Here is a 142,075-nt window from a genome sequence, read left to right as displayed (position 1 = left end):
CAGCTGAGGCCCCAGCAGGACTGGTGACTGCTGCTCCTGCCACCGCAGCACAATTCCCTAAGGACCAGGACCTCCGCTTTTCCCACGGAGCTGCCCGCTGACCCTCGATCCCCCGGTGAGACAGACCCGGGTATCATGGGACAGCTCCAGCAATCCTCACCTGAAGAGGAAAGGCAGAGGGGACACCCACAGATTATGACTCAGTGGACCATAAGCAGGTAGTGAAAGATGAATCAAATATTTTGAAAATGAATGTCACTTTGTGATGGACTGAAAAGAAAGAGATTAAGGGCTTTTTCAGGTATGGTCATGAACATCGCTGCTCCCTGAACAAGTCGTAATGTGTTGCTTTGATGGGAGCGATTAGACTCTGGTCGGTCTGACCTTAAACAATCCGGTTAGGTACAGTCGCTACCTGCGTTCCCTTACTCTTTCCTGTCCTCCGAAGACCCTGACTTGAATGAACTTTGGCTTCCAAATTGAGTGCCATGCAACTGGCACTCAACTTTGAAAGCAGCCATGATCTTTTTTTTTTTTTTTCTCTCTTCTCCCCCAAAACAAATGATTGTCACGTCCAGTGCAGTGCCCACTTCTAACAAGGTTATCAGTGTTTTGGAGAATCAAGTCCTCCACTCTGTGATGCTAAGGTATTGTGTACGGATAGATTTGACGCACTGATAAGAACACTGGAGAACCATGAGATTCCTGTTGAACCTTAAACGCCGGCTAGCTCCCCCTGTTTTCAGCCTTATGCCTCCCTGTGACCCCAACGACCCCTGAATGATCTCTTAAGTGGGGGAGTGTAGGTAAAGTTTCTGCTTTGGATGGCCCCCCACAACAGTGCACATCTTGCAGGGTTGTTTTTTTTTTTTTTTTAAATTTTACTCAAAGGCGGTTCCATATTATATTCTGTCTGTCAACGATGTGTTCGCTGCCCACTTGAAGATTTTACTTCCTTTACATACAGTACAGTAAATCTCTGTGTAGTAACAAGCCTAAGCCTGTAGTGCTCATGTTCCTGTCTCAAATATGGATTAAACCACCACATTATGATGGACTGCTCCATAATACCCACGCTATTCTGCTAGTTGAAATATACATACATACATATATACACACACAGAAACAGATTTTTCCGGCTTTTCCTGGTGGGTTCCAAAAGCCTCGTCTAACATGTCTCTGCCCCTCGCCTTCCTGCCAACTTGTGCAACAAAAGCTTTTTTTTCTTTTTTTGGTGCAGTTATTTTCTACATAAAGAAAATGATACACGCTTAAAAAAAAAAAAAAAAAAAAAAAAAAAAAAATGGTCCATGGTTCTGTTTCCATTTTTTTTTCTTTGGAAAAGGAAAGGGAGGAGAAAATGGTTTCACGTGTCTGTAAAAAAGAAAAGAATATTTTGTAATATGTGTTTTCTCGGTTCAGTTTATTAAAGGAAGTTATGCGACCAGTTGAACTGTCTCCGTTGGCCGTTTCTGAATGTTTTTTTTTTTTATAAACCAGCCACTAGATGGTGGGCATTCTCTCGTGCTGTAGCTTAAAAAACTGCAGGAAGTCTGCACAGTCAGGCCTCCACAAAGCCTGAAAACTGCAGCGTTGGCCAAGTTACCCATCAGGTTTCCACTGTTTCTCATTACTCTTATGATCTGGAAACTCATGTTAGCTCATTTTCATTCTACAGGCTACTTGGACTATAACAGCAACAAGCGAGCAAAGTCATCCATCATACGGGAGGCACAGGTGAAACTGAACTAAAAGCACACAATTCCAAACCTAAAATGACAACATTTATAATAAAATAATAATAAAAAAGACATAGAACACAATTACAATCTAAACATGGTTAAGATTTAACACGGTTAGACATTTGAGAATGATTCATTCAGCTGTTTGTCAATCACACCTTTATTTAAACCTTTGCAAGTAGTTTTAGGTCAGACTAGGTTGCTGGTTTGTCAGTGTGAGTGATGTAAAATCTACTTTATGTCCTTTTTCCTCTTGTAATAATCTGTTCCATCATGATCAGAGGTAAACAGAGTTGTTGCAATTTTAAGTTTTTACACAGCGAAAATCTGCCGGAAGCTCGTTTCAAACGCTGGAGATATTTGTAGTTTAATTTTCACTGTGACACTTAGTGAGCTCTATAATTTACAGTGTCTGGTACACTGCCTAATATGTATATGAATTTGACCCAGTCGCACAGTGATGTGAAGTGCTCCCTATACATCAATCTTATTTATGTGTTGATTCCTTCACCGCTTGGGTTGATCTCTTTATGAAGATCCTGACAGACAGACAAGGATCATAAACTGCACATTGGCAACGACAGAAGCCTGTGAGGTTCATGCAGACTGGCTGTGTGTGTGTGTTTGCACGTGTGTGTATGTGTGTGTGTGTGTTTGTATGAGGATTGGCCTCATGCATACCCAGACCAGCTCCTCACTTGGCAGGCTTACAGAGCCGCTTACCCCTCTGGCCCACCAAGCAGCTGAGCCCTCTGGGTGAGAGATCCTTTCAGAGTGAAGGCAGTGGGAGGCTCACCTGCCCTCTAGCACAGGCCCAGTGTGAGTGAGATGAGACAGTGCAATGCGCGTGGGTGTGTGTATGAGGGTGTGTATGTTTCCGTCTGATGCTTTCGCCCATCGGGACACCAAATAATAGTGAATGTGCCCGCAGGGAGTTTCCACAGGAGAGGTAGTGGGCAATGCCAGTGCCAAGTCACAGAGACTAGACGAATAAATCAGGACTGAGGAGTGAAGAGAGGGAGGTGCAGCAGGCTGTGCCATCAATCAGAAAGGCACCTTATGGGGAATGCCCATAAATGTGCCATGCTGCCAGTCTGAGGCACGTACTCGCCATGACGGAGACAGGCGACGGCGGCATTCAAAATGGAATGGAGCCTCCATTTTGAATGCCGTCGCTTCAGTGTCAGGAAGTGATTTTTTGGTGGACTTGAAGGATAACAGTGAATCGACGGCCGGCACATTTGAATCTATTCTTACAACAATTTTATTCATGACTTCTGTTTTTGCTTTGTCTGATTTTTAGGGCACAAATTTAACCTAACGTCAGCAGATTAGTCAGCTTTTAATACATGTGATGAAGACAGTAGTTTGCTCTTTGTGCAATAAGAGAAATCTGCCAAACTTGGACAAATTCAGCAGATTATATTGATTAAGTAAAATGACAAATCCAGCACTCACATGTCACATCTACCTGGACATGAGTGACTACAAAGAACACTCAGAAATTAGATTTATGGACAAAGAAGGAGGGCAAAACACTGAGGGAGAAAAAAAGTAAGCAATTTAATTCTGTGTATTTCAGTGTAGGGAAAGTCAATCAAACTCTGAAGGATAATTTACACATTTATACAATATGTAGATAAGCCTGCTGGTTGCCTTGACACCCAGCAGTTCAGATTTATTTACTTTCATGTTAACATCCGAATGTGCACAGAGTTTGAGATGTAGAAACAGGCGTCTCCGAGCAAAACACAACTATGAATTCTGCAGCAGAAGCACTCCATAAAGTCAATCACTCATTTTTTTTATTGCTTTTATGTGTTACTGTGATAAATTTCTAGATTAAATTTGAATGGAAAAAATAGGATGTGCATCAGTAAAACGCTCTTAATTGACTCTTTAAGACAAGTTAATATCTCTTGCTCCGAAATGGTACAATATATATGTGTGTGTGTTTCTGTCTGTTCTGCAAGTCCGTGTGTGCAGACTTATTCTTGCGTGTGTGTGTGTGTGTGTGTGCGTGTGTGTGTGTGGTAGTTCCTTTGTGCAGTGTAAATCTGGGCCGCCGTTGTCTCTCTGAGTTGTGCTACGGTTTGATGTTGAGTTTGATGACTGGGGCTGTTTGATCAGTGACTATGTGTAAACTCAGTGAGGGGAGACAGGGACTCCCACTGTCCCACATCTAAGACACACACACACACACACACACACACACAGAGAGAGAGAGAGAGTGATCACCGAAAGAAAAGAAATTATAAAAAGTTATATGTACAGATTCAAATCATTTATGTTTTTGATGGGTAATTTACACCCCTTTACCCTTATAGTTGAGCCACTTATAAACATACAAAAAAATGAAACTATGAATGCAACTCGGGTGTCGTAGCATATCCTGCTGTCTCCATCAGCGTGATATCCATCCTTCCTTGTCTTCTATCGAGCAAAATGTAATGTCAGTCATTTCGTTTATGGCTACATCCTTATTTATGTGATATTTCGAAAATTGATTGACTTTATCCCGGCGGTGATATATGCTTTTACTGCTGCAACCGGCGTGCTTTATTGATGCCGTAACACCATCTCCATTTCTTCTCGGTTTATAGTTTGGTGAGAAACTGCTGTCACACACACTCGTTATTCCTTGATCGCTCAACAGCGGCGAGACCTGAGCGAAGAGCTTTAGGAGGCTTTTTTTGGATTGGCCAGATGATACAGATGTGTGTTGATTTAATGTAAAGTCATCCGTGCCAGGTCGTGAAACTATAATAATCTGGAATCACGTTTCCTCCTTTGGTATGAATCCAACCTACAAGGAGGCGTTTGCTGTTATCTGTTTAACACTTTAAGCTCAATCATTGATCAATTATGAAAAGAAAAGCTTCCCTCTCTCTGATCTTTTTACACTTCAGCCAAAGACGCCTCTATCACCCTCTCCGCATGATGCTGCACTTCTGTAGTACTTCTGCAAGGTCTCGGCATGTCATTACCATGTCGATTCAAAGAGCTTCACGAGAAAAGGGGAGATTATTGTCTGTCTCTGTCTGTGTTGATGCTATCGCTTTAAGGGCAGAGGGGCTGCTGGGAAAGTAGTGAGCGAGGGTGGTGGTGGAGGAGGAGAAGGGTGGTGGTGGTGGTGGTGGGTGGGTGGTGTAGAGGGAGGTTTGGTGGGGGGGGGGGGGGGTTGGGGGGTGGACGGGCCCTGCAGGACCATTTGTGCTGAAGCTCATTTGCGCAGCGACACTTAATTGGCTACAACAATTAATTAATGTGTTGGAAAGTTGGCACAAAAAGTTCATTTAAGAGGGTTTTAATAAGCAATTAGAGGAAAAGCAGCGAAGAGAGGGAATTACTGGAGAGGAAAGAGAAAAGCGGAGATGGAGCGAACGTCTGGCCACTAGGAGTGCATACGCCCTACTGTAGCTGGGTGCAGCGCTTTGTCTCTTTCACTGACCCTTCAGTTTTGAAGAGCTGATGAATGATTAGGCGTCATTATAATGCCATTATATCTCTTTCTGAGGCTCTTACTGCTGCTCTTAAGTGGACTTCAAACCCATGGTGCCCTTATATTGTATACATATCAACCCCGGTGGCCCCTCCTGCCCCTCCCTTTCCTACCTCTTGTCCCAGCGCCCAGTGTAAAATATCGCATGACTAATGAGTGGAGCAGGTTGGAATCCTGGGGAAGATGTCCTTGGAAGACGAATGCATTTTCAGCAGAATAATTAACTTAATTAACAACTTCACATGCATATTCATCAGCCTATTAATGTCTGCTCCGCGCTGCTTGATGAGCAATGCAATAATAACCGTTTCATTTGCATATTTGCGTTCACACTCACACCCTTCTCCAAATAATTAAAAAAAAAAAAGAAGAAGAGAGAGAGAGACACACACAGAAAGCAGGAGAAACTCAAAAGTCACTCGGCCTCATGCTGCGTCTTGCGAACACTTCCCACCTGCAGCACACACACACACACACACACACACACATAAGTGCATATAGCTATATCTATCTATCCATCTCTGGAGTGTGTTCCCATCTCAGCTGTTGAGCTGCTGCACACCAGTTTAACTTAAGATTGGAAGTGTGCGTGACGCACTCTCTCTCTCTCTCTCTCTCTCTCTCTCTCTCTCTCTCTCTCTCTCTCTCTCTCTTCCACTGCCTGCACCTCCAGCCTCCTAAAAAAAATCACCGCATCTCCCTTTTCTGTTTCCTCCCTCACCGCCGCACACTCTGTCTCTCCTTCCTGTTTGCGTCCCTCTCTCCTCTTGTTATTTATTCATCCCTATCAGACTCGTCTTTAATTTATTTATTTTCTGGCTTTTGAAGTTGGGCTCGTCTGCCTGTCAGTGTGTGTGTGTGTTTTGCTGGGGAACTTGTACGCGTGAGGCTGGCTGCATGAGTGCTGCTGACAGGTATTTTTTTTTATTATGCCTGTTTGAAACCGAAGGAGCCGCTGGTAGGGATTGAAATAAACAAATATTCGTGTTCGTGTCCTTTTACTTCCTTGATTTCTGTTTCTGTTTTAAGGGCTCATCGTGTGTGTTTGTGTGTGTATGTTTGCTTTCACACCGGATTTGTATTCTGAGTAGAAGGAATGCTGTCTCTGTGTCTCTCAGCTACTGTCAGTGATGAAATGTGTGTCTGTGTGTGTGTCTGTATGTGTGTGTGTGATTGAGTGTGTGTTTCCTGGGAGGCTGCAAGCATCTCAGTCTTTCATCAGAGTGTGTGTATTTGTGTTTATCTCTTTGAATTCAACTTGTACTGTGTCATTGATGTCCCTCGTGTGTTTTTGTGAGCTCCTCTCCAATATTTCAGATGACAGTGATGTGTAAGACAAACGTGTGTTGCATTGAAACTGGACGAGGGGCGAATGTGTGGGTGTCTTTCATTGCCTCTTTGAGGGAGGGGGTGGAGGGGGGGGGGGTTGCACCGGTGCATTTGTGAAACCAAGAATATGTGTGTGTGTGTGTGCGTGCTGCCAGCTTGTGTTCAGACAGCAGCAGTTTGTGGAGCGAGAATTAAAAGTAGGGAGAGATGCCAAGTGAGTCCCTGGAGACAGATACAGGGGACAGAGAGAGAAGAAAGAGGAAATAAAAAGAGGATTTCACGCACACACATGCAATCACTTACACAAAGAAAACCAAGCCTAGTAGTTGCCTGTTACAAACCCCACACAGCAACACACATTAAGCAAGGCTATTAAATGTGGCTTCGTGTTATACAAGAATAGATTATGTTTGTTTTCTTATCAGTGTATCTCCATCATGACACAAGAAGAGTAAGGAGCAGCCAAAATGTCCTCACTGCGAAGGTGTAAGACTAAAGTCCTCTCAAAGATAGAATTACAAGAACACACACACACAGATTGAGATAGTTCTCTCACCTTCCTCTCTGACTCTCTGTCCACTTTCTCCCTTTTTCTCTCTGTCTGTCTGTCTCTCTCTCTCTCTCTTCGCAGCCTGGTGAGGTGACACCCTGTGTGCAGTGTGACACTGAGCTGTCACCTCCCACTCCTTGCATCACACCTCTGCCCCCTGCTGGGCCAACCCCGTCACGGCACCCAGACACACAGCCGGCCTGTCCTCCTCCGCTGGCATGAAAACTCTGGCAACACCGAACATCGCTTTACATTCACTCGCACTCGTCCACTTCAACTTTTCTATGCCCCCCCCCCAATTCTTGCCTTTCTTTTTATACTATCAGTTTATTAAAATGACTCGGGAATTTCCCAAAGAAGGTCATAGTAGAGGGTTGAAATAATACACTATTGATCAGAAAGACAAAACAAGCCAGTTGAAATCTATATCAGCAGTTCCCAACCTCTTTGGCTTATGACCGGTTAAAATAAAGCAACGTCTTCTTGTCACCCCTACTCACATATGGTGTGTTTATGAGTTCAACCAAACACTGATTTTCTCTTCCCACATCATTTTATTTGAATATGTGTGGAAAATGACTCTGACCTTGCTGCACACTTTTTGGTTTCTGTGTTTCAGCGTTGATATAAAACAAAAATCAAGCTGAAAACTCATCAAAAAGCCAAACAAATGCATTTTACACCCTTTTCTCTAATCTTTGCTTTATTGTCAATTATTGGATAATTTGTCCTCTTCAGGCCTATAAAGAATATTAATCTAGAACAATCTAAGAGGAAAAATCACTCAGGGGTTGAAATGCTTCAAACCAGTAGACATATGCAACCTGTAATTCAGGGTTGCAAGTAGACAGTTTTATTTTAAAGGTAGGAAACACTGCTCTAAAGGAACATTTTGAGTCATTATTTAATTCGGCAAGTCATTTTTGAAAGAAAACGCAGCAGAAAAATCAGGTTTGGACATTTTCTGTGGCAAATTTGGCATCTTAGGCTCTTATGAGGCAACACACTTGACTCTTTAGGCCTGGTTAGTTGTTTTGCAGAATCCAGTCTCACATGTGAATACCAGTATGTTTGAAAGTGATATGTTGAGGTGAGGACTCTATGACTCTCTAGTCCTGCTCCGTTGCTTGTTTTGTGTACCTGCGTGTACATTTATATCTGCATGTCTCCTAGTCTTTTGAGTCACTAGGTGTGTGTGTCCAGCCAGGCAGGCCAGTGGCGAGCGGGGACGGAGCGATTGAGATATAGAGCATTAGTTGGTGTCAGGAGTAAATTAGAGGCCAGATCTGTTTTCTAATCAGAGCACAAGCACCGTGTTAGAGGAATTAGGGCGACAGCTGCTGGGAGCTTTTTATTCCTCTCTCTCTCAGCCAGAGACAGGCAGACCCCAGCTCAGGGACCACCTCTTTACCACAGCCACCTGTCAACACCGGTGCGTGTATGTGTGTGTGCACATGCATGTTTCCCTCCCCCCCCCATTGACATGCACACTCACATACATGTGAGCACACATCCACCGCTATGCGAGCCTACACACATGCTTGCACACAGACACACACAAACACCGTCTGGTGCACTGACCTCCCTCCATCTCTGAAATTAATGACAGTGCAGGTTCTGTGTGCATGCAGACGTTCGTGGTGTGTTTATATTTTCCGGCAAGTGTGAAAGGCCCTTATGAGATATCAAATTTAGATAAGGTGGAGCGGTGGGCGGCTTTGCATATGTCTGTTTACTATGAATCCCAGCGAAGGCCTTAACGCCGTATCAACCCGTTCATTCACCACACCAGCTTTGCAGGCAGGCGGATACTGTAAGAATTTCAATGACATAGTTATACATTGGTTACACTTTAAGATACCACAAGAAAAATACTACTGTAAAAGCAAATATCAATGTAATCAAAGAATGGAATAAAAAAAATTCAAGGTCAAACAGACAATTACATCCAAAAAAAGTGTACAATTCTCATTTTTTGGATTTAAAATTAAGTCCAATTTTTTGTTGATGATTTGATAACATAACTGATTTATTCCAAGGGATGAATAAATGAATGTCGTGAAGCTGCCTGGACTGATTTTACCCAGCAGAGATCTCTTGTGGGCTGGATTGTAGGAGGGTGAGAGGTGTGGGAGGTGGCATCGAGATTCACACCGTGTCACACACTTGCTTCGGAAATGTCACCTCTTTTTTTTTTTTCCCAGTGCAGTTTGAATCCGTAGTGTTTTCAGGTAGGTGCAGGGACGGATTTGGGAAAATTGTTCTTTAGAGCATCGTGGCAAGTCTTGACAGGAAGAAGTAATGCGTTTTTTAAAAATGTAAATAGGTTATTGACGTTTCTGTGATGAAATTAGAAACAATGACAGCCTCTTTTAGTGAAGGCTGTCAGGTTGAGTGGGACAATTTTGTAGATGAAGGCTGGGAAAATGTCCTTTTCCGAATAAACCTTATTCATGGGAATAAATATTTATTCATATCAGTCAACAAAAATGGATCCAAATTGCGTTGCTTTATTTTTCTCTAAAAATCCTTTGACACCACTGTCCTCAGCATATTGAAATGTTAGATTTTACTTAAATGTACACAACATGGGGGAACTTATTTGTCATTGGAGGCATGAAATCGGACATAATGAAAACCCTTCTCCACTCTATTCACATCTCTAGCATGTGGATTTCTGGATATTCCAGATCCTGTAGCTAAAAATCTGAATTGAAGGCTGTCCCTGCTCTCCTCTTTTGTCCTCCTCTCTTCTTTCTTTCTATCTCTTTCCTTGATCTGTGATTACAGTGTTTTGTGTAATTAAATGAAGATTTTAGCTACTAATTCCAGGGCAGGACCTAACACATTCAGTGCCCTAGACAAGCTTCCCCTGGTGTCCCCCCCCAAAAAAACTTAACAACAATGTGTATTATCAAGATTTGAATCATTTCCATTTGAAGCATTCTCATTTTGGTGTACTTGGAGTAGAACGTCTACACTTTTTCGTAAACGATTACCCATCCATTTTTCTCCAATATGAGTATTTTTTTTAATATCTGCCATTGCTTAGCAACGGCTATTGCTTTACTTCATCCATTCTTTTTTGTTAAACTATGAATGTGTTCACAGGTTGTCTATTTTAAAAAACTGCCCTGACACTTTTTTTCTTTCCAACCCAGAATAAACACACACACGTACCCTTGCAGTGTTGGTGTGAAGCTGAGCTAACCTTATACCACTCACACTGGCTATAGCTCGCTACACTACACCAAAACTAGTTTAACATGTTTTACTCAAATTTAATATTTCATCACACAACAAAAATGATGCAAATCACTGCGTAGCTTCTTTTTTCTTTGTTTTGTACTGCACCCGGGCCAGATGGCTTTTGCCTTTTCATTTTCTCTAACTCTAATGCACTCCACATACACATCAATACTCTAGCATGTTCTGACTGTGATGATCACTCACTGATGAACACTTTTTTTTTTTTTTTTTTTAGGAAGCACGCCACTTGACTAATTCAACTGGCCTGTGTATTATTTGTTCATCTTGTTTGCAACAAAAATAATGGCAAAATCATTTTTTTGTTTTTTGTTGTGTCTTTCTGCTTTCTCTTTTGAAGCTTTATCTGTCAAGCTGATGTCATTTTCATCACATTATTAAAGAACACAAAGTGTGAAATCCATTTAAGAGGAACATTTAGGTTGTCAAATAATAATTTACAGTTTGTCAGCTTTAAATCATTTTCAGCACTCTTACCAGGAGTAAAAATATCATCACACCCACCACTATTACATCACATTAGACATTCAGCCATTAACACAATAACATTTATTGTGATTGGCTATTGAAAAGTGTCTCACTCACCACACTGATACAAACCACCTTGTGTGAATAGTAAATTAACTAATCCAGCCTTACAGTGAGAAATCTGGAGGAAGACTAAGGGTTAGTAACACACGTCTTTCTTTCTAACTTCAATTTAGGCAACAGTCTTGTGGCTTTGGATGCTAATTTGCTATTGGCTGAAGTCTAATAGGAAAACACATGCACGTACTCACCCACACACACACACACAACACACACACACACAAACACAGTCCTCCTCTCACTCTTGCACATCCCACACATGTGCGCCGCCACACAGTGTCATAAATAGACAGACAGTGCCAATCTAAGGCCTGGATGGGAGCCAGCTCTGCAGCAGCTCAGTAGTTAAATTATTAACACCAACTGGGAGAGAGACAAAGAGAGGAGCGGATCAGGCAGATCAGTGGAGAGGAGATCTGGAGAGGAGAAAAAGAGGAGGTGAATCGAGACGTTCACCTCCTGTAGACATCAGAGGGGCTGAGGAGGTTAGCTGTTTAGGTGGCGATTGTGTGAAGGCGTGTAAAGATGGAGAGAGATGAGAAACCTTGCAAAATATAAAAATATCTCTTAGATTTTTTTTTTTTTTTGCAACAGAGTAGGAGAGTTTGGGATGAATACAGAACATAACAGGTTCTTGATGTGTGTGTGTGTGTGTGTGTGTGTGAGAGGAAGGTAGAGAGGTGGATGTTGAGGTTTGTCATGGATGGCAGTAGAATACTAATGGTGAGTGTGTGTATTAGTGTGTTGGTGTGTGTATTTAGCAGAGTGAGGGGAGGGGAAGAGAGATGGAGAGAGATCTGGGGATGTTGGTTCTGATCCAGAGAGTTAATGTTGCGCTCATTGATGGATAGAGTGCCAGCCATGAGGCTCCATACCCACACAAGATGGATGAAGCACTACTCTCTCCTCTCCCTCTCTCTCTCTCTCCCTCTTTCTCCTGTTACTGCTATAGTTTGATGTCTCTCGTCTTATTTCTCCCTCCTTTTCAAAGCTAAATGATGATCAGAGAGCTCTGCCACAAAGACACCATCAGATCCCAAACGGCAGCACCAGCACGTGTGTGTGTGTGTGTGTGTGTGTGTCCATAGAGAGGTTTTATGATTCACCGTCATGTCAGCTACCCCTGTGGCAAGGCGTCTTTTGTGTTCAACAAAAATAGAGCAAATTATGTTAAACACACCTGTACAGTAAAGTGATTCAAATGTAGATTAAATGCCACCACAACCAAATTTCAACATATAAGGAACCTACTGTCATTCCCAACTTTTATCAACACAACAACGAAATCTATAAAGTATTTATATTTTCCTGACTGGTAAAGATTTATTTACATCAAATGCTTATTTTGCTTCTATGTCAAACTTTTCAATGGTATATATGAAATGATCTGTTATTTATATGCCCCAAATGAATTGATTGTATTGTCCCTTTAAGTAGAAAGCAAAGAAGTAGTACTTGTGTATATGTGTGAGAAAGATTACAGTACATCAACCAAAAACTCCAAAACTATAACGTGTGTGTGTGAGAGAGAGAGAGCAGATAACTTTTGAATGCAAATGCATGTTCAGCAAGAAACCAAACATGAAGTAGTTGCACCGTGTGTGTGAGTGTGTGCATGCTTGTACAGTATGTGTGTTGTTTTTATTTACACGCGGAACTAAAAGCTTGACTACTTTGTCTATACCCCCCCCCCTTCCCCTGCACACACACACACTCGCCGCACAAACACACACTTTACCCAGCTTCCTCCTTTCTGGCGGGGGCATCGGGGGGGTGAAGTGATCTGTGCGAAAGCCTCCTGTTCTATGCGCCGCGCGGCTGAGGCATAGGGGGATTGTGGGTAGCTGCTGTCTGCAGGGGTGGGGGGGGGGGTTTGGTGGGGGGTGGGGGGGCTAGAGTTAGCGAGGAGGGGAGGGGTGGTTGGGTTGCCGGGGCGGGCGGCAGCAGATGGCGTGCCACACTGTGAGGGCCGTCGGCTGGCATCCAGAGGAGGAGGAGGAGGAGGGAGGGAAGGAGGGGAGGATGGGAGGGGGGGGGTGTGGTGGTGGTGGTGGTAGTGGTGGTGGTGGTGTGGTGTGGTGTGGTGGGGGGGGGGGTACAGGGATTGGAGGGGCACTGCTCCCAAAGTGCCAGCAGGCATCAGGAGAGAGAGAGAGACAGAGGTGAGGGGCTTTGGTGGGAGACAGGCTGGTAGACAGGCAGACTGGAGGGAACCCACAGACTCTGAGATTAGAGCTTAAGCGGGGCTTGGGAGCAGGATTTTGCTGCTAATTGCATCCAGTGAAGAAGAACCAAAAACGACAGATTTGTCTTTGAACCCTAATTCACTAGTGACTTTTGACCTTTTCCACTTCCATACAGTGTCGCCCAGTGCCTACCGCCGAGGGATTTGCACACTGGGCCAAGCAGAGGTCCTCCGTTGGCATATTGTTGTCTGAGGATTGCCACCGATGTAGCATGAGGTTGGCATGTGGAGGGCATCGGGTTGGCATATGTACTGTGAGGAGTTGACACTGGGTCTGCTCTGATGTGACATAAGTTTGGCAAGCTTGGCATCAAGGTGGCATTAGACTGGCACCGGGTTAGTGAGGGGTGCCGAATGGATGTTGTCTGTCAAAGAGGTCGTGGATGTGTGTGTGTGTGTGTGTGTGTGTGCACGCTTCTGTGCTTCATATATCTACCTCCATGAAGATACAGACAGATAGCGGTGGAACAAATATCCTTTGCATAAGTCAAAGTAGCAAATCACAATGAGTCCTTCAAACTTTTACTTGAGTATGAGTGCAAATCTACTATTTCATTAAGATGTCAGTAGCATTTTAATGTTGCTGATTGAGATTAAACTAATTTGAAGAACTTTTATATGCTTTTTTGGTAATTTAATCTATAACAATGCATCATATTTTAAGACAATAAATAGTTTTAAATGTAAAATCTTGATATGCAAAGAAACAAGTAACTAACTGTTGAATAAATGTAGAGAATGGAATTTAAAAAAACCACAACATTTCACTCTTAAATGTAATGGAGTTGAAATGAAAAGTAGCATAATAAAATGGAAATACTCAAGTGAAGTAGCTCAAATCTGTACTCACCTCCAGTACAGACAGGCCCCAGAGCTGTGTATGTTTGTGCTTTGAAACTCGTGTCACTCTCGCCCAGGAGACAGCACACGGGACCTAAATATTTCATTTCAAAGATCTTTGTCATTCCACATTCATATGTGCGCATGGCATGCTAATGCTAACCCACATCTCTCGCTGACTTCTTCAAATCTGTGCTAAAAGACTAAAAGCACTCAGGCGTACCCACGCTAGCTAGGACACACTCCTGGGCCATTCAGGTTGACCTAGTTGGTTTATATGCTGGCCTGCTTCAGCCACGGTCCTTAATCTTTTCCACTGTGTTTGATGAGGAGAGTATCTCCATGTTGTTATAGCTCCGAGTGTGCGACCTGCAACGTGCATTACGGCTTTGATCAAAGGCATTAAACTTGAGATATAATGTGGGGCACGGTCCTGGGAGCAGAGGAGATGTTGCAGCTTTTGGAGGTGAATGGGTCTCTTTTTGTATTCACTACGAGCGCTTCGCATTACCTGCAAGTATTGTTGAAAATGAGTCTCTGTCTCCTTCTAATTAAGGTGCGGGTAACAACCAGCACCTTCATCAGAGCATGCACATATGCAGACAGACACACAAACACTCAACACACACACACACACAAACATGCATGCGCACACATACACACAGACATCACAACCCGCTGCTGCTACCACAGAGAAGGGTTGAACAGATGTTGAGGAATTTAAGATGCAAAAGGGAACTGGGACTCCCCCCCCCACACCCCACCACACGCACATATACCCACCCTGTGCCCCACCTCTCTGCACCCCCCCCCTTCTTCACATACACACAAACAGTTTTACACACACATGAATCTAAATATATTACACCTAAAACTCAGAAATACATTTTCCTTGTTTCTACACCTTCAGATACGTACGGATGGTCATGCATACACATGTACGTACACGTGCATGCACAAAAGCAGACACAAACACACACACACACACACACAGGCGCGTACATGCATTGTAGCCCACATCCCCCTCCAGGCTGGCCCTGCTCATAAGGGGCACCATGTGGCACTCTATTCCCTCTGGCACGAGGCACCGACTCTGCCAGCTCTGCATTGTCCTCTGCCCGCTGGAGAGCACGCGCCCAAACCGTGGCCCCATCTCTTCCTCTGTCTTTATCCCCCCTCTCTCTCTTTCTCTAGCTCTCTCTCTCTCTCTCTTCCTTTCTTTCACCGCTTTTCCTCTTGTTTACCATAGATGAACTGAGATGGATGTCGTTTGCTCGCTTTTCGGTCTCCAAAGCGCACCGAAACTTAAGATGAATGGGTGTGTGTTTGTGATGGAACACTGTTGGGAAATCTAGTTCCCGCACCTCATTGTCTGTCTTTGTATCCCGCCAAAATTTCCAATCTTCGTCCAACTGTAGTAGTAAATATTGTTGTAAAGCACCTGTGTTGATGGTTGACAGCCGGGATCTCTGTCAAATGGCACCGAAATGACAAAATGCCAAAAGTGACACCACAATCAGTAAGCAGCCTCTATGATGGATAAACACAGTTTGTATTCTGTGTCTCCTTGTTTGAGTAGTTTGTCGGGGCGCTTCATTTTCTTCTCTGATTGATTCTTTCAGAAGAATTATATGCCTCCTGTAGCAGGAAAGATCCTGGAAAAACACAGTGTGAAAAGGTTTGACACTTTGTTGGAGCACCATCAAAAGTGAGATATAGAAGAAAGTAACACAAGACTGGTCGTACTTAAAAACATTCATGTATGGTTTTTTTTTCTTATCCTGATGAACGCTCAGTTTATTACTATTATGTATGTCTTGTATTTTTATGCCATTATAAAATAAAGGGCAAATTCTACTACACTAATACAAAGCCTGTCAATGTGGGGGTGGCTTTAACCTACACTACAAAGCTAAATATCTCTACATAGAGATGTTTACAGGTGACACATTGCTGTGTTTAGTTAATCAGTGTGAACTACCTCCAACACTGGATGGACAATGTTACTGTAAAATGCAAGAAATCATTGCATTATTGCAAAGGATCCAGATTTAGTGAAATTAAGATTAGCCTATATCAAATCAGTCAAATTTGACTAGATTTGACAAAACTTTTATTATTCCTATATGTGCATGTGTATAATATTAGCACACATAGAAGAAAAATGGATATGATTCAAGAAAAGAAAAGAAGAGCGCAATATCTGCACTGACAAGAAAAGCAGAAACAGAAATATCTAAATGCTGCAGATCCTCACATAGACACTGGGATTATGAAGTGGAGAACATTACAAAAATGCATAAAAAACATGAGATTAACAGCAAGATGAAAAAAAGTATACTCACAGTGTACAAAAGTTTGATTTGTAAACTTTTAGTGGTTTGAACTAACTGACAAAATGTCATCAGTGCCATGGAGAGAAAGTCATACGAGTGATGCTTTGATTCCTCTTCACTCTTTTTCCTCTGGTTCCTCAGAGAGAGGCGGCTCCATTCCCTCCCTCCCCCCCTCCACACAGCTGCTCTGAGGAGAGCGGGGCTCCGCGGGGCTCTGGGTAGCCTTAGCTCTCTGTGCTTGGGTGAGAATTAGCCAGCTTTAGTGCTCGCCTCGCCTGGTAATCCCTTAATCTGGCGAGACTGAGGAGAAAGGCTTTGGAGGAGAGATGGTGTGTCAATCCATGTCTTCACATCTCTCTTGGCACACGGAGGCGCACAGGAAACATGGAAAAGTTTGCAGTTGAGGAGTTATGCCATGCTTTAATGAATATGGCCTGTTTATTCTGCATGAGATATTTCATCTACTTTAAGGCGTTTACATCAATGACAAATTTATTGTGATAACTTACAAAATGAGGCGATGGCTGAGAAGTTTTAGCTCGTATCTCACACATTGGTATGGATAATGTTTCTAAAACCGAGGACTACATTTCCCATAAAGCCTGTTGCTTCTTCAGTCTGTTTAACATTTTTAACGAGATCTTTTCATTACTTTCTTTCATTTACTTTTTAAGTTTAGCTTCATTTAGTCTAAAAAAGGTGGGAGTCTATCCCTAACCCATAAATAAAAGTCAACTAGGATAACACAAATAAATCATCCGTTGCAGAAGGAAGAAGAAGAAATCCTGAGCTCAATGAAAATAGACACCTACAATAGACGGTAGTGTGTGACTTCCAAACAGCAGAACTACAAATCACTTCTATTAAACAGCCTTTAAACTTCTGATTTTTCACCGAGCCAGTCCTTAATTTTACTTTAAAGTTTTTCTTTGGCTCACTGTATTTTTAATGGGTGTTGGTGACTTGTATATAATCACAATTATTCGTCCAAACACGTCCTAAACCCTGTCACATACCAAGATTTACTCTGCTGCCTTCAGTGTTTTGTCTCTGTGAATTTTCTATTTCAGAAAAACACCCGGTGGCCCAATCCTGGTGGCTCCTCTAACCTCCAGATCCAGTTCTGGGATACCTCCTGCACATGTGTTTTGGTGCCGCAGAGCAATCCTGCAGATTTATGACATGATGGTGCACAGAGTTCAATGCGGTGTTGAGGTCAGCTGAGGCTCATAAGCTTTTTTGGCTTCGACTGTGTTTTGTTTTCAGTAATTGAACTAAAAATGACACCCAGAATTGATGCGATAATGATCAGCTAATTTTAAAAAATTCCACACAAATCACTTTAAAACAAGAGGTGAACATACTGGGATCCAGCAGGAGTCAGAAATCTCAAACTTTTTCTCTTTTTTTTTTGGCATCATTGGCATATTTAGTAAGGGATACATAAAAAATATACTTCTTATTATCACAGCTGCATGTCTTTTTATCTTTGAAGGACAAGTGACAACTGCCAGATAAGTGATAGTTCAATTATACTCCTGATAAGGGTCTATGAATAACAAAGCATCCCAACATGTTAACATTGTCATGAATGCAATAACACGGAGGGGAATGAGGGACGGCCTGGTACTGATTGTGCAACCACACGGTAATGAATGGCTAATGTGCTGGTGCAGAGTAGACGTTAATGCCATCCTAATTCCCTTTTGCTCAGAGCGGGGGCACCGTGTCCTGAGCCTGTTAATCTGAACCCTTTAAACCTTTAATCTGGAAATCTGTCATACAAACACACACACACACATAGACGTACACTCAGACAACCTGTCATTGCTGTGTAAAAGCACTCCACCATACCTGTCATACCTCTCTCTCTCTGTGTCTCTCTCTCTTTCTCTGAGACACATGTGACATATTGAGCGCCTGCAGCGAGATTCTTCCCCATGAGCGGCATTCCAGAGCAGGCTGTCCCAAGGGAGCATGGGAGTGGGGCCGGGGAGTGGTGGGTCTGGGGGCAGTTGGAAGGGAGGGGGTGGTCCGGGGCTGGGGCGGAGGGGTGGGGGGGGGGCTTGTTGTCTGCAACTCTCTTGGTCAAGAGTTTGCAGCAGGACAGAGTGACCTTAGCTGAACTAAAGGACTGTGACCTCAGCAGCGGTCACACCGAGCATCTCTGCTGCACTTCTGCACTGGAGAGATAGATAATTAAAGAGGAAGCTAGTTTTGTGTAGAAAAATAAAGTAGAAAAAACATGTCAGACAGGTCACAATCAGCCACATATGAAAGATGTACATACACTACAACGCTACCACAATGCTACCATGACATGAAGAAGAGCACATTATGTTCAGGAACCTGCTTAGTCAACAAGTTTAAAGACAAAACAACATCTTGAGTCACTAATTTAAGGGAAATTAAAGTGATGCTCCTAAAATGAGACCAATTAAATGAGGAACACATATGAAATGAAACAGAAAAGGGTGTAAAAATGCATACAACATCAAAAATACATGCAAGATGAATTAATTAACGTTCTGCGGGGAATCTGGGCGACTTAAACTGGTCACTTAACACACTATTTAAGCTACTAGAGGGGGTGACCTTCATTCAGAAATATGGTTTTGACTCTCCTTCTGGCTCTTTCCTGGCTAATTCTAAGTGATAACTGTTGCTTTGCAGTGTCCTCTGTAGTCTGAACAGATGTTTCATTGCCTTAAAGTTGGCACTAGATGTTGCACATTTGCAGTATAGGTTTAGTTTGAAGACGACGAGTACAAAAAGATAAACCAATCACCTGTTTTGAAGCTTTTTCATGTTCCTAATCTCTCTCACAGCAACACAAAGACTGCAGTTATCTAGGCCTTTCCACTTTGAGTTGTTGATTGTGTTTTCTCTCCTTAATTAGATCAGAACGGGGACTTTCTGTGCGTGAGTGGAGACACTGTGTGCGCATTTTTGTCACATATTATCTTATCATTTTCCCTCTTTCTCTCCCTTTGTCCTCGCTCGTCTCCTCATTCTTTATGTCTGCCGGTAAATATTTCATTTGCTTTGCCGTCGTAGCGGGCTGGTACATTAACCAGCGGTGCCAGTCGAGCTCTCTGCTTGTGGCTGGCTGTATAAAAATAAACACACTCTAGTTGTAATGAACAGATGTCACAGAATTTAAACGTGCGCACCCCAACCTCCTCCTCCTCCTCCTCCACCACACACACACACATACACACAAACACACTTCACCCTCCTCTCCCAGCTCTCCTCCTCCTCCTCCTCGTTCTTGCTCACGCATAAAGACGCACACGCATGCATGCACACACAGCGTGCAGTTACACTCCTGCATCCACATGTATTAAGGAACACAGAGAGCAAAGGAGCTGCAGGATCTAAACACTTGTCCACATGAGTGTATTTTGAACCTACAAATGCAGGAACTCTTATGTATTCCCATGTGAGCTTTCCCTGGCAGAAGGGCATGCATGGCAGACATTATGTTGCTCTGCCAATCTCTTCCTGTTTCTCTCTATTTCTATTTTTCTCTCTCGCCTCCCTTCCTCTCCCCCCCCTCATCTCTCTGTCTGTCTCTCTGTCTGACAGCAGGCTAACACTGTGGTCATTTTACAGACTATTTTCATGAGGTCCTCCCATCCACTTCGCAGAACCAGCCTGTCATCCCACAATCCCCGGCGGCATCATCAGAACCCATTTTGGTACTGTGAGGAAGGGATGGGCACAAGTGTATATGAGTGTGTGTATGTGTGTGTGTGTGTGTGTGTCCATCCCCCTTGTCACTCCCGCTCTTTTCCCACTGAGCGTGTGCCAGCTCTCTGTGTTTGCTGGCTGACAGGACCGAAGGAGAGACGATTGTTCTCTGCGTACCCAGAGACCCTCCCCTGCCAAGTCTGGGATGAAATCCTTTCTATAGTGCTAACTCCTCACAGTCGGGCATCTCACAGCAAAACACACACCATTACTGCTCCGGGTGGGAGGGTGATAGCACGCTAAAAGTCAGTCACATACACAGAGGTCTGTTTTACACTAACACTGCAAAAAAAAAAAAAAAAAAAAAATCTCTTTTAGCAAGTCAATTAGTCCCGTTTTAGACCGAAAGTATCTGTTTTCATACATGAGCTAATTCAACGTAAATAGAGAGTTTCCTAACATTATCCCTTATTTCAAGATTGTGAGGAAGGTTTTAAGATGATCCGCCTCATTTCAAGATTCAGTCCAGCAAGTCCAAAAAGGGTTCTGCCACCCAAACCTATCAGTGCTTCTTTAATTCTTTAAAGTTTCCAATTTTTGGCACATGAGGAGAAAAACGCACATGCATTCATAACCTGCCACCAACTATGAGTGTCAATCAAATCATCAGCAGCAGGTATAGCTATCAAAAGATGTTGTATTAGGAAAATTCTTGAAGACAGATAGCTGCAATGGAAAAAACAAAACAAAACAGCAGATCTCAACTAGACTAAAAATAGAGTCCTTGTTTTAAGTTTGGAGGAGCTGTGAGCAGCGGCATTGATGGACAGAGCAGGTCATCCCTGTGATGGCAGAAGAGGCGGGCAACGGGAGATTAAAGGTGACGGAGAGAAGCCGAGATGAAGGGATGAAGGAGAAGGCCGAGATGAAAGGAAACGGGGAGAGGTGCGGAGGTCGTCCGGGGGGTGATCAGTGAGGTGGATGCGATGCCATCTGACAGGTCCAGCTGGGAGACTGCCCGCCCCCCAGCGCTGCAAACTGGTCAATATGGAGGCCAATTACTGCTGCCCATGTGACCAGGGCATCATCCAACCCTATCATAACACACGCGCACGCACACACGCACGCACACATGCCATCTGTGCAGACCAGCAACGACCCCCGCACCCCCTCCTCCACCCCCCCCCCCTCACTTCTGATCCAGTTGCGTCCCAGTGCACGCTCCTACTTAACCTCCTAAACAGGGGCCAGCCACGCCCCGCCACCGGACCCTCCGGAGCATACCGGAACTGGGCCTCAGTGAGGATGAATCAGAGCTGTCGGACAGGTCAAGAAGACTTTTTGCTTTCACTCTGTAGTCAAACTCTCTGAACAAACCCACAACCTCCCCACCCTCCTCGTACAACATCTGGCACCACCCAAACCCCGGCAAAACCTATCTGGCCACCCGCCAAAGGCCTCAAACCTACCTGGCGCACACCCGGATCTCCACCTCTGTCTTTTCACCCCACCTCTACCCGGTGTGCTCCGGTTCTTCCCTGCTCCCCCCCCCACCCCCTCTCCTTCACCCCCCTCTCCTCTCTACCTCCTCCTCCTGAAACCCTTGTTTCTCCCTTGGCAGGACCTCCAGCAGTACCACACTCTCAGTTTAGCTTCTGCGTCGTCTTCTGCCCCACTGCCCGTGCTGCACCGTGCCCCATTGTGTGATAACAAACAGATGTTGTGGAATTTCCTCTGAATGGGCTGCCAGTGACAGACCCGCTCCCGTGTCTGGCATTGTGGGGGGCACTGGCATACAGTCTGGCAAAGTGTGCTCGATTGTTTCCTCTGTGCACATGTGTAACATTTTGAGTTTGCAGCAGGTGTCAGAGAAGTTCACAAATGTTTACGTCCTCATACCTTCTTTTTCGTGCATTTTTTTTTCGTGCACATAAATTATTCAAATATGATTGGTGTGTGTGTGGGTTGCATTTTTTTTTTTTTCTTTTTAAATCAAAGCTCTGTCCATTTCAGCTGCATTGCCTCGTGGTTTGTTTTTTTAATCACTGACAGATTGCAAATGCTCAAAATCTCCATGGCCAGATTATCTTTTCCTCTTCTCTGCATTGAATCCTAAACGTGTTTATTCCTCACATATTTTATATCCATGTTATTATCTGATATCTGCATTTTAAGGGGGAAAAAAACCCCACACGGTTATTATTTTAGCTAGACGTTAATTGGTATTCACACACCATAGTACATGTGACATTTTGATAATCGCACTATTGACTGTTATGTCGGACAAACACTCTTGATTTTTTTTTTCCTACCAAGTTGAGTGAGAAAAAGAGTGGGCACGAACACGATAATTTAAACAGCGAGATTCATTCAATCACTTTTCATCCTGAGTGGAGCACAGAGTGTCACTGTAAGTTTTTTTCTTTTCTTCTTAAGTCAAACTGACTGAAAATTCAACTTATTGGTGAGACTTTTATTTACAAAGATGTAGCAAATAAGGTCGTAAATGATTAATTCACCAAACAATGTGAAACAATTTCATAAAGTTTGTGGAAAATGTGTAAAAGCAAACAAAACACTTGTGAACTCTTTCATATTTCGACAAATCTTAGATGCTGCGTCATCATTTTATGTCACTTAAATGAGTTTTTATGTGTTTTTTATTATTTTAAAAAAAAGGTGTGACACATCTTAATTAAAGTGTTGGTCAGTTTGATGGTATGATACACACACACACACACACACACACACACACACACACATTTCAATAGACGTGCAACTATAAAGATAACTGTTTGTAACTGGCAGCAATGATTAACAGTGAGAAGTTAGAAAACATGAGGTCATCCAATTAACACATTTGCCCCAATTTCTGAAAATTTCACCCGAAATCAAAGCTTAAAAACAGTCTTAAAATAATCAGATTAAATAAAAATTCCAAAAATGTCACTTTTAAACTCGTGCAAACGTGTGTGTGAGTGTGTGTGTCTCTCTCTGTGTGTGTGTGCCAATAGCCTGATTTGTTGCAAGGTTACCACATGTAAGGACTGTTAACACAGCTTAATTCTGAGGATGCAACTTATCCTTCTTCCAATGCATGAGCTCATATAAAATAACATTAGAGGGAGATAAATATTCATAGATCAACTCTTCACAAAAAAAATGCTTTACTGCTGTGTATCTGCGTGTGTGTTTGTGTGTGTGGCGAAGGGGTTACTCGGGATGAGCGCTCTCGTTTTTAAACGTCCTGGATAATGAACAGATGCTGCAAAAATTAGGAAAGAAACATCGACTCCTCCCAGCAGTGCCACTTTGGCCCGGTGAACTGGCACACTGGCGCACACACTGGGTTGTCCTCTCCGGAGCTCCTGGTGCTGCTGCTGGGGAACATTAAGGGACTTGGCACGGCTCTCCTCCGCCAGCCTGCCAGCCTCTCTCTCTCTCTCACTCTCTCCGGACTGTGGAGGAAGAGGAGGAGGAGGAGGAGGAGGAGAAGGAGGTGGAGGAGGTGGTGGTGGTGGTGTGGGGGATCGGGGAGTATTTTGATAGATGCCCTCTCCCACCGCTGGCTGGCTTCACTTCTTGGACCGGCTCCTCCACACATCCTTGCAACTTTTTTCTTTGCTGATGAGGCCAAAAATATAATATAGAGAGAGGCCTACAACTAACAGAAAGGTGTAACAAAAAAAAATCAGAGTGGGCCTCGGGGTTTCTGCGGTGGTTCACTTCGGTGGTTTGAGACCTAAAGCCTGAACCAACACTGCAGAGCTCCGGTTTTTTTGATTCACACCAGGGACACTATTACTAAATGAATGTACTCACAGGTAGAAACGCCTGCCAAATGGACCATATTGTATGTAATATAAGGTAGTGTTTTTATGCTGAACCTGAAAGACATGAGCAAGAGATTTATTAAGATTAAAAAAAAAACACACACCAGAAAAACGAAACACTGCAAGTAAATCAGAATTTATTACCTGATGCAGAATTATTAAAATATGTCATGCATTACACCATCAAACGTCCCACCATGATGCATCTTTACAGAATGATGTTGAGATGTAAAGCACTATAAAACCAATTTCTCCTGTGCACAGAACGAATTCTGCAGTAAGTATATGCAACCTTCACAAATTTCATTTTTTAATTAAAAAAATTAAGATGTCTTCTTTATTCACCTTTTAATCTTTATCAAGTTTATTTTTCAAGGGGCGTTTAAAGGCATTAACAACCTTTTTTTTTTTTTTTTTTAAAAAACGATTTGTCTGCAGGTTAGTTTATTATTTACTATATATTGCCCTCTGTATTGTATTGAAATATTATTGCACGTTATAATTGAAAGTGTCAATTGAAACTAATTTAAAATATATATCAATGTACTGTGTGTCTTATACACAACAGTCATTCCTTTACCATCCACACTTTGAAACTTTCAAATATAAAGAGATCACTTGAAAAACTGTAGGAATAAATGATGACAGACAGAATATTTTCAGATTGGCCAGCAAAAAATGCTCCTTTTTAAATATTGTATTCCTGTATTTTTATTTAACTGATCCTCACACTACATTTAAATAATCAAAACAAGATTCCTGCGTCGAGCAGTGGTCATTCTTTCCAAAAAAAACCCCTCAGCTGATATTTCACACCGTTTTATTCCAAATAAAATAGTCAGTTAAGACTAAGTCCGTGTTGCTGGTATGAAGTTGGTCACCGTCATCCCGCCACCCAAAGCCTGTGTGTATCCTTACAGCAGAGAGCACCCAGGACATTTTGGGGAACATATGGGTCCCGGGGCAGCGCTCCAAACCCAGCCGGGGTGGCAACGGCTGCCCCCCCTTCACTGTGTGTGAGACCATAGAAAGCGTGTGTTAGGTTAACATACTGTATATTTAATAAACATACAGATGTAATTCATTTAAACAGCCCACGAATGGAAATTGCTGTCTCAATCATTCTGTTTTTTTAAAAATGTATGACATTAATATGAAATGTGTGTTTAAAGTTACAGGAGGTGAAACTATATGAACGGGAGGCGACTTCATAATTTATATCTGATGTTTAATGCATCCTCGAATGATGGAAATCAAAGATAATGTCTTGTGTTATCACAAAGCCGCAATTATGAATTTTTGGAAGAAGAAAAAACAAGAAATAATAACCTTCTTTTGTTGAGATTCGTTTTCGTTGCCCAACAAGTAGCCCAATACAAAATCTGAGGAATATACGATGCATCAAAAAACACTACAGGTGTGTTTTTATTACATTTTTTTTTAAATCATTATTTTTGTCATTTCTTCTGCTTTGACGTGACCTGAGGCCTGAATCAACTCAGTCTGGCTCTCTTTGGGTGAGCTGGCTTCACTGAGCCTGACACTGGTCGTCCAGAAAACCAGTATCACGAAGCTGGTTATCAACTAGCTCAGTCAACTCTGGGTTTTCCAGCTACAAGCACGTTCATGTGAAAGAGGCGGGATTGTTAATTACGATCCACATCACCGGAACCATGAATGAAGTACTTCATATGATACCAAGTACCTGCGGAAAACTTCTGTTTTAGGGACATTAAAAAGTCATATTCAACAAAGTGAAATGTAAACAAGCCTGTAATCACACAACAGAATAAGAAGATGTAGAAACACTAGAAATAATTTCCAATATTAAAAGTAGGCTTAAGCTTAAAATACATATAGGTATTATTATATATGGCTTAAGTATTGAGTGAGTATTTTTTGCTATTTAGTTGGATGATGAAGAAACCATTCTGAATATGTCACATAAAAAAACTTAAATGTAATACCAGACTGTTTCTGTTACAAAAGCACAGAGTGGAAAAGTAGTCAATAACTGATGAAGTCTATCTGACCGCAGTGTCACATTTATAATCATGGGAGCCAATTAACACTGTGTGGATTATTTTTCTAATGAAAGACAATCTTTTGTTTTTATTTCCAATTATCATCACACATTTGTCTCAAGTTATTCTGAGCTGCAGCGATGGAATCAGAGTGTAAAATCATTCACACTGTCAGCTTTCACTCCAGGTATAAAATAAACTTTGCACAATTAAAATGCAGCTAAAATCATTATTATGTGTTTAGTGTCATTAAAGATCTCTCCGTTTGTTAGAAGCTCTGTTTTAAAAGCAGAGTGGAAATATAAAGCCTGGAACAATAAAATGTTTCCACTGATCTATAAAATTATATATTGCTCATTTTTACATGTCACTTTATTTTAAACTCTGAACTTTTGTCCATGTCGGGATCCTGTAGGAATGATGACTCTTTTTTTCCCCCAGTGATCTGATTGGTCAGTGGTCGGGGTGTTGACAGGTTGTGATCTGATCCTCTGAAGTTAAACTGCTCCGGAGCAGGTTAGCTGTTCAGCATAAGTTGCCATGGTGATTTATACCAGTTAAAAGTGAGCCAGCTTCTTGATACCGGAAAACCTGAGTTAAACCCAAAGATAGCTGGCTAACATACTAATCTCGCTTCGTGATATTCTACAGGGCCTCTGGTGTGAAACCAACAGACCTGCAGGACGTGTGTGTGTGTGTGTGTGTTTTAGATAGCCTATGTTAGGATAAAATCTAAAGACACCTCCTGAAAATGTGTTCAACATGTCCTACAGCATATGGAGTGAATGAAGAGTCCATCATGTGTTGCAGTATTATCATATTGCTTACAGTTTGCTTGAATTGTTTGGATTTTTACCAAAGTTTAAGCTTGAACCTTTTAAAACAGAGCCAGGCGGCAGCTGCGGGAGCTCTCCGCGGTGCTGAAACAAACGCCCTCCTCACATCCTGTCCTAAAATATCTCCATTATTACTCTGATGACCTTGAATGCGGTGCTTGGCATCAATTAACCTGCACTATTTGTAGTTGTTAACCAGAGTGCTCTGATCAGCCTGTAGAGTCTCCAAATGTACATAACAAATGTCTGCAAATAAAATCAATCCACGCGTTTTTTTTTTAAAGATTGCTTTATAAAAATCGAACTGTCCGCCAAGCAAAATGACTCATTGGCACCAATTTATTTCATCAGGAGGAGTGACAATACTGCCCTCTCCCTCCTGTCCTGGTTTATTGGATTAAGGCCCCAAGGCTCTGTGAGGAACTCCTGCAGGTTGTGGCACCAGGCCTGCTCAGCATCACTGTCATTATCGACTAATACAAAGACTGATGTAGGTTTAAGTTACATCTTTTTTTTTATAATTTCAATATGCTCCAAATACAAAGAGCCATTTAAAGTCGATATAAAAACGAATTATCAATCACTCTTCAAAGGAAAGCTATTAATACCGCATTTTTTAAAATAGGCTGCCGAGGCTTCCGTAGATGTAAAAGAAGGAAAATCAAGTTGCACAATCTCATTTATTGTCATTTTATTTTACCACACAGTTGGTTGAATACAAAGTTGAAAGACTTGAATTTTATGAAAAAAAAAAAGCTCAGCAACACATGGGATCCCTTCATTTCCATAGACTATTAACATCCATTGCAAAAAACAACACAATAAATACGTGCAATAATAATAATAATAATAGTAATAATAATAATAATAATAATAATAATAATAATAATAATAATAATAATAATAATAATAATATAAACCTATTCAACATAGCAGATTGCAAATCAAAAGGAAAGTATTGAACCAAAATTGAATTTGAAAGAAAATTACAGTGCAATGGCTCAATTAGAAGAACAGGGGTAATATGAATAAATAAGAGTAAAAAAATGAAAATGAGAAAAAATGTCTGATTTCATTGTATTTTCATTTCATTTCATTTTTCAGTTTTAAACATTTTGGCCAATTCAGCCATTGTCAGATCTGTTGGGTTTTGATTCCCAAGTGTGTGTGTGTGTGTGTGTGTGTGTGTGTGTGTGTGTGTGTGTGTAGTATGTGTGCAGCAACAGTGCTGATGAATCATACAGTGTCTCTCTGGGCCTTGTTGCCTCGCTCTGTGGTGTCGTTGGGTTTTGCATAGATGCGAAACGATTGATTTGCTGGAGAACAGATCTTTTTTTTTTTTTTTTTTTTTTAAACAACCCAACCCAGCACATTTTTTTTTTTCTGCATTTTCCTTTGCATTCCTAAAAAAAAAAAATTCCCAACCTCCCAAATCTCGCACGTATAGGCGAGTAAATGTGATTTGCATTATAGCTTGTTCAGTGATTTATTTCTAATTTCGTAATATTAGAAAACCACCGCCAATGTCAGGGTGTAGCTGTAGCCAGTGATGTAGTGGTAAATAAATAAGTGGGTAAACTTTGACTTCTCAGGAATCAAAATGCAAACAGCCACCGATACAAACACAAATCACATTTTTAAAAACATTGATAATTTGAATTTTCCCTTATTTTCATATAGATCTTGATAGGATTTGTTCAATCAAAATTCCTCTTAGAGATTTATATCAGCCTTAAAAGCTGAAAAATTCAGTTGCTCATAACAAGAGTGTGGGTTAGATGGATTGCCCTCCACTACATCCCTGACTAAAGCAAACCAAAAACAAAATTGAACACTGAATAAATTAAAAGAAAAACACTAATGACAACGAGTGAAACATCTCTCCAGAATTCCTAAATCCTGACAGGTAAGTTTGTCAAAAAGTGTGCCGTGGATAGATTGTTGATTGCAAGGGGACGCACGATAGGCTTCTCTTTTTTTTTTTTTTAATTGTGAAAAAACGCGTTCAGTTCGTCATACACGGGGGCCCGTTCGTGGTGTAAGTGCATGTCGTGGTAAGGCAGGACGTTTTCAGAGTGAATGCCGCTCCGGGTCCCCGAGGAGCCAAACACCAGGTTGTGGGCACCGCTGGGTCTGGAGCCAGGCAGGCCGGAGTAATGCATAGAGTAGTGGTACCCCTTCTCGTTTTCGGGGGACGCAGAGCCTTGGTGCTTCAGGGAAAAGTTGCCATTGATGCACAGGGGCGGGCTGAGGGGCCCCTCGTATTCAGGACTGTTATACTCCGGGGACCCGCTCCCACCGTAGAGAGAGTCGTAAGTCGAGCAGTAGCCGTGCGTCCTCAGCGGATGCGAGTTCGAGCCCGGCTGGCAGTGGGGGCTGGAGAGACGCGCGCACTGGTACGGGTAGGAATGCATGGAGAAGGAGCCGGACCCGTACCTGCTCCCGTCCTGACACTGCTGCTCGGTTAGGAAGTTACGGGAGTTCAGCTGCAGGCATCCCGCCACCAGGTTGGTCGTGGGCTGGGAGAGTCCCTTGCACAGCGTCTGGACGTAGGACACAAGGTCGGGCCTTTTCCCAGAGCGCAATATCTCCGACAGGGCCCAGATATAGTTTTTGGCCAACCGCAGTGTCTCGATTTTGGACAGTTTTTGCGTTTTGGAGTAGCATGGCACCACTTTACGCAGATTGTCGAGCGCAGAGTTCAGGTCGTGCATGCGGGTCCGCTCTCGCGCGTTGGCCTTTGTCCGCCGCATCTTGGAGCGCTCGATGCGGGCCTGGGTCATCTTGCGCTTCTTGGGGCCCCTTTTCTTGGGCCTGTCCCCCTCTGTATCCTCTCCGTCGTCCTCCTCCTCCACCTCGTCGTCCTCGTCGTCTTCCCCGGCGTGCTCCGAGTGCGTCCGGCTATCTCCTCTCAGCTCAGAAGAATCCATGTCGTCCTGGGTTACCTCATGGTCCTCATCTTTGATCCGGGGACCCTCGCCTTCGCTGTCCTCCGCCCAGCCGGAGTATTTCTGCACGTCGGGAAGCAGCGAGGGGTCACTGAAAAGCCTCGTCAACATTGTGGCTCTGGAGAGGAGAGAAAAAGAAATCGAAAACGAGGCCTCACAAGCACAGGACATGTACAGAGTGTCTAAGTAGCTGCATAATAAGAAAACGAAGAAATGGCTCCATACTAGAAAAAAAGATTAAACTCTCTATAGTGCACGTCACCATAAACATCCCAATATTGGCCCTATATTATAAATCCCACTGAAAATGTATTAAATTCTCGGTGTAAGGTCAATAAAACTATTAACTAGACTACTGTCGCTGCTTGACTTTTAATATCATTTTACCATCAGAGTCGTTATTTTCACCTACAGGACAAAGAGTGCAAATTTGTGGGGGCTGAAAAAGAGAAAGAAATCAGCTCTTAAAAGCTTTACGCTGGGTTACAGCCAGACGGATCCCTCATTTAAATCCCTGCTGTCATCCCGTGTGCCCTCTCGCGTCCTCTCAGCAGCGGGTCCCAGCGGCAGGGGCCACATTACAGGTCCCACGGGGGGGCCCCCACTTTCACTCCTCCTGACGCCCATATATATACACTGCTGGCTGCATTCCAGCACTATTCATCTACACCCATACACCTCTCCTCAGAGGAGGCGAAAGGGATTTTATTTAATTGGTAGGTTTGCTCCGTATAAAGTCACGCTGATTATTAAATTAAAGCTTATAGACATATCCTAATTCAAGCTGTAAAAAGGCTTGGAAAGCTGTTTTAATACCATGGCCTTAAAGCAGCAGCCAACAGGAAATATAACCCACTGTCTTTTAAAATAAATAAAATATTAACATTTTATCTATCGTATGTCAGATGAAACAATAATAATCATCATTATAATAATAATTATAATACATAAAGAAAGAAATATTCCCTTTTTAGGATAAAAATACATGAAATTCTTTCGCAAAATACATCAAAATAACAGTAACGAAGTACATTTAATGTTTTAAAAGTAAGCAAACGTGTATTATTAATAAATCTAAAATCAAAAGTAAATTGATTAGCCTACCACTTGATTAGTAAGTTCAGTCCCATCACAGAAAGACGAGGTGATCTTTGACAGCTTCAATAAGCCTCCATTGGCTTCCTCCCTAACATGTTTCACTTCCCATCTATTATTATAGTGCAGCAGCAGATAGACTTGCAGCCCGTGGTAAGGTAGGCTGTGATGGTTGGTTAATTATCTCGGGGGGTGTGCCAGGGGCAAAATCTAGTTTTTAAATCTCAGGCTCAGGAGGTTTGCTCAATTAGAAGGGGGGAGAAAAAAAAACACAACAACGTTTAATTAACAGACCATGCAGCTTACACGAAATAGATTTCACACATAATTCAGTATGCACGAGTGCATGATTTCAAAGCACTTTTTTTTTAGTCAGCCCTTTGCAGATGGAAATCGCTTGTATCCTTTTAGCCCTCGTTAAAAAAAAAAAAAAAAAAAACACAACTCGTGAAACACACAAATATCCTGCAAAAGCCTGCATGCATTTACTCCCCCGGAGCAGCAAACGACTGTGGGTTTAAACAATGTTATGTCGAGATAGATTGTTGGAGATAAAATTGGACAAACAGAGATAAATCATAATGCACACCGCCTGTCACAGTCAATGGCGTTGTCCCACCCTTTCATTTGCTCCGAGATTGGACGTGCAAATCATCGACAAAATCATCAATAAATCTCCCATTAAGCTCGAGGACGTCCTTCGCTGAGGCAGCGGGGGCTGATGTCAAAATCTTCTACTGATATCTGTGCTGCTCATCGTCTTTTGTTTCTCTGATTCAATGTCCAGGCGCAGGAATCTCTAAATCAAATTAATGTCCGATATGATCTATTTACAGCCTGCGCGACGCTGTTGTAAAAAAAGGGGGGGGCTACTCCAATTCTCCAAGATTGCTCCCTGAAAATAATCCTGGAGGGGTTGAAACCCGGACCGGGAGTCGCTTTTTGACGCCTTTTTTGACTCAAGCGTGGCATTTGATCTTTATCTTTTATAATCCAGGTAGATGGATGCCAAAAGTTGAAGGGCAAGCAGAAAGAGAGCGAGAAAGAGAGAAAGAGAGAGAGAGAGAGAGAGAGAGAGAGAGAGAGAGAGGTGGAGTGCGGAGCTATTTTGTGCACCTAATATGGAAATCCAATAAACTGGTCAACATGCCATTTATGACATTTTTGCCAAAATGTGCCATCAGCAGATTTAGACTCTGCAAAGAGCCTATATACCGTGGATCAATAGGAACACACAGGAGCAAAGTCACACACATATTGGGCGACTATACATTAGATTTCCATATGGATTCATGCCAGTAGATTATTAGCATTTTACCCTACAAATTATGAGCGATAAAGGTGCCTTAATTTCCCAAAACAAGCTATTTAAAGTACAGTAACAAACGCAGATGAACCACCTTGCATTAAAAATACATCTGTTCATCTGTTTATTAGATTAATTTACTCCTCCATTTTGGACCTGCGCTTCAGCATCCAAAGATTTTTTTTTTCTTCTTTTTTTTTTCTTGCTACTGTTGTTGTTTATGTTCCAACTTACCTCGTCTCGAGCTCTTCACAGGGGATAGGAGAGAGAGAGAGAGAGGAAAAAAAAAAAAACTGCGCTTGAGTTTCAGACCATCTTCAGGGGCCGCATGAGCGAGCGAACCAACGCTCCCTATCAGTGTGTAGGTGCAGGCAGCAGCGCGCGGCTCTCCTCCTCTGGCTCTGATGGGGTTGTTTAGTGGTGCTTCTCTCCCGGCGCGCGCACTCGAATAACCGGAGCTTGCGAGCTGAACGTGCGTCTTCGGCGAGTCTGTGTGTGAGTGAGGAGTGAACATGTATGTATGTGTGTACTGTATGTATGTGTGTGTGTGTATGTGTGTGTGTGTGTATGTGTGTGTGTGTGTGTGTGTGTGTGCGCGCGTGTGTGGCAACTGTGAGCTACCGGGGACGGGGTTACATACCAGCTAAGGCTGTGATGCCAGCGCCCATATGGCTGGCACGTCACCGGCAAGAGCCATCACAGGAGAGCCCGGTGATTGACATGCGCCCGCATTCGGAGAGATTTGCCCTCCCGGGGGAAGAGAGAGAGAGAGAGAGAGAGGAGAGAGAGAGAGAGAGAGAGAGAGAGAGAGAGAGAGAGAGAGAGAGAAGGGGTGGGGGGGTGCGGTGGAGGAGGTAGAGGAGGAGGAGGAGGAGGTGGTGGTGGTGGTGGTGGTGGAGGAGGAGGAGGAGGGCTTCGCCATCTGTCACCGCGCTAGCGCTCACACAGCCAGAAAAAAAGGAGGAAAAACAGAAGAGAGAGAGAGAGAGAGAGAGAGAGAGATAGAGAGAGAGAGGGGGGAGAAGATAAAATGGTGGAACAACAAAACTCATCATTGTTGACCTGTGTTGCTGCTTCAAGAGATGTAGGCTATTTTCTTATCATATCTGGGAATTATCCCATTCACCTGCCAAACTACAGTTAATATGAAATGCAAGGGAGAAGGGAGCAGTCTGCACGAGGAGGATTATAGTTGTATAGGAAGTGAATATACAGTACAGTTAAGTATGATAGGATCAATGCATAATCTCAGCCATACTGATTCCCTATAGGGGTGTTATAGTGATTACTCCACAGGGTCGCCTATTAAGTGTCTAATAGTGTTAATGTGATAATACAGTAAACAACTATGACCTGCAGCTAGTCAAGTGCTGCTATAAAATCATATCTACACGAGCAATGAACTGTTTTTTTTTTTTAAAGAAGTTTGAGAGGATAATACGATAATAATGTATTATAAAATGACATCAATTAACTCTTCAGCAAATGAAAGGTGGGTAAAGTGGGTTTAGTTGCAGGGTTTACCCTCCACCACATCTCTGGCGGGGGGTAGGGGGATGGGGATGCATTATAAGTGCATTAAGGCCGTGGAACAGAAGGCATATTGTTTATTTATTTACCTAATTGGATCAAATTATGCTTCCATGTATTCAGAGGAACGACAACCAAAACCAATTGTGATTTGCTCTGACTCTTGTGGGCACAACACCGGGCACAGATGACCCACTTGCCAAAGCTGCAAATGAGTCAATATAAAAGGTATAATGTTACATAGGCTTCTGCTGTATGCAAGGGTCTGTGTGTATATATGTGTGTGTGTGTGTGTGTGTGTTTGTGTGTGTGTGGACTGGTGCTCATGTGGTGAAGTGTGAAGATCAAATGTTTCCTGGTAGCTGTGTCCGAATGTGTGCGGTTTGCCAGAGCTGCTGCTGGTGTTTCCAGGGCGTAATGCTGAGTGAGGGGCGCCTTCAGGGGCGAGCATCAGAGGAAGAGGGAAAGAGGCACAGTGAGAGGAAGGGTGAGAGAGAGAGAGAGAGACAGAGAGAGAGAGAGAGAGAGAGTGAGACCCAGGTGTGCAGGCTCACTAGGGATGTATGAAAAATGAGGAGGAAGAGGGGGGGAGCGGGGGTGTAGCTGTTGATGACAGGGAATTGGTGCTGGTAGAAGCTGGCAGAGGTGCCTGAGATTTAGGAGGGGGCATGTTGGCACATCAGTGGCTTAGATGCAAGAATTCCTCACTACCAGCATCCCAGTCCCTCTAGTGCGTCTGCCTCGCTGCATTGTGTCCATCCCAGCCCCGAGATCTCTCTATTTAGCACATATTAGTGGAGTTAATGTGGGAGAAATGAGTTTGATGACCACCAAGTCCAATTTGGCACAAAGAGACCCGTCGGGCTGAGGGAACAGGGACCTGGAGGCTGAAAAATAGCTGATAGAAGCTCATCATGTCCTTGGGCCTGGCTCACCCCTACATCTCCTCCGCAACCATAACTGGGGGAGTGTTTAGAGGGTGGCGGGGTCATCCCTGGGGTCACCGGTAGTGTGGCAGCTGTGGCAAGGGAGCCGTGATGCTGCACATTCACTAATGTGTCTCATCCCTTATGGGATGAGGGGATGGTAACCTGGCACTGCCCCAAACCATGGTGGGGTGATTGTGTCAGTGTTTATGTGTGTGTGTGTGTGTGTTTGTGTGTGTGTGAAGGGAGAATAGAGGGGCATGGAGCTTCACTGCCAGCCAAATCGCTGCCCTATCCTACCTCAGCTGCAGTGGGGAAAGAGGGGGGAGGGTTCAATTGCTGCGGCCATGGGGGGCTGATGCTTCTCAACAAGTCCCAAACAACCTTCAGGTCACCTTGCCAAAATAAATGCTAAATGTCAACAGCATGGCTTTAGCCAGCACCGGGCTCAAGGCGACTCCAATCAGGGAGGCTTTGATCTGATATTGAAACGCTGGAGGAGAGCTTGTTTGGAATTACAATATTTTAGAATGACTTTGCATCCTGTTTGTATGCGGATTAGTCTTAAGTAAGGGCCACCTGCTGTGCCTTTTCATAGCCTAAATGCATGTAATCAAAATGCAAAAATGGAAGCCCTTTCCCTTTAAGATATCAAATTCTCCATCACTCTTTTCCCCTCTATGGTCAAATGACACCCAATAGCCTTTCAAAGTCATCAAGCCACACCTCCTACCTTTGTCATCTTCCCCCTCCTCCCTTCCTCCTTTCCTTTCCTCACTGTCAGACATCTGAGGTGATGACCTGCACTTCACTTGTCTTTCTGGAAGAATTGCAAACTTCTGCTGGCAAAAAAAAAAATGAAATACAGCACACACACATACACACAAACACACACACACACACACACACACACCCACCCACCCCCCACCAGACTCCCGGACCCCATCTGCACTCTCCTCTCTCCAGCCCTCTAATTGCATATGCACAAATGCAAATGCCTATTAATTAATTACTTGACTAATTAGTGCAGTGGTATTTTAGAGCGATAAATCAAGTGGAGATGGGGCCGAGGACGGCGGGGCAGGAGGAGGGCCGCGCGGAGCATCGACAATGAACCCGCACCAGAGGGAATGCTCCTACTGTACAAGTGTGTGGCTGAAGAGGACGTTGCACGCTGGACCCTATGAAATGAAGCAAACGCTTGAAGAGTTGAGTGAGCGAGGTGAGTACTCTCTGTCTGAAAGAGGAGGTGAGGAAGGTAGAGAGAGAAGAGAGGAGATGTAATTTAGATTGCATAGATATGACCTCTGCTCCACCAACTGTGTTGTCTCCTGGCACGTGGCCAAGCGCGAATGCTCGTTGCACCTATTTTCACAAAGGAGAAACCGTCGGCTACATACTACGACTGCTCCTACTGATGCATATTTATACTGATATTGTAAACCATGTACAATAGTTCAATGAGCATAACAGTTGGCATCATTTAGCCTACGCACTGAAACGGATGTGATAATTGTGGCATCTGTGATTGGGAGGTGAATAATTCTGGCAGCCCTGGTAAGCCTGTGTAACTGTCTATGTGTGTGTGTGGGTGTCTGTATGTGTGTGTGTGTGCCTGTAGGTGTGCCAGGCCCCCACCATAGGTACCCATGGAGATCTCCGGACTGAAATATTCATTCTTGTTTGCTCGCCCAGACAGTGTGGTCCTAATTGCAGCATCAGAAAGCTCCACCTCTCCCTCTCGTCTGGTTTGGCTGCAGCGGAGACAATCCTCACCTGGGAGCAGGATGCCTGTGTAAGTATGTGTGTGAGTAGGTGTTTGTGTGTGTGTGTGTGTGTGTGGGTGTGTGTGCTTGTACATCCATCCTCTTTTTCTTGGGAGTGGAACTGGGTTTGGTAGATTTGTGTTTGGCTCGCTCTTCCCTCACTTTCTCACTCATTCTCAAACACTGTGCCACAAAGGCACATTTTCAAGGATCGGTTCTGTCAAATTCATTCATTTAATTTGCTCACGTGTCCCATTTTGCACGTATTTCGGCTTGCCTTCATGCCTCATTCACTCTGCCTGTGTTGGAGCTGGGTTGGCTATTGATCTCTCTATTGAACTCTCTGTCAACATGTCTGTCTGTCTGTCGATCTGTCGGTCCACAGGGTGTGTGTGTGAGGCTCTGGAGTTTTTCATCAGTTCCTGTGCCAACCCAACCCGTGCCTGGCCAAGCTGAACCATCTTGTGGGATTTTTGGCTTTTAATTATAGTAAGAGAGGATTAATTATGGCAGTGGAAACAAGGGGCCATGCATTATTGATGCTATGAGTGAAAGGCTGGAGGGGGTAGAGGGTGCTAATTAAATCACTGCCCTACTGCCACGTCCTCCTCCGTCTCTGCCTCCACCATGTCTTCCACCTGCTACATCTCCAACACCCCACCCTAAGTTACTCCTCACACCCACCCACACGTATACGCACACATATATTGTCACTCACACAAAACACTCAGACCTCTGTTGTCGTTTTTTCACGTCTAGCTTCGTTTCCCAAAGCTCTGCCTCACTAAAATGTCCAAATCAAAGTTTAAGAATATCTTCCACTCACTAAACCATCTTTAGCTTTTCAGGAATCTGCAATCATTGCAGTGTTTCCTTCCCCTTCCTGTGTCTCAGTTGTGTCTCAAGAGGTTTCCTCTCAGCCTCAATAGTATCTCAATTCACACGCTGCCACTTCCTGTTAAGAGTGATTTATACATTTTATCCATCTATTCAATGTCCCCCGGCGGTGACATGTTTTAAATTTACTTTCATCCTAAATGAGAACCTCAGTTTCAATTTCAACCCCCATTAGGGATGCTCTTTAGACAACATTTTTTTTTAATAGAGCCAAATGTAACAAAAGGCTGCCATCTACTGGAATTTACTGCCATCTACTGTCACTTTTATATCTGCTAAGTAAGAAGCTCTGTCTGGGTTATCTGTATTTAAGCATTATCAAAAATGACACCTCTTTTTGAGTAAATGGAAACACCCAATTTCACATTAAACAACCCTAAATGTATCTTAAATTCTCAATTTATTCAAAGCAAATTAATTTTCTAAAATTAATGCATAAAAAATGCATTTCTTGTGTCCCAAAGAAAACAGGCTGTAACTGTATAATGACAATACGTTAAAGTAAAAGGAGAAACATTTTTATACCATTTTGTCCCTAAACATCAGACTGTAGGCTGCTTATAAAGTGCACAAGCCATGAGGAGTGACAGTATAAAGTGATTGGCATTACACAGGAGTCACACAGTTGTTTTCCAGCCTGCCATTTTTTCAATGTAAAATATCATCAAATAAACCACAGAAGTCTATTTTACATCTTAAGGGTTTATTCCATTCCCATATCTGTGATATTTTTTGTCATCTATACCTAGATTGAAAGAGCATATACAACGTTTTGAGAAACTGAAACCTTCGAAAAGTATCATTATACAAATTCCTTATGATAAAAAAAAAGAGAAAGGCAGTCGTGAGTTGATCCAAACAAGGATTTTCTTCCTCTTCAGCTTTCCACACTGATGCTACTCTTGTGAACACTTTTTCATTTTCTTCTCTGTTGTCTCCTGGATCTATTTTTTCCCTAGAGACTCTATATTCTAGATTCTTGTCTCCCATCCCTCAGTTTCTCTGTCTTATTTCTCAGAGAAGATCCCATCATGCGCGGTACTGTGCTAACAGATTCCAGGTGGATTTTGAGTCCTTCCTGGGTGTCTGACGTTGCAATGATAACAAGGAGGTAATCCCCTTTCTATCCATTTGTTTTTCTGTCACATTTTGTGACAGTGTATGATGTACCATCTTGGGGGTACGTCTTTCTCTTGGGTGCAGTGCAGCAGCAGAGGGCACCTGTAGTAGTTAATGAAACCTTCCTTCAGTCTGACAATCTAATTTAAAGTCAAACATCCACCTTGATGAAATAGTAGGGTAAAAGCACTGGGTTAGGAAGTTCTTCACTGTTCCAAATAAAGAAAAACAGAAGGCCTACATGCAAAAAAAGGGCAATAATATGTAGATCAGATAAAATTAGTTGGAAATATATAATTTTATTATGAAAATGAAATTATGGAAAGGATTTATGTTTATTAAGAATGACTTTATTTGTATGAAGAAACTACAAGTATACTATGACTTCTTGGGGAATTGTGATTGATTTATAATTTTGTGTTAATGCTCTAATGTTCTGTTGAAAGGGTGACAATTTTTTTATGTATTTGACTGTCAATACTATGAGATGAGCTGGTTTGGTTGTTATGTTTATGTGGTTATAATGTGTATGTATAAGTGCATATGTATGACTGTATGTGTGGAGAATAGCCAATGCTAATGCTGGTGCTAATGGGGATTCTAACATATCAATAAATAAATGATGAAAGAAAGAAAGAACCTAAAGAAAATACATTTGTACATATATGTATATACTGTATGTATATAACTCAAAGACAAGAAAGAGTGTTGAGGAATAATTCAGGGCAAGCAGAAAAAATATGGTGACTTGAGACACACACAAGATTTCTGATCTCTCACCTCTATATGGGGGAAAAAAACCTCAAAATTTATTAAACATCACAATCTCAAAGCCATCTAAACTGTAATTACCCCAACAGAACAGCAGATGGTAGACTTGGATCCTTCACGACCGACAGCGCGGCACATCTCTAGACGTTACTGAAACTGCAGCTTTCCCAGGTGTATCTGTCTATGGCTGTTCAGACGTACCTGTTTATTGTGTGATGGCATGTTATATAACTGGATGGAGAGGGGGATGAGCAAGGTGTCAAGTGAGGTGTTGACTGACAGGCAGTGCCCCTCAACAGAATTACCAGGACACCTGCTATGTCGGCACAAAGCCTCTCTGTGATCCTGATTAATGGAATATTTCACCTTTTACAGCGATGTTTGTCCCTGAAATCCCCTGTGAAGGTATCGGCTTATTACTGCAAGAGCACCTGGCAGGTAGAGAGAATTAGGCAGCCTGAAAGAGAGGGGTTGCAGAGTGGATAGATTATATGTCTCCATTTGCTTTTTTCAGTATAATTCTTTGCTCTTTTTGTTTTTTTTTAGCAATACTTTATCTCCATCATCTTCATCTATTATATGTCATCCACGGAGGGTCTGAGGGGTAAATTACTTCCATAACAGGGAGGTTTTTGTCCCCTCATTGTCACATGGTATAAGATGCCCCGTTTAAGAGGAGATAGAATTACACACTTTTCCCCAATCTGTCTTTGGAGCTGGTTTGGAGAGTCTCCAGTATATGTGTATGTGTGTGTGTGAGTGTACATGTCACACATTTTGTACAGTGTGTCCCCGCTTCCTCCCGGAGTTATTATCAAGCTTGGTGTTCTCTGGCTGCAAGTGTGATCTATTTTCAAGACGTTTTTCCTCTGGTTCTGCCAATGCAGAGATTTAATGACGTGCCTGAGACAAGATGTATAAACACAGTGAGGAGCAATAAAAATAGAGGCAGACACACGCGGGTCTACATATACTGTAGATGAGTAAAGCGGGTGACATAAAGGCTTAATTAGAGGTACAAACTAATGCAGACACCCCCAGGGGTATTCAGACTCACGAACACATTGTAGGGAGGTTGTTACATAACCGGCGAACAAATGACTGATCAAATATTAACAAATGAATTACAGGGCGGTGTCAGGACATTACAAATATCAAGATCAACTGAGCTATACACAGGAAATAAAAACCGAGAGAATGGAGAATACAATGTGTTATGTGCAAATTAGTACACATACTGAAGAGTATCTGTTTGGTTCCCAATTAGAGCAATTTGTTCTACTTGTCATTGTGTCCACAACGTGGAGTACTTTTGTTAATATGACAGACGGCCTGGGGATTTCACAATACCCGGCCGCTCTGACACTTCTGCATTCATAGATTTGAAAGCTTACCTGACTGATTTGTCTCTCCAGTAATCCAGGAAGCGTCTACTCATGTTTGTGGTGCAACACATCACATGTTTTTTTTTTTTTTTTACTGTTTATTGCTTTGACAGGGTGTTGTTTGTCAAAATGTTTTTCCGTTTCTCATATTTCACAAAGCCAAACAGCTTCACATTTTTTATCTAACAAGACCACCGACTGCACTTGTGGAGCTGCAGACAATGAGTAGACACGGCAGAACAACTCCCAGGAGTAAATATTGTTGGATTTGCCCAAGAACAGAATGTGTTGTCTGAATTTTTAAAAAAATATGATTTACTGGTGACCTAAATCTGATTTTCTGTTGCTCTAATCCATGCAGCCGCTATATATGCAGTGTGATGTTGCTGTTCTCAGTCAACCTTTAGTAAAATACAATAGATTATGTGCTAATATCCTTTAAATTAATGACTTTATATGCATCAAACTGGATTTAAATTACATAATTTCTAATCTGTTAACTGCAGTGCAGTGCAGCACATAACCTACAAGTTAACTTTGTTTATGAGGTATAATTTTATTCTCCTTTTTGTGATTATATTCTAACTTGGTCTAACATGTCTGTAGTTATTTGCAGTTTGCTAAAGCTGCAAACCAAGGCTTAAAGAGACATTTTTATTTTGCCAGAGAATTGTGATTATTTTTGGAGATTAAACGCCTCATCTTATATTGGAGTCTCAGATCACAGATGATCATCCTGTTTGTGTTTACTGTGCCAGCCTTGAACTTGCTTTTTCAGTCTTGGTTTGACTGTTTTCATGTTCTTTCCAGTTTTATCTTGGCTTGCCCTCTCTCCTGGGTTTTCTCATCAGGGTTGCACAACAGACTTTTTTCCAAACAGCTTTGCAACACAGTTGGATAGAATAGAATAGAAATGTAATTGACAAAATATGTGGAAAATTGCCATGGGCCATAAGCAGACAGGTCAGTATGTCCCAATAAAATAGTTAAAACATATTTAGAAAATTAATTCAGTACGGAAATGGCAGATAGCATATTTCCTTGTTAAAGAGTGACTTAACGTCCTTTGTTAATCTTGTTTTTGCTGACCTCCAATGGTTTAACTTCTCACCTTGCTGCAGTGATGTACAGGTGTAGTCCAGGACCTCGTGACATCACTGTTGGTTGTGTTTACAGGTGCAACAAAGCACTCATAGTTATCATATTTTCATGCAGCTTTGCCATGATTTTATTGGATATCTTTTCAACTGTTGCCAATTTTCCCTTGTTTTCAGACTAAAGATTGTTCCTGTGAAAAGGCACGATGTTTTCCTCTAATGTGAAACAGTTCTTCAATGTTTTGCTGATCTCATTGCTGTAAAATTCAGTTTCCGACTAATAAAGTGCCCACATATTTAAAATCTTCAACCTATACCACTTGCAGGTTCTCAGTGACCACAGGCTGAGAATGGAAGAGGGGGGCCTTTAATGACCACGGTGCTGACCTGACACCAGCTAATCAGCTCTCAGACATACTGTTAATATCACAGCGCTCTGTGTGGCGTGCCCTCAAACCAAACAAGTGTTCAGCATATTTATTTTACAGAGATCGAGTCGAGTCCTGAATCTGCATCTTATTTGTTTCTATGGAGAACAAAGGCACTGAGGTGCATCCGTGTTTATCACATCCTGCCATCCAGGCACTGATTCATAAAAAGACGCTGCTCCTCACCTCCTGAGCCTTTTAATTAAGATATATTCCTTATTTATTAGTTAATTATTTGACAATAAAAATTAAATCATCATACAGCATAATTAAATGCTGGAATTGTGTGGCTTGTAGTGAGCCGACCTCTTAAACAGAGCCTATTATGCATTCCTCATGAAATATTGCACAATTCCTGCTGAACACACTACAAGTTATGCAACCAATCTGGAACCAAATTGGATGGCAGTGAGCGACTAAGAAAGGTTTAATTTGTTCAGAAACATTCAGAAACTGCTTAGACAGTCTGCATTTTGTCGAGCTTGTCAAACTTGTCGTGAACATAAACCACAGCCTTCCTTTGTATGAAGAGATGGGATAATGAGTTGCCACCTGCAGGCATGTAGAGGTGGTGCTTTATTGAAGACAGGAGTGGCTTTGTAGTGGTGTCAAACACCCAGACAAACCCTTTAAAAATCAAACCCCCAGCCCAATCGTCCACCCTCACATGGAAACAGTGAATAAATAACAAGCTGGCATGTTGGACTTGCTCTAACCGGCGGGATAAACACTCAGTTGACTGTTTAATGTGTTTCTGGACTCAGTTGCGCTCCCAGAGCGCCACATACACCTTGACCTTCCTCTCTGTTCTGCCCACCAAGTCCCTGCAGCCACCTACACTCTTCCTCCTCCTCCTCCTCCTCCTCTACCACCACAACAGCTATCTCCTTCATTCCAGCCCATGCCAAAGCTCAACTCTGCCCCGAGGCCAAATCCACTGCTCTCCACTGTCCAAATCCCTCTGCCATGTGAGTGAAATAACAGCAAGGCCCTGAAAATAGCAATGGAACTGCCCTTCTCTCTTGCTCTTCCTCTACTTCACCAACAACAATCTGCTTCACCTCTACTTTTATCATCCTCTATTTTTTCATTTCTTGATCTTTTATGTTTTTATTTTTCCTGTTTCCTGTTTCCTCTCCTTCCTCTCTTCCATCGTGTTTCTCTGCACTCTTGAAACAAAGGTTTTGACATCTTTTATTCTTTTTTTTTGTCATTTTATTTCTCATTAGATGCAGTGGTGCTCTTTGCAGGTTAAAAAAACAGGTTGTGTCTCAGGATGGAAAACAAATGGACATGCTGAACTGGGCTTTCATTGAAAGTTATTGGTCAATAGCAGCACATATAACACCAACCAGCCTAATAAATCTAGCGATGTCAGTGGCATTGGCTCATCTAATGGATCTCCATGTACATTCCCGCTGCATACTCCACGCCGCATCCCTCTCTCTTCTTGTTTATCTCTCCTTGCACTCCCTGCTCCCTCTCTCCCTCCCTCTCTCAGCATAAATCTCTCATTCACAAATAGAGGCCAAAAGAGGCTCAGCTGATGTGATGAGATTATTATTTTTTTTCTGATTACAAATCAACCTCAGCTTAGATAGATAGAAAAACACAGCCGCTCCCCCCCCCCTCCATCCCCTGTTACATCCTATTTTTTTCTCCTCCCCTATTGGCTCTGACTCCTCCCCTCTCCCCTAATATCTCCACCTTCTTTTGGCCCTTGGCACCTCCTCTCCCTCCCCTCCTATCCACCCACTTCTCGCCCTCACAGCCAGATCTAAAGACATGCCTCATTCACTCCTGCTGCACAGGTTGTGAGGGAGAGGAAACAGAGAAGGAGTGAGAGAGGGAGAACCAGAGAGGTAGAGGAGACTATTAGCAACTGCTGGAGAGGGAAAGAGGACAGGAGGTGACAAAGAGAGTCTGTACAGTTTGGTGTTTTTTGCTAAGAGAAGAAGAGGGAATTCAGGAGTGAGGCAGGAGAGGGAAGACAAGTCTTCAGGAGTGGGACTAGCCAACAGTGGGAGGTTCCTCCAGGAAGTTTATAGTGATCTTCGGCAGCAACCCCCTTCCTCTCCGCTGGGAGTCAGACCCCCAGGATCCAGAGCCATGGAGCCCTCCGTGTCGACCGAGGTCGAGGGGGAGTGCAAGGAGAGGAAGAAGATCCAATTTGCTGTTCCGGCCTCCGCACCCACAAACCTGGACCCTCGGCAAGTGGAGATGGTGAGCAGGCAGTGGGCAGATAAGAGTTTCTGAGGATTCAGTTTGAGTTTTCAGCTCTGACTTCTATTTCTGTTTCACAGCTGACTAATTCCCCTTCTAGCTCTCACCTAGTAATTCAAAGCAGGGGTGGCATTGTTTATCGTATAAGTGCTGTACCACTATTGGATAAATTTCTCCACTTTAGAACATCTTGTCTCTGCGTCATCCTTCCTCTCTGCTGTGTTTCATCTTTGACAAGTTTCTCATGCAGGGCTGGATCTGCCGGCTCTGTCTGCCACTCGGTTGAGAAATTATGATGACATTTCCCTTTCTCTGTTTCCTCATGAGATTACTGCCTCGCTGTCTCATCTCATCTTGACCTGTTTAACAATGTGACATTGACATGAAAGCCATTATCTTGCCTATGAATCCAGTTCACTCTTTTGTAACTTATAACAGCAACAGCGAGCCCTTGACATTTTGTTGGTAGTCACGTAACTGACACTGTTAATAATTACTCCTTTTTCATATTTGGCTGCTCGTCGTTCTCCCTGCATGTAGAATGGCCTCTGTCATCTGAGCTTCTGTTAGAACAAAGCTTCAGCCCTGCTTTGCCACACAAAAATGTCTTATGACTGACTCAGCATGGCTTGTATCATTCTGTGAACTATGTACACTCATTTCTGATTGGAAAACTCTGATCTTTCCTAATTTTTTTTTTTTTGCCCTAATGCTGCTGGTGGCTCTTATTTTAGAGCAGGAGAAAGTGGGCCAAAGTAGGAATCAGTTGATGCCAAGGTAGATCCAGGCCAATGGCTCATCCCTCCCGAGAGCTTGAGGAGAGATGGGGCGGGAAAGCAAGAGAGAGATGTGCCATATAAAGGGAAGCAGAGAGAATGCCACACAACCTGATCTCTCACACCTGTCTGGGGTCAGCTCCCTCAGGGACTGTCCCTGTTTCACAGCTTGCATAAAAGAGACTTTAATGAACTAGAGTGGCCAGCGATCATGCTCCATCTTTTCCCCTAACTCATCATCATTCTCTCATCATATGTTTGTTTGTATGTGCTGAGTAGCGAAGAAAATCGGATAACTGCATATCAAAGGGAGTCACGAGCAACTTGTTTTAGGTTCTTGAAGCCTTCATTTCTGAGAATAACTGCGCTTCTTCTAAAGCAAATCTTCCTTTTTCAAGACTTTTCTTGAATCAAATGTGATTTTTCTTGCCTTACTCTACCAGCTTTTAAAGGATAGGTTCACAGTTTTTTCAAGTCTGTCCTAAAACAATATTCAGGTGCCCAAACAAGCATTTACACATTTTTCTCTCTGTAATCATTCCTGCTGTTCATACTGGCTATCTTCATAATGCATTTCCAATACTCAGTCCTCCCTCCGTGTCAAAATGTGTTTAAATGTTTATTTAAAGCTAATATGAAGCTTCAGTTGTCCAAATTAGTCAAATCAAGTCAATATTTTATCATTAAAATCCTTCTACTGCAGCTGAACAGGAAAACACTGTCTGTCGAGACACAAAAAGAGAATTTTTTACTAAAAAGACTGTAAGTGTGGAAGATATCCACTTTATATAACAAATTCAGGTTGCTTAAGCTTCATCTGATCTTCAAACAAACTTTTAAATACGTTTTTGTTCAAAACAAGGACTGTGAATTTTGTCCCCCATTACTTACATTGTAAGCGCGACTGTTGTTTTAAAGACTTGAAAAATTGCGAAACTATCCTTTAAGATCATTCTTGTCACTGGAAACAAGTTGCCTCATCTCACACTCTCATTTGAGACACTAATACACAATTATGGGCTGAGATGGAAATGTTTTTGCAACGTTTCACTCACATTAACACATAAAAACTTGCTCTCCTCCTCCCCCTCTTTTCTCTATCTGTTATGCCATGTCATCACACTCTGATGCCTATCATCTCTTCCAAGAAACAACAGGATATCAATCTACCATATGTGAGCTGCTCATGTATTTAAAAAAAAAACTTACTTCCTTCTGTTTTGAGGTGGACCTTATTGCTCAATCACCTTATGGTCAAACAGTGATCAGCTATATTTAGGCCCCTTGGTTGGCTTTCCTGCAGCAGGCGGGCCTTGGCCTTTACCTCCAGATAGGTTGTGTATGCTAAAGCTTCTGCATCAGCTTGTTGACCCGGTGCTACCGTTCAAGATGCCAGCTCGTTCAATCATACATGTCATGGAGATGCTTCAAGAGCATAAAACTGTAAAGTGTCATGTTGGTTGTAGATGATACTCTAATGCGTGTATCTGTGTGCAGATGGAGGAGTACTAATTGTTCCAACAAAGCAACAAATGCACTGAAGGGCAGTGTGGGAAACAGAAGGGGCGTTCGTTCAGGAGAGGATGTGTTTATGTGTGTGTAACAGCAGATAGCATCTACGCAGGGCTGATGAGAGTCTCCAGGGACATGTGGGAGTGCAGGGTTTAACAGTTAACGACACTCATTTCATTGCCTTCCCCTCCCCATAGCAATTACTGCTGCCCCACAAGTCCGTCTTTGCTAATGAGTTGCAATGACTACTATTCTTCTGAACTTGACACACAACCAGCAACTCCTTACTGTTGTTTCCGGTGCTGTACACTGCTACTATGGAGACAGGCTGAACAACTACAGTATGTCGCCCTGAAGCTCCCCCACAGTTCGCATCTAAAAGGTCAACTTTAATGGACAGCTCTGTCTTTCTGGATAGGTTGTTTCCATTGGTGCTGTTACATGTTTGTAGATATGTATGTGTGAATGCTCTCTGATGGGTTCGCTGTTGATGTGTGAGACGCTACCATACCTCCCACTCAGTGAAATATTGTACATTGTGAGAGGAAAACAGCAGCTACCTGTATACATGCCTCAGATGTGCAAGATATGTAGACACTTCTCACCTGTTCTGCAGGGTTTACTGTTAAAAATAGGCTAAGTTTATTCAAATAGCAACAAAAAATCATTTCCCACTTACCCCTAGTGGTATTTTGCAATGCAAATTGTTCTGGTTTTATTTGGCCAAGTTTTGAGACATTTGTCGCCTGCATCCTCTGCTACCACCCCAGTACATGCAGGTGAATGGAATTTCATTTGTGGTGGTCAAAGCACTGAAAAATTACATTTTAAAATTTCAAATATTACTCTCTTTAGATAAACAATGCCCAAGATTTCCAAGATAATCAACAGCAGTTTTCTACCAACCATGACAACAGTCCACAATGGGTTTGATTCACTTGATTCAAATTTTGGACACATTTTGAACACAAGTGAAGTGAAATCTCTCCTCACTAATACATTTTTCTACTTGTTTTAAGAAAATGTAAGATTTTCAGACTCACTATTAGGTTACATCACTGTGTAAGTCCTTTCCAATTAACAATATCCTCTTTCAAGCCCAATAGTGCCTAGACTGGAATTTTTAAAAACACAACACATTTGTCATCGTAATATTTTATTTCTGGCTCTCCAGTAGCATCCCTGCCATCTTTTTTTTTTATGACCGCAGTTATGTTCTGTCAAATCCTCCCAGAATGAACGGCTTTTTAAGATGAACATTCATCAGTAATCTTCACATCGAGAGGTCAGGAAGAAAGTTGCGCTTGTCCGCAAAAACACAGAGAAAGCACATGGCTGTGTTTACCATCCCTACCCCCACTCCACACACACCCCCACACATACACACACACACACACACCAATCCTGCGTGCTTTGCAAGTGATGTAGGGTAATGTGCATAATGGACAGAGATTAGGGTCATGCTGCAGACACTGCATCCCTGATTCCCTACAAGTCTGCCTCCCTGTGGACTCAACAAGCAGACATCTCTCCGTGTTTCTCCTCTTTTGACTCAGCCTGATCTGATCACCTCATGTTGATCCTTTGAAATGATAGGAAACTCAGAATATCAAAGGGAATGTCAAAGGGCGGGAAAAGGGCATCCGACTAAAGCCTTCAAACAACAGCCAAGCCCATATTAATTTATATTAAACCTAAAGGACATGGAGGGCATCACTCCTTTAGGTTTCATGGAGGCCCCCCCCCTCCACCACCACCACCACCTCTCTCCAACCCTCTCCGTCATCCTCCCTGGTCTGGTTTCTGGGTTAAACGTCAAACAGCGACCTTTGATGCAGCGAGTGTTTGTGGGTAAACATTAGCAGTCTGGGGGACTGTCAACATGTACTCCCAGAAAGAACATCTTGTTGGATGGCACAAAGCATGCTGGGACTGGGCAAGAGGGTGCAGTGATCTTTCCCTGCATGTGGACATGTCAGGAATGTCACTATAGTGGTCTGACTCAGTTTGCCCGATGACGCAATCTGTCTGTCTTATGAAAATGAATTTTTATGTTCCTTTCAGTTGCCTGCCCAGGGCGGTTTGTTGATGTTTGTAGTGGCAAAAATGAATTATTTAAAAAAAGAAAAAAAAAAAAAGATGAATTGCCTTGCTTGAAACCGCAGATTGTAATTACACTTTGGACACAATCAATGGTTCTCTTTCTTCTGTATGTTTGTTTCTGCCTGTTTTTGACAGTCCAGGCGTTTTGATTAGTTAATAACTCTCATGCAACACGTTCATGGCCTGTATATGTCTGTACAGCAGTTTAGCACAAAGTTTCCTTTCATGGTTCTTTTCCACTTTGTTTCAGCAGTGTAGAAAGCCTGTTTATTTGTATTTTTTTTGCTGAAAATCACACTGACTTCATGAAGACATGAACAGAACAATCTATCATCTGCTGCTGGCTCCTGTGCGCATGGATGTGTAATGTGTAAACAGTTAAAAAAAACATAAATATTGAACATGGGTAGAGTGATTTGTGCCTGATGACACTGTACACAGGGAGTTGAAAATGTGCCATAATGCCCGCTGCACCTCAGGCATGCACGGGGCACAGAAAAGCCTGACGGTGGCCTGCAACACTGCAACACGCCCTCTTAGCCTTTCAGCGTTATGGTCAACAAATCCTCTGTTGTCGGTTGGTGTCGTTATCCCACTCAGTCACTCACTTGTCGCTTCAGGGGATCATCGTTAATCAAACCAAATCATGAAGAGATGCATCCCCCTAATGTGCATTCATTCATCTCCAACTGCATGTCCATGTTTTGTTTTCTATCACAGTGCATCTGAATCTTTTAAACTTGGCTATAGCAACAACCGCAGCAGCCATATCTGTGATGAGAGGAGAGGGAGAGGATTAGAAGGGCAACAGTAGCACAGCGAAGAGAGAAATGTGGGTTGGGGGATAAGGGCTTGTCATCGAATGTCGTCAGATGTCAGTATGCTTGTTGCAGATCTGGATCCCGATCTACATCTTGTGTTGCCTTTCTCACTCCTGATTTTGTTTTGCGGTTCGGGGGGAAGTTGAAGCCGGAGTCCCCCTCTCTCACTAAAGAGCTGCGGCATGGTCAGACTGATGTCGGCATATTGAGAGGAGCGCTGAGGCCTGACTCAAAACAAATGGGATTGGTCTCTAGCCCTGTTTCATCAACACAGAGAAGACATGGCATTATGTTATTGCTGCTGTGCTTGTTGTAATCTCTGATTTTCATAACAGCAGTTGATGTTTTTGTTGAGACATTCTTTTTTATTGCATATTTATCTGCCTGCAACGTAATGAGCTTGTACAGGGGCACACCAGGTCCTCGGTATGTTTAGGAGGGAATGGCTCAAAGCGGAAATAAGTTGTAGCAACTGGTTTGTCTGCCTGGAATCCAAAATCAATATTTGGATTTAAGCAATCAGATAGTAAATCGAGGGGTTTGTAGATGATAGTAAATCTTGGTTATAATCTTGTGTTTATACATGCCTTTTGCATCCAAGCAATGACCTATAAGCTGCATGGCAACCATCAACAGTAACCTTTTTTCATTTATCACCTGTGGGTACGTATGACGTTGCAGATGAGTAACTATAGCTACTGTGCCCTCTGTGTGTACCTGCCTGTTGACCTCTGGAACAGGTCTTTGTCAGCTGCACAATGTGAAACCACTCAGTGCTGCCGAATTTGAGCAAAGCGAACAAGGAAAGCAGAATTATCTCCGTGTTTGCAGGTTGCGAGCCGTGCCATCGTCTCCGTGAAAGCTTTGATTGGCGCGTTCCCTGTTGTCACCTCACCCTGTGTGTTGCTCCAGCGTGCGCTGTGGGCTGGCAGGTGGCTTCCTGTCACTCATCAGCCATTGGCGTATTAACTCCGTCATGTTGTGATGGTAAACCTTTCTTCCAACAGTCTCTGGAACAACAGGCCAAACAGCTACCAGCAGCTAATTACGTAAATGCTGGGGGGTACTGTGAGACAGAGGAGAAGGAGAGAGAGAATAGAGAGGGGTAGGGGGGGGATGGTTGTCTGAGTATGATATCATTCTGCCAGTGGGTGCAGCGTAATTACATTTCCTATTTGGGGGTCATTGGAGAGCCCCTCCAGATGCTATCTCCAGCCCATCTGTTTATTCAGTTAGCCAGTGGTGAGGCCAAAGGTCACCTCAAAAGTGTTACGTGAATGTTGAGAAGCAACACGCAGGACATAATGTGAATTCAGTGATATTGTTCATTTGAATAGAAATGAGCACTTCATACATATCTGGCAGACCCCAGACCTCACCAAGCTGCAGTCGGGATTGTAATTTGCACAAGCCGTGTCCTTGACCCATTCGAAACCGCTGGAAACTCAAAAAGCGGGTGTTACTCAGTGAAGCCTCATTGAATCCGCCTGGCAGCGCTGTCTGTGAGTGGTGACTGAGTGTAGCCTGAATGTATCTGACAGAGCTGTCTGTTACATGATAGATCTGATCATTGGCCTTGGTTATGTGTTTGTCATGCTTATGGAAACATTTTGTCTGCCAGCTTTGTCGGGAAGGTTTAGCCAACCATTTTTGAGCAAAACACAAAATCTAGAGATAATGATATCAATTAACCACACTGGTATTTTGCATCTTGGAGTCTAAAAAACAGACCGCAGTGTTATTTCCCACATCCCACTGACAAAATCGAAATAGACCGTTACTAGAGAAGATACAAGAAACAGCACCTTCATGTTTGAATTTGTGTGAATTATGCATTTAGATTTTACACACTTAAACTTGCAACATTACAACCAGGAAAAAATGCACTCAGCTCATACAGAGAGGGATCATTTTTCACATTATTATGTTATTGAACCCATTGCTAGATGGCACTTAGAGCACCACATGGTGTTCAGTCACTTCATTTTAAAAGGCTCACTGGGTATGCAGGGGTGTGTGTGCAGGAGGGGGGGGGGGGGGGGGGGGGGGGGGGGCATGGCTCAGAGGAAAAGGGCGACACGATGACTTTGTTTAATTGAGTTGCTCCGCAGAGTTCAGACTTGCTAAAGATCACGACAGCAGAGGCGGAGAATAAATCTGCACCTCTCACCCAGAGATGGACAGAGCTGAGATAAATGGTCTCAAGAGGAGAGAAAGGTACATTTGTATTCAGTGGAGGCGTTTACAGGAAGACAGGGAAGACAGAAAAGAGGAGGTGTTGGAAGATGTTGGGGTGAATGATGTAAGAGCTGCATCTATGCTGGTAATTTTATTTAGATAAAGAAACACAAAGAAATGAAAGATCACAAAGCAACCAACAATAAGGTGATCTATCTTTACTGGGAAGGGTACTATGAACAATCCTCACCCATAGAACATTTGACCAACAAACACAAAGACCAGAAAGGCACCAAAACTCAGAAACATAAAGCAAAAGTAAAAACCAAAAGCTGAGAAACACACAAATGTAAGTAATGCACACTAAAAAGTAACAAATTTAGATTTTTTCCACCTTCACATTTAGCTTTTTGTCATTTTTTGTCAAAGGTTTTAGATTGCTGTTAGTTTGTGGTCCAAGATTTAATCCTCTCCATAGTTTATGGCTTAACAATATGAGTGTGTTCCCATTGGTGTACTGTATTGTATGTTGCCATGCACGTACACGAGTACTTATTTCTGTATGATGTAGCGGCATTCGCCTGTGGGCAGATGCCATAACTGCAAATCAATCTTGTACAAATCCATATCTATTCATCCGGAGCTGGGTTACAGGCCACTAGAGAGAGAGAGAGAGAGATAGAGAGTTAGAAAAGCTCCATATGGACCTGACGGATGATCCACCTCTATCAGAGAGAGCCGACAAACACCGCTTGATAGGATGGCCCGATGTAATGGAGTGCTTTTGGCCACGAGGGATGGGAGCTAACAGGGAGGGAGATCTGAGGTGTGTTGTCTTTGTGCGGAGGCCAGATCTGCAAAGCTGACTCCCCTTGAGATGCTTGACTGTTCAGTGCTGGTGTAGGGCAGAGTTTCTGTCTCATCCTACAGAACCCCTAGAGAACCCCCCGATCTAGTTTATGCTGTCCTACTACTGCTGCTTTTTATAGGCCTGGCCACAAGAGCGCCAGCTTAGAGGACAGCCTCTAGGGAGCAAACCCATATCAGCCGATCTGCAACCCAGGCTGCTACGCAAGCCAACACACATACCTGTGCACACACACACACACACACACGTGCAAAGTCAACATTTGCCAATGACTCATGTACCCCACCAGGCACAGAGTGAAGTATTTGAGTCATTCCTGCTACTTAACCTCTTTACCTCCAATTAAACTTGACAAGTTAAATATACGCCTAATTATAAGATTTTCAAGAGCTTTACAGAGGTTTAAAGAGATCATCAGCAAATTCATGAAAGATATGTTAAGAATAGAGAAGCATAATACAAGGGCATTACATTTAGGTGTTTACGGTGTGTTTTACCAAATTTTGTTCAGGTTTGAATCTGAATCTAGAGGGTTTTTTTCCTCTTCCTCCTCTCTTTGTCAGACAATGCAGTTAGCACATTATTAAAATTCACTCATCAGCTTTAGATACATCTCCTTTCTATGCTACGATCCATGAGCCAATGTTTTTTTTCTTATTGAGACCAAAGCTTTCTGTGAAACGCAGAGAGGGTGCTGCTGCCTCTTGGGGGAAGCCTGCAGGCGTACACCTGTGGAGCCGCCGAAAGGCCACCACAGCAGCCAGCTTAGAGCCCCTAGGAGCGAGTCCACAGCAGCTCGACTGATCTTGGAGCAAAAACAATCTCACAAACCCCTCTCCTCTGCTGGCAGCAGAGGAGAGGGGTTTGTGAGATTGGGGGCAGGGGGTTTAGAGAAGTAGAGGAGGAGGGAGGGAGGAAGGGGGGGGGAGGGATAAAGCATAGCGGGTGTAATCTCACACACTGTGCCCCAGTGTTGGCATAAATGAGGAAGTCACATACGATATTATGTAACTCGGGCGGAGTGGGGTGGTTTTAAGGCTGGAAAATTACTAGAGTCAGTATGTGTGTTTATGTCATCTGGTGCTGCCAAAATCATACAGCAGGACGTCACTGCCACCACCACCGTCACCGTCACCGTCACCATCACAATGTGTGTGGGAATGTGCATGTAAGAGAGAAAGAGACACCTGTGTTTGTGTACTACAGATGCATTTATGCTTATTGTTATTGTTATTATGTAATTTAGTGTATTTACAACCTGTTTTACAATTTATTTGAGAAGTGGACTCTTTCCTGGTTCCTATAGGAGGTCATGTCACGGCATTTCGCAAACCCACAGTGATGATTATGTAGATGAAATCAGGGTGACACGCACACACACACACACACACACGGCATGTCAGCACACGATTGGGTAAATAGATCATCAGATTACGCTTCTCAGTGACCTCAATTATCCCGCCCAATCATTTTACCTTCCATTTATCTCACTGGCCCTATTTTTATCTCCATCTGAGTAAATGAATCTGTAGTTATGAATCTTTCCCAGCTATCATTACGCAACTGGCTCTTTCAATGACACCTTCTTAGAGGTTCAGCAAGCTTTGACCTCCCTGGGGAGGTCATAAAAACCACTTCAGACAGTCTGAAACTCTCTTTTTTGCTTTTGTTTGATAGTTTTCAGTGCAGAAACCAGAAAAACTGACAATAAAGATACTAAGCCTGGGAGATGAAAGCGTGAACTAATGTGTACATACATTGTTTGACAGATATGTGGATTTATTCAGGACAGTATTTTCCACAAAAGAGAGCAATAACCCAAAGCTTACTTTAACTTAAACTAGAATAATGTAACCTAACCATAAGCTCAAAAGTTGACATGACTGAAAGAAGACAAGATAATAAAAGCAAATCTCTGCATGACTAGAATTATGAGGAAGAATCTTGTGGTTTTCCCAGTTTAATGGCTTTAATGGCTGGCTGGTAGCAGGTGTCAGGCAGGCAGAGGCAGCAGGGTTCACAGCAGCACAGAGCCCCAGGCCTCCACACCTTGCCAGGGGAGAAACGGAGGGGTGGGGGTGGGGTTAGAGGAAGCCCTGTGGATGTTCCCTGCCAGTAAAGATAAAGGGGGAGAGATCAATTGAGTAGAGGAGAGGGCAGACAAAGCAAATTGATAATAATATGATTTTGGTTATGACGCACTCTGGTGAATGAGAAGAAAGGGAAACAGAAGTGGATGAGGGTCAGTGTCAAGGAATGACGAATGGATATGGAAGCAAACAGGATAGAGGAAGCAGAGGATCAAGTGAGATGGAAATGAGAGGTGAATGAGGGGAAGATGGATTGTGTGCGAGATCCATGAGAAGGCTGGAAGTTGCGTGACAAGATTAAAATGTATCTCTGGTGTCATAAATAAGGGAGAAATCCACGCTCGATTACTCTGTGTTGCCGCGCTTGACAGCGGCAGATTTCCACCACGCGGCCTGCAAGCCTCTGCTTTGGCAACACGCGCCTCACTGTGATGACGCACAGCTTGCTTAACAAGACGGAGGGGAACCGAACACAAACACGCCTCTCTGTATGGAGCAGTTTTACGCAAAATAGAGCCAGGCTACTTAACTCTCTTCCTGTGATGTTATGTGGTGCCGTAAACAGCAGCACCAAGGTTCATGTCATGGCCAAGGTTGGCTTGCTCCACAGAGGACACTTTTCAATACCTTGCTTGTTTGACCTGCCAAGTCCACTTAGCTGTGCTACTTGTTTTCCTCAGTGCCCTTTATTTTTCCAAAAAGGTAATTTTATAGATGTCAAATATTAATCCTTTAGAATAGTGTGGAAGTGAGTCAAAGCATCGATCATGTAACTCTGCAAGATGACGCAAAGGCCCCACTCATTCTACTCGGGGCATTCCTTTAATGATCAAGTTATTAAAGTAATACTCCACCCACGAATTCATCCTTGGAGCGTGACACACTCACTTCCTGTTAGCATGAAAGGGGGCTTGTAAAAAGTTTACAATTTTGTCCTTCATGTGGGACAAAGGCTGTGTTCAACTTGGATTTGTGTCGGTTTCAATGGATTCCAATTGTGACTCTTTCACAGTGGAAAAATGCATCTAAACATCCATAGAAACTTCAAACCACTCTTGCAACATAAGCTTTTCTGCTGTGAACATGTAGTGTGGGAACTAACTTTTCATGATCAATTAATCTGGAGATTATTTTTTCTGATTAATTGATTAATCGTTTAGTTTATAAACTGCCAGAAAATATTGTAAAATAAGGTTAGTGCTTAATTCTTTTAAGTGGGGTTTAATTTCATAGCTGTGCTTTTGATTTTTCATTTAAATACATAGAAAAAGATTAAAATGATATGTGAAATTTGCAAAAAATAAGAAAATACTATAAAATCGTTATCAGAATTCAAGGTCAAAGAGTCCAAAGCTCAAAGATATTTAAATTTACAATAATATAAAAAAAGAAAAGAAAAAAGTTGCAGTTTGGTATTTTGATTGATTAATAACTTGATAAATTTTCTGCTGATTACCTGTTTGATTTAAATGACTATTTTTTTGCAGTATATCTGAATGCTGAGAGTGTTTCAAAGACTTATTTTTGCAAAAAAACCCCAAAAAACAGTTAAATGCACCCCTTCTGGTCTAGTCTTCATGCAGGGCACGATATTTGTGAGCTGGAGGGATGTATGGGCACAGCTGGTCATTTATTCTAAAGGACAGAGAGTTCACTGTACATAGTGACTTTAACTGGAAGTGAAGTCCAGACCTGCAGGAAACAAAATAGAAAGGGAGACTGGACATTGGAGGGGAGTGTCTGGGCTGATTACTTTTGCTCATTTAATGTAAACTCACCTTTTCCATGGTCCCTCTGTCCGTCTTAGTATATATGACTCTACCTGGTGCACACACCAAACACACTGAGGAGGTCATTGATTTCAAATAAATCCTGTATCAAAAGCTTTAACACTCTTGAAATGCTGGTTAATTTAAGCAGCTAGCATCAATTTAGCTTCTGGTCTACTCTACATGACTTTTACTATGCACATCTACATAATGAGTCTTCCTCTGCTCTACTGACTGAAGCATGTGCTCTGACCCGGCCAGTATTGAACGTTATTGTTGGCTTTCACCCATGGGCAGCAGCACTAATGAAGTCAGCGAGGGCCGCCCAGCATGAACTGTCAACACTTTCCATTTGATTGCTGAGACAGTGTGTGAACATGATTAATAATACAGTGTTGACCAGTTTAATTATTCAATTGTTTATGGCTTGTCTTTGTTTGCTTATAGATCCGGCGCAGGAGGCCCACACCTGCTACGCTGTTTAGAGTAGCTGACCAAACATCTCCTGAAGATGATCAGTCAACCCATCAGGTAAAGGTGAAGTCGAAACACTTTATTATAATAAGTGTTTGTGCATTCTCATCTGTCATCATCTGGATGAGTCGTGAATCTGACATTTCAGTGTTTAACAACATAGTGCTGTGTCATTGTGTCATCTACTGTCTGTCTCATAAATCAGCTCCTAACTAGTATCTCATATTAGAAAATTATATAATATTTTAACTCCTGCTGGACCCTCTGGTGTGTCCATCATCACAAACTCTTGTTGTGTGTCTTTTTCCAACCCAAGAACTTCAAGTTACATTTTTACAAAGTTCTTTGAGATTAAAGGTTCATTTTGATCTTAGAAATAGCAGTTTGACAACAAAAAACTTGTGGCTGAAAGCTTTGGAAAAAACAAGTAACCAAGTTTTACCAATTTGTGGTAACTTTACTTTAAAGGATAGGTTCACAATTTTTCAAGTCTGTCTTAAAGGTGCAATGTGTAGGATTTAGTGGCATCTAGTGGTGAGGTTGCAGATTGCAACCAACTGAATACTCCTCACCCTCCCCTTACAAGCGTGTAGGAGAACCTATGGTGGCTGCAAAACCCACGAAAAACGCAAAAGGCCCTCTCTAGAGCCAGTGTTTGGTTTGTCCATTCTAGGCTACTGTAGAAACATGGCTGTGCAACATGGCGGACTCCCTACAGTACTAAACCGGTTTGAATCCTACTTAAAGGACAGAGACTGCTTTGTGTCTATAGGTAATTACACATCTGAGTGGACAAAAATGACATGCGGAGTTCCCCAAGGCTCCATTCTGGGGCCTCTTCTGTTCAACAACTACATGCTCCCACCAGCTCAAATTATAGAAAACAACAAAATATGCTACCACAGTTATGCGGATGACACACAAATTTACATAACCATATCGCTAGGGGACTATGGTCCAATACAAGCACTGTGCACAAGTGCATTGAACATATCAATGATTGGATGTGCCAGAATTTTCTTCAATTAAACAAAGACAAAACTGAAGTAATTGGTTTTGGAGCCAAGGAAGAACGTTTAAAAGTCAGCACTCAGTTTCAATCGACAATGTTAAAAACTTTATAAAGAACTAAATGGTTTAGTACCAAAATACATCTCTAATCTGCTGCTACATTATGAACCATCCAGACCTCTCAGGTCATCTGGGACAGGTCTGCTTTCTGTCCCCAGAGTAAAAACTAAACATGGAGAAGCAGCATTCAGTTTTTATGCTCCACATATCTGGAACAAATTCCCAGAAAACAACCCTCAGTTCTTTTAAATCATAGCTGAAGACTTTTCTGTTTGCCGCCGCCTTTTTTATATGTCTTTTTACTTGTGTTGCTTTTATATTCTGTTTTGATGCCTTTTATGCATCAAGCTAACAAAAACACAAGGATTCTTAGTTTCAGGTGATTATACACTAATTAAAACATACTTATGAATATTATGTTCCATTTCTACCAAGTCCGTTCCACTAAATGCAACTAAATTCTGCACACTGCACCTTTAAATAATAATAATCAGGTGCCCATTTGGACATTAAAAGAGATTTTGCATACTGTAATCATTCCTTCTGTTCATACTGACCATTAAAAGATCCCTTCCTAATGCACTTTCAATGTAATGGGAGACAAAATCCACAGTCCTAGTCCTTGTTTGGTGCAAAAATTTATTTAAAGGTTAATCTTAAGTTAACCTTGTTTCCTTGTTGAGCTGCAGTGGAAGGATCATAACGAAAAGAGGGAATTTTATACTAAAAAGGCTGTAACTGTGGAAGATGTGCACTTGATTTGACTAATTCTGATGGCTTAAGCCTTATATTAGCTTTAGATTAATTTCTTAGTATATTTTTGTACAAAACAAGGACTGTGGATTTTATAAGGGATTAGGATGGGAATAGGAGGGGATCTTTTAATGGTCAGTATAAACAGGAGGGATGATTACAGCAAGCAAAGCCTGTTTCAGTGTTCATATGAGCACCTGACTGTTGTTTTAAGATAGATAATGATTGATATAAATATAGTAAAACACATTTATAATAATATGAAATATATCTTCATAGCAGAAGTTATAATTATTGACAAATACTGCTCATTTACACTTAAAAATGTCCTTATATAAACTTTTAACTACATTATAGTGCATTATAAACCATTTATTAAATGTTTATATACTGCTTATAAATGCTAAATAGGTAAGTATAGTGTTAAAGTTTTATTTTGTAATTTTTTTAAAAACTCTTTTGAAAATCTCAATGTCAAAAAGTATTGAACACACCAGACAGGACTTTGAGAAAATGTTCACTTCTATGAACACTACTTGTGCCGCTCACTTGGCAAATGAAGGCATTTATGAGAAGCCAAACTTGTCCTTAAAAATAAGGTATTAAATGCCTGGTAAACACATGTAGTGATTATGCCGCTGGGATAAAGAGAGTGAAAGTCTTCAAGAGAGTTAAACTTCTGTACGCACAAGACATACAGAACATTTTAATTTCATAGTGCAGTCCTGATAAAACATGGCATCTTGGGTTTGAATACTTCTCTCATTGTAAGCATTATCTACTGCATATTTTACTTCTGCTTCTTCTTAGTAGTAACGGTGACGTTTTGGAATAAAGACATATATATGAGTGTTTTTTCCAACTTTAAAGGTACTGAAAAGGTAATTTAGGCTAATTAATGTGTCTCTCTCTGTGTTCACAGTGGGTTGTAGGAGAGAACGGAGTGCTCAAACCAAAACGTGTCAACCCAAACGTGTACCAGCCTCCATCACTCAAAGGTCGGTGCGAGCAGTAATGATACCACAGGTGGTGGTTGTGTGTGTTGTGATTCATCCTTATGTTTAAGTCCTTCTTGTTTTACCGTGCTTCGGCTGCAGTCAATTTCCTCCTTATTTTTCCATGCTTCACGTTAGGCAAAAATGCATGTGACAGATGGGTAGATATGCAATAAAAGCCTTCACTCCTTCTTTTTCTGTGCACGTCTCATATGCGTAGGCTTGCGTCAGTGTTTTCGATTCTTAGTGTAAACTCAACAGCAGGCTCCGTATATTTGTGTGTGACAGAAAGGGAGAAAGAGAGAGATTAAAGTGTGACAGCTGTGAGACACTGAGTGTGAGTCTAGGAAAGTCTGGATCATCCAGGATTACACTCAGTTGTGTATACAGCTGTGGCACACCCACACACACACACACACACACACACACACACACACACACGAACAGAACAGAACATGAACACACACATACAGTATAGGCATGATAGAAATACATACATGAACACAAACATATACTCTCTTTTGTTTCTTTATGCATGTGGTTTCTTGCTTGTTGCATGTGGTCGTTAAAGAGGCAAAATTCTACATTTTGGAGCTTATCAGCAGAGCTTCATTTTATCTGGGATTTCTGGGTGTTTGTTGCATGTCGTGTGATGATATAATGAAGCACGAAGCCTTGCTCTTGCATCAGAAATCTGTCCTTCAGCAGCTCAGTTGCAGAGAGTGAAAGAGAGAGCTACCTTGGAATAATTTCTAATTACATAACCTACCTTAAGCTAGAATAAGTGACCTGCCTCAGTGCCGCACTGTGTATCTGAGGGTGTGAGATAGTGAAAGAGAGAGAGAGAGAGAGAGAGAGAGAGGCCAAGGTGACCCAGAGGAAGTGAGAGGAGGAGTTGAGGTAATAACAAAAAGAGGAGAGAGTGTGTAGGGAGAGAGAGAGAGAGAGAGAAAAGTGTGAGTCAGCATTGCCGCTGTGAGAGCGCTGAGGAGGGCGGGCGGTCGAGGAAAGACGAGGGTACAAAGAAACAGATGGGAGAACAGGGTGAGAGAAGGGATAGGAAACAACAGGGAAGGCTATACTGTAAAAAAAAATAAAATCAGTGTGGGATACCGTTTCGCAATTGCCTGCTTGCCTGTCTGTCTGTCAGTGCATGTGTTTAATTGGCTTCCTGCCTGCCTGGCGTGTATTCAAAAACCCCCGTGAGGCTTGATAAAAACTGACAGTTTTGAAGCGTGGTAAAACCACAACAACATCTCCCTCTATCCCTGTGTCTGTGTCCGTGTGTTTGTGTGGCTATCTCCCTGTGTGTGCTGTGTGTACCTGTGTGTGTGTGTGTGTGTGTGTGTGTGTGTGCAGCTGTGCAGAAGATGGCTGAAGCACACATGCAGAACCTAGGTGTCTACCCTCCTTTGGAAGACCCTTGTGAAGGGGAGGAGGATGAGGACCACAGTCAGGGAGAGGAGGGAGAGGACACATCTCCCACCAAAGCTGCTGGTGAGAGGGAGGTTCTCTGTCGACCGGCTGGGACTGTAACATACTGTCAGTGGCTCCATGACACACAGTGTCAGCGAGGATGACACCGTTGTTGTTGTTGTTTTGAAGGAAAAATACACCCTCTGGCACTTTAACACTGCTCTGATTTTCTATTGTTTTCTATTATTTATTAACATAATGATTATTTTCTTGATTAGTCATTTAGACCAAATGTTAAAAAACAAATGTCATTCCCAATTGGTGATGTCTTCAATTTGCTCGGTTTGACTGACTAACAGTCTAAACTGTTTAGATATTCAATTAACTGTCATATATGAATAGAAAAAAAAGCAGGAACAACCAAATATTTTGCATTTCATCTCAAAAAATGATTGAAATGATGAATTGATCATTGTTGCAGTTGTAGTGGTGTAGCCTACATTGTTCTTATCTCTTTAGATAAATTGGCTGGAGATGGACAACAATGACATTTAATAGGAGACACTGAATTTCAGCTGTCAAAAACATGAATAATATGAATAAAACATGAAAAACATGAATAATGGTTTAAGAGTTACTGAAACAAACACCCACCACATATTAAATCTCCAAAGATAAGGGAAGTTGGATACACCAACATGTAAATTTCCTCTTTTAGCTCAAAAATGATGCATTGATCACAAACTGATGACATATCTGAGGGTGTATTTTTCCATCAGGTTTGTGTGAATGATCCAGTTTGCCCTTTTTTTAAAAAAAAATATTTATCCTTGTGGTGTCTGCATATAGTTTGTGATTTCAGGGCTGATTTCCCCCCCATTTTAAGAAACTGTTGTTGGAATTCATCCTGAAACTGTGAGAAAAACAACTTCCTTTTCTGTCAAACTCTCTCTCTTATCATTTCATCGTGCTAAAGTTGAGTTTTTCACCGGGAGAGGCATTACATAACACTCTGCCTATCACCTGGCAATTAGTAGAAGAAATCTCAGGCAGCAGAAAATTTTAAAGTTTGTCTCTATTAAATTTGTGTTTTAAAAATTATGAAAAAGCAATGAATTTCAAAGAGTGTCACACAATACAAGATAATGAAGATGGGAGAAACTAGACACAGACAAGAAGTACATGGGCAAGAAATGACAACAGCATTTTTGTTAACCGCAGTGTGACGGCTGGTGGTTTTATTCTTGGCCTTAACATTTATACACTTCTCTGAAATAATTTACTCTAAAAGGTTTGGTCCCGGTAGAATGACGCTGCTGTTCTCAGAGGAAGCGTAACGTAAGCTCCTCTGTGGGCCCGCCGGCAACACAGGTGAAGCTCTGTGCGTCGAGAGACAGACCCAGTGTCATATTAGCTCTCTGTCCCTCGCTCTAAATCTGTCAGAGGGTACGCTGAAGCCGACTAAAGGCCCAGCAACCAACATCTATACCAGTCAGAGAGGCCAGACAGGATTAATAAGGACAGAGAGCAGAGTTGTTTGTGCAGAGAGAGCTCTGATCCTGCTCTGTATTCTACTCCATTTCTATCATTTTATGCTTTAGTGCAACAGAGAGTATAAACTGTTGAAAGTGACGAAATAGGAGCTGCACCAAAATATCTGAGAAGAGATCTTTTTGCGTATACACTGCCTTATTATGTGTTTTTTGTTTTTATGCAGCACAATTATGGGTTTTTAAACTCTATTATATACATGAGAACAGTGGCCTTTCATTCAGAATCATTGAACTGTCTGCCCAGATGACAGGCTCTCACAATAAATCCCTTTGTGGGATCCTGGTGAAACACCAAGTACCCAAACAGGATGTTGAAAGATCCTGATCGGGTCCTTTGATTACAGCTCATCTGTTGTTTCAGGTTGAGCGACGCAGTTAGGGCTCAGTATACTATGACAGTCAGAAGACAAAAATTATTTAATTAGGTAGCTGTTCGCGACATGATTGACAGCTGATGAAAACTCAGTGACTTACAACTATAAGGACAAAGAACAAACAGTCTCCTTGTCTCATCCTGTGTGTTTCTGTAATCCGGCAGTGGGTCTACAGCTCAGAAAGGAACATGAAAATGTGATATAAAAGCACAAAAATCAGCAGATTTGTCATTATTACACATTTCTTTACAGTTCAGTCCACCTTTTCAAATACTTGCCCTTTCCTAAATTGATCATCGAAGGCCAGAAACAAACTTTCTACACGTTTTCTAAATATAGTCGGCCTGTTCCTGCTACCAAACACACTCCATAATCTACTTTATAAATAACCAAAAGCAAACACAGACATTCTGAGTCACTGCTGCTTTTGACATCAGTCTTTGTCTCCTCAGATCACCACGAGACAGCCACCACCGACCAATCAGACAAGCTTTCCAGCGTGAGGGAGACGGCCAAGCAGATCCAAGCGGCGCAGGAGGAAGAGGAGGAGGAGGAGGAGGAAGAGGGGGAGGACAAAATCCAGGAAACGACAGAGGAGAACAATCGGGGGAGTAACTGAGAGAAAGAGAGAGAGAGTGAAGTAGAGAGAGAAAGAGAGAGAGAGAGAGAAAGAGAGAGAAAGAGAGACAAACATTTGGAGGGAAGATTGGGGAACGTGAAGGTGTGTTTTGTTTTTTTCTCAAAGGGTTAAAATCTGAAGAACTCAGATACGAGGAGGAGACGGGTGCGCTGTTGTCTGAGAGCTGTGGGTGGAGATTAAAAGCGAGTAATTGAATGAAAGATATACACAAAATGAAACAGGGTCAAGTGGGGTGTAAGAGAAAGCGAGTTTGTGTTTTAGGAGTCGGCCCTTATGAGGAGGTGAGGAATGATCTACTGAGAGAGCAGACTACAGACGCCACTTTGGCCCTAATGTCCCCTTCTTTATAATGAGTGTGGAGAGGCCAAGGTCAACATGACCAAATACCCTGAAAGACCAGTCCTCCTTCTACCTTAATGCTTCTGCACAGAGCTAAATGTTCCTTTAAAGAGGGTAATTACTACGATAAACACACAGTCTTCTTGGGTACACTTTTAACAAAGGTTGTCCCTTTGAAAAAAATCTTGAAAGTCCTTAAATGTGTGTTGTGGTCAATGATCCACTTCATCTTGAAACCTGCATCGTTCTGATTTGCAGCATATTTTAAATGTGTGGTCCTTTAATTAAATGTGTATTTACTGCCATCTTGTGGCAGAAAGGAGGAAGTTTAAAGTGATACTCCAGCCAAAGATCTAAATTTAAAGCATTGAAAAAAACTTTTCAAACCGTTGCTGCATCATTGTCCACTTCATTTCTGTCCATCCATATGTTTAGGAGTATTTCTGAGTCAGTCTAAGATCAGTTAAAATTTACTAAAAAGATAGATACCAAAATATTTTAGGAGGAGTATCACTTTAAGAAGCACCAAAAGGTTTGTCTAATGAGTGTGCACAGTGAGTGCATGCCTACAGTTATTGCATTAATATTTAAATCAGGACTTTTACTTATTTGAGTATTTTTAAAATGAATCTTTAAAGGGTGAAGCTACCTCTAATTTTCTCAAAATACTCAGCCATTGCCGCCATGCATCACACCTTTGATTCAATGTGAAGTGGTGAGCTGTTCGGGGAATCAGATATTAAATTTCAAATCTTTTCCATATGCTGTCGGCTTCTTTCTCAGTGCTCACAGGTTCCCTTTTGTATGTTAACACTTTTCTATTGTCATCTTTTTAATTGTCCACTCATGATTTGTATGTCATGGATCTGTTGTGAGAGCTATTTTTCTAAGCTAATGCTCGGTGTGTGAGTAGCTCAGCTCCTGTTTCTACTGTCTGTATACAACCATACAAAAAGCCTGCATGTAGCATGCAGCACCAGGAGACTGAAACCAGCCTCCGTGGTTACTTTATGACTGACATTTGAGCAAAAATGGTCACTGTACAAACTTTCTGCAATCTTTTTAACACACTTTAGATGTTCACTTGGTCTCTCTCTGTTGATGGATGACAAGTCGATAACTATTTAAAATGTTTTTACTGTCTTGCTTCTCAAATTGTCAGCCTTTGTCTAATCTAAGTTAAATCAATTTAACTGAAGATCCAGGATCTGATGTGCAAGAAGGTGCCCAGTTATGCCACAGGATGAATAAATGTATCACCTGGGCTGCTGTCTGTATATAAAATAAACTGTGTGAAACTTTTTTAACCTCTGACCTGCCCATATTGTGGGATGACTGGATGAGCAGGTTGTGTGTGCTGAGGCTATGCGGCCGACGCTGTCCTCCCTCCTCCGCTCTCTGTCCACCTCCCCTCTCCTCCTGGGTCAGAAGAAAACAGCCATGGAAAGACATGTATGAACTCTTATTCTTATCTGTCTTTACTTTACTTTTATTTTTCCATTCTCTCGTTTCTAAATGTGATGTGGTTGTTTTAAAGTGAACATCAATATAATATCATAATAAACACTTTTTCCCCCTTTCTCCGTTAGCCTGATCTGTGATCTGTGTGAAATCTGAATTTATCCAAGGAAACGTTTATTTTCATTGATTCTGATTTATCTTTCCAGTCACCGTCCTCCATAAAATAGAAACATTAAAACAATCTTCTGCTGGATAACAAAATGTACAACGACTCAACAAGGGATGTTTGATTGTGTATATTTATAAAGAAGAATAATTCATGAAATTATGAAATGTATTCATGTGATATTCTATAAAAAGCCTTCCTGGTTAAAAACAAAACAATTTCTATTAGCAACACAAAAACAGGGTCAAACTATGTCATCAAAATGTAAATTATTCCTTTTTCTTTCTTTACACATAGTCACTACTTCAGAAATTAACTTGAACCATATTAATATTTTGTTATTTGCATAAATTTATATCCTCAAATACTGAACTGAACTGATGTGAACTGAACTATTCTTTTATGTAATTAGTTCAACATAAACTTAAAAACTTCAAATCATTCCCTGATGTGTGTGCTATAAATTATATGAGAGCATAACATCAACCCTCAGTCAACAGTCCTGAACTGTGCATTATGAAAAGAGTCTAAATCTGTTCAAGCCTGGTAAATAAGATTATGCTTGCAGGATTATTCAGTCATTCATTCATTCATTCATTCATTCATTCATTCATTTTTCTAAGACTATATCTATGACTGACTAAAATGGCTTCAAAGTAGACCAATGATTATGTTTAAATGTTGGTTGCCGGTTGACACCAGATTCTTTACAACTAATTGAAAAAAATCTATTGAATACATTTTTATCAATGTAAATGTAGCAAATAAAGAAATAAAAGACTGTTTTGACATGTATCTATCAAAGTGTTTCTCTGGGCTAAATCTCAGTTTAAGGCAAGTATTTACAAGCATGACGTCACAACTACTTTGTTAGCCAGACTTGGTCCAGTGTGCAACTTACAAAACGTGAAAACTTGAAGCCTCCAGTGCACATACAGTGACAATGGATTCTTTTTAGTGCAATAGAAGACATTTTGGAATGAAGTGTTATGGATATTCATAGATTCTGGATTTTTCAGTAAGATAAAAGGAATAGATTTGATTCTTTTCTCTTTTTTTCCATTGGATTTTTTCCTTGAATAAAGCAACTGTTGCATTTGTTTAGCAACTGTTACTCCAACAAAGTTTTGGACGGATGTTTATTTATTCATGAATGAACATTCATTTTTGTTTTGTTTCTAACTACTAACACAAGTATTGTTGATAAAGTTATATACTGATAAAACTTAATTGTCAAGAACAACAAAAGAACTCCTAACATAACTGTATAAATTGAAGTAGTAGTACTAACTCATTTCCTGTGCTGACTGCACATACTTATTCTTTTGTTGACTGATTAAAACCTTTTATAGAGCACAGGTAAAATGCAGTGTATAATAGGGCTACTTTATCTAACAGTTAACTTGTTTTCAAGCTTTTTTAAAATTCCATATTACTAAACAATAACAAAGCGAAACCGGAAGTAAAATACAGGATATTATCTTGTATTGTTTGACTGAATTCGCGGTGGTCACGTGATCTTTATCTTGTTTTTTGAGGCTTCAGTATGTCTTGTGACAGCATCTCAGCTTTGAAACATTGTTTTAACTAGTCTGAAATTAACATTCAGTATTTCCGTCATTACAGTACATTTATACACATATATGAGTTTTAATTTGAAAGTCTTTACCGGAAACGCTTGTTATACCTGCCTACCTACCTGTTGTGTGTATAGTTATAGTTGCCATGGTGGTGTTTTACAATAAAAATTAAAAAGAAATAATCGTCGCAAAAGATCATTTATTAAAATTAAAACAGTAATAAAATCATAAATATTGAAACATATGCAGTAGACCTCAAATAAATTAAAACACAATTTAAATAAAAGAGGCAGCTTATTCTGAGGTTTTTTCCTCTCAGGCTGAAACTTGATTATCATGTGACATTTTCTGCTGTTTCTTAACACGCAATATCTGGTTTTCCCCAAGTAAGTAAATATAATGATGACTTTTGTTTCATTCTGAAACTGTGTTGAATTTGTGGAAATGTTTTCAAGTAGAAACAGCATACTGATACTTCCGGTAAGGAAATTCAAAGTAAAACACAGCAAGGCAGTGATTCTATTTTTTTCTTCTTCTATTATTTTCACTTCATGTTAGAGACAAAACTCTGAACACTGATTTGAAAAAAGACACAGTAACACATATATTTAACATTATTAAACTCAAAGGATGAAATATTATCTGGAACTTAAACAACAAAATTTTTTTCCTCTTCTATACAACAACTTACAACTTCACAGATAAAACATTTAAAATATATAAATAAAACGTGACTGACGTGTCCAGGTGAAACTTTAAAGATAAATCTAAGTGTGTCTGCAGTTTCTCCGCTGAGTTTGTATAAAAAAGCACAAATAGAAAATATTTAGTAAATGTTTCTCTGTTAGATGAGCTCAGTTTGTCTCCTGCAACTCAAACGGCGCTGAAGATAAAATTAATCAAACTTTATATTCTGACAGAGTTAACCTCTTTTATTAAAAAAAAAAAAAAACTTTATTAACAACACAGTAATATACAATACTTTACAAATAACAGTACAGGGAGTATTGGGGAAAAAAACACAAAACACACAAGCATAAATAAAATTGTACAACGTAAAAAAGATACATAATACAAAAAAATTAAGCGACAAAAATAAGTGCAACTTTAAAAAAGTGAATAAAGAATATTGACGAGGCAGTGATTCATCTTGCCGCAGCTCTTCTTCTTTGACAGTCATCCCGGAAGACTTGCTTGGCGATGATGATGCGGTAAATCAAGTAAGTTAAATGCTGTAAATTTGGGGTTTTGTGAAAAAAATAAAAAAATAAAAAAGTGGGTTAGGTTAACTCCAGTTTGTAGTTTCATAGCGTCACTTTCTGTAGCTGTTCGCTTGTGTCATGGCGTCTCTGTTTTTATGTCTTCTTCACGGTGTCAACAGTTAACTAGCAAGTGGCTAACAGTGGCTAGTTAGCTAGCTGATCGAGGCTTGTTTACAGGAGTTATATCATCTATATGATTGTTATACTTTCTGTCTGCCTTGGTTTTTCTTTAAAAACACTGGTTGACAGTGGTGAATTAGCTTGCTAGCTTACCTGACATACAACTCAAGTACCGTCAGTCGTTTGTTTGTTTGTTTGTTTCAGCAGAAACGAAAGGAGAAGGAGGGTGTTAACATAGGGGGTCTGAAACCAAGTTACCACTACTATTACATTTAATCTGAAATTCAAAGTTTTAAAGATGTCCTTTTCAAATAAAGGTGCATATAGGTTTGATAGAATAATGTCAGGGGTAAAGTTCATTGTTTGCGAGCAGCTAAACTCACTTAGCATTAACTGATTGTGAGTCACTGTGTTGACAAGGGTCAAACTTGTTGTCGAAAACAGGCTTGTCTTCCTGTTGCAGGCAATTATTGTGATGTCACAGTGCAAGCATCCCTTAGTAAAAACTCATAAACCCGTTTTTTAAAAGGCACATTGTTTGTTTAACTGAGTCTGCGTGCCTCACTAATTATTAATCCTAAATGATAAGTCCAGGCCAGCTTTCACACAGTGTACACAATATTCTGTGTACTCCACTGACTGTAGTTGGAGTCATGGAGTTTTGTTTGTTTAAAGATCCTCTCCTGACATATGTTCAGACATGTGAAAATCCTCTGGTTGGAACAATCATGTGTGATATGTTTTTTCCCACAAAAAAAGCAGAATTACCACGTTAAAATCCTTCAGATGGCATCTACTCCTTCTCCCTAAAAAAAAAAAAAATCCATAATCTATGAATAAGCAAAAATGATTCATTTCAAAAGTGAAATTGTTGGACACATGATGTCTCCTACTTCCCTAAAAAAACCCCAGAAAAAACACTTTCAATGATGAAAAACGATTTCCAATAATCAGGCTTTCTAGTGTTAAACTCCACACATACATCATTCTCAAACATCCACACACATATATGAGTGGAGGGGGACTTAAAGAACAACATCTCCGATGGAGAAACATTAGCTTGAACGTAATATCGGAAGAGGACCAACGTTGCCCTGCCAACTCTGTCTGTGTTGTTGCAGGGGGGAGTTTCCTGTCTCGCCGCAGGAATGCCGGGTGGAGAGTACGGGGAGCTCGGGGGTAGCCTCCCTGCCATCGCCTCCCTGAACGCATCCTATTCTACATCACTGTCCCTGCCTTCCCCATACCTGTTCGTACCACCTGCAGAGCGCAAGGCCATCTCCGACGTCCGCCGCACCTTCTGTCTCTTCGTGACTTTCGACCTCCTCTTCATCTCCCTGCTTTGGATTATTGAGCTGAATGTGAGTAACGCAGAAGATCTGTTAAGTTTTAGAGACTGAGGGATTACATGTGTATTGTGAAGCAGACGGTCAGCAGTGGTTAGACTCAGTTTGACTCTGTTCTCTCGCAGATCTCCAGCTCAATCTGGGACAGTTTGGAAAACGAGGTCGTCCGTTACAACTTCAAATCTTCCTTCTTTGACATCTTTGTAAGTGGGTCGATCCCAGTCTGTACATTTCACTTGGTTTCAGTGTAGAATGAAAGCGTTAAAAATGATCTGTATTAGTATATAATCCTGACCATGTTTGGAAAGGTTTGACCCTTTTGTGTTTATAAGAGATCAGTTGTGTGTATATATTAGTCATGTAGTCAGATTTATGCTGTCCGAATGAGCCATCGAGGTTGGTCACATGCTTGAACTTATTTACACAAGAGGAGAAAATATCAGCAAAGTCAACATGTCTGTACTGTGATCACATTAAATGCCTGAGGTCATTTTCATCTTCTGTTCCTTCCCTCTTGTCTCAGCTCCTTGCTTTGTTTCGTTTCCTCTGTCTACAAGTGGGTTACGCCGCTTTTCGGCTGAAGCACTGGTGGGTTATCGCGGTAAGTGAGCTTAGTCGCGGTAAAACACACAATCAAAACACACAATGAAATCGTGTGAAATCTTTTATATTTACAGATCTGCACATGGGTTTATAACTTCTATCTAAATCTTCCCTCTGCACAGATTACCACTCTAGTGACTAGTGTCTTCCTTGTTGTGAAGGTCATCGAGTCTAATGTGAGTGTCACATTTACACTTTCACAGTTGTATGTGGTGCAAGCATATCATTAGAAACCACATCAACTTTTTCACTTCTGCATTTATGCCAGTAATGTGCTGCCTGACCACACAATGGGCTGATAACGGTTTATATGACATCATTCTTTCATGCATTTCGACTTCGGTTTAGTACTGAATCCTTCATGTAAAAGATATTTACTGTAAATGGCTCATTTAACCACTGATGAGGGAAACAAAGCTTTCTGAAGCACTGAATCAATATGAGGCAATTACATTGAAAATGCTTCACTGTTTCAAGGGATTTGATATAGTTGAAGTCAAAAATGGCGACATCTGCTGGGCAGCTATAGGTATTGCATCTGTACGGCTGAATTACTGTAAATCTGAGACAGAAAATAAACAGTTAGTCAGATTATAAGTGGTCTTACTGCTTTCTTTATTGTTATTTTGTTTAATAAAGTCTATATTATTAAAACAGCGCTCTATTGAACATAGTCTACAGCTCTTGTTTTCAAATACTGCAGCATCTTGCATGGAAAACCAGCGGCACACCTCTCTGATACCAGTGTGACATAACAAGGCCTCGTTTGAGGAAGTCACGTGGTTTTTGACGTAGTGAAGCGAAGCATTGAAACATTTTGCCGTGTGATGCTTTGTAAGGTCGATACAGTGTTGAGTAATCCGCTTTGAGCGTAACACTATCACTACATTTAACTTTTTATACACAACAATGTCCTTTTTTTAATACCCCCCCCCCAGCCTCAGGATGACATGGCTTCTTTCTCTACACAGCTCCTGTCCCAGAATGCCTTTGGTTATGTGTTACCCATCACCTCGTTCGTGGTGGCCTGGCTGGAGACCTGGTTCCTCGACTTCAAGGTGCTCACTCAGGAGGCCGATGATGAGAGAGGTGAGAGAAAGACGCCAGACAAGTTTGAACGAGACTTAACAAAAATCTGTTTCTCCTTTTTAACTTTTTTTTTTTTTTTTGCTCCTTTGACACTCAGCCTACCTAGCAGCGGTGAACGCAGCCTGCGAGCGCGCCCCCATGATCTACCCCCGCGCTGTTTCAGACGGACAGTTCTACTCTCCACCTGAATCAGTTGCAGGTGACGTCTGATGAAGATTTCTTTCTCTGTTGATCAGCCTTAAGTATTGTGTGTGTGTTTGTAGGGTCTGTCCTGTATGGTTCATGTTGTGCTCATTTTGGCCTTGGACTTGTGTCTGCAGGCTCTGAAGAAGATCTGGATGAGGAGGGTCTCGGTCGCCGTGCCGTCACTGCCCAGGTACCTCCATCAGTCTGAAGGGTCTTTCTACTCAATGCTGCTAGTTGCTCTTCATCCCTTTGATGGTTTCCTGCTTTCTCTTTCTTTCTTTTTCTACTTTCCTCTCGTTCCAGGAGAAGGAGTACGTCAGACAGGGTCGTGAGGCCATGTCTGTGGTAGAGCAGATCCTCGCCCAGGAGGACAACTGGAAGTTTGAGAAAAACAATGTGAGTGTTATGAGTTTTATTTGACACGCCTCCTCTCCCCGTCTAATTAAGATGCTGGGTCAAGGACATTTCAGCAGACATGACTAAAGATCTCCTCAGTAGTCTGCTTTAAGGGGCAGAGTGTGCTTGTAAAGTACTGGGTTGAACATGTCGTAGAAACTAGGTAAAAATGTTTATAGCGGTTATAAAAGGCCACACTCAAGGGCGGAATGAAAGCCAGCTGGCACAGAAAGGAGACGAGATGAGAGAATCATTTAAATACGGGGCTAACGGTCACATTTTCACACAGTCTCTCCTGGAAGGCATTCATAGACGGAAGTAGTTGTATAAAGATTGAAAAAAAAAAAAGAGCTCTCCAACTTTTCCAGCTCCACATACCTCGTCAATCATTAAATGAAGTGGCCGTGAATGTCGGCTTTCGGGAAGTTAAAAAAAAGAAATACGGGAAGAAATCATCTGATACAGCCTCCCCATTTCTAACATGGGAAAGATGTGGGAGGAGGAGGTTTTTAAAGCTGTTTGACAGTCAAATAAGCTCTTCTGATGAAGTACTCTGACCTCTGAAGTCCACTCTGATATATCTTCCATTCCCAAATAGTGCAAGCCACTAAAATCCTAAATTGTTGTGTTGTTTTCCAGCCATGTGGGTTTGGGTTTGATAGCAATTAAATGAATCAGAATCCAATATTGATCCTATGTATTTAATTTGAATCCCTTATTTGGAGGGCATAAAAAATATAAAAAAAGTGACAGTAACAGAACTCTGCAGCTCTGCAGATAAATGAAATATTTGCTGTGTTGTCAGTGAGATGTTTTGTTGTTCTTTGCTAGTAAGAAAAGCAGAGAGGAAGTGATGTAAAACATGCACTCTGGTCTTAATGAAGTCAGATATTTTAGGAACTTGGAACTAGATCAAAAATGAAACTCCAACCTTGTCATCCAGCATTTTTCACTGCAGGAATGCTTTCAGTTTATTTGTAGATAATCTTTTGCTGTATCTGAAATTTTAAGAAATGAACGAAATGTAAAAAAAAAAAAAAAAAAATCTACATTTCACCACTAAATAAATCATTCAGTGTTCTGATTAATTGGCTTTGACATTTAGCTTTCCTTAGTTGTTCTGAAAGGAAAGAGATGAAGTGAAAAGTGTCACGATGCTAACGATATTTGGTTTCATATCAGGACATGGGCGACTCTGTCTACACTCTGGAGATTCCCTTCCATGGCAAGACTTTCATTCTCAAGGTACAGCAGCCATTTCTGTGTATGCTCATTGTGAAACTGTGATCCAGAAGCTATCATGCTCCAGTAACAACCCAGATGAATCACATTTACACTGATAATACTGTATTTATTTTATCATGTTTACACATCATGTAGTAACTGAAGTTTGAGCCATTTTAGCACAAATATTTCCTCATTGATATAACATGTCAGACAGATTTTTACCCCTGTATTTGATTATTGCAGCTCTACAATCCTGCAGTAAAGAGGAGACCAGACTGTATGTCAGTGCAGCACTCACAAACCCTTTTTATCACTAACCATAACTGAAATCAATCCACTTTGCGGGCCAATGGGCGTGTACGTATTTGAACGACCTTTAGGTGGGGCGCGGTAGTAAAGTAATTGAGACTAATGAGGTGTTAAATTAAATCAGATGATGAAGAGACTTCCTGGTGCTGTCACACATGATTCGGAGGAACTGAAGTCACATTACAAAGGAGTTCCTTTAGCATGAATAATTCCCCTGTAGAGGAACACAGAGCACGCCCGCTATTTACAGGATGCTCTATAACTGAAGGCCTTTTTCAAGCGCCGCAGCTTGAATTTATGGCATTATTACAGTAAATTATAGGGAAGGCCTCGTCACAGCCACCACACGCTCAGATTTATTTTACTTTTAGACACACTTCTGCCGTGTCTAAATGGCTGATAAGTTATTGATCAACTTGACTTTAGACTTGTAGAATCTTGTTTCTTCTTTGTTTACAACAGTAGCAGACAGAAGTGACCTAACAATCAGGGGTATTTCAATGAAGTTGCAAAGTGTCTCCTATGTGCACTCTTCTTTTTCTTTTGGACAAAACAAGTGAATGATACATAAAGTACTTCTTTGTTATAAATGGTTTGAGTCGAGTTGAATGATTTGAGTTTAAAACAGCTATCGTAGGTGGTCTGAAAATATTAACACATGTGCCGCATTAGAAATACTTGAGAAATAGTTTTTTAACTTAGTGACATGACCCTTAAAGTTCTGATCTGTGAATATGATTAAATACAGCTGCTTTTGCTGATCTGACTGCACCATTATGAGTCATTACAGTAAGACACAGTGTTGCACAATTGAGGAATGTTCCCCAGTTGTGTCTAAATGAATGCCTCAAGATCGTCGTGTACAAACAGTTTTCCAGAAGTCCATGTTGGGACTTGGAATGCCGGACTCCTTGTTAAAGAGACGATGATCATAAATACACTTGAGAATGTTTTTTGGTCTTTTTTTTAATTCCATAGTTCTGACTTTTCCCTCAGAAGATCATGTGAACAACACAGAACGAATGTGATTATATTTATTGTAGTTCTGGCAGATACGGTTAGAATCCAAACACTAGGTGTGAGGTTTATATGTATTTCTTTTCATATTTCACACTCTCCCCCCCCCACAACTTTCTTTCTCTTACATGCTGTACTATATTTTTACAGCCTCAACATACACTTGATATAATGTCTGTGTAGGTACGTCTTGTAAACACAGCTGTTTGTTTTCGGTGCGTTCAGGCCTTCATGCAGTGTCCCGCTGAACTCGTGTATCAAGAAGTGATTTTGCAACCGGAGAAGATGGTCCAGTGGAACAAAACTGTTTCTGTCTGCCAGGTGACAACTTTGATTCTTTTATGTACTCATCTTTCTGTCCTTTTGAACATTTTTTTTTTTACTTGTTTAGGTTGTGTGTAGCCTAACAGTGCTTTCTGCCTCTCTCCTCAGATCCTCCAGAGGGTTGACGACAACACTCTAGTATCATACGATGTCTCCGCTGGGGCAGCAGGAGGCGTCGTGTCTGCCAGGTACATCAGTACAGCATACAGCAGACCTACCTTTCATGTTCTATATGTGGCTTTTTCTTATTTGTTATCTATGTTTCCCATCTTCAGTCTTGTAAATTGATGAGTGATTGATTTTTCCTCCTTCAGGGATTTTGTTAATGTTCGGCGGGTGGAACGCAAACGAGACTGCTACCTGTCTGCTGGCATGGCAACCGACCACAATGCCAAACCTCCGAGCGGTCGCTACGTCAGGTCAGACTGCGCCTCCAGCCGGCCTCCTTGTCACTGATCCAGCAAATTAGACCATCATATTGATTTAATAAAAGTGCAGCTGTGTCAGTTTCATCTCTCTAACTTCTCCGTCTTGTCCTCCTGCCTTTTATTGGCTCGCCTCAGGGGAGAGAACGGTCCAGGCGGATTTGTGGTCCTTAAATCCAGCAGTAACCCGTCCGTCTGCACCTTCATCTGGGTCCTCAACACAGACTTGAAGGTGAGAATGTGCACTTTTGCAGTTAGTGTACCGTTACTGTAACGTTTTCTGTTATTTGAAGCAAGCTGGGACAGACTTTACCTTTTTTAAGATTAGTAAAAGTTGAATGATATGAATATAGAAAGGATTGTTGCAGCAGTAAATGGAGACAGGATGTAGAAAAATAGAAGCAAATAGAGCTTTTAATGACACGACTGGATATTATTTTAAAATCTATTAAGAGAAACGTATAAATAACAAGTATGAAGACATGAATTACAGAACTCAGTGAAAAATAAATCCAGTATAGAATTAGGGAAAAATAAAAAATAAATTAAAATGCAAATATGAGTGAATTATTATTAACACTCAGTTTCTGTGTTTGATCTCGTCAGGGCCGACTCCCCCGCTACCTCATCCACCAGAGCCTGGCTGCCACCATGTTTGAATTCATGTCTCATTTACGCCAACGTATCGTTGACCTGCGGCCCTCTCTCCGCTCCCACCAACACATTTAAACCAGGAGACCAGGAGAGATTTCTAACTGTGCCACAGCTGGTTGAGAGGCGTCACTACAGTTTTTTTTTTTTGTTTTTTTTTTGTGAACCCTAAAACGGGCGTAGCGACACCCTTTTGATGCACGTAAGCTGAAGGGACGTGTTACCGTAACAGAAAAGACTGCTTCTCTAAGCATAGGAGATGTGAGACATTTCAGTCACTGGACAAGAGGAGTCATTCGGTTATCAGAGAGACGATGCTCCTCCTCATTCTTCAACTTCAACAAAGTTGTTTTAAGCGTGATCGCATACACATATTTTTTGCGTGGACCTGTACATGTTTTGCTGTGTCTCACCATGCGAGGAGAACTGCGTTCCCTGAAGCCATCTTGACTCAGGGTGGACTTTACTGAAACAAGAAGACCCGGATGTACGTGACTCTCACTGTGTGGACATCTGTCTCACTTATTAGGAAAGAACTGATGCAACAGCATGACTGAAATCTTGTTCTACCAAGCAGCTGTCTCTCTGAGCCTTATCTTACTGCACACATTATTAGCTATTGATTTGCTGCTTTTGTTTTTTTTTTTTGTTATTTTTCACTGCACCATATATGGTTCTCTGGTGCACCTGCTCCAAAACAAATCCACACTTCACTGCAATGCCTGTAACAAACACTTCATTTGAATGGGTAAAAGCTTTTTCCACATAGTTTGTCTACACTGTGATAGATCGGGGGAAAGGAGACGCCTTGATGTCTGATCACCACAAGGGGGAGACACCACTGATCCACTAAGAGAAAGCCTCTTGATTTAACTTCATCACCTGTCCCAAGGTGCTAAAACTCGCTGACAGGCTGCAACTAATGATTTTTATAATCGATTTAAACAATTTTTTTGATAAATCTGTTGGTCCATAAAACATCAGAAAGCAGAGAGACTAATCACAATTTCCTAGATTTCAAGGTGATGTCAACAAATATCTTGTTTTGTCTGACCAACAGCTCAAAAAACCAAAGATGTTCAATTTACTATAATGTTCAGACAAGGAAAAAGCAGCAAATTCTCACATCTGAGAAGCTGGAATCCTCAAACGTTTGATGTTTTTGCATGAAAAAAACGACAATAATTTCGATGAACTAATAGACTAATCAACTAATGGTTGCAGCTCTAGTTTTTAATCCTGCATCTGTGTTGCACACACACTCTGGGATCAGACAGGAGGTCAAAACAAGAAATCAGATCAGGAGGTTTTTAGTTTGTGTTGCAGATAATTTATCAAGCTCGGTTAAGAAAAAAATGAAGATGATAATAATGTTCATAAATGAGGATGCTGTTTACTTACTAAAGCTATCATTTGTGCCAATAACCTCAAGTGGCCTTGTGGTAAAATAGCTGAACTCATCACTTGTCATCAGAAGTTATTACTGTACTGATATGATTTTCATTGACTTTAGTACTGCCCCCCCACCCCTCCTTCAGGCCCTGACGTGGGACTGAATGAGGTTTTTCTATCATATCTTTATATTGTTTTTAATCATTTACAAATTTCACCTGCAGCTTGTTAAGTTTTACTCAGTGTTATCATGTACGGGGGAAAAAAAAAATCATTATTTGTCATTACATAAGTAATGAAAACTGCTTTGTTGCTATGGAGAAGAGAGATGTCAAATGAAAGTAATCATATCAACAATTTGGTGCCTTTATCACAGTAACATTACATGTCAGCCTTTTCTTTTGCTTTGCATATATTTTAGGTAAAAACATGCTCTTATATCAATGCTTCATCCCTTCAACAAAGCTATATTGTATGAAGCCTGCCTGGAGTTCTTCAGTTTTCTTTAGTAATCGTTCTTGAATGTACTGTATGTGTCATGACTATAGATCATTCATCAAACATGTTAATTTAAAGCCATCACATGAATACTGACCAACTGTTTTTATAGTCTTAACCAGTGTCTTATGTCTAATAAAAAATTCATGACAGCTTTCCAGCTTCAAACCTCATTTAAAGCCCCCCCCCCCCCCCCCCCCCCTTTACTCAAAAATGTGCTATTGATTATTGTCACTTCAGCTGGATGTTTGAGTTGCTTATACAATGATGTGTGAGCAGAGTTTGTTCTCACATTCATCTATTGAAGGGGGAAAGTTTCTCTCTGCTCACCTTAAATCTGAGTTTTAAAGGAGTCGTATTTCATGCACATTTCCTATGTATTTATTCTGGGGCTCTACTGGAATATCGTTGCATGATTTACAGTTAAAAAAACCCCTTATTTATCTTATACTGGCTCTTTATGCAACCCCTCAGTTCAGCCTCCGTCTGGAACTGGCCGTTTTAGCTCCTGTCTCTTTAAGGCCCCCCCTTCCTGCTGAGCTCACTCTGCTCTGATTGGTCAGCTCCTGGAAGCTGCCCCTCGGCAGACTTCCAGCAGCTCGGGCGGCTACGTCAACAAGCAGGAGTAGTAGGATTTCACTTCTTTTTCTCGTTTTTTTACTCAAAATGGAAACTCTGATCTGAAAAATGCGAGTGCACAAGGTGATCAACTCATGGAACAACATTAGCAACAAAGGCTACAGAACAGGTAGCCATTCATCATGAGGAGGCTTTTGACTTTTTACATATATTTTCTTTAAGTTTTAAAACTTTGACCATGATTAACATTGACATCCAACGTTATAACGGTATGAAAATAACATAAAATCTCAAAAGGCATATGTCCCCTTTAAGGCGTGTACCTATTGTGACAGCACAACTAGTTTGGAAGCCAGTAGTGGTCCAGTATGCAACTTACGCAAGTGTGATGTGGAAACAGTGCACATACACTTGAACTTGAACTTTGAAAATGAACAAAATTGCATCATCATTCTGGATTTTTCCAGTAAGGGAGGAGGAGGAGGTGTCATTTTAAGAATTTTTAATGAGATAACTGAACTTTTTATATGTAAAAACTATATCATAATCAAATTATTATAAAATCAGAGTATTTTTATATGTCTTACTACATGTCTGGGGGGGATCTTTAACTTATCAATATAAGTATGTCTTACCTAACATGTTATCACAGTAGTTTCCTCCATCATTGTATCCCAGGGGTGTTTATGTCATGAACTGTAGTACCCTGTGACTTGAGCCTATGTCACATGCGTGATAGCTTCACCGTTACTAAAAAGGCCACAATGAAGGCTGGCTTTTGGAGGCTGAGTCACCCTCCACCTCATGGTCATTATTATACCACAGCATCACAATCTTTTTTCCGAAAATCTGCTGTTTCTTTGATAGCCTCTGAAAATGAGATAATCCACAGGCATCAAGATATCTGGATTCTTAAGCGACGCACACACACGATTCTTATCTAACCACTTTCAAACAAATTAATGGTTAAGCAATTGCAGTAACCATACAATGAAACTAAATAATCCTAAAAATCAATAAAACCATGGTAGATTGGATAGAGAGTGTGTAATTAGACCTACAGTTGAAGAGGAGATGTGTTGTCCTCGGGGCAAAACACAATGCTAAGGACAAGAGATGGAGCAGCTCACATGATTGTGCTGTGACTGTCTTCTGAGGATATGGGTGTGTGAATGTGTGTGTTTTTGAATCGATGAGAGAGCGAGCGTTTCACTGCTCTCATTGTCTTCCATGTGAGGCTGATGAGAAGCAACAGTCCTTGGGCTGCCATCTGCCTGAGCTTCTCTACCCAGTCAGGCTCTGGCCAATGACCTGGAGGACAGACCTCTACTGGATGTGGAGCTGCGCTGGGATCCTGGAAAATGGGAAGCTGAAAATTAGGTAGAGTTTAGGGATCAGTGACTTTTAGTTTTGTAACGTTTTTGACCTGTTGTTCTTGATGATCTGAGCTTTTTTTTTTTTAGTGAATGTGAAACCAGATTTACTAGATTCATACTAGTGGACCCATATACGTTTTGTGCCTTTTCTTACTTTGCAGAATATTTTTTCGAAATAGGTTGTGAATAAGGTCCCCTTTCTCAGAATCCGCTAAGGAATCAGCATCTACAGCGACAACAAGGATTGGGAAGCTAAAGCAAAGCAGCTGAGTTCATCAGGCCAGACTCACCGCTGGAAAACCTTTGTTTGAGGAACTGAGGAAGTTGTTCTTCCTTCTGGATTATCTGATATTGTGAACTCTGCTAGCCTTTGACTCTGTTCTTAATAGATGGGTGCAGCTTTTAAGAAGTTCTGCATGCAGTTCTGCTGCTGCTGCTGCGCTGGTGATGAAGATGATGAGGATGAAAAGCAGCCTTTAGTACCAGTACCGTAAGACCAGAAACAGTTCTTCACCACATACATCTTCTTGTAATACACCTAGAGAAGAACACAATCCACAGAATATTTCTCTGTCTTTCTTTGTTACTAAGTGTCCCTGATGTGCTTTTTCATATGTATCACATTTGATGAGTTCTATAAGTCTAATAATTGTATGAATGTGTGATAACTGTGCTTCTGGGTGCTTGTGTGTGTGTGTGTGTGTGTGTGTGTGTGTGTTGGCCAACCACACAGTCAGGACCCGTTGGAGTATTTCAATCGTGAAGTCCAGAAGCGTCGCGATGAGGAGACCAACCTGTGGAGTGAGCCAGGAGACCCCAGCCACTCGGAGAGAGCTGACGACCGAGTGCTTTACTCCCTGCTGCAGGCCAGGACTAAGACCCGCATGGGATCCACGGTATGTGAGGGAGGATTTTCTTGAGGCTTCATCAGCTATATAAAATGACTGTGATCAGTGATTCAAACCAGCTGTAGGTCAAATTATCCAGTTACAAGACCAGGGGAACCTCTCCTATGTGAGAAGTTACACCCATCTGCAAGAAAATAGTTAATAGCTTTGTCTTATTCTTGTCTAGGGCTATCGTCGTCTGAGTGTTGACATTGAGGCCATGAGAGACACACGCCGAGAAGTTAGAGACAAATGGAAGACAATCCTGGAGAACCTAGGTGAGGCTGGACACATGGGATGTGAGACACAGTGTCACTCGTTCACACAGACAAACCAGATATACTTTGCCTTTCTCTCCTAGGTTTCATGGCAGAGGCAGACTCGCTCCTGACAGTGTCTGCCGGTGCCTCACATGACCGCATGCGCAACGCCCCAGCATCACGTGCCCTGCTGAAGACGCTCCACACTGAGACCTCCGTGTTCAACAGCAAAGACCCACCACCAGAGAGATATCTGTTCATCCTGGTGAGAGCAGGGGCTTGTTGCTTGTCTGAGGGAATTGCAGTGACATGAAACTTTAAACTCTTACAGAATTCCCAGTATGGTAGTCCTTTCCTGTGACCTGGAGCTTAGGGTTCAAAAACACCCTTGGGTGGTGTAAGACATGTTTAACCTTTACCTAACCCAAAATGTGGGCGTGTTTACGCCGTCCATGTGCTCCAGGCCACAACAAAGGGTACTTTCCTCAAACCCTGCAGCAAGTCCTATCAGCTAAGTCTAACTGCAGGGTGTAGTGACCTGTGAAAAACACACATAATGTGTCCCATTTCAGGGTTCACTTCCACCAATGTCAACCAAATATGTCTTAAATATGTGAGTAGGTTGGCAAGGTTGTCCTACTCCAAATACTAGCTCAAAATAAGTTTGGAGGTCACATCTGGTGTATCTTTGCCTTAACTATGAGGTAAAGGCATGAACTCATGATAAACTTATGATGAATCCTCTGAAGACGTTTCATTTGGAGAGGAGGCACTGATCCAGCCTACTGAAGGCCACACCTTTGTAGGCTGTTCTTTAAAAGGAGTAGACATGAAAAGGGATGTAGAGCTCCTAAAACTATACCACTGTTTCCATTTACAACTTGATATGGCTTACTCTAAATTTAGAGTGGATGTGTATTGACAGAAGGTTGGGTTTAGGGTACAATAAATTGTTATGGTAGTGTCATTCTTTCTGCACCTATGAGCAATACGTAACTTTTTAAAAAGCCAGGGGATCTTTGTGTAAGATCAAAACCAAGAGAAGACATTGACAGACTCCCTCCCTGTAGTTCAGTAGAAATCACTGCCCCTTTAACACCCATATTCTAACAATAATCACACTGACATACACACTCTCCCTGCTCACTTTCCTTCTCCCTCTGCACAGGATCGCCTCATCTATCTAGATATAGCTGACGATTTCTTGGCAAAGGCAAAGCGCTTCTATCCTCCAAAGGATGACTCTGACGAGGACGTGCCGGGCCTCGCCATAAACCTACCGCTGCTGCTGGCCAGGGTAGAGGCCATGAACGGGGCAGGCGAAGAAGATGAAGAGGAGGACGAGAGCGGAAGGGAAGATGGAAACTTGAGTGACAGATCCTAAGATCTACTGGCTGCAGTAATAATAGACACAAGGCAGGGGGCAGTAGTCATCAATCCTGGAGACCTGGATGACAGAATTACATAGCTCTTACCTTCAAGTGTCTGTTGGCTCCAACAGTTCTGCTGCTGCTTCTTGGAAGTTTTAAGCTGAACAATTTCTCCTTTCTCCCCCCAACTGCACAGCTTGCATCTTATTCTGTTTACTCTGGTCAAAATCTAAAAGGGCTTAGCAGATTTCCAGGTTAATGTTACAGAGGTGTTGACTTGTCTGTATTCCTTTTTTTTGTCTGTCTACCACAAAGTTTTATCAAGTTCTTAGTCTGTTCATTGTTCAGCTGTTGTGAACCTTCAGGGTAGCGATGTTCCTTTGAGCAGAGCCTCTTTATATTTTGTCCTATGATTATCAGCACTCATTTCATTCAGTCACATGATCGGTAACAACACTAAATAAATAGCCCGCTAATATGATTCCAGATTCACAAGAATGTGTGTGCTTGTGTAATCAAAACTCTTCACTCACAAAAATCTGCATTTGGCTTCAAACATTCTGGAAAACAGCACATGGAAATACAATGTGATCTGTACTGTACGTTGAACTGAAATGATTGCGTGTGTGTGACTGAGGTGACTTTCAGGTGATGTGTGTGAGGGGTGTTCTGCTGAAAATATGAAAGATTTCCAAACTCATGTGGCAGTTTGTGTATGTGTTCTGGTGTCCAGTTTATGATGAAATAAAGTTGCAGCCTGAAGCCTGTTATGTGTACGATGTCACATGTTGGTATGATGCCTTCCCTGGAGCTGTTTCATGTGAAGTAATCCGAGCGCCTCAGAAAGTGCACAAAGGACAAAGAATAAAAAAGAGAATTTGGATGGCTATTGGCAGTCTGCAATTTAAATAGAATATGCTGTGTGAAAGTCAAGTGAGTATTGTTCAGTGATTCCATGGATACGGTGGCACGGGAGCAAGCATTTCTTAAAGTGGAATACTAGGCACTTCAGTTTCTGTTTCTATGCCCTCACGTGGCCTGCCGGCTGTGCACCCATGGCTTACACTGTGATCCGCATGTGTACCACAAATCTTGGCCTGGCACAGCCTGTCCGGCATCTGACCATCCCGCTGGGACCAGAAGGGGGTTCAAGATGGATGGCGACGATGGTGTTTTGGTGGTCAGCTGCTTCTTGTTGTTGTTGTTGTTGTTATGTAAGAGAGACACTCTGGTGAGGGCACATGTTAGAACACGGTACCAGCCTACTGGCACACAGACACATAAAATAACTTGTTATACTTGACTATCTGGTAGCTGATGATAAGCACAAGTGTCCAGCTGAAGATTGTATGCAAGTTTTCACAGCAGGAATCAATATAGAAAGTTAACTTTCCTTCAGATTCTTTTTACCGCTATGCAAGCACTCTCTGTCAGACTGACCTGTCTAGGAGGCTCCTCTCTGTCCTCCCAAATTCACTCCTCCGTCACATAAAAAACAATCCGACTTACTCAAACTTGCACTCTCCCAATATTTTTTTTCTTTATTTACCACCTCCTGACAGGCCTGGGCTTTATCCTGCAATTGCCCTTCTCCTCCCTCTCTCCCTCCCTCCCTCCCACGCCCCGTCTCTTTCCCGGTGACAGCTCATTTAAATGTCACTTCCCAGCAGCTGTGGTGGTGTTGTTACGCAACACAAAGTTCTTCCCGACCAGGCTTTGGAGGATGAGGGGTGACCGCTGTGACAGGACTCACCTCATCACTTGTCACCTTTACAGACCCTCCACACCCCTGGCCTCATTAGCATAGCATGACTCACCCATAAACCAGCTAAGAGGTGAAAGCCATCTGATGTCTTCCTGCAGTTTTAGCTTATGCAAACAATAACAAGAAATACAAATTAGACGCATCACTCTGCATCACTCCTGCTCAGTGTCAGGCTGATTCTAAAAAGATATGATATCAGCACTGAGGGGCGTTGCATAGTGACTTACTAGGTTTCCGAAATGGCATTTCATGGTTGCCATGGTGTCATAACATAACTGAATGCATGACCTCAGGGATTCCTAAGGTGCTCTTGCTCACTTTTCTCTCTTTGACACCGAGTAATATTTTACATATGCAATGTGACTCTGCTGAGAAGCTGCAGAAAGGAAATGGAAATATTGCTGTACAGTAGTTGACAAGTAGATGGGAAATAGCATTTAGCTGTTGTATTATGTATACTGGGCCTAGTCAGTGGAAAGGAATGGCAACAATTTACTGTAGGCGAAAAGAAGATATGCAGTGAAACACAGATTTAATGTCAACATTTGACACACAGTGACTACTATTGTCATTATTAAATGTGAAAATAATTTAAAAAAAAACACATTTAATGCCTGATGAATGATGATTGGTCACGTGTCTGATCACTGGGACCATCATGTTTTTCATGCTGTGTGTGTGATATCTGATAACTGTTTCTGATGATATCAGGACTTGATGTGGTTGAATGAGTCAGAGACAGGGACCGGTAGTAACATCATACCACCAGACAACTGTCAGAGGTTTGTGTGTGTGTGTGAGTGTGTGTAACCTGAGTTGATGATGGCTTGCGTGGCGCTCTGTCACTGAGGTAATGAATCATTGGGGATGGAGTTCTCTCTGCTACTGTGAGGCAGTACACTGTAATGGCATCTAATGAGGGGGTTTGATATTGTCACAAGGCACAGCTGTTGTATAAACTCCTTCTGAACTGTATTATGTATAAAAAAAGTCAGCTGGATGTGACTCCGTAAAGTTCTCCAGCTTTTCACCTTTTATCTCCAAGTGACAGATGAGTTGTATATATAAACTACATGCCTGGAAATATCCTTTGTCTATGAAAAAACAGCTGCGTTAGTCGTTGTTTTCTTTCCACATTAGTGAGGTATCACTTCTTGCTCCTTCATGTACATCAAGACCAGACACTTATTAAGATTCCTCCCTGAAGACCAAACCTGTTGTGTGTATCTGTCTACATGTTTACATAATCTCCATACAGAGTGTCTTCAAGATACTTTCCCCTCCAAGACGCCGCATTAACAGCTGAAGTGAAAAGTGTTGGGCTTAGTGATTACAGAGGTGACTGGGCACACAATTTGAGAATCAGGGGATTTTCAGCCCAATTACCCGTAACCCCTCCACAGAGTGACTTCCAGCTCTAGGGGAATGAGACACGGCGTACTTGGTGTCAGATGTCAGTGCACACTGATTGTAGAGTGACAACATGGATCAGAAATAGCAACAGAACATCTATAAAATCGGTGGACAGACCCGAGCCAGGACACAGCCAGCACAAAGAGAGAGAGAGAGACAGAAGCTTGGAGTTACAGCCAGCTGAAGCATCATTGTTTCCTTGGGTGCATCCCAGACCAGACCAGAAGACCGACACACAAGACCTACTGGAGGCAATACATTTGAGACAGATAGATCTTCCCGCAGCAGAGATGATGCCATTCTGTACCGTCGTGGAGAAGCAGAACGGTGTGGTGGTGGGAGCTGAGCTGGCCTGCAGTGTAAAGGAGGAGAACAAGGCTCAGAGGGAGAGCTACAGCGCTGACTGGCACAGTGTCCGTATCAAGAGTAGACCTGAAGACAGGTGAGAGCTTACACACCTACCAGATGACACCCTGCAGGTCCTCTTAATGTGGCATGAGTCACCACTAAATGAGAAGAAAAAAAAGTTTCTATGTAATCTGAAATTAATATTAAATATTAATAACATTGTGGCATTGATTTAAAATATTCCTTACCATCAGAGGATATGGACTGCAAGGCAATTACAGTCTAATTAAGTAGGTAAATCATAGTGAGTGCTCCCACAGTTTCTAACTCCAACTTTCCTCTAATTCCTGCAGGCAAACCATGAACATGAATGATGACTCACGCAGGGAAACTCTGTCTCGGCAGTGGAGGGCCCGTTCTCTGATACAGAACTGCCCCTCCGGTGTCTTCAGAGTGGGCACTATGGAAAGAGGAGTGAGGGAGCACCAGCTGCTGCCAAAGAGAAACACCCTCCCCCTGCCAATCTTCATCCCCGCAGAGCTGGGTGTCAGGCTCGGCCGCGGAGCCCCTCACACCGAGGAGGACCTGCAGCCTTTCCCCACCCCAGACGGAGCCTGTCCCAGCAAGAAGACAGTGGACGAGATCACGAAAGACCTGCCCCCGCTCAAGCCGACCCTCATGGAGTTCGCCAAAGCACCCAAAGTTCTCGGTCGCTCCATGTCCCAGGAGGCCCAGAGAGGGTGAAAAAAACGAAAGGACAAAGAGAGAAAGAGGGGATGTTAGGGAGAAGGATGACAGTTGGGAAAGGATAGTCATGTCAGGAAAGAGCTTGACAAGATGTATATGTATTTATCCCTAGTGACATTCATCATAAACCCTACGTACTGTAGATCTTTAGCACTATCCGCGGCGAGCACAGCACCATTTAAATGTCATGCTTTGTCATTGTTGGCGTTTGGTGGTGGTAGAAGTGGTTATGTGAAGGTATTGTGAGAGGCAGGGTATGTGTTCTCAGCTGTGCCAAGGGCTTATCTCTGCCTGTGCTGGCCGGCTGGCCTCACCAAATCTGCTGATCTCTCAGCGGAATGACTGCGACCCAACTACCGCATGCACTGGTGCATCATAACCATATTGCATGCAAGTTCCTTTGCCTTTCTGTTGTAAATTAAAGTGTTCTTGAGGTTATCAGATTTATGGATTATGTAACAGGTGGTGCGGGAATGCAATGACGCAGAAAGTGACAGGCGGAAAATGACAAAAGGAAAGAGGCAGGTAGGAAACAGTAAAGAGGGATGGACAGAGGGAGGCAGAGTCAGAGGCGAAGAGGAGGGGGCGAGGGGTCCGGGAACATGTTTTGGTCAACCTCCAGCCTTCCACAAGCCCTTGACGGTCTCTGATCTTTGTGAAGAGTACAGAATGCTCCGGCGTGATCACACACTGCAGCTGTATATATATATATGTGTGTGTGTGTTTGTATCCCTGTGTGTGTATGTGACACCTCTAATCAAAAGGACTTAGGAAATCTAATAACCTGTTCTTTACTGTGTATTAACTGATCTGCCATGTTAGATGAGTGGCAGCTCATATATTTGATAGAGGAACAGATACTGAATTAGTGGTTGAAATGAATTCGAAAATGTGTGCAATGATGCTGAAATGTTTTTTTGCTAGATATTTATTATTTTTATTAATAAAAGCTGAGTCACTCTCCACTGCTCTCTCATTGTGTTTTCTCCCCACGATGCAACATGAACATATTCTTATATTTCATAGTGTGGTGCAGTAAGGGTTTAGTTCATCAAATAATAGATTATAAACCTAAATGACAATTAATCAAAGCTTATTGTAACCTTATTTACAAGGATTCTGACCTGCATAATGCTGTGTAATAGATGAAATTAAATTATACTGATTGGGCTGTGGACAGAAGAAAATGGGATGCAACAAAGGGAAAAACAAACAAACAGAGAATACAACCTAAACAGTGCTATGATATGATATGATATCATGATGAATGTCAAAGAAAATATATGAATAACAGGATCTCTGAGTAGAACATACTGATGAAATCAGTGAAAGGAACATAACAATATGGAAAATAATTTATTTTAGGAGACACCTTGATAAGGAAAAGCTGCCAGAGAGATAAATGGTCCCCTGTTATTTGGATATACATGTACTGCAACAGTGTCCTCCACCCTCCGAACAATACCCACTTCACCACTTTACATCCTCTCATTTATCTTTCATGTTCCACCTCCTGTGTTTGTGCTCGTTCTCAAAACAGTACACACTGTTCCCTTGTTATTGTGCGGAGCTGTAATGGATGCACTGCTTCCCCTCCTTTATTCATTTACTCTCTAAATCCACAATTTACTTAATTTAACTTATTAATTCTTACTTCCGCCAGCGGCCAACCGTTCTCTAATGAAATCTCATTTCTCCTCTGAATATATTTGCGTCTTTTAACCCCTTCTGACTTACTGTCCCTCCCTCGTCACTCTCACTTGTCTTCCTGCGATAGGCGGCATGTGGTGGTTTGATATTAATAGCTGGATAAACATTGGCATTGCCCTGGAGACAGTGGAGAGACAGCCGTACTGGCACGTTCCTCCCATTTGAGCTCTTAATCCTAGTGTTTTATCAGAGATTTGGGCGTACTGCCTTCGCTCCCTATCTTTAAAATTATCCTCCCACACTGCCACTGAAATGCCACGCTCCCCACCCTACACTGCCATGCTGCAAGCCAGTTCCCGAACTCCAAATGAACCCCCGAAGCCCGGAAACTATTTTCAGTGGGTTCCAAGGAATGTGGGGAATTGAGATGGCATGTGTTGTCACAGGCAAATCTAGTAAATTGACATTGAAATTCGTTCCTATATGCCTCAGCTGTCGAAGCTGCATGGTGCAACGCTGTATTATCCCGCTTGGAAAACTCAAGCTGCAAACCTTAAGAACTGGGTCACGCTGTACTGTACATTAACTTAACACTCGTCCCTCCTACCTTGAGCTTAGGCCCATGTGGAAAAACACTAAAATATACCTCACCTGTTTCACTTACTTAAACAAACGTAAAATATTTCAATAGCTTTGTATATTTCAACACTTTTAAGTTTTTATGCACCATTTTGATGCATTGTTTGTCATCACCTGTAGCGGTTGATAGGTGTAAGCACTTAACACAGTGTATTTAAAGACAAGGTCACACAGTGTTACACAGCAGTAGACCCTCTGCAGTGTCACACTCCTGCTATGTTGCCCACAGCGGTACAGTATGTTATGGCCCAAATGTTGTGAATGCTGTGAACGCTTGTCAATAAAGGAATACGTCTTGCTTGGTGCCTACATTCATTGTACAGCAGAAGTCCTCCCACTTAACATCTGTTGCTGCTCCCAACTGGACAACTTGGGTAATGCAGTGTGGAAAAAGCAAAAGTATGATGTAAATTTTTTTTTGTAGATTGACAAAAAGAGATTTATTGCAATGAGTAAGAAAATGTCAAACACTTGTATCAAATAATTATGAATAATGATAATGAAGATACATATTTGATCCAATAATCACTCTCTTCTCTGCTCCTGCTATCACCCCTCAGCAGCTCTGTTGTACACTACACAAAAACAAAAGATAAAACGTTTTACACATCTAAAGCATCCGATGAACTCGTCTCCTCATGTCATCCACAATCAACAATAGCGTAATCACTAACAGCGTCCCCAATCAGTGCCCCTCTAATCACAATTATACTGCGAAGCTTGCTGTTGTCACCTTTCCTCTGTCATCCCATTTTCAAAAGCCACTATGACATCACGGGAGCAGGCCATGTTAATTGGCTGTTGGCTGGGTGTTGCTGTGTGGTGGTTTTTTACCTGCTGCTGGGGCGACCTCGGCTCCCGCACGCCCAGTGGTGGCGCTTGGCGGGGGGGGGGGGAGGAGGGGAGGAGGGACAGCAGGCCTGATCGCACACATCATGCAAAAACATCATGCATCAACATGTTTTTATCTTGATATGAATGAACAGATTCCAGCTACAAAAAGTGCTTTGATATAGGCCTACACAATCTAAAACACAGTTTAGAGTCTGCATTCAGGTCTCAAAAATGTGTGTGTTTAGTTCTTGTGATTTTCAAGACTATATGTACAATCCTTTTAGCTACTTTTCTATTACTGTTGACAGTCACAGAGACAGTAAGTACAGCTTATTCAAGCCCATTAGATATGAAGAATCCCCTCCTTTGCTCCCCTAAACTTCCTTAATTGTGTCATGAAAATATGTTTTTGGTGAGCCATACTGACAACGGATGTGTTGTCATGACAGTATTATGAGTGTATGCTGTACCTTACATGACCTGCAACTTCAACTTTAATAATGGCAAAGCTAATATCACTCCTGATTCATCTTTCTAAACATCTTTCCGGGGAGTCTGGAGCAATTGCTGATCACTTTTAACGTACAATTTAATCAAATTATTAAATCAGTGACCCTGGATGCTTGAGTGATGTAAAATATATATAGAAATGTCCTAAAATAGATTTTTTTTAGCAAGTTTTTCTTTATCTTTGCACTCTATTATGATGATAAAAATCTACAACATCACACATAGCTTCATTTAATGTATGGTCCTGCCACACCTGCAGTCGTTATCTTTACCAAAGCTTGAGTAAGTTATAGCTATGCTAGGAATGATATTCATGGGAGAATACACTGGCTGACACAGTAGGGCTTCTGTACAGAAAATGTCCCTTCTCTTTTAATCAGCATCTCATAGATTTGCTCTGTCCATCTAAATTAGATTCTGGCGCCTGCTATAAAAACTTCTCAGTCTGCCAGCAGGTGATGATTTGATACAAACTGCCTCCTGCAGGAAAATAAATCTGATTACTTTTCAGGATTATTCTTTCTTTTTCAGAATGAGAGATTTGACTTCTGATTTCATCCGACAGTTAATTCTCTGCACCGGCGGTAATGAGGTGTCATGTGAAATGGACATGCAGGAGCCGTGATCACCTGTCTCTGAGTGACGGAGCAGAGGTGGGTTTGTTGGGGTGCCATGTAAGGTAGGAAAAGTACAAGAAGGCAGGCTGGTAATAGTGGTGGAATATCTCTGGGTCAGTCTCATTCTCTTGAATTATAACCAAATCTGTGGGCGCCTGACAAAATGAAGAGAAAAAAACCCAGCTTCGTTTGTAAGGGCAAGACCAAGATCATTACAGAGTTTTCACTGTCAGAGTTTTAGTTTAGTAACCCCGTGTTCACTGTAAGATATGAAAAGAAAAGGAGCTTATTGTTTACTTATTATAAGAATTTTAAACAGATAACTGACTATATCCCAAAATAAAATAATATGGTAAATGTCAAGTGAGATTACCATTATTTTCCACTGATGTGAAACAATTAAATTATCAGTCCTGAACTCCACATTCAACAAATGTGAAGTTTTTTAATGCACTGAAAACTGAAACCCCAGTTCAGTTTTTTTTTGTCTTTTTTTTTTACATCAATAGCAAGCTGGAAGGAAACTTTAATAAAATAAGACAATCACAGAGTGTACATATGTAAATGTGGAGTGGAAGAACTTGATTCTGGTGTGAAGCTATGAAGAATTAAATTCACTTTTTTTTTCTAAATTATATCAAGATGAAAGGTGACGGGGGTTGAGTTCAAACTCAGTTTCGTGACGAATAACGTGGTAAACATGATCAATTTGAATTGATCCGTAAAACTTACCTGATGCTGACACACCTCGGGACCCGACTGAGGGCCAGAGTATCTGAACGATCTGAGACCTGGTGCATCTGGGCATTCTGGATCGTCATCAGCTCCACGAGGCCTACATATTGAGAGCATTACACACACACACACACACTTATTCCTCCACTGTCTGAGGTTTCACTGATTGTCTTATCTATTTTATCAGCCTGCTATTCTGTCCTCCTCACCTCAGGGTGACTAGGTGATTAACCCACTTTGTGTCAAACCGAGGTGGTGAATGTGAGGTGCCAAGCTCAATTTTCTTACTTCCTTGTCACTCAATATTTGTTCGGCAATGACTCACCTCACTAAATTATTTAATTCCTTCTCAGCTATATAAATAAGCTTTCTGACTAAGGTTTCTGGCAGAACAGTTAGGAAGGTCTATTCAAGTTGTTTTACTTCCACCATCACTGAAATCTTATTTCTGTATATGTGTCTGTCCGTGCAGTAGCTTTAAACAATATCTGTCATCCTGATGAATAATTAAATGCTTTCTAAGCAATAGGAATGACGTCATCTGTTATTTGTTAGCGCAGTGATGCAACACTCAGCAACTTGACAAACTTTGTGTTAATTCTCCACCTTGAAGGAATCGATTTCATGAATAATATAACAATCAACTAATGTGAGTCTGTAAACTATGAGTGCAGCAGAGAGCAGGTGAAGGCCGGATTACAACTTGGCACTTATGGACAACTATGTGGTCAGTCAGTCAGATTTCGCAAATAAAACATCCAGTTATTTTCTCTCTTGTCTTTCGCCAGCTTCACAAAAAGAAATATAACTGATTGTTCTGTTAATATTCAGCTCATGTTCAGAATGGCAGATCCATATTAATAACCCACAACAAATGAGAGCAAATGAGATAAACAAATTCACACACCTGTAAGCGTGGCAGCTAATGCGCCGGTAACACTGGCAACAAAATGTCAAAGGTATAATAGGCACGATTATATTGGCTATCAGGCTAAATCAAGTGAGGCTGCAGCAGAGAAGAAGTGACCCTGAAGATCTGAACGCAATGTACAAAACCGTCTCCTCCAACAAGAGGAAACATACCTGGATTTTTTTTTTTAAACCAAATCATTAAATTGTATGTAAAAACAAATTATGTGGTCACCAAAATGCAAAGTTGCTATGTGCAGTGCGTGTTGAACCACTAGTTTGGCTTTAAATTAATTGAGTTTAACAAAAGTTAGAGCAAAGTTGTTTGATATACTCAGCTTAACTAGAAGTGATGCTGTATTTGGACTTTGGCAGCCATTACTATGTCCCAAAATGCATATACACTTTTGTGACTGACTAGTTCGTTGCTCACAACAACTAAAAGCTGCTGGAAAACCATTTCTGACAACAATTTTCACTGAATATTGATGCCGAACTGGCTAAAACCTACTGCAGCACTTGGACATGAATTCACAACACTCAAACTCATGCACAAACATCTCATGCAATTGTCCAAGCTGAAGAGTAGACCATGAATAATATATCTGAGTGCTTCCAATAAGCTGGTAATGTGACAGACAGGCAAGTATGTCGGTGAGTCTGAAATCCTGATATTCAGTTTATGTGTGGTGACAGCCTGCCATACCGTCCTTGACGTGACCACTGGGTCTAATGGAAGGTGTGGAGCCGGGAGGCATCATGGGTGCTGGGAGCTGCTGCGGGATAGTGGTGGACTGCTGAGGAGCCTGGGGAGGAGAGATGGGACCATAATGAGGCTCTCTGCCTGGAGGCACAGTGGCTCAGAGTAAAAGAGGTGAAGCTCTACTCCACATGAGGAGAAAAAAAAATCAGGGGATTATCTTCCCATTTCCAAACAATATTAAAAACATCACTCCTTCTGATACTAGAAATGATTGTATTATGACGTAAGACTCAGGATCCGTGATGGGTTTCGTGTTTGAGCTACACAAAGAGCAATCTGTTAGCTGTTGCGAAGATAAAGAGCTTTAGCTGACACTCTAATAACCTGCCAAAGAAGAGACTGAATTAATGAACACTTACTGGAAGTATCTGACAGGCCTGCGGATCATACGGCTGAAAGTGTGGATAAATATCTTCTGTCCATGCCATATGTGAGCGCTTCAGCTGATATTATTTACAAGATACTCAGTATGCAATTCTAACCTGTTTGCTGAAGTGCAGAGGCACACAGTAACAGGTTGCCAAGACGCCAAAACACAAGCAACAGTCTGCACACACATATGCACACACACACACACACACACACTCACCCACACAACACATACACACAAATACTGTACACACACACACACTCACCATCCGTCTGTGATCACTACATTGACCTACAGTATGCAAGTAATTAGTAAACTCACTGAAAACCAACAGTAGAGCAGCTGGTAAGTCAAGGAACTAAAACTATAATACGTTGCCCATAAAAAGTATCCGCCCACGTTTAGACTTTTTCATCACTGTTTCACAACAGTGAATCACGTTGGATGTAATAAGTTTTTTATGCCAGTGAGCAAATGAAAAACTTAAATATCAAACTATAAAAAAACCCTACAATTTCATTTAAATGAAAAACCGCAGTAGGTACGCTTCCTGGATATTAATAGTTTGAGACTTCATTTATTCAAATGCATGACTTTCATAAAATAGCAGTCTTTAACAAGTACCAATAATCATTGTGCTGATGAGATGTTTATCCATTAATATGCAATAAGATCTATCACACCGCTTTCTTTAAACATGCTGAAAAAAAGGCAAAAAAATGCATCTTATATTTAAAAGAGATATGTAGTATTGTGTAACACTTTTATTGAAGGATGATACCTCATATAACAGTTTGTTTTATGTTTAATTCAATTAATAATCCCCAAAATTTAGGCTTTTTTGTTGTTGTTGATGTGTCCCAATTCATTACTAGAACTATAAAGTACACATTTCAACTACTTAATTACACTAACAGTGGACTATTCTGGCACTGAGTGTAAAAATGTGAAAGGCACTAGAGTTTTGCATCACTAGGAAATCAAACTGTGACTTTGCACAATGGAAGACAGTGGCAGCAATAGTGTCCATCAACACACATGCGCACGCACATATAATATAAGTATATACAAGTATATAAGTTTATATAAGTATATAATTTAGTCATTTTTCCAGCACTTACATGTAGCGTGCAACAAGGACACAGGACACAACAAACATGTACATAGTGCTTTTCATTTTGTATAAACTTTTAAATTAAATAGTATGAAGACAGACAAAGATGATGCTTACATTTGGCCATGTGGCTCAGGAATATGATCAAATATTGATAAACTGCCCAATGGCTACAATATTACAAGAGGTGATAACACGGACCACGTCCTTATTCAACAACAAAGAGATAAGAGCTAATAGATATATTTGATCAGAGAAAAATCTTAACACATAAAGTACGAATTTTATTTTATTTTAATTTTATTTCACCTCCCTCCCATTTTGCATTTATAAACAGCATGAGGAACAATTCATAAATAGTTTATAACATACTATAATATTGTTTTAAGCAGACATATGGAAGTATTTGAGTGTTCATTAGTGTACTTGTTAACAACTATAACTCCTTATATGAGGCTTTCACAACTGGTGTATAAACAGTTCATGGATGTAACATAGTTGTAATCTATGCCAATCTATATAAATGTACATTTTTTAAAAAAAAAGTAGAGATATACGATGGGAACCACTAATCATCAGATATAAATGTGAGATGATTCGTCTTTGGAACAGACTCTTTGAACATGCCTGAACAGCGGCTCACTAGAAAGATTTTTAATTGGGACATTTTGCATGGACACCCCCGGATTAATGAGGTGAGATCTTTATTTTGCATAATTGATTCTCTGCATTATTTTCCAAAACAGATTACAGTGTAATATTTATGATGCCCAGCACAAACTGTTACAGTGTGGAACCTTATTTGAAGCAGAATTTATCCAGAAGTCAAAGATCTCTGTGTGCACAGTTACGTTCAGGTCCAGTAAATTACCATTAGCCATAAAAACAGGCAGGTTTACTGGTCTCCTCGAAGAGAAAAGACTCTGTTTGCTATGTGATTTAGATGAGACTGAAGATGCAGTCCATTTTATGTTTTATTGCTCATTATAAGAGGGCTACACTATTTAGTATAATGTCCTAAACTGTTTATATACCCTTTCTCTGAGGTGGACAGAGAACATTTCTGAGCACATGTATAATCATAATAAGTCATCACTGAAGCTTTGTTCTGATTGTAGGAGCTGAGTTTGATAAAGTTGTCATGCTTTAAATCCAACCGGGGATCCCCACAGGTAATTTGTTGTGTATTAATATTTAAAATTAATATTTAAACTGTGATGCGGCCACAGGTGTGTATTTATGGAGAGCTCAGAATGCCACACACAGCCAGCAATGCATGTATAATAGACAGTTACAGCGAGAGAGCTTCACTATGGCAGACGACACTAATTAGGGCACAGTTTACATTCACTGTACCAATCTGCCTTCCAACTCTCCCTCCCTCCTCGAACCTCCTCCTTCTCTCGCTGTCAGTGGAAGGGGCCTCTACACCCCCATCGCATCTCCAGCTCTGTAATTAAAACGCTGTAATCTGGGTGGATCGTCTCTATTTTTAAAAGCCCCCTGTCATCGTGTGGGCAAAGTGACACAAAGGGAAGCATCAAGCGGGGAAAGAGGAGGAGGAGGAGAAGAAGAAGGAGGAGGAAGGGGGGGGGGGGATAGGAAAAACCGCAGCAGCAGGTGGACCAACTCTGCGAAAGATGAGGAAACTAATAAACTATATTTAATTGGCAGACTGGCCTAAAGATAATTCTCATCCTGTTATCCAGCGCAGCCAATGCGCCCCACATCAACCGCTTTGGAATAAGACATTGTTTTTTTATAGCATCAAAAAAGAAATAAGAGAAAAGTGCTGCGCAAATAGCACCAAAGAAATGTAATCCACACGGAGTAATATTTGCATACAATTATCACTGGACAACTTTAACAATGGAAAGTAAGGTCAATTTAGACTTCTAAGTGTTTTGAGTTTTTTCTCATGTAATTATAAAAGTGAAACAAACTTTGTTGCATGTAACACCAGTTGGATTCATTTATATGTGATTTTGCACATTGTTCATCGTGTTACATCATATATCAGTATAGGAAAAACATTGATTAATCTTATTAACAGTATTTCATCTGTATCACCTAGCCCTATAAAGTGCAATGAGGTCATACAAGGTCCTGATATAAACTCACTCTCGGTATCTGTGGGATATTATTAGAATATTATAGGAAGCATATATGCATATATGCATCTATGCATATGCATAGATGATTTTATGTCAAATATGAATGAGCGCCTGGAGCTTTCTGACACTTAAACAGCTATCTATAGGGATTGGGCCGCTGAGGTATGATTAAATTATTTGCACTTCTCAGTAATATTTAATGGCACTCTTGCACACACGCACACTCACACACATACACACACACAAATGGTCATCAGTGTTGGCTAAAGGGTTAGCTCATTGCATTAGAGATCATTTATTCATACCCCAGGGTAGCGAGGGAAGGCCATGCATGGAGACACCCAGCGGTTCTCTCTGCATCAAAGCTAACAGCGTTAACCACATTAACTGGATGTTCTGCTGAACGCTTTAAAAAGCAAATAGCATGGCATCACTGTTGCCTGGAACTTATTGCATTTCTTCAAATGTTATCCCATCAGTACGCTGATGTTCTCCGGAGTTGTTGCTGTCATTCCTCGGCGGATGGTGACAGTATGATAGCAGATTTTAAGTTAAATCTCTTATCATTAGTCCATAAGTCTGACTCACTTTCAGCCCCCCCAGCCCCCCTCACTCACACACACACACCCCTCTTTTGCCCCTCACCTCCTGCGGCATGAGCACAAGAACATGGCCATTACCTTTCCCCGTTCCTATGGCAACACCACCCTGCAGCCCTTATGTGGTGGTAGCAGTGTGTGTGTGTGTGTGTGTGTGTGTTAAAATCATGTGTGGGTGTGTGTGCATGTGTACGGCACGCTGAGGTTTGTTTAGATGTCAGCAAAGATCAATTTTTTAAAGGTTTATTGTCGTCCTCTTCCTATCGCTGTCTGCCACTGATAAACTTGCAATGCTCATGGCCTCAAATACCCTCAAGAAAGACACAACAATAGATATTTAAGTTTTTAGATGAGTGCCTGCATGTTGCAGTACAGTATTTGTGGGGTTGTCTGGCTGTGTTGTAATTATTTCTGATTGATCTCTGCGGCAGATGATTATTAAATCTCTGATCAGGGTGATTGGACGGTCAGAAATGCACAACAGGGACTATCCGATGTCACCACGACCGCTTTACAGAGGCAGAAGTTTGCAGCCTTCTCGCTTGCAATGTGCTGCAATTGTGAATGAAAAAGAGGAAAAGATGAAAAGAGATGATATCTAGAGACATGACAGAGCTGAAATAGAGAGAAGGACACGGCAGAGAGGGTGAATGTTATTTTCTCTTTGGTGGTCCACTGTCTGGCATGTAAGGATGAAGGAGAAAGAGAGCCAGAGAAGCAACGAGAGATAAGGCTTTGAATATATCTCGTCTTTCTCTCTTTTCCCTAAAGAGCCGGGCTGACTGACAGACACTCCCCAATGGCACCGCCACCACCTCCTCCCCCGGCAATGGGCAAGCTTTGTATAGTGCCTACCACCAACTCGAGCCAATTAACACGTCTCTTTGCACACTCTGAGTTTATTAATACATAATAAAGTAGTTAGCCACAGACACCAATTATCTTGCAATGTGAGTGGTTGGAGGAGGTGTGTCATAGGCGATGGGAAAGGTTTGTAATGATGGTGCACAGTGGTGCCCCGGTTTATGGTCAATACAAGTGATTTCCAGTGAAAATCAATGGGATGAGAAACCCACCACCCCCTTTAGGATGCAGTCATTAGTGAAAAGCATATTAATGCCGTGGCGCCTCAGACAGAATGAGCTCCCATTCTGTTGGATATTTGCTTTGTGTTTATTGTGGGCTTGATTAGTCCCATGATGATGGTCTCCATTAAAGGCAGCCAAGCTGGTGTCATTGTGTCTCAGCTCCCACTTTCCAGTGCTCCTCTCTGAATACTGACTTAATCAGACACAACCTGTGCCAAGCTCCCTTCTTCTGTTTTGATCCGACATCCCCTAGTGCCTGAGCTGTCCCCTCGCTCCAAGTGGATCTGTGCATGTATCCAGATGCAAGATTGACCCGGACGTGATCCCTGGCTAAATACAGAAACAGGAGATGAAAGATGGTTTAGTGCGACGTATGACTTGCCATCCCTCATGAGAATTAGATTTAACCTTACTGCCGAAGGCCTGCACAGACAATGAGCCTTAGCGGCATTATGCTCCATCTAAAACTTTCCTACGGTGGGAGGCTCATTAGATAATTTAATTTAGAATAGTTTATGATTTCCTCAATGAGAGGTTGGGCACAGGGGAAAGAGCATGTCATTCTCAATAACAGTGAGCCACAGACGGATGTACCTGTTCTGCCTCTTTTCCTCTCAGTGCATAAAAGCTGCAGTGCAGAATCAGATTGCGGGGCCACCTGTGCTGCTAAAGATCACAGTAACACTGGCTTTCTCTCTGTTTGTTTCATTTTATTGCAGACATCTGTTCCTTCTGAATATGATTAAGCTTTTTACACAAAAAAGCACATGTGAGAGCGAAACCTGTGAATACTAAGTAATAATTTGCATATTGTTTGTTATGACTCATACAAAAAAATGAGTCCCACCTTTTTAAAAATGTAAAACCACTACCTCCTTCAGATTATGGCTGCTATTAATGTTGTGCTTTTCAAAGTAAACTAATAAAATAAGAGTCCACATCCATTAAAAAATGAATAAGAAGGAGGATAATTAATTTCTTTTAACTGTAAAGCTTTTGTTGCCTACTTTCAGTAGCTTTAATGTCCCAGAGCTTTTCACTTTAGACATCACTCATTAGGGTATTTACATTTATAGTCACCTTCTTGTTGTTCTGTATTAACTCCTTATTTCATCCATTATTAACACGTGTTTGTGAGAACCCAGCAGCACTGCTGTCTCAATGTGTCTGAGAGCGAGAGAGAGAGAAATTCTTGAAAGTGCAGACAGATAAAAAGCGTCAAGAGAGGAAGGGACAGACCTGCTAGAGTGAGGACACACTGACAAACTGACAGGCAAAGTTCAGGACCGGGCAGGGGAAAAAAAAAAAAGCACAGTGACACATCACATCACCCAAAAACTGAAGAACGTCTTCAGGTTATAGCTGACAGCACAGCATTATTATGAAAGCAACAACAGTCATATTGGCAAATGATGCTCATATTCACGCTGAGAATATGTGCAGCATAGAGACACATTTGCGGGTGTGAAATGATGTAGGTGTACCATTTTGTGGATGGTTCGAAATGCGTTAATTGAGTTAAGTGTTTATATGTGTGTGTGTGTGTGTGTGTGTGTGTGTGTGTGTAATCGCCAACTTTTCAACTTCATGGTGTTGTGGGTAATGGAAAGAATGAGGCAATTTTGTTGTTTGTTGTTCATTTGCCTGCACATAATAGATTTATTTAAAATTTCATGAGTTTGAATGCAAGGACTATTGGTTCCCTGCTGATTGGATGCAGCACAATTTGCCTGGGGAGATGTGGAGAAAAGGTGTGTGTATGTGTTTTGTCTGTATGTGTGTGTATGTGTGTGTGTTTGAACGCTTGTGTGTTTACAGTGCATTTAGTGTTTTTTTTCCGAAATTCCACCAGTTTCCGCGGGCCCCAGCCAGTGGGGGCTAATAGACATGCTTTAAGAAAATAAGGCATTTTTTGAGAACATTCTGTTTCAGTGGCAACATAAGTGAAATAACTTTAACAGGCTGTGTTCGAGCGAAAAGAAAGCAAAATAGATGCAGAAATCTGAGTGTAGATGCCATGTGGGGGCATCAGTGACACCTTTTGAAATGATTTTTCTATTGAGTGTGTGTGCACCAAAGGGAGAGAGAGAGAAAAGTGAATGTTTACATCCCTTCACCTGTTTGAGATATGAGATACCGCTTCCATTCCTCAACTTCATTGCATGCATTGTTATTGCTTTCCCTCCTTTGGATACAGCACATCCCATTAGAAACAGATTGAACGGGGCTGTAGAAAGGCCACTTCATCCTTGTGGGACCTGTGTGTCGCCATAGAAAACAGATCTTTTGTGTATCTTGCCCTCTAATCAAAAATACTGAGGGAATTAAAAATGGCTTTCTCCACACTGTCGCTCTCACTGACGAATCCGTATCGTGTCAAACTCTTTCCGGTGAAAAGCTAGGCACATCAAGAGACCTTTGCGATGATATGTTAGGTATTTTCACTCAAAGCTGAGCTATCTCTGTTACAGTTAAGGTGTTGAGTGCCACTGCTGTTTTAATCACCATTATTTCTGTCATGATTTCATGGCTAGTGCGCTGTTCATTATTTTCTGCGAGGATCTCTGCTGTAAAAGGTCAGCAGTGACCCTTCTTGACAAGCAAATGTACAGCGGCTCTATGGAGCACGCTTGCAACACATCAAACGGGCACACAACTGCAACATGTTGATTGGGGTGAAGGGTTAACATGTTAACGTGTTGTTCTTGCTCCGCCACTGCAACATTAGCCTATTAATATCCTCTTCAAGCACGAATTATAATTAACTACAATTCAACCTTTGCTGGTCCAGTCTTATTCATCATAACAATGGCTCCTTGTCAAGCAGTCTGACTTGTTTGGACCAGAACAGTACACGTCGTCCTTTATCTCAAAAGAATACACCATGATTATAGCAGATCATCCGGTTAGTGAAGCGAAAAGAAGCCCCATAACAGTGCATGTGTCCATAACAGATTGTGGACACATGGATGGTGCTCCATGCTCGCTCTTTAGCATATGCTCGGTGGTAGTGGCTGACTTGTAGTGCCCTCAAAGTGAGAGAATGAGAACTTTAAGTGGATCTTGGGCGAAATGGTGACTAATTTTAATTGACATACAGCCAAATCAAAGAAGGGAGTTTTATATGAGAAAGTGACAAGAATTACACAAAAGAATCAGAGGAAAAGTATTTATTTTGAAATGCTCTATGCATTCCCTTACATGAAACAGCTCATAAAGAAACTACACTGTGGTCATGATATTCCATTTTTAGAACTTAACTAGGCAAACTTGGTGTTGCAGTTTCCTGAATGCAATCATATGCTGCAATCCTACTTTAGCAATGTATGTTCAATTGCAACATTCAGTGCCAATTCTAATAATAGTTGTGTGATGTTTGTTCAGTGTAGTATGAAATAAGGGAGTGACAGTTTGATTGGTGCATTTGCACATCAGCATTTTGATTCAGCTGCCTGAGGTTTCTGTCACATATTTAATTCATACAAAACAGCTGCATATGAACTGAATTTGTGAGTTGTGCTGTTTCACATATCACATAGCCGTCTGGTCGACATTACTTTTAGTTGACAAGGATGTGGTCAGTGGTAGCATTTGCAACGAGCAGTTAACATTTGTCATGTTAATTGTAAAAACATGCTGTTTTAAGAGTTGGTCTCTGTGTAAATCACCTTATAACAACCCGAAGAGTTGCATCAATCTAACCCAAGCTTGTTACCATTTTTCTGGACATTTTGGCACAGGAAGATGACTTCCCCATTCTTAATCCAGCTAAAGCAGCTCACTTGTTCTCAGAAGTTCTCACATAACATGTATCTATAAACTCTGGCATGTTCCAGGGTCCAGCAGTGAGCCCTCCGAATCATTCAGGCCCCCCATAAATGCACCCCTGCCCTCAGTGTCGCAGTTCATTCTCTGGGGGATTGTGCCGTGGCAATGCCTGATTTACTATATAATAATTTTTTGAAATTGAGTTTCAGTGTTGCAAGTTAAGAACTGAATGGTTAACTTTTCCTCCTCTAAAAATAGCACGCATGCTTCCTTGTTTCCACCAAGCATTCATTGGTACATGGAAACAATACCAGAACAATTTTGTTTATTTGCTCCCTGAGGATTATATCAGAGTCTTTGGAAGGAAATGCGAGGCTCACAAAGAACTATTATAAGTAGTTTTAATAGCAGTTCTCTGCAGTGGATAATTTAGCCTGACCTCTTGACCTCCTCTCTATATGAAATCTAGTGAAATTATGTTTTACAATATTATTTGCCTATATAGTTTCCTGCTTCAAGAGAAAATATCATATTGAAGCTTTAATAATTAATCCATGTAAGTGTGAATAATCATTTATACTTTCATATTAATTGCTCCCTCCCTGCTCAGAAAAACTAAAAGTAATAATGAGAGCGTCACATATGGGATGTGGTGGTTACCATGTCGACATGTTTTAGTATTTTCATGACATGTGTTGTGTCTAAAATAGATTGTGGAGTGGTTCTCAGCTGTTAAAGTCTAATTAGGCTATCTAATGAGTTTTATTTATTCATGTTGTTGTTTTTTTTGCAATACTTTTGGTTGATGTCAGAATTTGCTGTTCTGCTGCACATCAGTGTCCTATGTGTGCATAGTGAATGGGCTCATGTGTGAATGCATGGGTGTGTTTGTAAGGATTCATCTACCCCAGCTCTTTTAACAAGTCCTGAAATAATAATGAGAACATTGGTTGCTTCTGAGTGGGGCATGAGGGGGGAAGGAAGAGGCTGTGCAGATAGAAATAGTGAAGAAATGGAAGAGAAATTGAACCAAAATGCTGAGATAGATACAATGAGAACTCAATACCTCACACCTAGAATGAAACTTTCTGTGGGTTTTCTCTCTTTCAAAAGAGGTGTCTAGAATGTGCATATACTAAGAGCCAGGAGGAGCATTCATATCTTGAAGTACAATGACAGTGATATTTCACAGTTCATGGATGTCTGTATATGTCTTCTTTGTGTGAAATCCCTCTAAAGCTACTCCGCATTCACATATTCTCCCTCTGCTTTCTCATTCACATTTATGATCTCTTTTCACTCTTTTATACACACTTTCTGATAGAAAAAAAAAAGTAGAAGAACACAAACTTCTGTGCATCTCATACTCAAGCCCCTTGAGGTGCTGCAGGGCGGGCTGGGAGTTGAAGTGGTCTGAGTGAGCCTGAATGTTTTTTGATTGCAGCTGGTCACTCTTCAGAGAGATCAGATTAAATGCTGTGAAGCCAATATGAGCTCGGCCTGTTGTCCTCAAGATGGATAACCCAGCCTGGCCTCTCATTGCCTCTCTATATAAAGCCGCAATAAATGCCACGCTGCTTTTACTGAGTACTTAACTATTACTGTAAGTGTGATCGTGATGTGATCTTACTGCTCCTCATTTTTTTTGCCTTCATTTTCAGATAGAGCTATGTAAAATGCCATTTTTCTTGATGCAGCTGCTGTAACATTTATTTAAAAAAGGATCCTATTAATTCTAAAGGTGCACCTGCTATTGCATTAATGTATTCGCTTAAGTAAAGATCAGATCTGATTAGATCTGAAGGCAGAGATGGATCAGACAACATTTCACAATCTGATTTAAGTTAAAAATTACAAAATAAATCACCCTTTGGAGATTGGCATACGTGTTCATACAGTGAGTAATAATGAAATTATATGTTTAAAGAGTTAAACATAATATTGGAAGAAAAGAATCCTTTCAAACATGATTTTCTGATCCCTAATCTATCAAAAAAGATTTAAGCAGTTTTGGGATGATATGCATCATGTTGATTAACAGATGACAAGGCTTAATGTGGTCAGTTTAATGTTTTAATTCCATGCTGCAATTCAAACTTCTTTTGGTACAAAATAATTCATGCAGCATCAGTGATTTCAAAAGTGCAAAACGGGTCCAGAAATCACTTTACAGATCAATTAGCGAGCATGCCAAACATGACCAGAATCACTCCATAAAGCTGTGTTGTTGAGTTTGTTGAAAAACATGCAAGATTTCAGTAGAGTGTATTTACCAAATGAGACCAAGAAAAATACTTTGTATAGAGAATACCCACATATCCATCACGTCCACAGAGTTCACTAGCAGACGTGGAACTATAAGAATTCACAATCATGCTTTTTGACAGCTTTAAAAAACATTCATTAACAATTATTTTTAATGAACAAAAACATAAATAAAATAACTGAACAAAAGATGAGGTAACAGCTTGTAAACATTTTCGTCACTTTGTTCAAGTTGGCAATATTGAATTCACTCAAAAAAATCAACAGATCGGCCCACGTGTAAACAACTGTCCGTCTTTTACGCACAAGCTTTACGCACAAACATCGGTCGCTGGACTACTTTCCTGTAGTCATTTTTCGGAAGGAAATGTGAAGTTTTTGCATATCTTTCCTCGCTAAGACACACAGAGAGCGTCTTTTTTATAGGTACATGCAGATGCAGATGCAGATCTGCGGTTGTAAACGCGAATTAGATCCCCACACCGGATCTCCGCTTCAGTTCTCCACAGTACCAGCTCAACCATGCTCTAGCTGAGCCCGATCATGACCGTCTCCACGTCTTTGGAGGGTCGCCGATCCTTCACTAGGAAGTTAATCATGCTCTCCGACTTGATCATCAGGTTGCACCCGAGGAAAAATATACCGAACACAACAGTGAGCGACAACACACACAGCACCGCGATTTGCACCACACGCATGACGAAGAGTTTGCGCTCGTCCTGCAGCAGCACCAGCGAGCCGCCACCGTCGCCGGTCACTACGTTGTCGGTGCCATTGCCGGAGTACGTTGCCAGAGTTCCGGCTAGGGTCTGACTCCCGTTAAACAGTGCGCCCTGGGTCACGCCGAAGAAAGAGACGTTCATGTCTCCTTGCGGGTTATCAGCGATAAAACACGCGACTCCGCTTGACAGGCACACAGTCTCACCACAAAACCTGGACTCCAAGCAAAACTTTGCGTCATGTGACTGTTCAGGCAAAAATAAGAAGAAGAAGACGAAAAATAACACGCTTTAAAAGTCCAGGTCTACAGGCAAACATCGAGTTTTGTCACAGCTTCAGTGCGTAATGACCACATCCACATCACCGAACTGTTTGCTGCAGTCAAACAACGTCGCATCAGGTGCAACCAAAAGTAAGTTTCTTCAACTTAGAGTCAACGGTTTTCTGACTTTAAGTGAGTGTTCTTAGACACTGCGCAAGGTGCAAAATACGGTGTAATAAGAGACAGTCCCTGTGCTCCTGGGCTCGCCTGCGAGCGCTTCTTTTGTGCCAAGTCTCTGGTGCGTTTTAAAGTGATGATGAGTTCCCTGTGGACCACATCACCACTCCTCACCAGGGGAGGTAGTCAGGTGGCCTCAGACAACGCGCTCCTCTTCTGATGTATAAAGAAAGAAAGAAAGAATCTTCATTTTAGCAAGTCTTAATGTTATTCAGTGTAGCAACTTGTCTTTCTTGTGACATGAGTGAAATTAATCTATGATTTTTATATTAGATGCACATTTTGGTCTCATTGATTTCTTCCTTATATCTGGAGTGTTAATAACCTTTTTTCCCGGAAATAAGATCTTTACCAAACAAAAGATCATTCAACAAGTGTATTTGTATTTCAAACAAGTGGTACTTCCTGTCAAAGTCCCTTACTTAAAGAAAATTAGTTTTCAAGAATATATGAAGCTAAACGGCTCATAAACATTGACATTTTGAAGTGTGCTCTTGTGTAGACCTCATTTCTGCACATCAATAATGCCTGAAAGACTCAGCATTATGGATTCAGACATACATTAACTTCAAAGGTTTCTCTTGAAAGTGTTCAAACCCGAAGATATTCAGTTCAGTTTGGATCAATGTGAGTGGCAGATTGTTATCCGCACTGAAAAACAATAAAGAAAACTTTGAGAGGTATTTATTGAGTTTAATGCTCATTGCCGAGGAAACTGTCACCGTGACTTAGGAGCCTTGAGGAAGAGACCAATATAGGCACAGCGAGCTATAAGTTGGAAATGAGGACATGAATTAATAAACTATGATTGAACCATGGCAAATATTTATCAGAAATATTGGCTCCCCTGCTTTCACTGCGCCTGCTGTTTCCTTTCCCAGGCAGCGGCTGAAATGAATCCCCCATGAACAGCAGACAGCTCTGTGTTTTTATTGGAATGTGTTATTCAAATATTACTTTGTCTTTCAAGTGTTGTCTGTAACTATTTCAGCTGTCCGGGACAAAAGCATATAAGTAAAGTAGAGGTGAAATCCCTGCAACCTGATCTGTAAAGAAATGTGAGCCTTGGGAAAGCAAGAGTCAGTGCACATATACCGTTTGATAAATTAACAGAAATCATTAGCAATAGAATATTCTTCCATCTCTGTGAAGATAATGCTATTGTCCCTCATCACTTGCCTTCCTCCTCATGCATAATGTAAGGGTTCATTTTATGAGGTCAATACTGTATTGACAGGCTGCATTTGTGGGAAAAAAAATGTTAATACTTTGTGTATCACGATGTGATATTTATCTTTGAATTATATTTTGTTTATGGGTCCTTATTACTTAAGATATATTTGGTTTAACAGTCTTGATTAACCAATATAATCAGATGATGCGACTTTAAAGAATAATTAAGGATTAATTGCTCAAAAAATCATCCTCCTTCTTAAAGTCTGCAGGTAATTTGTCATAATGTAACTATCTAGCCATAATTTAAAGTAGTGTCTTATAAATATTTATATATTTCCACAAGGAAACTCGTGTGAAAACTCTGTATATCATGCTTGCTTATGTCTGGTCTATTGCTCACAACTCGCCCAATTTGTTGTGATGCTTCTCCCCTTCTCTCATGTCTATAAGTAGCTGTCTTCTAGCCATCAACGCAGATTGATACTCGCCCAATAAATCTGAAATTTACCCAAGAGGATGATTTGTGCTGACGGAAAACGATCTGATGGATTTGATCTCTAGTTGCTTTATAATTTCAAACATTTTCAAATGTATGAAAATATCTGTGCAGATTTTTTAATGGAGCCATTACTGCTGCATGGAGGGAGGGACTTTAAAATCTCTGCAAAGAGGTACCGTAACCAAATTAGAAGTTTAATATTTATTATCTAATTACCTTGCCAAAGTATTACAGCTGCTGTAACTCCCCCAAACTGCTATTATAATGTCATTATGCAGTAGATAAAAACACACTAATGCTCTTTAAAAGATCTTTTCCTATTTTAGAATAATACTTTACTTGCATTGATAAACTTCAACAGGTTAATAATAATAATAAAAAAAACAGCCTCAAACATTTTGAAACGACTCCCCAAGACTTGTCTGTGGAGCCTCTCGGATTAATCTGCTGTTTGTCTAAAAACAAAGGCCATGAAATTCAATTTGGGATGCTCCTGATGTCTGGGGTAAGCAGCTTTCAGCCACCAACTGACAAACATGTGTACAAACAATGATTAGCTCCATCCGCAGATACCTTTCATAAGCCTGGAGGTGGTTTACTCTCAGATCATTTATTACTGGCTGATAACAGATGCACAAGGAGTGTTTTTCGTGTACAATGAGATCAAATAATCTCATTAGACTTTGGATTTGGTTGCTGCAAATTAATTTGCGGCATGTAAATCAATGCTGTGCAATTTGATTCTGTTCTATTATTCATCACGGTGTGATTATGGAAAGTAGCTTGTACTTACACTTCATCTCTCTGTCTACATGTAAATCATCCAGTGCAGTTAAAACCTAACAATGTCTCTTTGAGGCTATAAAATACAAAATTTCAAAAGAATCCACGGATTAGAAGAAAGCAGTTGCAAAGTCATGGAAGAGGAAACTTCATTGAACACATTAACTAACTTATTATCAAAGTCTTATGAAAATTAGTAAATCTATTTGTCTTTCAAGAAGTTTGCCTTTTACATTTCCTCATAAAGTGAAGAACCTGTTGCTGATTTATAACTTTACACTCTTTGGAGCATCACAAAGCAGATTTTGAATTGTAAATGCTGCACATGTCATTGTTGAGCCCGTAACTGACAGCAATGTTCCTAACTAGTGGTTATTGTTGGTACAACTGTATATGAAGATATGAGGATGCATACAGACATGGATGTGAGTGTCTGACTTGTTCCTAAGCAACAGTAGACCTGTGAGCCCGGTGACAGATGGTTGGTGAAGTTATTTTGGTTTGGAGGAGAAGGAGAGGGAGGGGGCGATGAGGTGCCTGTATGGAGGAGAGTAAGGGGGAAGGAGGGGGTGGGGGGGGGACGTTTCCACTTAATATGAGGGAATTGGCAGCCTAGCAACACAAACTAAGTGAAGACATCCCTAGCAACAAGGAGGTGGTGTTTGACCCCACCCATCTCCCCTCTGCTCCTTACCCCTACATCATTTTTTTTTCTTCACAGGTGCCGCCACCGGGCCTGATGTGACTCAGGGGCTCGAAACGGACACGCCCTTTCAATCCCCCTGCGGCCCGGAGGGAACAGACTTTCCTCACAACTTCCATCGTTTCAATTAACAGATTCCTCAGATTCCCCTTTATTAGCTGATCAAAGCCCACACACAGGACCGCGAGGAAGCTGCTCTGTCCCTGCGTGTGTGCGAAGAAACGCCACGAAACTCCAGGGAGAGTCAAATGTGCATTAAAAAAAAAGTGTGTTTTCAACATTAAATATGGATAAACTAAGTATCAGGAGATGCAGATAAAGTGTTAGAAGCCATGTTTAGATCTTGAGATGTTTGCCAGCTTTGGGACTCGTAATCACACAGAGGTAAGTACAGTCATTAATTACACACCGATACAGATTGCAGGGATGCAGCAGCACAGCAGAGTAGTGCCCCACATCAACTTAGCAACCATCAATCGTTGAAGTTATTTTAGGGAGATAATGACTTCACTGCTTTGATTTTGCAGAGATATTAGACTCTCTGAGACTGCCTGTGATCCCCGGCACACCTATGGTGTTTCAACGGTTGGTAAAAATCTGTTTGTTTAAGACAGAGATTACAGATTTCATCAATGTTAGCCTAATTGAAGAAATTCCTGCTCTGTCTCTCCAGCGCAGACGTTTCATGCACTCCACCATCCGCTACCCATTAAACTAATTTCCATTTAGACACATCTCTGCATCTCAGTAATGCAGGGTACCATGGGTTCCGCCTTGTCTTTTCTGTCCCTCTACTTGCCACGTTTTGTCTTCTTTGTTCCTTCCTCCTCTTTCTTCCCAGCTGTCTCTCTTATATTTAACAGCAGGCGACATTAGACTTCCCACAGTTCTGAAGTCTGGATGCGCCACACAAGAACAGAAATGCCCTCTTGCATTCTTTTCATTTCTCCATCCTTCATGTGTCCTCGGTTTTGTATGAGTGTTTATTTATTTATTTTTACTTTCTCCGCATATAAACTGTCGTCCCGTCCCCAGAGAGTTAAATGTAAGCTGCAGATCCGGTGGGGCCAGAGGAGGAGGAGGAGGAGGAGGAGGAGGAGGAGGAGGGGGTGGAGGAGGTCGAGGAGGAGGAGGAGGAGGGGGTAGATCAAATGGCGAAGCATCACAACACAAATACACATCGTCCCACATCGCATTTCATGAGCCGGCCAACCCTTCACCTGAGAAAAACTCATATCCCCCTACTTGACCCTCCCTCCCGCCAGTTAAACCCGCTGAAGCAGGAAAGGGTAAGCCGGTTGTGGTTAACCAAACACTGATTTTGTCTGAGAGCGGATTGCGTTTTCGATATTGGCTCTCTGCTACGGCGCTCTGAGACTCAGTGAAAAGCTTAAAGGGCTCCGCATAGATCTGTAACACAGGTCAGGACCCTTCCATCCCCCTCTACTACTCCTGCCCCCCCACTCCTCTTGTCTCGCTCGGTCTTAATTGGCTGTCATCTGACCCATTCTCTGGCTTTTTACGCAGGACAACTAGTGCTACGCTCGTCCCAAAATGCCATTTATCTGTGGGGGTGGTCGCCAGAGAAAGCTTTGGAGCCAATAGATCCAAATCAGTCAATACCCGAGACGGGGTTTGATTGCCCACAGCGTATTAGGTCTACCTGCACTATCCACCCACACTGAGAACTTAATGCCAGCAGAACAGTTGACCGTTATAGCTTTTCTACTTATTTCTCTATTTCTGTCATTTCTTCTAGCGGCAATTCTTGGACACAGGTGGCAGTAACTTAGCAACCAGCCAGAGAATAAGAGCAGGGTACAGGGATAAAGATTCAATAAATGGACAAGTGCAGAGATAAGAAGCATTGTCTGCTCCTACAAGCCCTTCACCACCACCACCACCACACACACACATGCACGCACCACCACTGCCGCCACCCACTTCCCAAAGTTCATTTCTGTCAGGCAATCTGAGCTTTTATCCCATTTTCTGCCTCATTTTCTTTTTATTTCTTTTTTTTTTCTTCTTGTTTTAGAAGCCGGCACATTTCTGCATTCTCCATCATTCTCTGGAACAGGAAGAGCTTTTCTGTCGCAGGACAGAAAATGCATATCACACAGCTGTAGCTAGCGGCAAGGTCAATCCTTTTAGACCCTGAAAAACCAAGAAATGACTGACTGCTATCACCTACTCGATATGAGCTCTACCATATAGCTTATATCTTAGTAGCTATTTATTATTTTTTCCCACTAGGGGTCCTTCTACCACAACTCCACAACTTAATGTTGGATACTTAAAAGTCATTTTGGTGATTCCTTCATTTAGAGCCCATTGTTTTAAATGATCATCCAAGGTTTTGTGGGAGGTTTTCCAGTTTTGCTTTACATTGCTTCAAACAACATTGCGTGCAGCTTATGCATTAACTATTATATGACATGGTCTTCTCAGTCCAGTGGAGGGTAACATGCAAATTAGTTTATATTTAACACTTTGCCAATCTATACTACTTCCATTTGGTGACATGGTAAGAGAAGTATATGGTAGCGATTTCAGATGAGCATTACATGCAAGTGTCCAAAAGGCTGCAATATCACATCCACATTGAGTCAAGTTCAAATATTCAACCGACCGCTGCAGACCCAGTTCCATATAAACTCTAACTATGTTTTGAGTTTGTAATGAGTCAACACTCACAGTTATGACACAATAATGTGCATTGATATTTATTTATTACATTATTATTGAGTATTATCTATTAGTATTTTTCCTCAATGCAACTCAGTGGAATGGAAATGAGTTAGGGGGAAAGGGGGAAAAGTTTTGGACAGAAGAGGTGCAAATGCTCTGGTGGCAGAGCATGAAGTTAAAGAAAAAAGCTAATAAATTATGTATTTACTTATTGATTAATGTATTTATTTTATGTATTTATTGTGACACTGGTGGTGTTCAACAGTTTTAGTTTAATTGAATTCCGTTATATATGCAAAAAAATCAATTGCAAACTAATGCAAAAGTGTCAAGTCAAGTTTTTCCACATACTTTATTGAGTTATTGTAAGGTTTAGAAGTTAATTCATATATTATTTACTAAAAATATATTTACACTATTTACACAGTTAACTATTTACATATTTACCCGTTTAAATGTTTACACCAGCATCTTTCTCCTGAATCTACCTCCGTGGTTTTATCTCACATTTATCTCAGTCTAAGTCCTACCAGCCTCTGATCGGTTAGTTCAGCCCGTGGTTTCATCCACATGTGAATCAGAAACAAGGAAGTGTTGCTGTGAGGCTGATGAAGTGTAGAGAACAGTATGTGCCTCTCAAGAAAGTTATCCGTCTCCATCCTGCCGTTTCTTCTCAGTAAGATTGATTCAACCACCACATGTCCTCATATTACATTACAGAAGATAAACACACCGCTGACATGTGTCAAGATATAAAGTGGTAGGTTTAAAATGATCTTTTTCTTTTTTTTCTTTTTTTTTGTGTGTGTGTGTTCAAACTACTCCTCATCTTTTAACAGTCTTCGGGAGTTAGAGATAAACTTTTCAAAAATCTGCTGAGATTTTTCTTGAGTTAAAGTGTAACTAAAACAATACGGTACAGCACCATAAATAGTCTCGGTCTCTCTGTCTTTTCAACTCATGCAAAAAAAAAAAAAAAAAAAAAAAAAAAAAAGTAGCTTGTTATTATTAATAACGGTTGTTTCTGTTAGTTCCCTCCCAGGAAGCTTCATCAGAAAGCCATAAATGTGGCTTATTCCTTCTTACGTGAACTGGATGAGGAGTTTGATGGATGAGGCAAGGCTTTGTGACCCAACATGCGTTTAGTCAAGTCAAGAATGAGGAAAGGCGTTTAAGTTACGAAGTGAACAAGCCCAGAGGGAACAGACGACTCATGTCAAGTCGGCTCCGTTACACTGCAGCCATGGGAACTCTTTTACACCGTCTGCTGATAATCTTCTTTGTGGCATCGGAATCAAAAGTTCACGGTAAGATGTTTCTTTTTTTTTTTTTTTCCAGTATTCTCCTTGTGGCCACTTCTAAAACTTTCACCTGCCTCGTAGACCTGGGGGTGTTCCCGCCCGACATGAAGTGCATCTGTTATTAATATCTACTGTAAAGGCTCTGCTGATCAAGAGTTGTTCAATATAATTATGCTTAACTTGACACAGAGTAATTCACTGTTGGTTGAGCTGAATTGAGCGACACTGTTGGTTGTAATTGCGCTGCCTCTGCGCCGTTGGAGCTTTCTCCAGCTTTCCTTATAAGGGAGTAAAAAATACTCGGGATGTGTTTCCTCAGTAGGAAGACCAGGGGTCCTTCCACAGGTTCCCTGGGGCTCCACAGCCAAATCAAGAATAATTAACAGCAAATATCAGACAATGTATAAAAGTGAGTTTTTACTGCACTTTCCCCCCCCAATTAACTAAATAAAACAAAACACCATGACAGACTTTTCTATAAATCCATCTTTATATTATCTTATCTTATCTTATTTGGAATTTAGACTAAAGTCAATTCTAAATAAACTCAAGTGCTGTAAAGTCAAGTGCTCAAGTATGGTGCTCTCAATTCATCAGAATCCATCAGTTGTGTGTATTCACTTCCGGGACTCTTGACTATGACACTTGATTTGAGAGCTGATATGATTTCAGGAAGTTAATCAAGAGTTAAATTAAACATTTCACTTTTCCTAGATTTTATCAGATTGCTGATTTTTACAGTCTGAGGTAAATTGTTGTGCTGCCTGTGATAAACTTTAGCCAGCCACACCCATAAAGAGCAATGCCAGATAACACACAGAAAAGAGATTATTTATTTCTTGGCTTGTATTGAATGGAAAGTTTGTTTGCAGTTTGCTTACATGGTTACATGACTCTTTTGTTTAAGAAAAAAAAAAGCTCTCTCAGAAAAGATATGGATTTGAATCCTTAAAGTTGTGTGCAAACTGTATTCATCAAGCACAGCACTCGAAGACTGAATCTGATGGCTGGTTTCTGCAGCTGAACAGAGCTGCGTGACACAAGAATGGCAGGTCATTTTGAAAGGAAATGTGGTTAAGTCAAATGTGCAGGCATGACCGAAATGTGTGGCAGGAAATAACATCTACGTATATAATTTAATTCTAATATAATCCCCCACACAGGAAGAAGAAGAAAATGATTTTTTGTTACATTTGTGTTGGTATGATTGTCACAGGTTCCAACATCTGCACATCACGAGGAGTCACTACTTGTCAACAGTGTTTGGCTGTTCACCCCAGCTGTGCTTGGTGCTCTCAGGAGGTAAAAACAACCAGAAAAGATCTACATTACATACATTCTGTGTCTGCGATCCTCCCATTCACTGCGCAGTGCAGCATGTCAGAACAGAAACCTCATTTCCCAACAGCATTCTTCCTGTTGTCATCCATGATATTTGTTCATGCCGACTCTTCAACATGCTTACTCACTGTAGCCTCTGCAGATGACATTAAAAATAATAGAGAATTGGCAATGGCCTCGGGGCTCCTCTACTTAGGAGTGTCTTGAGTCTGCTATTAGGTGGCTAAATTATAGCATCTCATAAATGCAAACCTAAGATGTCTGAGTGCTTAACAGAATTGATGGGGTTGTTTCAGGAATTTGGGAAGGGAGGGCACAGTGAATCCCGCTGTGACTTGAAGCAGAATCTGCTGGACGGAGGGTGCCGTTTAGAGGCTCTGGAATTTCCCTCCAGCACCATGACTATCGGGAAGGACGATCCGCTCAGTGACAAGGCCTCAGGGACAGCCGACGATGTGACTCAGATAAAGCCTCAGAAACTCCACATGGTGCTAAGATCAGGTACACAACCAGACATCCCCCATGGGTCCTTGAGGGGGATCAAGGGGCTCCCCAGAAAAATGGGGAATATTTTCATTTCACTATTATCTCATTGACTATAGTTATAGTTAGCCCAGTGAGAGAATGTATAAGAATGACTATTCTGTTCATAGGTTTCACACTATTCACTGTTAATCTGCCAATCTAAAGACAGTTATGAACTAAATCTTATCAGATGGGGATCCCTGAGACTACATACTATCAAATACAGGTCTGTGGCCTGATGTGTATCAATTTGGTGGTCCTAACAACCTTACAAGTCCAGATACACACACCTTTATGTGACCATACACCACAGACCATGCACAACACAACAGACTGATTTCTATGTTGTTCAAAATTTTTTCATTTCATTTGAAAGAGATTAAATTTTGAGGGAAAGCAGTTGATCTCATTTAATTTGCCATCCTCTGCTAACATTCCTTATTTGTCCTCTTCCACTCCTCCACCTTTGTGGCCTGCTCTCCCCCTCTCAGGTGATGCCAAGCGCTTCACTGTGTCAGTGAAACAGGTGGAGGATTACCCAGTGGACCTCTACTATCTGATGGATCTTTCATATTCAATGAAGGATGACTTGGCTCGCCTTCGTACCTTGGGCAATGAGCTGGCCATAGCCATGGGCCGGACCACAAGCAACCTGCGCATGGGGTTTGGAGCCTTTGTGGATAAGACCATGTCCCCTTACATGTACATCTTTCCTCCAGAGGCAGTGGAAAACCCTTGCTTTGGGTAGGTTGGGAGGTTGTTGTCGGTGTTACATCTGAGGAGACGATTTTCCAATATTCGGAGAAAGTCTGTCCAGTTATGTTTAACAACGTGATTGATTTTTCACCTTCACTGATTTCCCATTCCTGCTTTCACCTGTTCAACATATATAGGAGTGGCGACACATGCCAAGCTCAATTTGGGTTCAAGAATGTGCTGTCACTGACGGAGAAGGTAGCGCGCTTCACTGAGGAGGTGGGGAAACAGCAGGTGTCTAGAAATAGAGACGCTCCAGAGGGTGGATTTGATGCTGTCATGCAGGCAGTGGTGTGCAAGGTATAAAAATAAAATAAAAAAACACACCCACAGATACACATGCTCACAGTATGGGAATATGAATTGTATGTTAGTCTTTCCTTTACCTGTCATATTTTACTTCCATCAACATATAGGACAAGATTGGCTGGCGTCCAGACGCCTCGCACCTTCTGGTGTTCACCACTGATGCCAAAACTCACATTGCTCTGGATGGACGTATCGCTGGCATCGTCCAGCCCAATGATGGACTGTGTCACCTTGGTAGTGACAACATTTACAACAAATCTACTGTACTGGTAAAGGGAAAAATTCAAGTACATCATTATATAATCTTGGTTTTTAGTGGTTTTTGGGGTTGTTGGACAAGTCTGCTTCTGTTGAAAACTATTTGCTCCCTGTATCTTCCAGGATTATCCCTCTTTGGCACTTATGACTGAGAAAATGTCTGAAAACAACATTAATTTAATTTTTGCTGTGACCAACTATGTAGTGCCGCTCTACAAGGTAAACAAACTGCTTATGCCACTCACTACATGAGGTTATTTATATGAAAAACACATAAACTGGGTCACCATCTTCCTTTCATGTCTCTTTAGGAGTACAGTAAGCTCATTCCAGGCACAACTGTGGGAACGCTGTCCGATGATTCTGGGAATGTTATTCAACTCATTGAGGAGGCTTATGCTGTAAGAAATTCCTGAGCTTTGGACAATAAATGGAGCATGCAAATTGATGTTGTCTTAGTAAAAGTGCAAACTTAGCTATTTAATGTGTAATTAATAACTTTATTGTGAGCAGAAAATTCGCTCCAAAGTGGAGCTGGAGCTGATTGGAGTCCCAGAAGAGTTGAATCTCTCCTTCAATGCCACTTGCCTGAATGGAGAGGTCATCCCTGGACTTAAGTCTTGCACTGGCCTTAAGATCGGAGACACGGTACGTTGAGAGGTTGATATGTCCCACAGCTAGTATGTGCAGACTATCACAGAAACTTTTCCTTCTCTTCAGGTGTCATTCAGCGTGGAGGCACAGCTGCGTGGCTGCCCCAAGGAGAAGAGCCGCACTTTTACTATCAAACCTCTAGGCTTCAAGGATTCCCTGGAGGTCACGGTGGAGTTTGCCTGTGGATGCGACTGTGAGGAAAAGGCCGAACCCGACAGCCCCCTCTGTAGCAACGGCAACGGTACCTACGAGTGCGGCGTGTGTCAGTGTCACCAGGGTCGCCTTGGCCCACGATGTGAGTGCTCAGTGGAGGACTACAGTCCCTCTGATGATGCCAATTGCATCCCAAAGCCGGGGAGCCCTATCTGCGGTGGGAGAGGCGACTGTTTGTGCGGACAGTGCTCCTGCCATGCAAATGGGTTTGGTCAGGTGTGGGGCAAATACTGCGAGTGTGATGATTTCAACTGCCTGCGCTTCAAAGGGGCATTGTGCTCTGGTGAGTAGATTTACTTCTTTCTGTCATGATAAGTGTTTATTCGCAGTCTCATTGTTAGAGTTTTACCAACAATTAGAACAAAAGCACTGGCTTATAAGGGTTGGTTCACCCAAAGTACAAAAAAACATATTTTCACTCTTACTTATGTGACCTTAGTTTGAGACTTCTGCTGTCATCATAAAAACAGTGCAGGCAAATCGAATTATTTGTCTTGCTTAAGTGATTAAAATATTATCTTTTTCCAGAAATGGTCTGGTTATGCTGAATGATCCACAGACTATCCAGTGAATAGTTTTAATGTGAACTACTCTCTTAAAAGTTCTTTATGTAAAAACTGTGAAGCAATTTACATGTATTAATCTTTTTTATTGCGTGAATGGGCTGTAATGCAACTTAAAAAATTAGACCTTCCCAGTCTTTCTCGCTTGCCTGTAACAGCCTGTGGACTGATTTATAAGTGAAGGACTTGGGCTGGTTTTTCCCCAGAAATCCAGCAGATGTGACGTTTTTCCACATTCTCGAGTGCCTTGCTTCTCTCCCGCTAACATCAACAAATGACTCGCACTCACCACAACAAAAACTGTGCTAACATATCCAACTAGAAACACCCTGCAAATATTAGCTCTCCAAGTCTGTTACCCACCAGGTTGGCTGGTGGCTAGCCGCCTAACCATGCCAGCAAATCACTGTTTCTGGCTACAGTACCTTTGTTTTTTGGGGGGTTGAGACGGCTAGCTCCCTCCGTCGACCACCACACATTTCAAAACAAAACCGCAGCATGTTGCTCCCTTGCCACAGCACGTTACTCCAAGGCCACAGCACGACGCTCATCAGACGCAGCTCGCTGAGCTTACCAGTGTTTAGTAAAAACGGTTGGTAAACAAAGTTGGCGGTTTGTGGGTCAGGTCGGGTTTTGGGTGGTTGATTAACACATATTTTTGCGGGTCAGGTGGTGCACATTGGCTCTCATAAGTGGTCGGGTGGGTGCAGGTATTAAAAGACCCTGACCTGCATGTGAGCGTGCACTCGCAGAGTTGGGGTAGGGAGAGGGGGTGGGTGCTGAAGCACAGTGCAACACAACATTAGAGACCTTTTATGTTATTATGAGAAGTGTAACCGAGGAAAAAGACATTACCTGCAAGTCTTGCGCCACTGCTCACTCACGCTGACGGAGTGTGAGCACATGGATGCACACTGACTGCAGCTCACTTAACAGCCACCGGTGTCACTGATGAGAAAGAATTTCTGATTCTTACATATAGAACCTTTAAATCTCATTTGTCATCACTCTGAGCACCACATACTAAACTCCATTTACATTCACTGAATAAAGAAGCCGGAGATCGGCAACAGATATCTCAAAATCTGGGCACATAAAACCACAATTATCTGCATGGCTAGATACCACAAAAGGTAAATGACAAAATAGGATTTTTTTTGCCTTTACTTTATGTCAATGTTGGCAGGAAAGATGAGCTTGCCCTTTCCTTCCTTTTCCCTGCTCTGAGGGCTCAGCTGACCATGGAACATACTCTGCCTGTTTCCAGTCACTTTCAGTCTGTAAACAGACTTTTGACAGTTTACATGGTTTTCTGTTACATAGCTCAAAAGATCAAAAATCCACAGCTTTCCCAAAACTAATGTGCTATACTATATGGAATTCCCGGTTGCTTATAAAAGATGTGTAAATAATTGCATCGTTTAGCAGCTAAACATAAACAGTAATGTTTCAAATGACCGGTCCTCTGTCAGGCTTGTAAACTTGGCGTGTGTTCTCTATTAAAGGCTGGTCGGCGGACACACTCAATTACTGCTGCCGGAGTTTGATTGGTGTTCTTACCACTCTCAGCGGTGCGGAGTGGTGTGTTATCACTCCCTATTACAAGTCTGCACAGCTCATTGCACAGTTACTCAATCACAGTGATAAAACTTTAATAGGCTTTGTCATTAGGTAATTTAATGTAAAAGCAGTTTGGGCCTGTGATTGTAAGGAGAGGAGAGAAGAGCAAAAGCAGAATGGAAAAACTGCTCTTTTATCTTTCACATGCATTTAGCAGAGCAAACTTAAGCATTGCGTACCAAATCTGAATCAATATATAGAGTTACAAGAGACTCATGTTTAACATTTTATTGCATATAGTGATGTCACCGGGGTTATCTTGTTTTTTTGACTTGGACTTTTAACACAAAGGCTGTATTAGAAACTGGGCAAGTTGAGCTTGAGAGATAATTAATGAACGCCCACTGGTGTACGCTTTTAACATAAAATCACAAGTAAAAAGTGCAATTTTTGCACAGTAATGGACTTTTGCTTTGTATAAACTGAACTGAGAAGGCCAATATTTTGACATGAAAGAATTACTCATCACAACATCTTATCAGCAGTTTCAATATAAAGGAATATCTTTGAGTTATTTTGACAATCCAAAGCTAAACAAAACCTGAATCACATACTGGGGGCCGTTTGTGGGAGGACCATGACCTAAGGATAAGATAGAGGGTCATGAGTGTGTTAGCAAGCTGAAATAATCCAGGAATATGACATGTTTATATCAACAAGGAAGAAGTTGGAGTCTTTCACAAAAGCAAGTTGTTTTTCTGAGACATCTATTAAGGCATTTAGTGATGACACCCAGGGCTTGGGCGCATACACTCACCTCGCCTACGCACTTACACACACAAGGCTGGAACTGGTGTAAGACAGTCCACAGAGCTCAATTTTGGAACCGCTAAGTTGCTGTGTCTCAGTATAGTCATGACGTCTTGTCTTCGAAGAACAAGCGTCCCTCGGCCCCAGCTCAATTGGAGCTACCGTGACCCAGAGCTCCATAAAGCTCCATCTCTGTGTATTTCTTCCTCTGCTGAGGGGCTGTGGGACCGGTGCAGGGCAGGAGTCAGCAAGCAAAGCCCCAGGGCCCATAAATATGAGGCAAAAGAGTACAGGGAAGTTTGCACTCCTCTGTTGGCAATTTGCCCAACCTCCTCTCTCTCCATTCCCACTTTCTTAATCCTGTTTCCTCTCCTCATCTAACTGTGTCTGTTTTACTGTTCTGTGTTTATCCCTGTTTTTGTCCTTTTATCATGCCCCCACCCACCCGTCCGTGTAAACCTTCTCTAAAGCCCAGGCATGTGATTAATGGGCAGGATTACTGTGCAGCCTCACAGAGAGAGAAGGGGATGATGTAAACCTAAAAACTCCCTTTTATGTGTGTGAATCAACTTTACAACTAATAAGGAAATAACAAGACAACTACTCACTCCTGTCAAGTTTAAGTGCTGTGCGCTGCAAATATTAACTGACAATGTAGTCCTACAATGTTTTTAACATCAGCAACATAAAAAATTGCAGATTGCTCCTCACGTCTTAGATGTTATCTTGTTGACAGTAAGAACAATTGCTCAGTGATAACATTATTTGTGACACAGTTAACCGTTAACTAATCAAAGAACTAGCATGTCTGATCCCATCCCTGCTATGAACACATTCTGAAAGCGAAACATGCAGTTGACAGGATGGTGACTGGGGAATTGTTTCCTTGAATTTTCCTTGAGTTTACTACTCCGGATGATTTGTTTTGAGCTCTGGAATTAGGGACCCTTGAACCCTTTGTGATATTTCACCAGTCGCTCATTCAGTCTGACCCAGCTGGCCAGTGACTCACTCACTTTGCTCTTAGTCATCTATTGCCAAATCCTGTTTGGTTTCCTGCTAAGAACCTTGTTATCGAAGGGTCTCTGACTTTGTTTCTAAGGTGTGTCGATGTGGGGAGTCTCTGTAATCCAGAGAGAGAAGCTCGCCTCCTCATACTGTCAGCAGACGGTTGCGTCATTTTCACACTGTTGCTAGAAAGACATGGTTATTGTGCCCTCTACACTTGGGCAGAGTCTCAGGAAGTGTTTGTGTCTGTGTATCTGTGTGTGTGTGTGCCTGCCTGTGAGGAGATAGGAAATCATTAGTCGTCGCTTTCAGAAAAGCATATTTCCTGCCTTTGTGTGGACTTGAATGATTAGGATGTGTAATGTCCGTTACCAAGTAAGATTACTTTTAAAAACAACGAGTTATGTTGTTACTAAGCATTGTTTTAGATTAGATATGTAAATGGTTATTTAAAACTAGAGCTCCACAACAAAACTTACTCACACTCTTAAATAAGTAACTCATTAAAGTACCTTTGCAGCACTACTTGAAAGGCAAATAATGTATGGCCACTGCTTTCAGATGTTCATTTTTTTTTTTTTTTTTTTTTTTTTTTTTTTGATGCAAGGCGGTTTCTTTGTTGTGAAATAAACCTGTTAATCAGTTAAGTTAACCAAATAATGACAAATGAGCAACATTTTCATTACAAATAAGTAAAAAAACACCTTAGTAACACATTATACCTAACGCTAGTTACATAGGTGCAGATTCCACAAACTCGCTCACAGGTACACTTGCCCAAGCATGCTTTGGCTTTAAAAACACAGAGGTTAAGAGGAGAAACTCACAGACACAAACACACACACACACTCAGTGAATCATTGTGCAATTGTGTAATTTGTATCTTGTGGTCTGGCTTCCGGACTCCACCCATGAGATTACGGACACTGAGAAACATATTTCAATTCAAATGTTTTAAGATGGAATATTTGATCTGTATTATATGTTTAAATTAGAATTGAAAGAATATTTTGAAGGATTTTAACAGGATTATCTTTTTTTTTTTTTTGATTCTTACAGATCATGGGAAGTGTAACTGTGGGTTTTGCCAGTGTGATTCTGGATGGGAAGGAGAAAACTGTAACTGCACCACGCGCAAAGACACCTGCAGGACCAGCATGGGCGTGTGCAGCGGCCGTGGTAACTGTGAGTGTGGAGTGTGTCAGTGCACTCAGCCTGGTGCCTACGGAGCCACCTGTGAAAAATGCCCCACCTGTCCTGATTCCTGCACTATTAAAGAGTAAGTCCATCACCAAAGTGAACTGGGAGACATACATGAAAATGTAACTGATTTAACACAGGTGATTATGCAGAAAGTAAATTAAGTACACAAGTAAATGAATGCCAATTAGCAAGTGCGTCTGACAGATTATCGATCATCGCTTATCACAGGTTTAACAGCAACATGTTGTTATTAGCATGTTGTCTTCCTTGTCTGGCTAGATGCTGAAATGTTCATGTTTTAGACAGAAAAAAACAAACTGTTATGTCATTTCTGGACAAAAGCGTTGGACTGACTGATTCACAGATCACCTCACCAACTAAACGACTGACCTTGCCATCCTCAGACCCTGCTGCTAAATCTACAGCAAAGAATTTGAAGCCATCTGACGTGGCTGGTCGCTCTCTGCAGTGCAAACACTGCTCCACCATGATATTCCCACATTCCAGGATAATAACAAACTGCTCCCACACACACAAATGGTTTAACAAACTCAAGTGTGGTTTCATTCACTGCAGAAAAAGGGCCAATGGTCCGCAGATATGAGCACTTCACAGGTTCATCATGATAAAGCTATACTCTTAAGGTGTTTCTGTTCTTTTGTCCCTGCCTTGCATATCGAATCGAACCACACACTGCCACTTTAGAGTATCAGTGGTGTATAGACTGTGTACTATACAAAGGTAACCAAATGGGACTCTGCTTGCAGGGCGTGTGTCGAGTGTCAACACTTCCAGAGAGGACAGTACATAAAAGACGAGAGCTGCAATAAAATCTGCAGAAATGAAATTAAAGTTGTGGATGAACTGGGTGAGAACCATTTCTAATCTCTTTGCTACGCACTGTGATCCTGCTGCTGATTATATGAGCTGAGTGCTCTTGATTGCAGTTGAAGCTTTGATACATGCATTGTAGTTCAAAAGTATTATATGCTGATGAATATTATATGTTTTGTAAAGATTTATTATACCTTTAAATAATTTTATTATCCTGTTTCTTCTTCTTCTTACCACAGTTTTCCATGATAGCAATGCAGTGAACTGCTCCTACAAAGATGTGGAGGACTGCATTGTGCACTTCCAGTATTATGAAGATGATAGTGGCAAATCCATACTCTTTGTGGTAAAAGAGCCAGGTACTGTAAGAGTCTCTGTGCACGTATGAGACCTGTTTAACCTGCCAGATAACTGAGTATTATAATTTAGGTACATTATTAGGACAGAGCGGTGTGTTCTTGATTGCTATTTCAGTCTGTGTCTGGCGGGCTACAGCAGCAGAGGAACAGTGTGTTCATATGTGTGGACACATCATCAGCCAGTTAACCACAGTTGCACTCTGCCACGTACCACAGAAACTCAGATATGCACTGTAGTAATGATAAACCACAATGCAGTGTCTGCTACTGGACTTCAACACAAGTGGATGCTTCACTTCATGAGTGTACTTCACAGCTTAACATACATGAAAACTGTACAATAGGAATTAAATCTTTTTCTCTCTCACCCCTCCCTTCCTGTCTCTGTCTCTCGTCTCTCAGAGTGCCCTGAGGGTCCTGACACCTTGGTGGTGCTCATGGCGGTGGCCGGAGCCATTCTGTTACTGGGCCTGGTTGGCCTGCTCATTTGGAAACTGCTGGTCACCATCCACGACCGCAGAGAGTTTGCCAGGTTTGAGGAGGAAAGAGCCAAAGCCAAATGGGATACGGTGAGAAGTTAATTATATCACTGACAGCATACATTAACAGGCTCTCATTCTGGGATCAATGGAGCACTGCAAAATACAGTAATAGAATATGGCTGCCCTCTAAAGGTGAAAGTCAAAACTGTACTTTAAAAAAGTTGAATATCAGTGTGAGATTGAATGAAATAATAGTACCTCGTTTTTCATTTCTCAGGCTAACAATCCTCTGTATAAAGGAGCCACGTCTACCTTCACCAACGTAGCATACCGAGGCACCTAAAGACTGAACACAGTGAGAAAAACTCAGGGGTCAAAAAACAGAGAAGGAATGTAGCAACACAGAAATGGATGGGAAGAAGATCCTTTACACTGTCACGTGGCCGGCTACTGAGTAGTAGTTATTGCTGTCAACAACATAATGTAAGAATTGTACATATTGTAAACAAAACTGTTCATGTGAGTCACAGATGGTTGCCTTCTTTTAGGCTTTCAGCTAAATTCGTACTTTACCCTATGTCGTGTCTGTAGCGTTCTCTAATGCAATCAGATACAGTAGGAGTTCATTAACATAAGGAAAACTCATTCACATTAAGGGAAGCTGCTTCTGTGTGAAAGCCTGTAACTTTTGTAATCTATCAGACAAGCTCTTTTACCACTTCAATATTTGTTGTTGAAGATATTTTCTATTTAAATTTTTTGCTCATGTTTTAAAATAGGAATCACCATGACCCGGTGGTAATAATAAATTGGTATAGAAAATATTTGAATGAATGGACTTTTGAAGTCATCTTCATTGTCTACGACCGTATTTAATATATAATTTACACCTAAGCCTTGTTTTAAGAGTGCCGCCTTTTTTAAAGTTCCCTTTTCATTTGACTGAAAAGAATGAACCACAGTTTATCGGTATACATGAAATGTGTACTATAGACATTTAATAACTTATTAAAACAAGCTTGAGACGTAATCATGTACAATTCTGTTTCGTTTCCCTTTTTGTGGGGCAAAATACCATTTGTAATAATAATTTTGACAAGAATGTAATAATCTGTTGAGCAGTTGAAAAAAGAAGTAAGATGCATTAACTGCAGCCTTTAGGCTGACTTGGTTTACAATATTGTTTATTGTATAATGTTTTTGAAATGCATACCAGCAATGGCAACTTTATAATCGGTGTGATTGCTATATTTTTTCGTCCCTGCATTATTACCTGTTTTTGTGTTTGTTGAGCTTTTTTTTTTATTGTTCTTTTGAATTGTATGAAAAAACAGCGATCTGTTTTACTTTTGCCAAAGTGTAAATTGCTGTAATTTGTTTCAATGTTCTACTGACCAGCACCGTGTTACACTGAAATGCCAGATCCTTTATTTGTGTATGTGAGCAGATTTTATTGCACATCAAATTATATTGGCCATAATGCCCTGTAATTGTTAATAACGGACTTGCTCTTTTGCAACCTCTATATAGGAGATAAGAGTGTGATGTGAGGTGTATTTTGGTTGCACATCTCTGATTCTGTCTCAGGACATGGCCTGCAAACTCACTGCTTACTTTTCTGTATTTGCACAGTTTTTTTTTTTTTTAAAGACGCTCTGGTTTTACCTCTAGTTTGTTCAACAGAGGAAATGCATAAAGATTTATCTCACCCGACTTCACCAACTTTTGTGTGATACTTGACATTTGGGTTTCTTTTAACAAAACTGCTTTATTTAGATCAGACTTACAAAAGCCCAAACAGCCAGGTTATTTGTAATTCATATTTCAGATCCAAAGCAATAACATCACAATAAATACCACTTGTTAAAAAAAAATTCCTCCTAATGACCATTAAACAATAGAGACCGAAGCCGAAGTATCAAAATTTAACAGAGTTTGTTTTCAACAGAGTTTTTTTTAACACACAGGATGAGGTTACAAAGAAAAAGGCTCCCAGAGGAACACTTATAACAGAGTTTTAAACACCTCGAGTGGGCGTTGCAGTTCTTTTCTTAATCTATCAAAATACAGACTTACTGATAACGTCATGTCTGTTTTCAATTCTCCTGTCCAGGAGCCATCTTGCCCAACTGACCCCCAAATGACAACTCTCACCCTGTCTCCGACAAATTTTAATTTCTACATCTTCCTCTTTACAAATAAGATGCTGAACTTCCTTTAACCGTAGCTGATGATTCTGCTGATGTTGCAGAGTTGCAGTACAAGACAGAAACAATTCATCATGATCTAGATATAATAGTAACACTCAGACACAGTGTAATCATCAGATTTTTATAACACCTTTCATGCACTGTGTGATTTCTGTGAGAAGCTGACTGTTTCACTCTGCCTCTGGGCTTCATTCATACATACAGCAGGTTATTACACAAAGCACAGTGAGATATATTTTCAAAATTCCTACATCCCTGCAGGGGTATGGAGAGATGCGTCTCACACTCACAAAACACTGCGCAGAAACTATTGCCTGTCCACAGTCACACAAAATTAGATAATAACATAGTAGATAGATAGTAACATTGAAATAAATACATCAAATACTGTTATTTTAAAATCAAAATTGCAGAAATGAATGTGGGCACACATCCTGTCACCGTACACAGTATCATTATTTCCTGCTGCATACAGATCACATTTTCAAAGTTGTTACGTCATCTGTTTGTTCTTGTTTTCTTCTCTTGTGTCTAATCTGATACAGATTGTGACACAACTTTGCACTTTATGTCACATCCTACCACATATTTCTCATATTTCTGTCACCACATCCTATTCACATAGCCTGACAGTCCGATTAATGTGTGCATTTTTGGTAATTCAGTTCTATATGGTAATAAAATAACAGTTCTGTCAACATCAGTTTCCCTAGTACAACAATTACATGGAAACCGTTACCTGGTACTGCTTATCTGGTTATCTATGCATCAAGTACACCTAGTATTTTCTAAACGTGCATCATTTGTAAGCTGTTGGATTACTGGTATCAGCATTACCAGGAAAAGGCTGTAACCTCTCTAACCTCTTGACTTCATCACAAGAATAAAATGAGATATGTGTATGTGACGGACTCTCTCCCTTCCTTCCTTCCTTCCTTCCTTCCTTCCTTCCTTCTTTTGTTCCCCTGAAGATAAATTTGCAGTTGCCTTTAATGCTATGCATTTTCGAGAGTCACACTTAGCCATTATGTCAGCTCTCTGTCAAAGCATTTATCAATAAACCTTGAAAGGTGTGAAGTTATAAAGCAGTTGCTGTAGGCTATGTTCAAAGACTTGCAGAGTGCAAGTAAATAGCTAATATACTAGGGTGGAACCTCTGCATTTAAGGATCAGAAAACTGATAAATATAGGAGGGAAAAAATGTTGTTTTATGGTTTGTTCGTTAGGATTGGGAAATCTTTAGAGCATGTAGACTCAATTTTATGAGTTCAATGTTGAGTTGTGCAACTTCCCAGAATTCTCATCATGCAGTGGGTCTTAGCAAAGATAATCCTGAGATATGTCTCCCTCTAGTGTATAAACACTGCACCTGTCGACTACTGCAGCACAGCTGAAAAGTTGCAGACCCAAATTCTTGTGCAGATAAATTTATTGTGAAACAATTTATTGCTCAGTGTACAGAGCTGGATGGCAGGCAAGCTTTGAGTTATCAGTGGAGTTATTATTATTATGTCACCTCCTTGACATCTGGACCAAAAATCATGTCTCCTTCACGTGTTTCATATAAGCTCCCTGATGTGAAGATCGCATATAATTATGTCTACGCCAGTGTACTAATATGACTTATGATGCAGCCACTGAGAAAGAGGAGCAGTTCATTGTTGTTGTTTGGCATCGAGGCATCTGAAGGAAGATACAACTGTAGAGGGAAAAAAATGTGACTCAAACTATAATAAAGTGGCAATATGTCAATAGAGAAGACTTAATGTCAAATATAATTCGGCAAAATAAAAAAAAAAGCCCACTTAGGGCGTTGCATCTACACCCTGCAACTTTGTTACCAGAAAAACCCAACTTTGTATTACTAGTTCCGACACTACTTGAACGCAGCACGATCAGATGCACGGCCCCTCTTCCGTTGCGTCAGTTCCAGCATGGCGGCGCCCCATACCGTGGTCGGGGTGGAGGGAGACAGCAGTGAATCGGGGCTTATTTTATCAGATTCATCCACCGGAGACGTGAAGCGACCTCAGTTCGGGACACGTTTCCTCACAGACCCGCGGCAGGTCTTCCAGCACAACGCCTGGTCGGTAACTTACACCAGAAACCCGAGAGAGTAGACAGATGCTGGTGTGCATCTCTGTGACAGTCAGTATCTGCTGACAGGGAAAATATCATTTTAACAAATCATTCTACTTTGTGGATGGTATTTTGCTGAATAAGGAGATTTAACAGCATTTATTTGGCATTAAAGTCATTGACTGGTTGTTTATTTGGGGCCACATTTGGATATTTTCATGTAATGGGCATGATGTTATGGCCTTTTTTTTATTATGGTATCAGATCTGGTCACATGAAACCTTCATCTAGGGATATGTCAGGTGTTTTCTGTGCTGTCATTCACTACATCACTTCACCCAGACTGGGTAATAATGAATTGTTGTCAACAGGGACAATGTGGAGTGGACCGAGGAGCAAGAAGCAGCTGCCAAGAAGAAAGTGCTAGAAAACAGTCAGCCGCTGCCTGCAGAGAAACAAGGTTGCACTGCAGAGACACACGAACCACACAGTGATACTGGCAGGACCACAAACATAAACTGCTAATAAGGAGCGAAGTGTTCTCTAGTTTTGTGTTTAGTTTTAGTTTAATTTGTCATCAATCGTATGCTTTGCTTATTATGCATAGTGTTTGATTATTTTTTTTAAAGATGTGCTATATTATCACTTTAACACCGACTCTACTGCCTTACTTTGTCTTGCAGAGGACTATGACTGCCGGGCCAATGAGTACTGGAATGATTTCTACACAATACATGAAAATCGCTTCTTCAAAGACCGTCACTGGCTCTTCACAGAGTTCCCAGAGTTGGCCCCACAGTGCGGCCTTAACCATGAATCCCATCCTGAAGTCTCCGGCACAGATGACCGACAAAGCGGGGACGCCGCGGCTCTGCCTCACACCGATGGTGACTTCCCCGGCTCCTCTGCCGCATATCGCATTCTGGAGGTGAGAGATTCGTTTGAGAGCAAGTTAGCGAAACTTAAACACATTTAATACACGTGTCATGACTAATGTGTTTATTTGCAATCCATTAGTTCATTGATCTGCTGTTTTATTTTAAAAGTGATTCTAAGGATTGTGCAGGCTTGGCAGAGGAGTGCGTTTTGCAGAAAGCCGATTTTTTGTTATTCTCTCTGCTGTATGCATTCGTCACTCGCTACAAACTGAATAAATGATATATGAATTGACGTCCACAGGTCGGCTGTGGTGTGGGCAACACAGTGTTTCCAATCCTGAAGACCAACAAGTAGGTGCAGGCAGGATATTTACACCTCAAGACCTCAGACAATGTTAATAAATACTGATAAATACTGTTCTCTGCGCCCTTAAACCTTTCATTTCAACGTTGTTTCATGCAGTGACCCGGGACTCTTTGTGTACTGCTGTGATTTCTCCAGCACTGCTGTGGAGTTAGTCAAGGTGAGATGATGGTGATGATGAAAGGATGTGTTGATAGACGTATTCACCTCTATAGTTGTGGCTTAACTGATGAATTAACATTGCCGTCATGTCATCAGACTAATCCAGAGTACGACCCTGGGCGCTGCTTCGCCTTTGTTCACGACTTGAGTGATGAGGAAGCCAATTACCCCGTCCCAGATGGAAGCCTTGATGTTATAGTGCTAATCTTTGTGCTATCAGCGTTGCATCCTGACAAGTATGAACTTCTTTCTTTGTCTTCCTACCTCTTTGGTTTCCTCTCAGTGTGAGTCATTAAATGTTGCACTGCTTGTCTTTTAAAGTTTCACCTCTGTCTCAGGATGCAGGCATCCATCAGTAGATTAGCGCGGCTGCTGAAGCCCGGGGGAGTGATGCTGCTCAGGGACTACGGACGCTACGATATGGCACAGCTCCGCTTCAAGAAGGGTGAGTCCTGCACGGCTACAGTCCACATAGTCCATACAGCTGTAGATTCAGAAAGGTCCGTTATTCATGAGCTGCTACGAGCCTTGAAGATGTGTGTCGCTTTTCAAGTAACACTGTTTCAGAATTGAACGTTGCGTCAGGTCACGCCAAAGCACTTTTGTGTCTGACTAAACAAAGAATATTATGGACCACTTGATTGTTATAATAAGTCTGTGTACACAGAACTTGTCAGGCTACGACATTAATGATTAATGATGATAATTTTAGGTTTCTTATATCTCTGTTCGTCTCTCAGGAAGGTGTCTGTCAGAAAACTTTTACGTCCGTGGTGATGGAACAAGAGTATATTTCTTTACTCAAGGTAAAAAATAAAAACTTCTTGTGATTATTTGATGTTTGTTAGTTTTTAAAAAAAAAACTAATGTATATGATCATATTTCTGTGCTTCTTTTCCTTTCAGATGAGCTCCATGAGATGTTCACGGAGGCAGGACTTGAGAAAGTGCAGAACCTCGTGGATAGAAGGCTACAGGTGAACAGAGGGAAACAGCTCACCATGTACAGGGTGTGGATCCAGTGCAAGTACCGCAAAGCTCTGGTTCAGCCACCTGAGACGCAGGGCTGAGCCCACCTGGCTTAACCGTCAATCACAACTGAAACCAAGTGCTGAAATGAAGGCGGTGCTGTCTTTTTTTTTTTTTTTTTACTGAGGATGTAATGAAAATGAGAAGCTCTATTGTGATTGTGATAAAGGCGATGCAACTGGATAGCGACATACTGTAAAGGCCTTACACTATCCCAGCTGCCATAACATTGACGGACTTGCTCTGTGGCTGTGGTGTTCTTGATGGTATCGCAATCCGAGCTACGGGAGTGATGATTTCTCATTTTCTGACAGTGAGTTCAGTAATCTGAGAAAGGGCTTGGTTACACATGTATTAATGTTTCTATTCACCCGGATGCTGTTTTTAAAATGACGTGATGTTTTGAAATAAATGGCATGATTTTTAAGAGAACTTCATGACCTTTTTGTACATGTAAAATGAATAAAGATATAAACTGTATGAAGTATTTCACTCTGGTATTTCAAAGCTGAGTTCAGAAGTGTTTAACAAAGGACTCATTTCATGATACTGGCCCTAATTTTACTTTATTTTCCGTGACAGACTCTTGAATAGTTAAAGCCCTATTAATGCTTGAATGGCTACTTTGAAAAAAGAAAAAAAAGCATTCATTTAGCAATTTATTGATATTATGTAAGTACAGTATGTGGGTGTGAACATCATGGGAATGGCAACTTTTCGATGAAGTGATTATTTGGGTGGTTGTGTGGGTGGGCGCTGCTAAATTGTATTGTGTACAGAGGGATTTGCCATTGGTCCAGACGAGATTTGGGGCAGGCGTGGACTGAACGAAGGTGAAAATACTTGAACAATCTCACGAGAAAATATGAGATTTTACTGATTATTGTTTACATTGCAAAAACATGAGAACCGAACCGAATCGATCCGGATTCAACTGAAACGCTTTGCAACAGCCACAACTTCCGAAACAGATCGGTTTCTCTCCCTGCGGCGAGGAAGACGACTGGAGACGAACTTTGTTTTGATCGAGCTGAAAGCCAGGACCCGAAAATCATCTCACCACCGGGGGAGAAAAAGATAGGGGGGGATAACTAACGCCAGTTTAAAGACATCATTTATACCTGGTGAAAAACGGAGAATCTCGAGGGTCGCCATTGTGTGGAAACGAGATACCCGACACAGGCACCGTGTGGTCCTCGGAGAGATGGATGTGATGGGGATCCCCGCCTAAGGAGCACAGAAAGGCGGGTTTTGGGATACCCGGAGTTGTCGAGGCCTCCGAGGGAATCCTCCGTCGTCTGGCTTGAGCTCACCGCGCGCTCCCGTGTCCCGATCGTGAACAATCAGCACGCGAGGGACGAGGCTGTGGATGCGGCCTAGCCTGGGAGGGTCTGCCAAGCACCGGGGGGAAACAACGGGGACGGTTTCAGGGTTAACAACTGGCCCTCCGGAGGACCGAGAAAATATTTAATTACAGTAAGTATCTCGTTAGGTTGTCGAACAACACAATTGATGTGGACGGGTCTCTTGTCGCGTCGTAGCACGAACACCTGACAACACAGAACCGAGAAGATGCTTCTTTTTGACAGACGAGTTAACTGTTAACGTTAGCCTGTTGGGCTACCTAACGCCAGATATCTTTAGTGTGTTTATAAAACAATTTATTGATGAAGACACTAGTTGTGATTATGTTTTGTTTATCCCGAACCGTTATCTAATCAACATTTGTCTGCTGCGTGGGTACGTAATGTGACAAAAATCAAATTTAATGTTAGCTACTAGTTAACGTTACCAGTTAGCTCTTGGGTCGCAATGCTAGCTAAGTGATGGCCAACATCCGTGGGCTTGTTAGCTCATTTATCCAGTGTTAGCTAGCTGCCTCGCAGATCATTCACTGATGTTTCACATCTTTTAACAGGTCTGCTGGCCACTATATTGTTAAACTCCATTCTTGAATAAATCTTGAATATCCTTAAATGGACACGGATGCTGCAGGTTACACTATTCATTTAATGTATGCAAGCCATAGATAACGTTAACACAGACATAGCAGTCAGTGTTGGGCGTGTAACTTAAACGTTAACCTTTGCACAAGCTAGCAAGCTGGGCATTTATTGTCTATTTGGCCTTTTCCATTGCTGTGAGTACACTTGGCAGTCCCTCCATTAGTGACCTTTCATAACTCTAGCGCCATGTAACTTAGGCCCATAATGCCAGGGCGTTATCACATGATGCTATAATTTTCCAGGCAGTGACTCTACACATCTGGCCTACGTCTTTGATGCATATTTAATATCCCTTATTGACTGTATTTCTTTGCCAGACTGTACATTTTAGGGCTGTGAGTATTTTACTGAGTACTCAAGTTGTATGGCTGATGCTTGCTGAACACACACGATAGTGGAAAACATTATTGTCAGGCTTATTGATGACTCAGAACAGGAATTTTCCACATCCATATAGCTAAAAACAGCCATGACTCATCACAACCAATGCCTTTTGAAACAGTGATCTGTCACTCCCACTTGAATATACCAGACCCCACAACGCCTTCCTTAATCTGTGCTCTTGTCTCTGCAGCCATGATGGAAGAATTGCATAGCCTGGACCCCCGGCGGCAGGAGCTGTTGGAGGCTCGCTTCACTGGGGTCGGCGTGGCTAAGGTTTGTGTTACAGGAGATGTCGCCGAGGTGCAGCAAAGAAACTCCCCTGTCAAAGCGCTTATAATCACAGATTCTCTTGATTACACATTTTTTGTGAATGTCTTCCTTTCTTTGTCTTACTCTGCCTCAGTGTCATTCTGCTGTTTGGCCTGGACAAGCTTGGCCCCACTCCTTGTCTTTGTCTCTGGAGAAGGTTGATCTGTGTCTGTGTTTTTTGGCTGGTGTGATATGGCATCTCTCCCTGGCTCATGATGTAGTGGCTGTATATGCAAGTGGCGATGTCTGCCAAAAAGGCCACAGACGGGACAGGGGTGGTAGGGGGGAGGAGGAGTAAAGGCAGAGGAGGAATACAGAAATAGTTCTTGACCAGGTGTGAGTGGAGGCAGCATTTAGCCTTCCATCCTCTTGCTTGCTACATGGATGGAGCTGTCTTTGCGGAAGGTGATCTTGGAACAGTTGGGGAGTGAGAGTCAGCGCCAGGAGTGGGCCCTGTGCCAGCCATAGGCAGAGCTGAGCCCAGAGCATGGCATGGCTGCTGCCGCAGAGAAAATGGCGGCTCCCGCTAAGGCATCATGCCACAGCCACCCTGTATGACAAGAGATGGTATGTGTGTGTGTGTGTGGAGTGGGGGGGGCAGAGTGAGAGAGAGAAGTGTGTCAACAAATGGCTGTGAAGAAATATGGGTTGGTGGTCTAAAAGCCCCTCAGTGTCACAGAGCAGCTTAAGAGTTTTTTTTTCTTGACCTTGAGCAGCCCTGTGGCAGTGCTGCTCTTTCTGTCATCACTGAGTTGGCAAAAAGAAAGGCAAATTGTTATCTTTTGAGGACAAAGAGCCAGCACACCTTTTTGGTTATAGAACAGAGAAGGGCCTACTCAAATTGTTGGAAAGTGCCTTTCCTTTTGAAGAAGTCTGATCAAACAACCAAGATTTTTAGGGGTGGGGTGGAGCGGGGGCTGTCATTCTTAGATCAAGCAAGGCATCTTTCACCGGCTTTCTCCAGAGAGGAAGAGAGGAGGTGGTGGTAGGGGGGTGGAGGGGAGGGGGGGGGGGAGAGAACAGTTAAGACCATGGTGAACAGGAGAAAAATGGATGACATTATCTAAAGGTGACAGACAGAGGGAGGAATACATCCCCAGCAGCATGCCTAATGTTCAGCCATTTTAGGAGGGTTCAGTGAGAGAGCTCCAGTGTGCTCTGAATGACTAAGTACCTCTCCCCCTGATTGGACAGTGCCTGCTGAATTCTGATGTGATTCATTTGAGTGACAGGCATCACCTAGGGAACCATTAGGACTGATGCAAGGTCTAGATTCAGTGGGAAGTTAATGGTTATGGTATTTAGCCAAACCTCCACATCTCTTCCCTCAGTTTCTCTCCTATTGTACTCTGTGTTGTCTAACTGTGTGCGCTCTCTCATAAGTGCATGCATACGCAACGAGCACACTGTACGTGCACGCGTTTTGCAGATGTCTGTCTACATACATGTATAACTCTTTTGCACATCTTTGTATTTAAACACTCCTTGTTTTTTCTATGTTTATGTATTCCTAACTTGTCTTAACAGGGCTCGGGTCAGAATCAGAATGAGTCATCCAATCAGAGTCTATGCAGTGTGGGCTCTCTTAGTGACAAAGAACTAGAGGTTAGTCGCTGTCACATGTCAACAGGATTTTTTTTTTTCTTTATGCCAACCATCTCACTGTGTTATCTCATTATACATGCGGTTGACTCTCGCTACTCTCCCGACAGACTCCTGAGAAAAAGGCAAACGAGCAGAGAGTAAGAAAGCGGAAAGCAGACCATTTTGACAGCAGCCAAGGTGAGACCGTCCCTCACGCTATGATCCTCTCATCATGTATCCCAAATATTTGCCTGCCTCCTAAATCCCTTCCTCTTTCTTCTCTTTCTTCCAGGCAAAGCAGGCACAAGGGGACTTAAAATTAGCGATTATTTCGAGGTGAGTGGCAGAAAACGGATCCGCCAGTAATATCTTCTAAAAAAGATCGGTTCAGTATTGAGTGCATAACTTTTCATTCTTTCTTTCTAACTCCCCCCTTCCCCCTCCCTTTTTTTTTTAACCATCTTTTAGTCTTTCCATTGAACTGCTTTCCTCATCTTCTCTCTTTACATGTCTGTCAGTTTGCGGGAGGTAGCGGTCCTGGTACCAGCCCTGCAAGGGGGATTCCACCAGTGGTCCGCTCTTCCCCACAACACTCCCTCTCCAACCCCCCTGTCACGGTGAGCATGTCTGCTCTACGGTCCGTCTCGTTGCACTTTTAACACCCTTTCCTGCCGTTCTTTCTTCCACGCTTGTTATTAACATCGGTAGATCAAGTCTGTTTACGGATGGGGGGAGAATCTGATCTGATCTGTGGATTCTGTTTTTACTTCAGTCAAGTGTGTTTAAGTCTATCATGTTTGAGCTGAAACCAAGGAAAGCAGTAATGAAGAGTAAAGTAGAAATGTGATGTACTGATTATAAATGCAAATGTACACATACAAACTGGCAGTTAAATGATAAAAGAAGTGACCACAGACATTGAATAATGGATGAACCTGTTGCACACACCTGGTGCTCCATTCTCTTTTTTTTTTTTTAAATGGAGGCCTTCCACCTTTTCAAGTGAAATGAATCGCTCACTGATAGTTCATTTGCAGTTGCTGGTCATCGTTTTCATGCTAATTTAATTTCATGTAAGGTTTTTTTTTTTAATTGGATGAATGTTTCTGCTTCCCAGGTGCAGCAGGGAAGCCCTTCCTCCATCAGCTCGGCCAACACGGAGCACTCGTCCTGTTCACTGAAGCCTATCTCTCTTCACCTGCTCCACAAAGCCACACAGGTAGTTAGCGTGCTATCAGGGCCGGCTGACCGTTTATCTGCATCATAATTCAGAAGGCAGTTGTTAAAATAGTCAATAAAGAAACCTATAAATCACAGGAATCATCTAGAAGAGATTGTTAGATGGGACTACGTCTTGCACTACATTTGATGCAAAATGATCCACCATTAACAAAAGCACTGTTTTTTTTTTTTTTTTGCTCACTTGTACCCTGTAGTCTGACCTTACTATAGAGAAACTAACAGCATTGGAGAACAACAAGAACTCTGACCTGGAGAAGAAGGAGGGACGAATAGACGATTTGCTGCGGGTACTAATCTCATTACATTTCATCCCTGCTACTCTGCCAGCCATTCTGAACGGTTTTGAAATGTTCTGTTTTTTTTGGTTTTTCAATCAAGGCATGTTAGAGTTGACACATTTCTTCTGTCTGCACATGTACAAACAAGTTTAAAATTTAGTTAATTTTCTCTTTACTTTGCCTGTTTGTTTGTTTTCCGTTCCAGGCAAACTGTGATCTGAGGAGACAGATTGATGAACAGCAGAGAATGCTGGAGCGATACAAGGAACGCTTGAATAAGTGTGTGACCATGTCCAAGAAGCTACTGATTGAAAAGGTACCTTCTTCTAATAGCGCTGTGATTTATTTTAAGATACAGGATCTGAAAGTGTGTGCTTCATGCTGGGTTTCTAACATTAGTACATTTTGGAAGCACCTGGTTTTATCCACTAGGAAGCAACAACTCTGGTTTGATGCCTGTATTTCTCTGCTCTTCCTCCAGTCCAAACAGGAGAAGATGGCGTGCCGGGATAAAAGCATGCAGGACAGGCTTAGACTGGGTCACTTTACTACAGTGAGACATGGTGCGTCTTTCACTGAGCAGTGGACGGATGGATATGCCTTCCAAAACCTTATCAAGTAAGGATCTCTATGTTTTATCTTAAAGCTTCTCCTTTCTACACTTTCTCCTTGTTACAGCTGTGCTAGATCAAGAGGTGAAATCAGACTAATCAAAAACAACAACACGTGTTTATAGTAATTTAAAAGGAATGATCTATGTTAAAGATGCACCGATCGAAACTGGTTGTTTTTTTTAGCTGATCAGCCGTGACCGATGACCAGCTGATCAGTCTCATATAATCTGATTTTATGCCGGTCAAACTTACACACGTGCTACATGATGATTCATGTTGCGCGCACAGCAGCACAGTCACACACACACACGCACGCAACATGTATGTCGTAAACAGAGCGGCACAGACAGTGTGCGTGTGTGTGTGTCACTGTGACACACACACACGCACACGTCGGTGTGACAGTTCTTCAGCGTGAGTGAAGAAGACACAAAGCTCACAATTTGTAATATCTGTAAGTCCAAAGTAAGCCGGAGGAGGAGGAACAACCTTGAAAACATTTGGAACAACTAACTTAATCAGACACTTAGAAAACCATCACCCCGGTGAACATGTTCAGTTTCAAGAAGCTAACAAAGGCAAAGCAGATCAAGCTTTTTTAAATAGTTTTATAGGAACATACAATTGAATTTCAATTTTCCATTAAAGAAAAGTTACAAAAATGTTTGCGTATGCTTTCAATTATAGTTCTTAGAAAGGAAGAAAGAAAGAAAATCTTTCTGTCTTATTAAATTCTCAAAGAAAGAAAATTGGAATCGGCAGGTCAGACTTCAAAAAATTGGAATCGGCCAAGAAAATTGCAGTCGGTGCATCTAAGATATGAAATGAAGTAAAAACCGGCTTTAATTATTTTTTTGAGCATGTTATATTTTTATTATGTATTTGAAAACAGAGAGATGACAGGAAATCAGGGAAGAGAGAGATGATGAATGACATGCAACAACACTAAATCTTCAAATGTTAGCTTAGCTTTATCTTAGCTTTATGCAGGTTATACCATGACATTTGCATTGTACACAAAGTTTTACACATGCAACTGAGCCCATTCTCCATAGAAGAGATAAGAGCAAGTTCTTAACCAGGTAGCCAGAGAGTTTACAGATCATACAAGACAAGATGACACATTTGGTCTCTATGTGATTGCAATGTGCCGTCTCTCTCCAGACAACAAGAAAGGATCAACTCACAGCGAGAGGACATTGAAAGGCAGAGGAAGCTGCTGGCCAAGCGTAAGCCGCCCTCCATGGCCCAGACTCCACCGCCAAGTCTGGAGCAAAACAAACGCAAAAGCAAGACCAATGGAGCAGAGAGTGAAACGTACGTTGTTGTTTTTGTTTGTTTATTTATTTATTTATTTATTTTCTCTGGTGTGCGTATTTGAAGTTGTGCTCAGGTTGGTTCTGTATTCTTGCAGGTTAACACAGGCGGAGTACCACGAGCAAGAGGAAATCTTTAAATTAAGATTAGGTCATCTTAAGAAGGTAACGTCTGATGTATATGTGAAAAATTTAAAGCGACAACATGCTTATTATGATCTTTTTCTCTGTTTTTTAGTTGTATTGGTAAGTGCACAGCTTTTGACATTTACCTTGTCGTCTTTTGCAGGAGGAGGCTGAGATCCAGGCGGAGCTGGAGAGGTTGGAGCGAGTGCGAAACCTGCACATTCGTGAGCTGAAAAGGATCCACAATGAGGATAATTCCCAGTATGATTTCTTCTTCTATGGTCTTTTTTCTAGTCAGTCTGTACCGATACGTCCCTATGCTCTGTCCAAACACACAACTTGAACCATTTCTCACCCCGTGCAGATTCAAAGATCACCCTACGCTAAATGACCGATACCTGCTACTTCATTTACTTGGACGGGGAGGTTTCAGTGAAGTTTACAAGGTGAGAGCGACTTCATTTTTTCCCTGTTAAGACACTTTCCCAAGAGTGTTAAGAGAAGAGCGCAATCAGTCTGTATTTTACCTTCCATTCTTCTTACATTTCTGATAGTTTAGACTCTATAAAGACATTGCAATGTTTCTGTCAGTGAAAGAATGTAAACCATGGCCTTTCTGTGAGTCAGGCAGTGTTAGAATTCAGTTACAAACTAATAAATGAGATACAACGTTATAAACACACTCACAGTTTGGTGCAGCATCAGAATATATTAAAAGTGTCAGATATGTTGATTCAAATCTGCTGAGATAGTTACACTGTTGAAAAACGAACTTATTTATATTCCTAAAGCGACTGCAGCGACTGAGCAGAGCATACTTTGGAAAATATTCGAGGATGTGCATTTCATTACATTACACTATGTTGACATCATCAACATTTCGGAGTAAATAATTGTGCCAGACTTTCAGAGGTCGTTCCAAGAATCTGCTGTCATCACTTTTAAAAAAAAAAATGACGAATGAACGCAGCAGTTTAACGTGAAGCGAGTTTCACTGCAGTTTAAACTTTAAGTATTGCCAAATGCAGTTCCTAACTAATAGGAGATCTTTTATTTTCCAGGCCTTTGACTTAACAGAGCAGAGGTATGCTGCAGTCAAAATCCACCAGCTAAACAAAAACTGGAGGGACGAGAAGAAGGAGAATTATCACAAGTGAGTGTTGACTATGATTGATGTTCTGTTCCAGTTCATGAACTCATCAAATTCAGTGTATCCACATTTAAAGTCAGTGGTATAATTGTTGAAAATGGTGTTTTGTTTCAGACATGCATGCAGAGAATATAGAATCCATAAAGAGCTGGACCACCCACGAATAGTTAAACTCTACGACTACTTTTCGCTCGACACTGACTCGTAAGTCATTTCCTTTCAAACAAATGTGTTCCTATTTAAAAAAAGATGCTCACAACTACACAGATTGTGTTCATTTTTAACCAGTGATTTATCAACATGATGATTCTTACACTCTTGTAATATACCTCTTCCTTGGTTTCGGAGCAGGTTCTGCACAGTCCTGGAGTACTGCGAGGGCAACGACTTAGACTTCTACCTGAAGCAGCACAAGCTTATGTCAGAGAAGGAGGGTCGCTCCATCATCATGCAGATCGTCAACGCCCTCAAGTACCTCAACGAGATCAGACCACCCATTATCCACTACGACCTTAAACCCGGTGGGTCTTACATTCTTGAAAGCTTGCGTGGTGTTGTTTAAATCTCCATGGCAACGTTCTACTTCAAATGAATTTTATCAGTACTTTCAGCTAAATTAACCACATGAGACACTGCTGCACCTACTTTCTCTCTGGTTCTCACACGGTGCCCAGCAAGCAGCTCAGGGCCAGACACTCTTACAGCCTCCGTCTTTGTCCATCCACCCAATATTTTGATTATTAGAGACTGTAGTTATGATTTGGTCATTATGACTGATCAAACCAAGTTGGAATGAGTCTATTGAAGTCTGGCCCAGTCTGTACTATGCTGACTTTTCTTTTTTTTTGTGTGTGTGTGTAACTAAATCCTCCCCTCACTCTCTTAAGGTAACATCCTCCTGGTGAACGGCACGGCCTGCGGGGAGATCAAGATCACAGACTTCGGCCTGTCGAAGATCATGGATGATGACAGCTACAACTCAGTGGACGGGATGGAGCTCACGTCACAGGGAGCAGGGACATACTGGTAAGATTTACACTGTAAGATGACACCCTGCCGCAGGGGTGCCATCATCTGTGATATAATAAATAGTGCTGTTTATTTTTACCACTGAGCCTTGGTTCCAAGGGATAAATTTACTTCTGCTAGTCAGGGCTGAGATATTTCTGAGTGCTTTCCCGAACCGAAGTGCATTAGGATGTAAAAGTGATCGTTTTCCTGCGTTAGAGGCATTTTACTGTGAAGAAAGAAAAACACGATAGCAAAGTGTAAAATGTGCAGTATGAGTGGTTCCAGTAGTAGAATCTAAATCACCACGACTTAATAAAACTTATGTAGAAATATTACTTATGTAGATATATTACTCAAAGGAATACAGCAAAGTTGTAAGCGTGTTAGAGCAACAAACAAGGTGGGAGGAAACAGCAGCAGTGATGGGCTGATAGGGGTGAGGAGAGAGAGGGAGACATGATAGATGCAGCGGGGGAGAGCGAGTCTCATGGTGTAAGTTGCTTCCTCCTCCTTTTTGCCCTGCTGGCCGCTCATCAGCTCGGGCTGAACCTGCTTCTTCCAGCAGCGAAGCAGCAGCAGCTGCTGTCTCTCTCTCTCTCAGACAGACCTGCCAAACTGTACGCATTTTGAGATTAAAGTACACCGGTACAATTTGTCACACAAAAAGCTGGCGACGCCTGTGAGTTCAGTTGTTCACGTGCAATACTCAAGTCTAATGTGCCGAAAAGCAAAAGAAGAAGAGTTCAACCAATCATAGCGCTGAATTCATTCCCCTTACCTTCACCCAAATGTCAAGCGGGGATGATGCGTAATGTCATTTCAAGAGACTGCAACTCAACAACAACATGACATCAGTTTTATCCCTCTGGTTCCCTCTTCACTCCGGCTGGCTGCTTCCTCAAGTGAGGACGCTTCTTTTAAATCCTTCGCAAAGGTGAACGGACGGGGGTGGATGTGGAAAGTTCACACTGTGAACTGAGTTAACTTAAGTTAACGCAGACCTGCCAACCTTGGGAAAATTTTTAATGTTAATAACGTTAGCCTAACTTATATAATTTAATAACTTAATCATTTGCAAACTAGCTTGCTTGTTCCCCAGACATTTAAGTTGGCAAAGTAATGTTAAGTTATATTGTCTGTGTGTCGCAGATTGTTAAACGTGACTTCTCATAGTGTGTATTAATAATTATTATTGCAGCCAAACCGTTAACTGTAATGAGAGGAGCAGATTATGGCACGATGGGGGGAAAAAGCGAGTGCATGTGCAGCAGAAATAAGGTTACCTAGAAAGTTACCTGTGTGTGTGT

At 41.6% G+C, this 142,075-nt stretch overlaps 10 protein-coding genes across 18 annotated transcripts in view; 8 read left to right on the top strand and 2 right to left on the bottom strand.

Moving 5' to 3' along the window:
* cdk12 (cyclin dependent kinase 12) overlaps window positions 1–1,737 on the top strand; it is a 16,384-nt gene extending 14,647 nt beyond the window's left edge. For 2 of the 3 annotated variants that reach the window (XM_067616386.1, XM_067616387.1), the window contains one exon: window positions 1–1,737. This exon is cut by the window's left edge and continues 312 nt beyond it. In XM_067616386.1, coding sequence (XP_067472487.1) covers window positions 1–101 — 101 coding nt within the window. In that variant the 3' untranslated portion in view covers window positions 102–1,737. The other variant, XR_010932166.1, reaches the window with a different exon arrangement.
* Window positions 1,738–27,383: 25,646 nt separating this feature from the next.
* Window positions 27,384–32,853, bottom strand: LOC137168439 (neurogenic differentiation factor 2-like). The gene is made up of 2 exons (XM_067571020.1): window positions 32,369–32,853; window positions 27,384–29,851 (listed from the first exon to the last, which is right to left on the bottom strand). The coding sequence occupies exon 2, from the start codon at window positions 29,842–29,844 to the stop codon at window positions 28,771–28,773; it is 1,074 nt and encodes a 357-aa protein (XP_067427121.1). The 5' UTR covers window positions 29,845–29,851; window positions 32,369–32,853; the 3' UTR covers window positions 27,384–28,770.
* A 10,926-nt stretch (window positions 32,854–43,779) lies between these two features.
* On the top strand, window positions 43,780–65,589 carry ppp1r1b (protein phosphatase 1, regulatory (inhibitor) subunit 1B). Of its 2 annotated transcripts, none has more exons than XM_067616226.1 (5): window positions 43,780–44,276; window positions 56,841–56,930; window positions 59,614–59,689; window positions 61,046–61,183; window positions 63,482–65,589. In XM_067616226.1, exons 1-5 carry the CDS (start codon window positions 44,163–44,165, stop codon window positions 63,646–63,648), a joined length of 585 nt encoding a protein of 194 aa, XP_067472327.1. In that variant the 5' UTR covers window positions 43,780–44,162; the 3' UTR covers window positions 63,649–65,589. The 2 variants fall into 2 exon arrangements, with proteins under 2 accessions (XP_067472327.1, XP_067472328.1); XM_067616227.1 differs by having other exon boundaries at window positions 43,782–44,276; window positions 56,841–56,924.
* Window positions 65,590–68,333: 2,744 nt separating this feature from the next.
* On the top strand, window positions 68,334–78,233 carry stard3 (StAR related lipid transfer domain containing 3). The gene is made up of 15 exons (XM_067616223.1): window positions 68,334–68,435; window positions 69,719–69,958; window positions 70,069–70,146; window positions 70,467–70,544; window positions 70,669–70,722; window positions 71,518–71,635; window positions 71,733–71,834; window positions 71,956–72,011; window positions 72,125–72,217; window positions 73,400–73,462; window positions 74,996–75,091; window positions 75,203–75,282; window positions 75,409–75,513; window positions 75,658–75,751; window positions 76,126–78,233. The coding sequence occupies exons 2-15, from the start codon at window positions 69,746–69,748 to the stop codon at window positions 76,246–76,248; spliced, it is 1,353 nt and encodes a 450-aa protein (XP_067472324.1). The 5' UTR covers window positions 68,334–68,435; window positions 69,719–69,745; the 3' UTR covers window positions 76,249–78,233.
* Window positions 78,234–79,833: 1,600 nt separating this feature from the next.
* mreg (melanoregulin) lies at window positions 79,834–83,299 on the top strand. Its single transcript, XM_067616044.1, has 5 exons — window positions 79,834–80,505; window positions 80,749–80,911; window positions 81,090–81,180; window positions 81,264–81,427; window positions 82,331–83,299. Exons 1-5 carry the CDS (start codon window positions 80,405–80,407, stop codon window positions 82,544–82,546), a joined length of 735 nt encoding a protein of 244 aa, XP_067472145.1. The 5' UTR covers window positions 79,834–80,404; the 3' UTR covers window positions 82,547–83,299.
* Window positions 83,300–85,824: 2,525 nt separating this feature from the next.
* On the top strand, window positions 85,825–87,768 carry tcap (titin-cap (telethonin)). Its single transcript, XM_067616315.1, has 2 exons — window positions 85,825–86,152; window positions 86,412–87,768. The coding sequence occupies exons 1-2, from the start codon at window positions 86,001–86,003 to the stop codon at window positions 86,800–86,802; spliced, it is 543 nt and encodes a 180-aa protein (XP_067472416.1). The 5' UTR covers window positions 85,825–86,000; the 3' UTR covers window positions 86,803–87,768.
* Window positions 87,769–104,605: 16,837 nt separating this feature from the next.
* rprml (reprimo-like) lies at window positions 104,606–106,103 on the bottom strand. Its single transcript, XM_067616503.1, has one exon. The coding sequence runs from the start codon at window positions 105,641–105,643 to the stop codon at window positions 105,308–105,310; it is 336 nt and encodes a 111-aa protein (XP_067472604.1). The 5' UTR covers window positions 105,644–106,103; the 3' UTR covers window positions 104,606–105,307.
* A 6,346-nt stretch (window positions 106,104–112,449) lies between these two features.
* On the top strand, window positions 112,450–125,740 carry itgb3a (integrin beta 3a). Of its 2 annotated transcripts, none has more exons than XM_067570936.1 (16): window positions 112,450–112,611; window positions 112,894–113,158; window positions 114,369–114,454; window positions 114,790–114,994; window positions 115,510–115,762; window positions 115,912–116,074; window positions 116,191–116,352; window positions 116,465–116,560; window positions 116,653–116,742; window positions 116,855–116,989; window positions 117,062–117,491; window positions 122,209–122,428; window positions 123,120–123,220; window positions 123,426–123,545; window positions 123,948–124,114; window positions 124,305–125,740. In XM_067570936.1, exons 2-16 carry the CDS (start codon window positions 112,963–112,965, stop codon window positions 124,368–124,370), a joined length of 2,490 nt encoding a protein of 829 aa, XP_067427037.1. In that variant the 5' UTR covers window positions 112,450–112,611; window positions 112,894–112,962; the 3' UTR covers window positions 124,371–125,740. The 2 variants fall into 2 exon arrangements, with proteins under 2 accessions (XP_067427037.1, XP_067427036.1); XM_067570935.1 differs by having other exon boundaries at window positions 112,883–113,158.
* Window positions 125,741–128,144: 2,404 nt separating this feature from the next.
* On the top strand, window positions 128,145–131,228 carry mettl2a (methyltransferase 2A, methylcytidine). The gene is made up of 9 exons (XM_067570942.1): window positions 128,145–128,323; window positions 128,688–128,776; window positions 129,000–129,244; window positions 129,496–129,545; window positions 129,658–129,718; window positions 129,817–129,956; window positions 130,059–130,165; window positions 130,461–130,526; window positions 130,626–131,228. Exons 1-9 carry the CDS (start codon window positions 128,172–128,174, stop codon window positions 130,787–130,789), a joined length of 1,074 nt encoding a protein of 357 aa, XP_067427043.1. The 5' UTR covers window positions 128,145–128,171; the 3' UTR covers window positions 130,790–131,228.
* Window positions 131,229–131,551: 323 nt separating this feature from the next.
* Window positions 131,552–142,075, top strand: part of tlk2 (tousled-like kinase 2) — a 15,342-nt gene continuing 4,818 nt past the window's right edge. Inside the window, exons 1-18 of one of the 5 annotated variants that reach the window (XM_067570937.1) lie at window positions 131,553–132,224; window positions 133,329–133,411; window positions 134,975–135,052; window positions 135,160–135,229; window positions 135,324–135,367; window positions 135,550–135,648; window positions 136,149–136,250; window positions 136,468–136,560; window positions 136,757–136,867; window positions 137,033–137,169; window positions 138,330–138,482; window positions 138,580–138,646; window positions 138,771–138,868; window positions 138,972–139,053; window positions 139,669–139,760; window positions 139,872–139,961; window positions 140,109–140,278; window positions 140,645–140,783. In XM_067570937.1, coding sequence (XP_067427038.1) covers window positions 133,331–133,411; window positions 134,975–135,052; window positions 135,160–135,229; window positions 135,324–135,367; window positions 135,550–135,648; window positions 136,149–136,250; window positions 136,468–136,560; window positions 136,757–136,867; window positions 137,033–137,169; window positions 138,330–138,482; window positions 138,580–138,646; window positions 138,771–138,868; window positions 138,972–139,053; window positions 139,669–139,760; window positions 139,872–139,961; window positions 140,109–140,278; window positions 140,645–140,783 — 1,706 coding nt within the window. In that variant the 5' untranslated portion in view covers window positions 131,553–132,224; window positions 133,329–133,330. Of the gene's footprint in view, window positions 132,225–132,469; window positions 132,489–133,328; window positions 133,412–134,974; window positions 135,053–135,159; window positions 135,230–135,323; window positions 135,368–135,549; window positions 135,649–136,148; window positions 136,251–136,467; window positions 136,561–136,756; window positions 136,868–137,032; window positions 137,170–138,329; window positions 138,483–138,579; window positions 138,647–138,770; window positions 138,869–138,971; window positions 139,054–139,668; window positions 139,761–139,871; window positions 139,962–140,108; window positions 140,279–140,644; window positions 140,784–142,075 lie in introns of those variants that run through there. The other 4 variants (XM_067570938.1, XM_067570939.1, XM_067570940.1 and 1 more) reach the window with 4 other exon arrangements.

This window comes from Thunnus thynnus, chromosome 17 (assembly GCF_963924715.1).
Source record: "Thunnus thynnus chromosome 17, fThuThy2.1, whole genome shotgun sequence".
Classification (NCBI taxonomy): Eukaryota; Metazoa; Chordata; class Actinopteri; order Scombriformes; family Scombridae; genus Thunnus; species Thunnus thynnus.
This window is presented reverse-complemented; position numbering and strand designations above follow the sequence as displayed.

What these genes read in the sequence shown, in the direction of transcription:
- LOC137168439 (XM_067571020.1), bottom strand. Translation starts at nt 29,844, where the DNA reads ATGTTGACGAGGCTTTTCAGTGACCCCTCGCTGCTTCCCGACGTGCAG.
- ppp1r1b (XM_067616226.1), top strand. Translation starts at nt 44,163, where the DNA reads ATGGAGCCCTCCGTGTCGACCGAGGTCGAGGGGGAGTGCAAGGAGAGG. An exon ending in AGTCAACCCATCAGGTAAAG is followed by an intron (nt 56,931 to 59,613) that starts GTGAAGTCGAAA and finishes CTGTGTTCACAG; the next exon opens with TGGGTTGTAGGAGAGAACGG. An exon ending in CCAGCCTCCATCACTCAAAG is followed by an intron (nt 59,690 to 61,045) that starts GTCGGTGCGAGC and finishes GTGTGTGTGCAG; the next exon opens with CTGTGCAGAAGATGGCTGAA.
- stard3 (XM_067616223.1), top strand. Translation starts at nt 69,746, where the DNA reads ATGCCGGGTGGAGAGTACGGGGAGCTCGGGGGTAGCCTCCCTGCCATC. An exon ending in AGCACTGGTGGGTTATCGCG is followed by an intron (nt 70,545 to 70,668) that starts GTAAGTGAGCTT and finishes CCCTCTGCACAG; the next exon opens with ATTACCACTCTAGTGACTAG. An exon ending in GCAAGACTTTCATTCTCAAG is followed by an intron (nt 73,463 to 74,995) that starts GTACAGCAGCCA and finishes CGGTGCGTTCAG; the next exon opens with GCCTTCATGCAGTGTCCCGC.
- mreg (XM_067616044.1), top strand. Translation starts at nt 80,405, where the DNA reads ATGGGTGCAGCTTTTAAGAAGTTCTGCATGCAGTTCTGCTGCTGCTGC. An exon ending in AGACCCGCATGGGATCCACG is followed by an intron (nt 80,912 to 81,089) that starts GTATGTGAGGGA and finishes ATTCTTGTCTAG; the next exon opens with GGCTATCGTCGTCTGAGTGT. An exon ending in GACAATCCTGGAGAACCTAG is followed by an intron (nt 81,181 to 81,263) that starts GTGAGGCTGGAC and finishes TTTCTCTCCTAG; the next exon opens with GTTTCATGGCAGAGGCAGAC.
- tcap (XM_067616315.1), top strand. Translation starts at nt 86,001, where the DNA reads ATGATGCCATTCTGTACCGTCGTGGAGAAGCAGAACGGTGTGGTGGTG. An exon ending in AAGAGTAGACCTGAAGACAG is followed by an intron (nt 86,153 to 86,411) that starts GTGAGAGCTTAC and finishes TAATTCCTGCAG; the next exon opens with GCAAACCATGAACATGAATG.
- rprml (XM_067616503.1), bottom strand. Translation starts at nt 105,643, where the DNA reads ATGAACGTCTCTTTCTTCGGCGTGACCCAGGGCGCACTGTTTAACGGG.
- itgb3a (XM_067570936.1), top strand. Translation starts at nt 112,963, where the DNA reads ATGAGGCAAGGCTTTGTGACCCAACATGCGTTTAGTCAAGTCAAGAAT. An exon ending in CCACATGGTGCTAAGATCAG is followed by an intron (nt 114,995 to 115,509) that starts GTACACAACCAG and finishes TCCCCCTCTCAG; the next exon opens with GTGATGCCAAGCGCTTCACT. An exon ending in CAAAGGGGCATTGTGCTCTG is followed by an intron (nt 117,492 to 122,208) that starts GTGAGTAGATTT and finishes TGATTCTTACAG; the next exon opens with ATCATGGGAAGTGTAACTGT.
- mettl2a (XM_067570942.1), top strand. Translation starts at nt 128,172, where the DNA reads ATGGCGGCGCCCCATACCGTGGTCGGGGTGGAGGGAGACAGCAGTGAA. An exon ending in GTCTTCCAGCACAACGCCTG is followed by an intron (nt 128,324 to 128,687) that starts GTCGGTAACTTA and finishes TGTTGTCAACAG; the next exon opens with GGACAATGTGGAGTGGACCG. An exon ending in CCAATCCTGAAGACCAACAA is followed by an intron (nt 129,546 to 129,657) that starts GTAGGTGCAGGC and finishes TGTTTCATGCAG; the next exon opens with TGACCCGGGACTCTTTGTGT.